The following is a 112,733-nucleotide window of genomic DNA, read 5'->3' as shown; positions in this document are numbered from 1 at the left end:
CTAAAGCCGAGTAACTGAGAGTTTTTGAAAGAAGTTAATTTGTACACAACCAATCAATAACGAATTAACCAATTCGATAATTATGAAATTGTTACTTAATCTCCTGTCTCGATACCTCGATACTGTCAATAAGTCTGGATTGAAGAAACACATTTTTATACGAAATAATTTTATAGGTAATTGACTGGAATTGATTTTATGCATTAATCGACGGTTTTCGACGATGGGTACCTACCAATTTCAGAATTAGGGATTGCTGCTTCTTTCCCATCCAACTTTTTGTAAATGTAAACGACTACGAATTTAAATGTTATCTACTTATTTACACCGTGCAATTAAATAATTCAATTTGATCTATTTTTGTTTACATTTAAATTAAATTGCATTATAGCCCAACCTAACCTAACCTAGGACTAAGTATCTACAAATATGCAAATAGGATTCTTGCCGAAGTAAGGTCAATATGATGGTTAATTAATATTCACTGAAAAATCATTTACTTCCAACTTAATTATCCCTCGTATAAGTAAATAAGAAAATGGCTAATATCTCTCGCTCATACATATTGCGCCATTTTGAAAAACGGATGGAGTTTAATTCAAATAGTTTTAGGTTATGACGTGTAATTTGTAAGTAATTTTGTACATTGTGATCGAAATATTTTGGGAAACGTACATATTATAGTGTCTGAAATAGTATGGTTAATTTAAAAATAATTTAAAGTGTAAATTGTACTTATTTACTTATAAGTAATTATTGTATTTCATTTATAAATTATTGTTATGTTATGTTTGCACTCGTACTCTATAAATATTTGTCGATACTTCTTACCAGCCTCCAGTATTCGTGCTGGCTTAGTAGATTTTCACTTTAAATTGTAAAGGAATATTGTAATATTAATTATTATTATCGAGTACCTAACTACTACTGTTTTGCGAAATGTCTTAGTAATTATTTGTCAATTGTAATGTGATCTTCTGATTGAATGTGATGATGTTTCATCCAAATAAGTAAACAATACCTAATGTACATTTTATGATATCAAGAAATAGAATACAACTTATTTCAATGGATTGTTTACCGATTTGGAAATATTTTTTTGAAAATAACCGCTGGCTTATAACACGATGCCTTATAACATTGCATTTCATATAAACAATAATAGAAATATTTCTAGGCTGTGGTGAGGGAATAGTCTTTACGAAATAACTATAGCGCTTCTAGTGAGTGATTGTACCTAACTGTAAGATGGGACTGTGAGCTTGTAACCCTTTATACATGTATCTATGTGATTGAAATTAAGAAACCGAGTATAGATAATGCAGTTGTCTCTCTAAGTTATACATGTTAAAGTTCCCTAAAAAAGTGATAACTCTTGAATGGAATTTAAATATTCGAATCATATTATGCCCAATTCAACTTTCTGATTGGATACTAAACATAACTTCCGGATTTAACAAACAGTCAATAAGAAGCATTTTCGTTAAAAAATCCGTTAAAATGTTAAAGCAGGAGGGGCATTTCGTACCCTCTAATGTAGAACTTTGAGACATATACCAAATGAAAAGGCTTGAAAAGTTAAACATTTTATAGTATGACGAAAAACTCGTTAACTTTTTTCTCCCATGGTTTAGAGATTTTACGACATATAATAAAATGTTCAGCTTTTCAAGCCCTTTCATTTGATATATGTGTAGATGTGCTACAGCTTGGGTACGGCTTCCATACAAAAATGCCCCTTGTTCTTTCAAATCTTGAGGTGACAGGCGATGTCAAAATCCTACTTCTTCTTTAGCTGTGATTGTGACGTGGCAATTTTCAGGACACCGACGAATGTTTGTTTGTACTTACTTAGTTTTGTACAAACATATTGTTATAGGTTATAAATAATTAAGTGTACAAATGCTTATTATAATTCAAACGTGCTCGCTATTTTTTTAACATAGGCTAATGTGGATGTTGGATTACTTAGCTATGTAAGCTGTTGAAGCTAGAACTAGTATTATCTCGATCCCGAAATCTCGGATAAAGCAATTACACGTTCGACATTTAAGAAGGTTAGATTAAGGGTAGAACTATATTTTTCTTACAGCGACGATTGTATGCATAGATTCAGATGGAAGGTTCGGAGGTTAACCAGGGTTGCATTGCAAAGAATGATAAATTGACAAAGTAAGAGTGTAAGGCAAGATACTCTTTAATACCTCGATAATGGAAATCGCAGACACAATAGATTTTTAATTGTTATGCGACAGCCGGGCGCCGCTCGAAGATTGATGGGTTATGATGACGCCGCGTTAAAGTAAAAAACCGTGTTGGATATGTTTTAGATTGCTTGTTTTCTATGAGAGGCCTGGCCGGCCTCTCATAGAAAACAAGCAACAAAACAAAAAATGGAACAGCAAGAAATTAAAAGGACGTAAGCGACAAAATGGTTTTTTCGCGTAATTTAAAATTTAAAAACCATAAATATATTTCATATAAGCTATGACCAAATTGTAGTGTATGCTTGAACCGCTTGAACCAATCAACAATTTTGGAAGCTTAAATCACTCTCCTCTATTGGCAAAATAGCAATCCCTTATTTTACAGAGGTATTTTTGATTGATTGTTCGGTGTTATAAAAGTTGACCAATCGTGTTATGCTATGAGTAATTCAAAGACAAAGACATGATGAATACGGACAATGAACTTTAATTTCTTAACTTTAGTTATTGCTGAAAAATCGATATCGCTACAGCCAAATTATCAAGGCGTCGCCTTAAGGTGACGCCGCGTTAAAGTAAAAAACCGTGTTGGATATGTTTTAGATTGCTTGTTTTCTATGAGAGGCTGGCCCGTCATCTCATAGAAAACGGGCGTAAGCGACAAAATGGTTTTTGTCGCGTAATTTAAAAACCATAAATACATTTCATCTAAGCTATGGGCAAATTAAAGTGTATGCTTGAACCAATTTGTGTACAAATTTTGGAAGCTTAAATCACTCCTCTGTTGCCAAAATAGGAATCCCTTTTTTTACAGAAGTCTTTTTGATTGATTATTCTGTGTTATAAAAGTTGACCAATCGAGTTATGCTATGTGTAATACTTACAATGAACTTTAATTTCTTAGCTTTAGTCATTGCTGAGAAAAATCGATATTGCTACAGCCAAATTATCAAGGCGTCGCACAGTGTTTATTGTAGCCCAAAAAACGGACATCGTCTTTTTATTTGTTGATTCGAAAGAGTACTTAATTACAAAACCCCGAGTAAAACACCCAGATGTCTGTCTCGCTTTAATAGTTTTTGAATTATCTCGAAAAGAAAATCCCAATTCCGCGTTCATAAAAAAGTAAAAAGTTATTATATTTCAAAATTGGTACAGATTAGAAAAAAACATGTAATATAATACTTGTAGGACATACAAACAGCTACATTATTAACCCTTTTTTAGTCGGCTATCCCTTACAATAGCTCAGTGACGATGGTGAAAGTAATTAATTAATTAACACCGACGCTGACGTCATAACAATTATACTATCCTAGTTTAAAACGATGAAAAGAAGCTTGATATCTAAGTTTTGTGGCTAATCCCACATTATTAAAAACATATTTCTTTGGTGTTCGAATTTCACCAGTGGTGAATGTTGACGACAATTAATATTATACATGACGGCAACGGTGATGACGTGACACATGCATTGATTATATTGTTTTTACTTTATAGCACTTACTTATACATTTTCCTAAAGCATTTCGTCGAAATGTATGAACAAAGTACATTTAAATTTTTAGTACCTTTTAAGCTTCGACAACTATAGTTACTTCGCAGAATTTGTTCCTTGTTAGCAACACGATCGAACAGTGTAATAAAAAAACAAAGTCCACAAATTCCGCCAATCCCAGATATTTTACAGTCATAGAAATCAAAAGTTCCATGGGTTAGGGATTTGGTATTTTTACTATTGGTAGTGGTGATGATTACCTTTTTTTTTAAAGTAACATGCGCTTTCGACATCGACTTAGTTTAGTCAGAAAAAAATAAAAACTGAAAATCGATTTCCTTCGTTTTCATGGCCCCCATAAGTGATAGCCGACTAAAAAAGGGTTCATAATGTAGCTTTTTGTATGTCCTACAAGTATTATATTACATGTTTTTTTCTAATGTGTACCAATTTTGAAATATAATAACTTTTCACTTTTTTATGAACGCGGGATTGGGATTTTCTTTTCGAGATAATTTAAAAACTATTAAAGCGAGACACCTGGGTGTTTTACTCGGGGATTTGTAATTAAGTACTCTTTCGAATCAACAAATAAAAAGACGATGTCCGTTTTTGGGCTACAATAAACACTGCGTCGCCTTATAGTGATGTTGGTTTTAACTAAAATTCGTGAGAACTTGAACATAATTAAGTAATTAAGTACCTGTCTGAAGCTGTCGTGAAGTTTTACGAAAGGGTCAAAAAATACATGCATGGAATCAATCGTAAACGTAAACGAGCTTAAAACTCAAGCCAAATTCGCAGTACTTATAATAATTTGGGTATGTGCAAGCCAAAAAGAATGTTAAATAGAAATAACTCCACAGACTAAACCAAGAATAGCACTCGACAATGTTCCCTTTGAATGGAAATAAAAACAATGGTTGATTGAGCAAGATTAACAACATGGTCGAGTTGTACCTACGTAATATTAAAAATATAAATTCAGTGCCAAATGTACCTTATGCTTGATGTACACATAGACCTATAAATATATTATTCACTTGGACACAAGAAATAAAACTCCACTAGGATTTTTTAATAGTTTTAATTTCGACTGCATACAAATTACTTCAAAGTTCAATGACTTTGACGGGATGAAATCATTCTGTAAATAGTTTCTTTACAAGATGGCGGCGTTCATTGTAATTTTAGCGCCGAAAGAACCTCGTAGAGGTATCCCCGATGAATACAATAGTGATAAATGGCCTTAAAATGATAGATTGCTGTTAAGTGATAAGTTGTTTGGTTAATGACTATATTTTTGAGATAAAATGTGCAATGGACACTATTAGCCGAACGCAATATCTGTGTACCAGCAGGGCTCGCCAATAACGCCATAAAACCAGGTCCTCAAGTAGGTATCCTGTCCATGTTATGACAACTCATTTAGTAAATCGCGCATGGGACGTTGACAAACCACAAACGCTGCGCCACCGCACAATAACAGAACTCGTAAAAACTATAATGGAAGATGCGATAAAATTCATCGTCGTTTGAGGTGAAAGACAGTAGATGTGCCAGCCATTTGTTCATGTGCCTAAAACCTGAGTCCACCGGTAGCAGGTACCACTCTAAAAGTTCGCGGTGTGTTGTACAAAAAGAAACAGTATGCAATAATAAGATTAATGGTGATAATCTGGACATAACTATAAGCAATGTATATTTAGGATATTTGAATATAAATAAAATAAGATTACTCGTAACTGAGCTCCAAAACAAGTGACCTAATTTTTAATTAGTGATAGGTTATGGGCCCACTTCAAAAACCTTCCGATTTTGAAGTAATTTTGGACAGGTGATTGAAGTGGGCCAATTGTTAGCAATCGCAGACCTAGATACCTCATAGGCACATAATTCGTGACTCGTAATACTTTTATAAATGTCGTGTAAATACTGCTTGTTACTGTAAGCAATACGTAAAGCACAACGACTGATTAGAGCTATAGATTTATGGGCTGCTCACAGTATCCCAATATGTGGTACAATCACAAGTTGATACCCCAATCACGCAATATAGGGTTAGCTAGAATAAGACACAATTTTCCTTTTGCACACCTACTGTGATTAAAATTGTGTGCGTACGTCAGCTTTGCAAGTATATTATATAAGAATAAAATAATTGCTTTCGAAGTTATGACAAGGGACATTGAAGTTGTAGACATTAGTGTCAAGAACTTTAAAACAATGGAGGTAAAGTCAAAGACCATGAAAATTTTTATTTCGTTTGATTGTGTATACCTAGTTATCTGAATGCTGATAAAAGTGTGTAAAGTTTAGTGGATATAATGATCCGTATATCAGAAGCAATAACAGTAATTTTATAGTGACGATACTCATGCCAGAAAATATAGGATTTATGAAACAAGGTAACGAAAAGTGACCGTGACGTTTTCAAGACATAATTTACTTGGTTCCAATCGTTATATATGTATTTTGGTCTGTCGTTTTTGGTCCTAAATTTTTTGGACCTGAGTATCAACACATCATGGTGTGAATATACCAAATATTTGACGGTAACAGTGTCTTATTTTGTAAGAACACGCAATATGTATAATATTCAATAATATTGAAATAAGCCTATTATAACTTTTATTATAATACATGTAGAAGATTATTGTATCGCAATCCTGAGCGCAGGTTATCCTAATTCTAGTCCCGAAGGTTAAATTTGTTGGACATGTAACAACTTATATTTAACAGTATTTTAATATATTTCTAATGTGTATAATTAAAGCGCTATACAAAATTAAGAGCCTTTTAGGCTGCCACAGGCAAAAAGACAAAGGCGGCTTGTAAATTCACCACCCATGGAATAGGGCTTCAGTATTCGACCAGCTGTAGTAATTTATTTCGTGCATACTGCAAGTGCACACAATAAAAACGTTTTTCCCGAAATCTTGTAACCAAAAACGCCATCTGTCCCTTCGTATTCGAAACTTTACAGAGGCTTATTAAGTGAATGTTATTTTATTGCCCAGTTTCTGAGGTCCTCAGAAACCAGGCTCAAGTCCATTCCAGTGGACTTATGTAACAAATTACATTTATAAGGCTATAGAATACGTTTAGGACGCTCTCAGAGATACGACGAAATTCCAAATTACGTGGGTCATTGTTTTTAAAATCGTAGTAAAGAAAATATTTTAGATGATCGTTTAAGTTAATTCCTGAACCAACTCGTGATGGTTAGTTTTTTTTCAAGGAAAAGTGATTATGTTTTGATTTTGGGAACACGTCGCGTCACGTATAGCTCACTCCGTAATCGGCACTTTAATTATTATATATTTATATAATATTTTAGTGTTTGCATAAATAACTGCCAGAAAGACTCGGAAAGAGTAATTTATCATAACCCAAGACGTAGTGACGTAATTTAGGTTATATATCATAAAAATATATCTACCGTTTTAAGATATCGTATCTCTAAGAGCACCTTTCCTGTTGTTTTTGTATAGAGTTTTTTTGGAACACAAATTAGTTGAAGTACGTAGTTTGACGTATATTTTACGTTGAGTTATTTGTTAATAATATATTACTATAACGGTTACATCGGCGCATGGAATGCATTGGTAACACTTGTAATGTAAGTTAGTTCATTCTGTTTTATAAAAATGAGAATCTTAATAAAATGGTTCAAAATATTATAGTGTATTATTTGTAGTTGTTCCCAACATTTTATTTAAAATACACAAATAGACCTACGTAACAGTGTGTGGAATCCTGCTTGCTTCATCATATTAATAAAGTTTTACGCTCTTATAACAATTAGTAACATAGAATATCATTGTCTTATAATATCATGTACTTAATCATTTTCGGCCAGTCTTTTGATATCTTTCATTTCTAGCAGATTTTTTTATAGAAATCTCTTCATCTTATAGGAAATTCTTAATCATTAAAACTAAAGGTAAAGGTTACCCTTAGTTTTTGAAGTCTATGCTTAAAATATTTTATCTTTCGGTATTCGGTATACAAAATGTAAGAAGTAAGAAACTACGTAAATAAATAGTAAAAAACCTGCCTAAGCTACATTGTAGCTCTAGATATACACACCTCGATCGTGGAAAAACCAGACACAATAGCTTATCTATTGTTATCGCGGTCGCTTGGGAGTTGAAGCAATATTGAGTATTTTTCTAGTTTTAGATACTGATTATGTTCGCTATGAACAATTTAAGTAATAATTTGAAATAAAGTTGTAAGTACCTAGGTCATGGAACGCGTTAACCTGTAGAAAAATTAACAATAGAATTAGAATATAAATTACAGCTTGTATCTTGTAAAATATAAAAGTAGACAACACACCTTCACATCAAGTCAGAACTGTAAAATCAATAAAATCATTAAATATCACGACATTTTCCACCGTTGCCACACACTACTTAACTTTCACAAAAGTCGTTATATTCCTTCCTGAAGTCAATAGTAGGTCGTCTTGCTCCTTTCAACTTCTGGCCACGAAGGTGAAACCTCAAGAGGGCTTAATGAGATATTAATGTCAGGGCCCGCCTCCTCGCATTTTGTCCAATGGAGGGGCGAAAAGAAGTAAGGGTGTTTCTCGCTCCGCCCCTCCGTTAGCCACCCTAAAGCCGCCCCTGACAAAATCCCATTTGTAGTGCGGTCGTTCAAGAGACAAAAGTATTTTCATTTTTGTATATTTTAAAGTGTTTTGTGTAATTAAAAATGAAATATAAAAGTGTGTGATATTTTTTGTATTTAAAATAATCGTCGAAACTGGTGAGTGACGTAGGTATGGAGATTTTTGTTTGTTGGAGTGTAAATCAGTTAATTAATTTTATCTATTACCGGTAGGCTTTAGATACATATTAGGTAGGTATAGTATTACTTTTGTGTGGACGGGTTCAGTACCAAAATACTCCTAGGAAATACCCACCTCTTACCTAATAAGAAACTGTGGTAAAAAACACAAAAATGTATTATAGTGTACCTGCCTACTGTAAATGTACCTAACAATATTTATATACGTTTAAACATAAATTATTTAATGTGTCAGTCTGCTACCTCTCTACGCTTAAACCACAGAACAGCTAACGAAATTCTATAGGTACTTAGGCACCTATATTTTAAGTCCGTAAAGAGTCTCGCAACATCAGAAGAGCTTCAGGTACGTTGCCGGCCTTTTAAGAGGGAATAGGGGAGGGTAAGGAAGGGAATGGGTTAGGGGATTGGGCCTCCGGTTAACTCACTCACTCGGCGAAACAAAGTGCAAGCGCTGTTTCACGCCGGTTTTCTGTGAGCCCGTGGTATTTCCCCGGTCGAGCCGGCCCATTCGTGCCAAAGCATGGCTCTACCACGTAAAGAACCATTTAAATTTTGTTACATTAGAATGCGCTTTTATTAATATGTGTGTCATATCATATGAATCCCCATCCATGATAACAATTTATATAAAAAGCTTATAATTTTTTTTCTCTACAAAACAAAAGCAAATTTTTCTCTCATCAAAATTACGAAAACCAGTCCCGTGTCAGAAAACTAGAAGGCGCAATTATTTAAACGAATATTGCTCGTGTGTCATTTTATCTGACTAAGGGTTGATTCAGACCGCAACGCGACGCGTAGATGCATTTCTAAATGAGTAGGGGGAGTGGGGGCACTTTGATACACAAAAATTCAATCTCTTTTCTGAGGACCATAAAGCATTATGTTTAAATATTTGTTTTGATGTGTGCATTGGCTGATATGTCAGCTTATATTTTGGCTACGCAAAAACCGCAAAAACTGGCGACGTATAGAGATAAACTGATTTTAAGAAAAAATCATTTTTGTATCATTCTGCCCCACCAGTGGGGCACTTTGATACATGGGGTGGGGCAGTTTGATACGTATTTTAGATCTATATGAAATGCAAATTTAAACTGACTAAAAACCCAATATAAACTGTATTTTTACTTAAAATTAAGAAATAAAACAATTTTATTGATTGAGATCGCAAAACACTTTTTATTAAGAGTGCACATTAGCCATAATCAGTCTCTTAAGTTACTTATGGAATATAATCACAAAAAAAAAACAATATTTTCATCATAGAACAAGACGAATTCTCTGTTATTTTCTTAATTATATAATCAGTTATATACTTACTAAGTAATCAGACTTTAACATTGAATATTGTAAATAAAATATAATATTAGAACCTCCTATCAAAATGAACAATGTTTTTCTTTAAAAAATGAACAAACATCAAAAATTTAACATAAATAATCATAAAAACTCTCATATAAATTACAAAACAATCTACTGGATATTATATCGAGTTAAACCTACCGAAAATGAATAAAGCGACGATGTTCGAGATGTGCCTTTGGAGAAAGTTGGTTTTGGTAATTGCAAAACTACATCTCTAAAATCCACACTTGCTTTGTCTTCCACAATTGGAAATACAAACTTAGAAGACCCTGCTTTTTTTCTGAGATATAATACTTCATATTCTGTCACATTATACTTAAATACAACTTTGGCAACGTAGTGAATCACAGTTTTCTTCTTCTCAAACTTAATTAGCAGGAAATCTCCAATATTTATGTGTTCAGGATTAACTGGTTCTTCATTAATTACCTCTTCTTCTGATTCCCACGGCATTTCAATGTCTTCACTATCACTCGCCATCACGACTTCATCTTGACTAGAATCGGAATCTATTTCTGCAGGCAAAGAAGTCACTCTCTTTTTCTTTTTTGGCTCAGTTAATCCCAACAGATTTTTCGCTGTTTTCAATTCTTTTGCATGCTGTTTTGCTTTTTGTAATTCTCTTTTTCTGTCCTTTTCATTACGTAAGCTTTCTAATCTATTTTTTTCTGGTGTTTCAGTGTATATTCTTGATCGTCCCTTTTCTCTTCCTTTTCTTTTTAAGACACTGTCAGTAATCGCCTTTTTTGGATAAGGTCTAACTTCTTCAGGAGTAAGAATAGCCTTTGATGAAGAAACATGTAAAGGATCGTCAGCAACAGACACTGAAACTGGGTCGGCATCCAAAGTTGGAGTTTTATTTTGTTCTCTATCAACAACCTCACTATTTTGACTTCTTTCTGAGTCTACAAAATGTAAATCTTGTGTGTTGTGAGTATTCTCATCTGTCAAATCATGATAACCTGTTCTGAAAATGTCTATCGGTGCAAAGTCGTCATCGCCAAATACCAGTTTATTAATTGGCCATATTCCAGGTTTGGAAAAACCACCTATGATATTCTTTGGTGTAAATGATTCCAAATATGCTAATTTTGACAGTTCAGCAATGTTGTATATGGTCAAAGTTTTTCCAACATTTTGAATGTGCCAGTCGTTGAATGCTATCTTCAATTTGCCTTTGAAGGGTCCGAACACACTGACATCAAGCGGTTGCAATTTGTGTGACGTGTGTGGGGGAAGACTCAAATAAACAATACCGTTGTCACGACAGTAGTTAACAGCTTCTATTGAAATGTGAGATTCGTGGTTGTCACAAATGATTAGAATTGGGTTATCTTTATTGCTCGAAGTAAGGCGTTGAATGTGTTTCAAAACTCTTATAAACAATTCTGATGTCATCCAGCCGCTTCTGTTTGCCAACCCTAGACTTCCATCAGGAGCACCATTTAGGAAGTGATCTTTATAGTGAACTCTTGGAAAGACATAAACTGGAGGAAGAGAAGAACCAGTTGCAGTAATAATACCACAGAAAGTAACTAACTCTCCGCGTTCTGCAGAAACTATTTGTCCCACTTGTCTTTGTTTTCTTCCAGCAATAACTTTAGGAGTGGAAAGGACTGTGCTTATGCCTGTTTCGTCTAAGTTTATTATTCGATCGGGTGTAAAATTGTGTTGTCTCATTATGCGTTCGTAATTATCATGAAATTGAGCTACAGCAGCTTTATTGAAAGCAAAGCTTCTTGCTGCGCTTGTGTTTTCTGGTTTTCGTAGACTCAATTCTCGGTTTCTCTTCCTGAAGCCAGCTGCCCAATCTTTTCCAGCGCATTTGTTTTCTTTCCAGGATTTTGGATAATTACACTTTGATAATTCTGCGTATTCGTATGCCAAAGTCAGAAGCTTTTTCAATGTAAGGCCGTGGTGCATTTTACTGCAATTCAATAAATATTGAGTCAATGCCTTTTCTTGTTCGGTTGAAAAAACTTGTGCCACAGTATACTTGGAACCATAGATGTTTGATGAAGTAGCTGTAGCAGTGTGTGATGATAAAGCTGCAGTAGTAGTGTGTGCTGAAGATGATGCTATTTGTGCCATCTCCATAGATGGTGCTATTTGTGGTGAAGATGGACCTGCTTGTGATAAAGAAGATTCTGCTTGTAATGAAGAGGATACTTCATTTGTAGATAATGTTCTGGTAGCTTCAAATGATTTTCTGGCTTTTTCTATGCGATGTTGTAGGGTTGCAGTTTTGATGCCATATTTGTCGGCTGCTTTGCGTATAGATAAAGTCTTTGACAATACTTCACGTATTGCATCTTCAATGTTTTCTTCATTGATATTTTTTCTATCAGTTTTGGGTTTGTACGTGCGCACCATTTTCTGAAAAAAAGAAAATAAAAACAATAAAATAAACTATTATTTTTGACGGGGCACTTTAATACACTAGAGGGGCAGATTGATACGTATCATTGTACCCCGCTCATTACCGTATCAAAGTGCCCCAAAGGACTTTTTCCACAAACAATTAATTTTATCGAATATATAATAATCTTGCAATCAAAAACATTTTAAAATACAATAATAACTGTATTTACTTACCTTTAGTAATAAATAATAACAAAAGCAACTAAGAGTATCCTCCTGAGACACAATTACATTTCACGTATTTTTTTTGTAGGCAGCGGCGCACGCCACTTCCAACACGTTAGTGACCGTTGAGGCCCAACGGCAAACTGGCGGCGAGCGGTGTTACAACTGTCATTCTTGTGAATGTCCTTGAGCATTCTAGTGATGTGCCGCACTGTGTAGCGTTTATCGGTTTTGAGATATAGATACTGTACCAATGTGCCCCGTGAATCAATGTGCCCCCCCTCCCCCTATGGATTTGACAGATTTGCAAGACGTCTGACGCAATTGAAATCTGTCAAATCCATTCAAATTTAGAAACGCATCTACGCGTCACGTTGCGGTCTGAATTGACCCTAAGGCTGCGTTTCCACCAGCGATATTGTGTTGCGAGGAATGTGTTTTTGAGAACCAATAGAATCGCTTCATTGACGTGTGCTTGCCGTGACATCGCTCAGCGCGGTGATGCTATTGGATCTTAAAAAATAAAAACACATTCCTCGTAACACATCTCTGGTGGAAACGCAGCCTTAGGGCCTGTTTCACCACTTCCTGATAAAGTTAACGTTAAAGTAAACTGATAAAGTCAGTGTGTAATGTGTCGAGCCAGTGAACGGTCGCGCTCCACGTTATGCACACGCAGCAAATATTAATTAAATTAATATTTTTGCGATTACCGTTGCACGTCACCATGGTGCTCGTGGCGAATAAGTTGCTGGCGTTCATCCAGCACGCCTGTCGAGATCAGCATACTGCAGATCTGCAAGTCCTCGTTCGCCAGCGAGAAGATTGCCCAGGGAAAGCAGTTGCTGTACGAGACGCTCGGTCAAATCGCGAATATGCCATCGCGACGGAGGGATGGAACAGAAAGAAGCGTGCAGGATATAATATCCTTGCTGAAGCAAACGGATCCGAATGAGGTGCCGGCTTTTGTGGCGAATAAACTGCACAAGCTGCCGCCCATGACGCTGGACCACGTCGACGTCATCAGTCATCTCTTAGAGGACATCAGGTTCCTGAAAGAAGAGTTGGCCGAAGTTCGAGGTAGACTGGAGGCATCAGATTCTACGATCAGCGATAAGCTACGTAATGAATTATCATAATTAAAGAGTGGTAATTCAATATGTAGGTCACCTGATGCCGCCAACGTCACCCGCCGTCGAGCTGCGCAGGCGATCACGTTCAGCCCGTCAGCACTTTCAGACGGGTCAACGCACGCGCATGTCATTGCTGCTGCTGCCGCCCCCGCCACCCGCTCTCCGCCTGCAACGGAGCCGCGGCCGAACTACGCTTGTCCCCCGCGTCTTTGTTCCAAAAACAAAGGGAAAAAAGAGTGTCCTCTCTCCAAAAAGGACCGAAAGTGCGATGATGACGGGTTTATAAAAGTCGAGAGGAAGAAGAAAACCGTGGTCCGCAACATCACGGCACCGCACCCGAAAGACCCGAACCGCTGTTGTGGCGTGAGACTCCCGCGACGCCGTTGTAGGCTGCACTGGTCCACGACGGTCGAGCAGGTCGTGGACTACATCACTGCTGGGGATGCATAATGGCATTTCCCCACCACAAAAAAAAGGTGTAGTCCAGGACCAGACCACTTCGTCTTGAGGGTCGAGCGCTTGGAGTCCCGCCACAAAGTGAATTTTAGCTCCTTTGTGGTGAGAGTCCCGTCGCATCATCTACCGACTTTCGAGAAGCAGGAGTTCTGGCCGATTGGAGTCGTCTACAGGAGGTTCCCAGGACGACTTCCGAACACGTCGCGACCCACGTCGTAGATAATACGTGTTTAGTGCTTAGTGCTAGTTTTAGTATAATTGTATGATTAGTCTATAAGGCCGGATAGGCATAGGAATATAGTTTAGTAAGTTAAGTGGTGGATAGCCTATCCGGCACTTATCAGGAAGTGTTGAAACAGGCTCTAAGTAACCTTAAGCACAACTCACCTATTATGTTGACGCGGACGAAGTCGCGGGCAACAGCTAGTATAATATATAGGTACTCTAGCGACAATGAAACACCCGTTATTTGTAAAATTACCAGAAAATTTCAGAATGGCAGAACCGACTCGTCTGTCTTTGAAATATTCGTGGATGTCCAGGGAAAGTTAGGACGGAAATGATACGAAGTTCACCGGGTCATCGGGTCAAAGACCATAGTATCAAATGAAATGTATTTAGATTTGTAACTTGTTTACGATAACAATACGATAATTAATATAAAAAAATTAAAGAGCGTTGTGGTGCTTTGAGATTCCGCCTTTACCTATATAAGTAACTAAGGTTGGGTTGCACCGACTAACTTTAATTATAACTGTAACTTTAACTACAATGCAAAATGTTAAATCTTTGGTTAAAGTTAAAAATGGACGCCATCAAGACGTCATATTTAACCATAACCATAGCTCGACAAGGTTTTAAATGCACGTGGCGACAAAAGAAACTAACGCTGTCATCATACAAAAACGCCATTTTTGACAGTTCTCCTTTACCAGTAGCGCCCCCGCCTACGTTCATTTATAACCTTGTTGGACCAGCTGTCATCTGTCAATTTCTCCGGTCAAAGTTAAGGTTAAAGTTAAATTTGCCTTAACTATAACCATAACTCTAACTTTAACTTTAACCACGCCTCTGGTGCAACCCAACCTAAGTAAGGTTTAGAGTGTACAAAGAGTAATGTACACTCTGAAACTTACCTACGTGTATTCTAATAATATACGTTGTATATTCTAAAAGAAGGTGTAAATTCAGTATTTAAAATAGAAATACCTTGAGAGGTAATGAAAAATTATTTAAAAAACCGTTATATTAATAAAATCTTTTACAATTAAGCATGGTGTCCGGATCCACTATACAGTATACGTATTTGACATAATATACATATTTATATAAAAGGAGAAACAAAGGCAATATCTAATTGTGATGTCATGCAAATAATATTTATATATTATTTAAGGCGAAAAAAAAATGACGTGGTTAATTAGAAACAAGAAATCTCTAGCTTCTGACAATTTAAATTTTATATAATAATATGACGGGTCTTCGTCCGTCGGGCCAGCTATTACTTATACTATATTTATTATTTTATAACACTCACTCCTATTAAGATTTCTGATACAATTAATTGTACACTCGGAGAGACATTATAAAGTGTTTCTCCGAGTGTACAAACTAAGTGGTGTTTAAGTTGAGCGAGGGGAGTTAAGTGGCAAACAGTTGCGGTTGGCGCGTGCGGCGCTCCGGTATTTGAACCCGCAGCCCTGGGGCTCAGCCCCCGATGACATTACTGATGCAAACACGCCAAACAATTAAAAGTTGACAGTGATTCAATCGATAAGACAGCTGATTGTTATCGTTAAGGTGTTGGGTTTCCGGTTTTTACTAATGCTAAAATTTTTAGACGGAATTAAATACTATAGTAAAATACTTAAGCTCGATTTAATAAGGAATATTATGCGAAGGTCGGAGCAGAGCGCACAATTAACACGTCATGCAAATTGACAGAAATGTTATCAAACATCGAACAAAACTTTTTGTTTACAGTCTGTCGGTTCTGCTTTAGCTTGATAACGCTGCAGTAGTATAATATGATATAATATCTTAAATCAGTTATTATTTATTAAGTACTAATATTATCTAGATTCTAGGGTTTCCTGAGACCTGAGTCTTGCCATCTCTCTTAGCGTACGGTCCAAAATAAAAGTTGGTTACTCCTGATCGACATATTACACGTGTGCCTAAATTCTAAAGGGTTCCGATACCATCTATCACCGATTGACCTGTGTCCGCAGGTTACATAACTAGCGTGCACGCACGCCACACACGCCACAGTTTTGTTGCCACTTGCCATGCCCCGTAATTGTGGCGAACTATTACGCCGTATGGTAACCTCACTAATTACAGCCCGCCTTATGTTTTGATTGGAATCGGCCATTGAACGCGAGACGATAATTTAACTTTAATGAATCATTAACTTGTTTTGGTGGTTGCAGTTTGCACAATAATTCAGCTTGAGGCTCGATTTATATGCGTCCGCGCGAACGAGCGGTTTGGTCTTTACACTGCGAGATCACAAGCAATTGTATGTAACGATTTATTTAAATACTCGTAGTGGCGCGGTCGCGCTGTTAATTACATACAATTGATAACCGCCAAAACGCGTACGAGTGACCGCATAAAATCGATAATAAAATTGCCTCATTAAAATAATATAAAAAATAAAGCTGCTTGGCCAATTTGGCATTTATAAGCCAAAGTAATAATTTCATGACAATTTTACGGGCATTTAACATTGCGCTTCATAATAATTGCTCTATTTCTTTTATATTTTCCTAGCCATTGAAATCAAACTCCATAATTAATATAGTTTAGCTGACAACACCATCGAACATGGTATAAAAATATAGTATTGGAAGCAAAACTTATGCCTGTTGAGTACAGAGGGTTCCACATAATAATATTAATATGTCTAATGAATTGTATAATTTGTATAAAGTTTGTATACAAACTAAACATAATATTATGATGTAGAGTTCCTTGTAGGTTGATATTTCTCCATACTAGAAGCAATTGAAAAAAAAATCCGCTACAAAAACCATCATAGTCTATAGCTTCTCTTAGAGTATCTTTGTACCGAATTGCATTCAAATCGATTCTGTCGTTCAAACGTGAAGAAGTAATATACAGACAGGCATACACACTTTTCATTGTTAATGTTAGTAAGGATATTTATGTCAGTTAAATCGACGGAAGGGATTGGTTTCTTGTTTATTGGTAACGAACCCTAAAAACTATGACATGATCGTTCCCACATAATGATCGGAAAGTCGACGTTCAAAACATATTCATAATGGCGACGTAACGTAACACGTACATAGTAATTTGCTTTGGAACACCAATGAAACGTTATACACAAACACAATATAGATCACAACGATGTATCATAAAGGGACATCGCATATCGTCGGCTTGGTAAACAGAATGCGTAACTCTGTTTTTTTATTATTATTCAGGGCGCAGAAGCGAGTACCCAGTATATCCCAGAACCTGTACATTTTGTGGTACACTTTACGGAAAAACTATCACGCCTATTGATCTGCGCTTTAACATAGTAATTTTATTTATCAGTCAGTCAAGGTATGATTTATTCACTTGAATTATAAAAACTGTTAAATTTAGTATTCATTGTAGTATTATCATTATTCATTTCACATAAATATGTGTTACTTTTTACAACGTGTTTATTAATTTATGGGGATATTTTGTTACAAGTAATCAATGCATCTGATTCTACTTATTCACTTTCTATTTTTAGAGTAACATCCCTAGAGTTTAAAAAGAAAAAAGGTCAGCTGACGTAACATTATAACGACGTACAATTATTAAGATCAGTATTTGTTTATTACGTTTAGAATTGTTTATTAGTAAAAGCAAATCGTTAAATAATTCGTATCGTCATATTTACAATAAATATGTACTTAATCGTAATTGAAAAAAGTTAATCAGTTGTGCAGTTATAACAAAACGAAAATATTTATTTATTGTGCAATTTTGATCAATTGTCAAATGTGACCTATTAAAATGCCCCGACTATAATAGTTTAATTATTCATATCTATGCATAATGCGTAATTAATTTATTGTAATAATGAATGTAATATTTAATTATAATATAATATTAATCAGACTAACCGCCGTACTCAGAGACATTTAATTACGATTAACCTTCAATTTAATGAAGAGTTTGACAGATAATATATGGGGCTTATGTCAAAATTTTGAATTAATTACAATCAAGTAATTAATGTTCCACTCTGAGTGCGGCAGTAAAACAATTCCTCAGCATACGCAAACACTTTTAATTTGCTCCTGTAAAATTCTATTAAACGTCGAGTTATATTTCTCAAATGGACAAGATCGTCAGGATACGTAACATACAGCGAAAAAAGCTTGTTTTTAGGCGAGTAAGTCGGAGCTTGGAGGCCCAGGGAGTTTAAGATATTGGTACTCTATGTACAATTTTTTACCTAATACAATATGATAATAATAACTCCCACACCGGTTTCGGTAACGGTGGCCGGCTTCATTAAAACCAGGCCAAACCATACAAAAAGTTTAAAACATCCCCTTGGCTGATAAATACAAATGCAACCTCTCCGGTTATGGTACGTCGATGCTTAATAACCGTAAGTCAGACTACCCGAGCACCGTGGGACACACCGCACATGCTCAATTTGTACGCAACTTTAGACCTTTTGATAGACAGGGAACCAAGGGACAGTCGCAACTCGGAGTCATTTTCATTAAATCTTCATTGATCTTTTTTTCATTTTTGATCATATAATGTTAATGGTAAGCGTTTCTAAATGTCAAAGCATTAAAATCCGGCTCTAGGAAATGGAGGAAATCGATAGTTCAGTTTTGAATTGGAGGTGATAGAATTTCCTTTTATTATTGACCTTAGATATATATTTAGATTCTATCAACTTGATAGAATCTTGATGGTATCAAGAAATACAACCTACCAAGGAATACTACTAGACATAAATATAATCTTACCTCTAATCTTTCGTTGTAAATGTTTAATATATATAATTAACTTAAGTGTAAAAGTTATAAAATTTTACAAGAATGTTTCTACTGGCCCCACAGGACAGGCTATGCCTAGTGTGGGGATTTGTCTTAATCTGAAGTTGTATAATATTGTATTTTTCTGGAAATAAATTATTTGTATTTTTATTTGAAATAAATTGTTGCTTGCAACTTCTTTGCATTAATAAACCGTACATTTTCCGTGTTATATAATATATATATTTTCTCAGGTTTAAAATACTTCCGTAATTTTCACCTTAATTAGTTGAAGGTGTGAAGAGGTAACAGACATAAACTTTTACATTTAAAACATGGGTATATTTATAAGCTATTTTTCTATGTATTCAATTGCCTCGATTTGAAATAGAGGCAAATCCAGTACAATGTGCCATCGAAACTTCTCGCCTCAGGGAAGACTTCTTGCAATCTCGCGGTTAAAGTTCAAAAGTTTTGTTCACTCGAGTTCAGTGCCACATGACTATTTTTAACCCCCAATAAAAAAGAGGGGTGTTATAAGTTTGACGTGTCTGTTTGACGTGTCTGTCTGTCGGTCTGTCTGTCTGTCTGTCTGTCTGTCTGTCTGTCTATCTGTCTGTCTGTCTGTCTGTCTATCTGTCTGTCTGTCTGTCTGTCTGTGGCATCGTAGCATTCAAACGGGTGGACCGATTTCGATCTAGTTTTTTTTTGTTTGAAAGCTGACTTAATTGAGAGTGTTCTTATTCTGCACTATAACCAACACAAGTTTAAAAATCATGAAATAAAATTAAATTAAGAAATTTAAAAAAAACCCCGCCAAATAACTTTAAAAAGTAATGAAATAATATACTTATTTTACTGACTTTAAGTTTAAATAATTCCTAAGTGTAAAGTGATATTTTAGTCCATAATTGTTGTCAAGGTGTGTCGGGGGACCGCTATGTAGATGTTTGATTTCCCATAAAATTATAGTTTAAGAGTCAATTTTCAGCGAACCAAATCGAGACAATCAGTGACATGGGATACAAAATTCAAAAGACACTGTTTATTTTAGTATAAGAAGTATTTAAAAATGTGTATATTTGAGCAAAACTGTAATCGTTTTGAAACTGGCATGCATAACAACGTAGGATATTTTAAAATAGACACCGATTAAAATAATATGAGTTAGTTGCTCTCGTAAAAATAATCTTTTTTTAAATTGATCTACCATTCAGCCTACTAAACTTAAATAGTTTAAAACATCTTGAGATTATCATAAGGAATACCTATCCTGTGATAGGAAAAAAATCTGTCTTTCCAATTATGGTTCTGTTACTATAATTGGAAAGACAGTTTTTTTATTTAAAATTAATCTGCTTTTAAAGTTTTAAACTATTCGTCACTAGCGAGCGCACATAACACCTTTAATCTTTAGATTAAAACTGAGATTAACAATGATCATTCTCTTTGTAGAGGCTGTAAGTTTTATTTTATTTAAATACTCTACACGTGAACTTTATATCATTTCCCTCCTATATTAACCTTACGTAGAGACTACCACGAATATTTTAAGACTAAAATCACCCAAATCGGTTGAGCCGTTCTTGAGTTTTATGGAGACTAACAAAATTTAAAATTCATTTTTATTTATAAGGTGAACTAAAACTGTTCAGTTTAAACTTAAAAATGGACTCATCAAACTCACATTCCGCGGCATCTTATTATCATATCCCCCTTTCTATAACCAATCGATAAATGATGGGCCGATGATTCGGCAATATGCTTACAAATTCTTGCAAATTTTTCAACATTGACGACATTTTGATTATCCTATTGTTGAAAAAATTATGCACATATTTTAACACTTTAATGCGAAGGGGATCGAGTCAAAACTTAATGTTGTAGCAAAGAGGTTGATATAATAAAAACATTATCCACGTTTGCAAATTATGTAGTCCACGTTAATTCGGGATGTTATAAAATTTTTGATATTATCTACCTATAAATAATATATAAAAATGGATTTTCAATTGTGTTAGTAATGCTATAACTCGATATCGGCTGAACCGATTCTGCTAATTTTAATTTTACATATTTCAGGTATATATGGAGAAGGGTGAGTCACTCTGTCGAGTCTGCGGAGACAAGGCATCGGGAAAACACTATGGCGTGCCCTCCTGTGATGGCTGCCGAGGGTTCTTCAAGAGGAGCATACGAAGGTACCATCAAAGACAATTATTCATAGGCAGATGACGGACCTACGTCATTTGGTCGAGTTTCAATCCATACTTACCTATTACTTACATACTTATCCAATATATAAAATTCTCGTGTCACCGTGTGCGTAATTAAACTTCTCTGAAAAGACTCGACCGATTTTCGTGAATCTTAGCCATATCGGCTAGAGTTGAGAATCGGACAACATCTACTTTTAATATTGATAAGTGTATTGTTGAATAAATAATAGTAAATTATTAAAACTCGAGGCTGACGGCGACCATTGTTTGTGCGACGGGATAGCGATGGACGTTGCTAATATAATATTATAAATGCGAAATTGTGTCTGTCTGTCTGTCTGTTATCTCTTCGCGCCCAAACCCCTGAACAGATTTTGTTCAAATTTGGCATGGAGATACTTTGAGTCCCGGGAAAGGACATAGGATACTTTTTATCCCGGAAATACGGTTCCCGCGCGATATATGAATTTAGAGGGCAACGGAGTCGAAAATCGTCGCTAGGATTGTTAAATTGTTACCTACGAATTTAAAACTATGACATATTCGCTGGACGTGTTCCTCTTTGGTCGTATTGTTGTTTGTGTTTTGGCACATGGGATTAAAATTATCAGAATCCAATTTTGAAATCTTTATTTTAAATATTTAAAAATAAATTATATCAGCCAGCGCGAGGCACATTCCGTTCATAATCCTAGTGAAACCCGACGAATTTGACAGATATTGAAACCTGTCCGTTTCTTTGCAGTCGAACTACTGGTAGTTATGTCTATTGTGCGGTGTGCTGTAGATCTGCCATCTGCTACATCATCTTCTCTGATAGTAGGCACACAGCATTGATACAAGATAGATATATTAGAGCATTGAGCAAGCAATTGGCCCACCACACATTCCCACTCAACTCCTGTGTCGCCAGGATCGACAGCGTTAACTAACTACGAAAAGTCTTTAATCTGAGTCCAAAGAACATGGTAAGTCTTAGGAAAATAATCAGATTAAAGATAGATAGAAAACTCTTTATGTGGAAGATTTTATGTGCAGAGCGCGCTGTTGTGATTTATAATCTACCAATCAAATGTATGATGTCGCATAACTACCTAGTACCGAGCGGGATGGTGATGATATGCAGTTGTTAAAAAGTCATATCAGGTTTGGAGCAAAAAATAAGTTTCGTTCGTTTAGATGCTACGATGCCAAGGACTGACACACAGTATAAAACTCCTCTTTTTTTCAAAATTATATGATTACAATACTAATTTCGATTATTCTTTTTCGACGTTGAGTCGAAAAGTAAGTATTTTCTAAAATACTGTTTGAATTCGGTGTTTCTGTTAAAAAAATATATATCTTAGATTTCTTTTACCTCGATAACATAATACTATTGAAGAACGGGCTTAGGCCGTAGCCCGTAGCGCTTTCGTAGAGCGGCGTAGGCTTCGTAGACAAGCAGCGTAGACGCCTACGGTGTCTCTACGAAACAATTCAGCAACGTATTTTAATAAATTTTAATAACCCTAGACGAATAAGACAGGTTTAGTTGGACGTGTCTGTCTGTCTGTGGCATCGTAGCATGCAAACGGGTGGACCGACTTTGATATTGTCTTGTTGTTTGAAAGCTGATATTATGATCAAGAGTATATCACTATGTAGTATAAAACAAAGTCGCTTTTTTCCCCCATGTCCCTTTGTTCCCTTTAATCTTTAAAACTACGCAACGGCTTTTGATGCGGCTTCCTTTAATAGAAAGAGCTATTAAAGAGGAAGATAAGTACAATAAATAGTGGAGAAATACTGTTATTTTTAAGGTGTCTATAATCTGATGTCATAAATAATAACATTTTTTTCAGCTTACATTGCAAACGCACGCGGCAGCCTACTAGATTTATTAAAATAATGTACTTAGTATTTTACACAATGAAAAGGTCTACAGAAAACATCGCGATGGTGTAATATGTCTATCTCTTACGGATATCCCTCAGTAACATTTTTTGTCATTTACTTCTTAGTTCTTACTACAAATAATGGCTAGATTTCGAAGGGATTTTAACCAATACGGCATTGATCCTTACTTATTTAATTAAATACTTTATTTACATTGTTGATTTAATATAGATCTATATGGCCCTGTACGTCATAATATGATTTAAATGAATATTTTCGAAGACATTATATATTTGAAAATTGCGGGACTTAGCTTTTGCGGCGGTACCGGCCATTAATGAGGGCCATGGGTAGTAATGAATATAAATCAAAACTACTGAAACGATTTTAATAATTTTTTCAGTGAGTGACATACGATATACATATTATAATTTATACCCGTGCGAAGCCGGGGCGGGTCGCTAGTTAGAAATAGTTCATATCATCAACCCGCTAGTGTTAAAATTTTTGGGTTTATCTATTCCATGAAATGTTGACTCTAAGTTAAGGCTAAGACTCCATTGAATCTAAGTATTGCCCTATTAAAGGTACCTTCGGAATGTAATATTATGTACATATACTAGATGACATTCGTTTATCACCGTAAACCGTATTATATATTTTACCGCAATGAAAACTTTCCTTTGTCCTTTTCCGTCTCAAAGTATAATCAATTTTAGCCGTTTCAATTTACCGGTTAAGCGCTTTAAACATGAAGAGGTAACAAACAGACAGACAATTTCCCATTTATAATATTAGTGAGGTTTTACAACATACCGCCTATGTACTTCATCGATGAGTTGTTTACTTTATGCTAGTTTTAAATATTGAATATTGTACTATCAGAGAAGTCGATTCTGAGGCAGATGGGGGAGCTGCGTAATTTGGTCGCGTTATGTTAAACCCAGCCGACAGATCACAGCTAACATTGAAATGACACAATACGACCAATTGACGTAGGTCCGTCAACTGCCTTTAAATCAATTTCCTCGATGATACATAAAAAGAAAATAAGGAATCAGATTCTTTTTTATAGAAACCTGGACTACGTGTGTAAGGACAAAGGAAGATGTGTGATCGATGTCAGCCGAAGAAACCAGTGCCAGGCGTGTCGCTTCTCCAAATGTCTCCGAGTCAACATGAAAAAGGATGGTGAGTGATGGTGATGATGATGATAATGATGATGATGATGGTGATGATGATGATGATGATGATGACGGTGATGATGATGATGAGATAAACAATGAGAAGATGGCCGGCTATTTGCTTTTCTGTGAAATGGCGAAGTATAAAATAATATCATAGTTTTTTGGAACAAAGTTCCTTATCGCGCGTTTCAAAAGGCGACTAGACGGAAAAAAATTCATACGAAAAGTTGTAACGACACTTTTAGCCACAGACATAGATCTATTAAAACTTAAGCTACTTTACATCACAAAAGTTAAGAAGCCGCTAGACAAGCGGCAATAAAAAGCATGTTTAATTAAACATGCTTACCTGTACCTCAAGGGCGTCGCCAAGGGGGGGGGCAGCTGCCCCCCCCCCTAGAGTTTCTAAAAAAGTTGCCAAATATAATGCAAACAACGACCACTATAATATTAAAATCTGGTAATAGATGTAAGGCTCGTAGTACAAGTGAAAAGCTTTATGTGCTGTCGATTTTACTTACAAATGTGAAGTAGGTAAAGTCAACTTGCCCCCCCCCCCCCCCCCTCCACCCTCCCCCCTGCGCCATCGGCTGGCGACGCCCTTGCTGTACCTATATACAAGCTGGAAAATATAATATATTTGTATGAAAATTTGCAGTCGCACCTCCAGTTGAGCGTGAGCAGCTGTGATAAATACGCGGTACGCCGTAATGTTCTTCCCGATGGTTGAGTCATCTCTGCCGAGTGACGTTCAACGAGCCTGGCACAAGCAGATTATTATTCAGAGACATATGTACTATAATAGAATTTCTTAGAATCGAAGTAGAGTCCAAAGAAAGCATAACATTATCTCGGACAAGAACGCGATCTCTATCTAGTGTCTAAATACACAAAACCAACCGACGCGACAGCATGTTTTATTTCACGTATAGGAAAGAAAGACGATGCAAAGAACTGCACGGTATTCATCAGTAGAATGTTTTCGGCCATTAAAAATGTCCTCAGAAGCGAGAAAGGGATTTAAAAAAAAATAAAGACAATAATACTTATGTTCGATAAGTCTAAGCATATCCAAAAAGTGTCGATCATTTCCTAAGTGTCTGATTTGTAGGAAGAGGCATGTTATGATCAATGATCACGTGTTCACGACTGGAACAGACAGAGAGTAAGCCAAAACATTACAAAACAGAAGTGAACAGCAATGCAGCGTGCCACAGAAAGTTATTACCTAGAATTTGTTCGGTAGAGATAAAACGAAAGCGAAGAGGTTTAATAGCAGGAGATACTTATTATATTTGGTGATAGCAAATCTAGAACTAAGTTATGGGTTGCGCAGCAAATTCATATTTGTAATAGTCATTTACAAAGTATCGCACTTACGAGTACTCATCCCAGCGCATCGCCTGAAGATATAACCAAAGCTGGCGAAACTTTTTTCTGTCACAATATATGGAAAATAAACAGCAGATCTCGATTCACGAATACGAGAAACACGTTAAATTGGTTAAAAAAATAACACAGATCTAACTTTTCCCCCTCCTTCAAAATCTGCTGCAAAAATGTACTCCGCACTTAAACAAATTCATAAGCGGAGGTCTAATGACTTAGACCCGACTTATTTGGGTTAAGCCTTAAGGCAGCGTTCTTATTTCTTCTTGATTTTTAGTCAAGATAAACCAGCACCATGTTACTATGATATTAATATCGTGCAAGTGCAATTCAACCTGTAAAGGGAACAAGTACAAGTGTAAAGAATTGACCCTTACCGTGCACATTGCCGTGCACAGAACTTTGCTTACTATGCAATGACAAAATTTGTAAGAGTGAAAAGAGTATCATCGCGGAAACTGAATACGATGAAATATTAATAAAGATGACTCTGATGAAATTATTGTTGTCTCAGCAAAAATTCAGAAACTTTAGATTTTTTTAAACTTAACATCTCAAAACAGGCTAGTATCTATCTATCCGCTATAATAGCTATCCGTATATAATATTCAGTAGGTAGTATGTGTTCCCTCTAAAAAAAGTTTTAGTTTTTTTTTTAAGTTTTAGTTTTAATTTTTTCCCAAAGTAGAATCAACAATTCGACATTCATAATGTTAATTTACGAAACACAAAAAAAACCTCTGATTTCAAACTCTATCCAGTGTCAGGAATATTAAACAAATAAACCTCGCCGCGCGCGGCCCCTCGCCCCTAGACGAGCAATTTTATAAGGTATTTAAAGATTTTGAATGAAAGATTCTGATACCGATTTTTTGGTATTAATTTGAGCACACCGCGGGTGTAGTTGGCGTTGAGAGCGACGTCAATAAAGTATTTACACAGGCGCAGCAAGTCTTTTCCATTAGCAGACACTTCAGATAAGAGGAGGGTCGCGCCCAGCCCGCAGTTCACACGACTCACAAGAACATACACTTTATTTCCGAATCATTTTAACCGACATTATACATACTGACGAGTTCTTGTGTAGTTAGTGATATAGAGAGAGCAGCCCCGGATTTATAAATAGGCCGTTATAGGCCACGGCCAAGGGTCGGCAGCGTCCTAAGAGGGCGTCAGCGTCAAAAGAGGTTCTACAGACTTCGTACATGGGACGGCGGGAATGATGTGACCTACTCTCTTAAAAAATATAAATTTCGCTTAGTTTTATATACCGTGGAAGTACTGCATTTTTACGGTAAATGTACTCTTATGCCGTTTGGCAGTCGAGAGGCGGAGGCGCTCGATCCTCGGAGACGGCCGAAGCGGAGACCAAGGGCCAGACATGGCCTTAGCGGGGGAACTCGGGGCGTCGGCATGGGCCTGCTGACATGACATCGAGTCCCGGGTAGGCCACGATGCGCTAGGACCTAGGTGTTCCAGCGCATCGTCGCGGAGTATGGAATGTGGTGTTTCCACGAGTGGAGCCCAAAGAGACAAAGGTGGGTGGGGCTGCGGTCGCGTATCACGCGATTCCCGTAGTCCACCTCCAGGAGCAAGAACACCGTTGGGGTTTTAGTGGGTAGTCCCGGGTGCGGATATTACGTCCGCCCCGGGGAGTCCTACATACCTCGGTGGTCCTCCCCAGGTCCCGGGGATGCGTAAATGCATTCCCCCAACGATAAAAAAAGGCCGTTTGGCAGTTTGGTCCACCGAGAACGAGATTATTTTGGGCCTATAAAAATGACGCTGTATCATATTATAGGCTATAGGTTTCATTTTGCTCCACACCCCTACAAACGGCGGTGGCATGGGTCGTTATAGACCACTTAGCCTGCGGCGCAGTTACATGTCACAATATTTTGTCATGACGCCCTACTCTACCTAGCTAGTACTAAAAGATAATTACATAAATACCTTTAATTATTATAGTTAGGTTAAGCAGGTAAATGATAGAAAACAAATATATTTTAATCATTTGCTTGCTTTGCATTTAAATTAATATTATATTTTATAATATTTGTGGTTTCGGATAATGATGGAGGATCGACTCATGCCGCCCCTCTTGCCTTTCATATAAACTTGTTCTCATACTTTGGAATCCCTGGCCTAGCCTAAAAGGATCTCGTTCTCGGTGAACGGCGGCGGTGGACAAAGGGCCTTAACCTATTTAGACCCAAATGAAACTGAGCCATGGAAAATATAAATTTTCTTTATTAATTTATAGAAACCAATAAAATTATTAGGAAAACACAAAAAAACTTAAATTTTTTTGAATTCTCAAATGGGGCCAATGGGATCATACGGGGTGAAAATTTTCGATACATATTTTATGAACGTACCGTGTTTTCACACATTTCTCAAATTGCCTTTGACCTTTTTCATAACGTAATGCTAGCTGTAATGGCTTCTCCCGATTGCATAGACATTATAATCCAGCCGATGTACAACAAATTCTGATTTAGTTGGTCGAAACGGTAGTCAAACTCGTCGTTTTCTTTTTTTTTATATCCTTGACGGATACGACACGACACTTTTCTGTACTACCTAAGCCAACAGTATCAGTTGCACAATAGCCAGCTATCCCTTGGAATAGTTAAAAATTGCTAAAGAGACACATGATTGCGAAGGAAATACGAATAAATATATATTTCCACTGTCATCTTCTATCATGGCAACTTCCTGAAGTCCATAGTATTTATCATAGCTAATGAATACCCTTCAGTTCATTGATTATACGACATTGATCGGTGGACAAAAATTGGAATAATTTACATCCAATGTGCCCATTGGCCCCAAATAGGGACACTTGTATAGAACTACTCCTAATCTTATAAAGACTAAAGCTTTTCACACTAATATGTGAATTTTTTATAGGTGTAATGAGCTCTTTCAAGTAATAAAATATAAATGCCTAAAAGAAAAACATAAAAATAAAAAATACTAACTTGGCGTCACTTCGAATGTTAGAAACAGCTTCAGAAAAATCGTTATAAAACACTGTGAACTATTTTTATATTATTTGTTCCTTCTAGTAATAAAAAAAAGTTTTTAGCAAATTGACACTTACAATAAAAATAAGTATAAACTTGAAAGACAAAAAATTTAAGTAATTTTAAAAGTGTCCTCGTTTGGGCACGGCGGGTCTATATGGGTAACGTATATGTACTAGTATAATATTATAGAACATGTCAAAAAGTATAGGCGGCAGACGCCGACCATAATTTTAGATCACAGGTATAAACACTTTATTAAATCAAATTACCAATATTTCAGTGTGATTAGTATAACTCTCATCTCAGTCATAGGCTTAAGATATTACGAAAAGCTCGGAGCAGAGAGCGCTACTAACACGTGTAGTAAACAATCTGACATGTTGCTGTCCGCCTATGGCCAGTCTAATCTTAAACGAAAATAACTTAAAAGAGATTCTAATATAAAAAGCAAATTCAACTGGACGTTATAGGTTACAATAGATACGGATCACCTGTACTATACCGGGGAATATGCAAATATATGACTTGGCAACACTAGCTGGAAACGACGCCATCTTGATCGCGCCGTGTACCGGAAGGGCACTCAGACCTCGTGTAGTCACTCTAGAGTGCGTCTGTCATACTGCATACACTCTGGGCGGTTTGTCGAGAGCTCTACAAAGTGATGATCAATATTTAAGAATAGAATAAGAATGAGAAATCTTTATCGGCAGAAACAAATTTAGAAGGTTAAGAATGTATTATAGGTAGAAACATCCTCTATTATTCCAGTTTAAAACCCTAACTTTTTTTCTGTAACTTTTAAGCTATTGGATAGCTTTTATCGCGGGCTTTGAGCGCGGAGACTATCAAGAAACGTAACAAAAACATCTAACATTCGTCTAACGTCGTTTCAGTTCGGCAGAATTCGGCTTGGCGTTTGTGGTTAATATTGTGCGGAAAATTCACCGCTACGGCGCGTAGCCAGTAGCTACGCTCTAGCTACGTCGTAGACGTACTACGAAGATCGCTAGGTTACTACTTACTGCAACAGCTGTTACTACTTACTGCAAAATACTAATTTTAGTAGTGTCCGGCCAAAAAAAACACCTTCGGTGAAACCTTCGGATTCGGCCAAAACCCGGCCGAAGCCGAAGCTTTGCCGAAGGTCCGAGCAACCGTCGACATTGAACGAAATACTGAGTGAACTTCGTGAGGGAGCGACGGACCGGACTTTCAATATTGAAGTTTTGAAATAATTAATTGTAGCTTGTAGACATATTGAACATAACTGTATTTTAAAAAGATAAAACCGACTTCAAAATTATACGTAATTGAGAATTAAAACTCCGTATCTCCAAAACTGCTAAACCGATTTTGATGAAACTTGCACTATTTGCTAAGTTGAACAATACCTAGTACAACAAAAAAGAATTAATGAAATCGGAATGGTAGTTCCAGAGATATACGAACACAAACATAAAAACATATATACATACATACACTTGTAATTTGGCACATTTGTTCAGATGCTGATACAGATTACAGACTTACATATACGAAAATTGGGCAGCTCTGGAAATATTACATACATACGCGTCGAATTGATAGCCTCCTTTTTTAAGTCGGTTAAAAATTAATTACTGAGAGTCGGGCGATTAAGATTATAAGCCTTCGGCTTCGGCTTCGGCCGAAGGTTGTACTGGTTGCCGATTAATCGGCTTCAGCTTCGGCCAAAAATCCTTCGGTCGGACACTTTTTAGTTACGGAACAAAATATAAAAGACGACATTTCATCCGAAATAAATAAACCGAAACGAATATGGTAGCGTCAATGGATTAGTCGCAAATCCATGCTTGGAGAAAGTTTTTTGTTGCTAAAAGAACTGGCTTTTGAAGATCTCAAAGAATATCGCAATTCTATGAGAATGACAAAAGAATCCTTCAAATCCTTCAATTGGTTTATCGAGACAAAGTGAGGCCTAATGAAACTCACATGAGGACTGCACATAGCGGGCAAAATAAAACTCCAAGCAGTTATTTATATGCTTGCAACAGGAATGAATTGAGGAGCCTATCTCATTTTTTCAGAATTTCAATATCTAGCCTTCGTTAATGATTCCTGTAATTTGTGATGCCATCTATAATGCTTTGGAGGAATTTATAAGTACACAAACACGTATGCGTTTCATGGCAACTGTGCACTCTCCTAAAGATTAATATAGGGTTAATAATAACCTTATCAGGTTATTATTAACCCAGACTAGTACAAGTGAACCTTTCATGCAACGAATAGGACTTACCTCCATGAAGTTCAAAAGCCTCGTGACAGCGCCCTCTATTGTCATAAAATGAAAAAGCTCGGTTGAAACGAGGGTTGAACATAAAAATACTTGAAACCACTTATCTCTGCTACGAATGTTTCAGAAACCAGTCATTTTGCATAGACGGCGCTTTTGAAAACGATTTTATTTTAAATAATGAAATAAACATTTAAATAAAAGTTTAGTTCCTGTTAAGATCGGTAATAGTGCGCACGTATCTTTCGTATAAACCTACGTTCGGGCAAAGAGTTGCTATTTGCTCATTTATTTAAGAAAAGCTTTTAAATTTTTTTATCGGTCTGAATTTGTTGCTAACTAAAATACTTAAAACTTACTCAGTATCGTACTGTACTACTACAGTACAGTTTTATCATCAAAATTGGTAAGTTGATTTCGTTTTAACTTTTTTTTTTTTAATTTAATAACTTCCTGCTTACTTGCGATTTTTACGCTATAATATATAACTTAGTAAGTATATATATTATATATGTAGTTTTTGAGTAAAATACTTTTGAGGATTTACGATTTTAATAGTATGATCGCTTAGCCACTAGATAATTTTAATAATAGCAAACTGCAAAAGTTTTTTTTATTTTCTATTTACAATGAATATGAAGACGATATTTTAATATACTTTTTAGTTATTTTGCCCGTTCCAACTTGCCGCTGGCACGTTGCAAATATACAAATAACTTAGTAATCAGTTCTTTTGTAGCGTATTCATAGGTCTAGCTTTTGTTTGCTAAAATATAAGAAACTACTGACTGTATGACAATATTATTTCAGACAATACTCCGATAGAGCTAAGTTTTTGGGTTTCCTAAAAATTCTAAAGTTTCTAATTTTTGCCTTTTGGAAATTGTGCTTAAGATGACATACTTTTTGTTTGAAGGTAAATATTTAAAGTAAAATAAGTCACATGAGATCAGTAACTTACTTTTATAAATAAGTGATTCATAAACAACTAAATTAAACAGTTTTAGAAAAATCAACTCAATATAAAACATTTAAAAAAACGTTAATTGCACGACAGGTCGAGGAGTGTAAGATGACATATCGATACTCGTATGGTAAGACGACATGCTATGATTCCTTAGACTTTGATGGTACGTCGTCTTATACAATACGTAAATGCAAGCTGCATTATCATCCCCCTAGTTGTCAGTGGTGTAAGCATTCTTAAGTTCTTCATCATCGTAAAAAATATAGAATTCTTTTGGTACCGATTTGGCGGGGACATTAGTAATTATAGTATGTCATCTTAAGCCGACGTCTAGTATGTCATCTTACCAATTTGTAATAGTGGGTACATTTTGAATTTTGTAAAAAAATACTTAACGTTTGAACTCGCTTTTATTAATATTTGTGACCTATAAGAATCCATGTCCATAATAACAATATGTAATAAGGAAAGATTCTGACCTTATACGTTTTTTCACCACAAAACAAAAGTGTAAAAAAATTTTTAACTCATCAAAATTAGGAAAATCTTTATTACTTTGTAAAGTACGGTCCCTGTCCGGCATACTAAGTTGGGCTGCTAGGGGCACACTGAGGTGCTCCATAAAACGTCACAAGTTCACAGAAAGCACAATTATTTCAACGAATTTTGTCGATGTGTCGTCTTATCTGACTATGCCATCTTAAGCACTATTCCCCGATGTGTCCCTTATCTTACGTTCAGTTTGAAAGAAGCAGCGCTGAAAGCGTTACTTTTTTAGCTCGTACACGGCAAATTCATAACCTGGGGGCATTTTTCATGGACAAATACAAGTCGAAAATAACTCATTAGTGTTGTTTTTACACAAAAACGAATTATTATTTTATTTACATCCTGTCGTAATTAGTTACTCCCGATAAACAAGTCCCGGACCGCATTTAGGGCCCAGGGGCCAGAGCGTAGGCCGTAGGACCTTGAATGCTGCCCGGGAGTGGAGGCACGGGTGCGGTCCGCTCACGGTCTCCTCGCTGAAGCCAGGCAGTGCGGACGTTTGCTTGGGGGTAACGTAGAGTGTCAAAATTATTCAACATTTATTTTATCTTTTTTATTGGTCCTACAAGGCTACTACAACTCGAAGAGTTGTGATTTCCAGCTATCCAATAATTAGCTTAGGGGTAACCCGGGGGGGGGGGGGGGGGGCAAGATACCAAAGGTTCGAGGCATAAAATATCCTGTAGATTAAACTATAATAAGAGTTATATTACTCTGCATTCTAGATGCCATCTTGCTCTAGCCTGTGACTGACTAAATTTCGTAACAGTGAGGATTTGCTCCTTTGTTGTATTGCAACTATGACGTCATTGCTGTTGATGATACTTCATGAAGGGGTGGGATGCACGCACCCGTTTTGTGGGGGTGGGTTCGTCCATCGGATGCAGAGCAGTGAAACTCCCCCTTGTAAAGTTTATTTTTGGTTTGTTCAATACTCAACGATACTTCCGAGAACTAATGAAGTCTCGAAACTATGAAATCAGAGTATTGCTTTATTTATTTTACTTTTATACACTACACTATATTTTACTCTTATATTTTACTCTTGTAATGCAACGATTTAATATAGTTTTATCGTTAACGGTTATTTAATTCCGTTTTTGTAACAATCTATTCAAGTGTAGTCAGATATACCTGCGAGGAGGTATGTGTGAAAAATGTGACAGCAAATATTTTAGTTAGACCATTAGTTGAAAAAAAATGTTACAGAGCAGATTGTTACAAACGTATGTTAGTTTTTCACGTAGGGCAAGACGGGGTTGGAAGTAGGGGCTAGTAGTTTCCCGGAACAAAATGGTTTAAAATAGAAAAAACTAAGACGTTACTCAAAACAATATTATTAAAAACCGGCCAAGTGCGAGTTGGACTCGAACTCGACATGAAGGGTACCGCAGCAGCATTAAGGTTTATTTTTATGAAATTAAAAGGTTTTTGAATAATTTTTATATTTCAGTTGATTTAATGAAAGTTAATTGGTTTACCATTTAGACGTAAAAAAATTTTTTTGTTTCAGTTGTACCTATACCCCTAAATTATTTAATAATTTTTCCATTTTTGTATCAAAATCTTAACGCGGTTCACAGAATACATCTACTTACTAAGTTTCAATAGTTTCCGTTTTTTTGCCATTTGGCTACGGAACCCTAAAGAGGCAGTCAAACAGCTTTAACTAACAACAGTAAAAAACAACAATAATAAAGGAAAAAAAACACTAATAAAGGAAAATAAAGAAAAACAAAAACCTGAGCGACAACTAATTAGTAGGAGATATTAACGAGTGTTTTTATTTGTTGTTGTTTTTTTTAAATTTAAAGAATTGAGTTGACACTAATATAATAATGTATTGTTGGAAAGAAACCTAATTTATATTATTCTCATATTTTATTTATAATATTTTATAAATAATAATCGGCCAAGTGCGAGTCGGACTCGCGCACGAAGGGTAATGTACCATTATAGAGCACAATTAGGCCAACATTTGAGTTTTTTTTTGTATGGGAGCCCCCTATTAATTTTTTATTTAATATTAATATTATTATTAAATATTAAAGTATACATAAAACTAAGGATTGTGTGAAAAATTCAAGTACCTACCTGTTGCTATTATCCATATAGAGCAAAAAAGGCTAAAAAATCACGTTTGTTGTATGGGAGCCCCCCTTAAATATTAATTTTATTTTGTATTTTTGTATATTTAGTATTTGTTGTTATAGCGGCAACAGATATACACAATCTGTGAAAATATCATCTCTCTAGCTATTACTTATTACCGTTCTTGAGTTAGGGCCTGGAGCTATACAAACAGGCAGACGGAGAGACGGACAGACAACGAAGTCTTAGTAATAGGGTCACGTTTTTAGCCTTTGGGTACGGAACCCTAAAAAAGAGCGTGTGTGCCGAGTACACGTGTCAGAAGTCAGAACTGAAACTTAGGCAAAATCGTCGCCTCCGTGACGCGGACGGTCGCGGTATCGCCATGACGCGACCTTGAAATTTTACTTTCAACGCGCCTTAACAAGTTTCACTTCAATTAACCGTGGAACAATTTGCCACACTCCTGGAACAACTCGTCCCGACTCGGGGTAAAATCTTCCCTTCCGAAATTTTGTAAAAATATGCCTGTAAAACATTGAGATGCTGTAAAAAACTATTAGGATACTGACAGATTAATCAGTAATTAGATAGACCGATAACATTTTTTATACATGTTACAAAATCAAAAATAAAACTTATCATTTTCATCATATAATTTCATCTTATTTAAAAATGTGAACTTCCAGCCCCGGTCGCCCCTATTATATTTTTTAATTATATTTTATAATATTTACGTGTTTATGATTGTTTTACAGTACCTATAGTTATAAAAATTGAAAAATATACTAACGAAAATATGCCGGCTGATCGGAGTATTCGATCATCTGGCCCGCGAGACGTCCCTAATCCTGGTATGTTATTAAAATAGACATAATATATTAGACTTTTTTCAGAAAGATTCTCAGAGAAATTTTACGATCAAGGTGGAGGCTGCGCACTACTTGAATATTGCTTGACTTTGGGATGGGAAGGAGCATCGTTAGATTTTTAGGTCTATACCACTAAAGACAGTTGGAACGTGAGAAGACAACGGGATGGACGGGATGAACAGTGAACAGATTTTTGTTGATTGCGATCAGACGGTTACTTGTTATTGTCCGTCACTTAGATCTTGCAACACAGCCTCGTGTTTCAACCCCTACAATGTTTAGTCGCCAATTCGCTGCGATTTCCGGGGTTCGCACTTTCCGAACAAAGTCATAGGATTGGCGCTTTCCCATTTGTGAGCTGTTTGTACCTAAGCGTTAGTTCACACCGATAAGAAACGAAACGATAAGAACGAAAGACAGCGCTCCAAAATTGAGATTTATTAATTGCATAAAATGTTTCGTTTCTCATGAAAATTTAAACATTCACCTCGGTGTGAGATGACCTTTTGATGTGTTATATTATTATATTTGTCTACAGGCTTGAAACTCGAACTGCTGGAGGTGGTCATGATTAACGTACATCATCTATCAACGGATCATAATATGATGCATGAGATTTCCTCCTTTGCACGTCGTTGTATCACTCTAATATTTCTCTATACTGCAGTGTTCTATGCCCAGTTTTTGGAGTTTTTTTGGCAGGAGTTTTTACTTTTAGCGTTATTGATTGGTTACGGTATTTGATGTTAGCCAATCAAGCTGAGAATAGTCTAACTTCTGTCAGAAAAGTTTAAAAACAGAGCACCAGATATAAGTATATCTACACTATTCTACACCATAATCATCAATACTTCATCATCATCATTGTCATCGTTGTTATTAATACTATTAAACTACATATTACTATTCTATGTGATTGTTCATTTTTTAGCTGTCCAGCATGAACGTGCTCGGAGACCAGGCGCTCAGCCTCCCGTACGGTTAGGCTTCTTCAACCGGCCAGGGTTTGCCCAGAGCCTGTACTATCAGTCCGTAGGAATAGGCTATATGCCCACCGCTCCCAGCTACATCGTCCAACCTCCTTCCCCTTCGCCTCCCGCTGAGATCAATCCGAGTGTCCGACAAAGTAACCCGCCGGACTACCCTCAAAGTTACCCTAGTTATCAAAGCGTTCCTCCGAATTCTCCATCCGATCAGTCTTTTCCATTTCTGTTCCCCACATTGAATAGCACGAATCCGATTTACGCGTTGCAAATGCATGCGATGCAATATGGGATGTCAGCACGTGTACACCCGAGGTACTTCCATCCACCGACCATTCAGCACGATGGCGCTGGTCCTTCGACTGCTCCAGATAATCGTAAGTTCTTTATCGTCATTTTATATCAGATATTTCCCGATTTTACACAGTAACTGTGGCCTTTATTATCTCTAACATGCAATGCCTTGTGATAGACAACAATTATGGAGCGCACACCTAATTTAAGCTGTAGTTATGTTTTCTATTTTATTCTGTTTGTTAGTTGAGATTCTATCGAATTTTATCAGTACAGTATTATTTTTAGGCGTATTTAAGCCGTCCTTAAATTCTAAAACCTAACGTTTGAGATAGACAGACAGTCAGACTGTTTGTCTGGCTGGTCTATAAGCTCTGTTTTCCGAAAACTGTTTCGAATGGCACATTTTTTTAAAACGGTAACTGTCGCATCCTCGATTAAAATTCATTGCCTACGCATCACTGTTACCATACAACTACGCCAATCTTGAGAATCTAAGCTTACCAGAAGTTTATATTTCAGAGATAGTGCCAGTGGATACACAATCTATGCGTACTCCGGTGATTCGCCATACCGACCTTGATCCAGAAGACGTCCCCGCTACTGGTAGAGCCAACATCGAGGAACTATACAACGTGGTCAAGCTTGAATACTTTGGTTAGACCGAAACCACATTGCTTCGTTTCGTTGCAGGGCATTGCTTCTTCGGATTTTAATATTTATTTTTTAAACGACTTCCAAACAAGAAGGCGGATCTATGTACGGCTGTGGGTATCCTTTTTTGATTTCATGCCTGCTGTGGACACTAGATCCAGGTGCCCTATAAGATAACACAATACAAGCCAAAAGACGTTGACAACGTAGTGCGTCATTCGCTTTCCTCTCATATCCGTTTTTTTTCATCAGAACACCGCTCTACTCATCGCATCGATGATCGATGCATCGTAATATTTATTATGTATTTAAATATCTACGGTATATAGTTACGCTGCGATGAAGCTAAGCAATGGAACGGAGCAATGATGCCTCACGTTTAGTGAAACTTTAAAGCCACTTTTCAAACTTCACTGCAAACGACCATGAGCTGCGCTGTTCGCTATACAAACATGATAATATTGTGTAATTAATTAGGGGATAGGTAGTGGTCACAGGATTACAAGGATATTTTGCATAGTTTGGTGCTGATTTCTCGCTGAATGTAGTGTTATTTATAGGAATGATGTAGATAAATCTGCCAAGCGAATATTATGAATTCTTGTATAAAGCTATGCAAACTTTCTGTGTTATTGTAAGGTTGCTTGCAAATCAGTTTTATACATGTTTAACCTACCAACCTACTCAAAGATTGTAAAATACCTTCATGCTTTAATCTTACCAGACCATACTTCTTACGTTTACCTTTTGTTTAAACAGATCGCCAAATGCGCGAATCCATGATTATAAGTCTGGAGCACAGGAACGATTTCGACGAACTTGGACTGTTCCTGGAGGACACCGTGAACTGGGTACGACGAGCCTCAGTCAGCGAGAACATACCGTTCTCCGAACAGAAGAACCTGCTCTTCAATAACTGGAGGGAGTTGCTGATCATCACGACCGCTCAAAGGAATCACCGTTTCAATGCTGGTAAGTGAATTTAGCTTGGGCGAAACTAGGAATTTATGTGATTTCTAGCTTAACTTCTAGCTATAAGATTTTTGCTTGCTTATTATCAGTATGTTGATCAACTGTTTGTGTGGTCTACAAAATGTGCGAATGTAATTATTTTGTTAGGTAGGTAATACGCAACTATGCGATTTTGCTCTGATAGATATATAGCACCAGTGCCGTAAATAGGGCGGTGCCACCGGTGCCCAGGCACAGGGCGTAGACTCTATGGGGGGCGCAAGAATGGCCAGACCAGCCAGTACTATTATTTCCTCGGTTTGCTCCTGATAAGTTCCCGCTGCGCCCCTAGTGCTCGACCCCAACAATACGTTATACATACATGCCAGTAATATCAAAAAGTCTATCAAATTAGACAAAACATAATTATTTTTTTAATAATTTCCAAAATATTAGTATAATATCATTTTATTATTATTGTAATTGGTCTACTAACACCAAGTTTTATTTTATCACCCTGAATGAAACAAAATAGGCCTATACTAGCATTGCTCTGGGTACCAATAATATATTTTTTAAATAAAATAAGGGGGCAAACGAGCAAACGGGTCACCTGATGGAAAGCAACTTCCGTCGTTCATAGACACTCGCAGCATCAGAAGAGCTGCAGGTGCGTTGCCGGCCTTTTAAGAGGGAATAGGGGATGGTAGGGAAGGAAATAGGGATTGGGCCTCCGGTAAACTCACTCACTCGGCGAAACACAGCGCAAGTGCTGTTTCACGCCGGTTTTCTGTGAGAACGTGGTATTTCTCCGGTCGAGCCGGCCCATTCGTGCCGAAGCATGCCTCTCCCACGTAAATCTCCCACCTAATTTAAAAAAAAACTAGGGCGCAGTTATGAAGCTCGCACAGGGCGCAAAAAGGGCTATTTACGGCACTGTATAGCACAAGCGAATGTGCCATCGAGGAAATTGATTCCTAGGCAGTTGACAGACCAACGTCATTTGGTCGGATCATGTCAATTCAATGTTAATCATAGGCAGGTAACACGCATCAATATTATCATGATTCCGTGATAATATTGATGGTGTAATAGGCCGAATCGCAGTATCACAGTACACTTGTGAATCGCGTGATACTAGAATCATGATAATACTGATGCGTGTAATCTGCGCCATTGTGATGTATTTGAATGTTTGTGTCAATATTATTTGTGCGAAGTCCTCAAACCCTGAAATAAGGCTTCTCCCACAGAACGCATCGTAGCTCGGCTGGCGGCGGATCGGCAGAACATCGAGGACGAAGTGAAGCGTCTCATGACTGTCATCAACCGTGTTCTCCTCCTCAACATGGACCCAACCGAATTTGACTACTTGAAGAAGATCATGCTATTCCGCACAGGTAATGATCAACTTTTTCTGGTTATGTGTCAAAAGGTCCATTTTTGACACATAACCAGTATTTGAACAAGATTAAAATTGTAAAGTTTGAACATTCTCGAAAAAATTAGATGACTTTTCTAAAATCCATTAAAGTTGAGCAATAACCGCTTGATAGTTCTTTTCGAATCCAAATCTAACGGGAATTGTGAAATGCGAATCAATGCGTTAGAGAAACTATAATATAATTAAAATCCAGTTCGTTCCTCAGAGATCCCGGTCTTGTGCGCCTCGTCGTCCAGGGATGAACTTCAAGAGCGAGCGCTTTACCAACTTTACAAATACAACGCGAAGGACTATCCCTTCAGGGTCGGGAAAACTCTTCTGCTCCTGCCGAGTGTGTGCTTCGTGGCGCAAATGGGCCTCCTCGAAAGTCTGCTGTTCAAGATACCGTGCGATCTGAACATGCTGCTTCTCACGTGGCTGGCCAGGGAACAACAAGCCTAAGTAGCTTGTTGTTCATATTGTAAAGGAGCTCAGCCAGGCTTTATTAATTAGGCTGCGCCCTTACCTTCTATCTATCTATCCTTCAGACTCGTTCGGAACTCGAAAAATATTTAGAGCGCTAAAACCTGCTATGAATTATTGAGCTGAAAGTCGATCTTTAAATAAACTTTACTGGCCTTTCGGGTTCCGGACTATATAGGTGTTCTCTATCTCGATGTTACGTACTAATGGTGGTCAATTTTTTAAGAATTAATGGAGAAAATTATTGTCCATTCGTTACAATATATGTACTTCCTGGAAAAACACCTTTAAAATTGGACCACAATTAGTACGGGTGTAGATTAGGAAAAAGAAACAAAATATATTTGGGTACTTAATATCCAAATATTTTTGTATAGTTTATGATGTGTAACATGGGTGTTTAAACATTGATGAATTTGCTCAATGTATTTTTGTTTTAAATGAATATATTACGTACTAAATGTATATTGTGGTTTATTTTTTAATTTACCTACTTGATGACCCGATAAACTTAGTATCACTTAAAAAATGTTACATTACCATTAATAAAATTGTCGTTTTTAATATTTTACTAGCATTTTTCCATATATTCTCGCCAAACACCAAACAAAACGACTTCCAAGGCAAAGACAATAATAACTATTTTCCTGATTTTGGTGCATTTGAGCTGGGTACACAAAAAAGCTCGATATTTGGGTGCCTCGTGGGCTCACTGAAAGAAACCTAACCGTGTAGGTACTCATTTGTGATTCTTTATTACGACGTAACGAAACCGAACCATTTTTGAACATGCAAGAAATGTGCGATAGACAATAAATATTTTCTGTTTTGTTACTTGAAACCTAAAGCGCTTATTCCATTTCACTAAATTTAGAAGTTCTAAATGATTTAGTGACTAAATTTAGTCAAATGAAATAGCATTTAGAAAGCTAGGATCCTAATTAGTGTACTAAATCGGAAAAAGTGTGGCTTCTAACTGACTAAATCAGTGTTGCCAGATGGTTTCAACCTTTTATCTGTAGTGGGAACTGCTAAATCTGTATGAAAGTCAACAAAAAAATAACCTATTAATCATTATCTACGTTTTTTTATGAAAAAAGGGATACGTATTGCCTTGATAAAGTAATAATCGTATAATAAATAAAAATATACTGAAGTTATATTTATTTTAAGTAAAAATAGAAATACATAACAAAATCTAATAAAAAAAATTGAACACACTAAGGGCATGTTTCACTACTTCCTGATAAAGTGCCAGATAGGCTATCCACAACTTTTTTGACAGATTCTCCATACTATATCAGCTGTCAAGTTAAGTTGTGGATATACATACATACATACATATAAATAAAATTGAAGTGTCTGTTTGTAATATTGAAAGAACCATTTTTTTACTACATGCATATGAATGTATATAGGGTACATACACCAAAACAACATTTTTTTCAATTTTTGTCTGTATGTCTGTCTGTCTGTCTGTCTGTCTGTCTGTTTGTTCCGGCTAATCTCTGAAATGGCTGGAGCGATTTTTTTGGCACATAGTTGATGTAGTAAGGCATAACTTAGGCTACTTTTTAACCGACTTCCGAAAAGGAGGAGGATATATTTCACTTTTTTTTATATTGGTTCGCGGACAACTCCGTCGTTTGTAGACCGATTTCCAAATTTCTTTTGTTGTTGTATGAGATGTAGCCCGAATTTGGTAACATGATCACGAAAGTGGTGATCTGATGATGCAATCCTTGGTAAATCGACAGGACTCCTTAAAATGTATAAAGAAACATATAGAGATTTTACGTTTTTCTGTAGGATTTTAAGCTTAAACTACGAAAAAATTTGAATTTGCGCCGAAGTACACCCTGGTTCCGAAGGTGCTGTAGAGAACTCTTGAATCCTTATAGATAAATGTTCAATGTCAATGTGTCAATTATACTAATCATCATCATCACTATACTAATGCCATGAATCTTCACATTATTATAAAAACTCTTACCTTTGATTATGTTATTATTCTACCGTTTGTTGTCTGATTTTCAAAACTCTTTCGTTGCTGTAGTGTTTATTTATATATAACGAGCTTTTGCCCGCGGCTTCGCTCGCGTTAAGAAGTATTATTATATACAAACTTTCATGCCCTACTTTAACCTCTTGGGGGTAAAATTGATCAAAATCCTTTCTTAGCGGATGCCTACGTCATAACAGCTACCTGCATGCCAAATTTCAGCCCGATCCGTCCAGTGGTTTGGGCTGTGCGTTGATAGATCCCATGTCAGTCAGTTCTTGAGTTTCATATATATATTTAGATATACACTATACAACAACCCGAATTTGGTACAATGCTTACGAAAGTGGTGATCTGATAATTAAATTCGTAAGATATAGTGGGAACTCCTGGATTTTTTTGGGACACACATAGACGCGTTAACTTTTTCTGTATTCAATCTTTATTTTTTTTTGTTGGTAGCAGCTGACTTCAGCGTAATTTCTATGTACAATTTATCGTATTATACATAACCAATTTTCTAAAATCATAAAATAAATATAAGCATAGCAAGTTCACCTTCAAGACAGTGAGCCTTTTTTGTAGATCTAGAAAAGGAGAATATTTCCGCCATACATAGTTTAGTTATATATCATATTATGACTTAGGCAGCTTTTTCATCAAAAGATTCCAGATTTCCGATACCTCTGAGAAATGTTAATATTATATTTTACTCAAATGCACACAGAAACAAAAAAAAATTAATATTCCTTAGCCCCCGAAGAAACATTCTTTTGATTGGTGAAAAGCGCATGATTTTACCACGATCAGACGGAACTGAAGACTTTGATTTATGACTATGACTTACTTACTGGGTAAGGAACCCTAAAAAGGGGGAAAATTTCTCTCTTTTTCATTATCTTTGTTATCACATTTTGTTAACGCGGACGAAGTCGCGGGCAACAGCTAGTAATAAAATAAAAACAGGGCAATAAGATAGAAATATATTGTATACTAGCTGTTGCCCGCGACTTCGTCCGCGGCAATAATATTATAATAGTAGTATGTCTGCAGGCTGATATATCTCAAGCATCGCGCTAGCTAGAAAGTTGAAATTACAAAATATGTATGAACAAATATAAAAATTTGAAATATATCCTCCTCCTTTATTGAAAGTCGGTTAAAAGTAACTTAGGTTACTCCTTATTATATCCGCTATCTGTCAAAATAAGTCCCATTAAAATTGCCCCAGCCGTTTCAGAGATTAGCCGGAACAAACAGACAGACATACAGACAGACAAAAATTGTAAAAAGTGCTATTTTGGTATATGTACCGTATGTACATTCATATGCATGTAGTAAAAAACGGTTCTTTCAATATTACAAACAGACACTCCAATTTTATTTATATGTATAGATTATTTTCATTTGAAATTTCTTTTGTTAAATTTTGACAGCAACTGCTCATCAATCTCTAGAATCTAGATTATCTAAGCATTCGTAGCATTCGTGGGTAATTTCTAAAGTCTGCTGGTTCCAACTTCCAAGTAGTTCAGAAAGTTCATAATTCATAATTTTTCGTGGAGCAAATATTCTTTCAACCATCTTTTTCGCTTTTTATTTATTTTTATTTTCGTTGAGCCAACAGCTAAGCCTATGAGAAGACCAATTGTTTGTTGCTTTGACAGAACTGGGGCCATTAATAGGATACACCAGGGGCTAAAGAAATGAAAAAAAAGTACGTGTAATATCTATAGCTGTCTCCCTTACCTCAAACCTATACCGCAGAAAGCGATAGAGACAACTGCAGAAAATCCAGAAAATCAACGATTCGTTGTCCACTGATTCCTTCTCCAAAACTTAACCGATTTAAGTATTTTTTTCATTAAAGATTAAAAAAAGGCTTGAGCTGTGTTCCTATGTTTTGCTTTTTTTGTATAATCTAGCCAAATCTGTTTTCTGGACGTTTGAACACAGCGGAAAATCTGGTCATTTTTTTGTGTTTTTGAACGTTCATATCTTATTTAATAATTAAATTATGAAAAAAAAAGAAAACATAGGGACATCGTATTAGTGGCCGTAGATATTCAGGAAAAAAATTATAACTCTACTAGCATTATCCAGAGAGGAAACAGGGGACAACGTTTGTATGGAAAAAAGGGCTGTGTGGACTCCTCTTAAGAAGACGTCTGGCCAAAATCGCCGCGTCGTCACAACAGATTTAGTTACTTAATTAGGACAAGTGGAATAAGAAGCTTATTATTAGAGTCTTCTTTTTAGGATCCTAGCTAGGACTTCTAAATTTAGTAAAATGGAATAAGTGCTTCAGTATTATTATTACATACTTTAACGATCATATAATATTATTGTATAACTTAATGTCACTATTTGTGCACGTCCTATCTGCTGTTTTAATCCTATCTCTCTCCGGAGGGCTGCTGGAAGAGATTCTTTTTAGAAATAAGCAGATCCTTTGTGTCGTCTTTCTATGTAAACTGTATAGTGTAAAATGTTTTCTGTGCAGAATAAATTTATAAATAAATAAAAATAAAAAAGTAAAACCTCTGTGGAGTAAGACTAAGCCCAATTTCACCAACGTCTGTGAAATTGGGGTAACCCCTCTCTCCTCCATATCTCCTTGATCGCTTCCACTTCTCTCGCCCTCCCGTGCAGTCCTGCCGTGAATGGGCCCTTTTACTGTTCATGCTGTCAGATTGTGGAACTCGCTCCCTCACCTGTGTGATGATGATGATGATGATGAGTTAAAGTTAACGCTCGAATTAGTATCACGTTACCTCTTTCGTTTTTCTTATGAATGAAAGAGAAGACTTGACATTTTAACAAGCTGTTAGCACTAACAGACGTTGGTAAAATTGGGGCTTAGCCCCAATTTCACCAACGACTGTTAAAGTTAACGCTCGAATTAGTATCACGTTACCTCTTTCGTTTTTCTTATGAATGAAAGAGAAGACATTACATTTTAACAAGCTGTTAACACTAACAGACGTTGGTAAATTGGGGCTTAGTCTTACTCCACCCCACTCCCACTTATGTATACATAATAATGGTATTTAAATGGATAGAGATTCAAGATAGTGCTCTTTCAAACGACGTTTAAAAACAGCAATGGTGGGACTGTGTGAGGGAGCGAGTTCCACAATCTGACAGCATGAACAGTAAAAGGGTCCATTCACGGCAGGACTGCACGGGAGGGCGAGAGAAGTGGAAGCGATCAAGGAGATATGGAGGAGAGAGGGGTTACAGGATGTTAAAAAGCATGGAAAGGATATGGGAGTTGCGACGGAGACGGATAGGAAGCCACTTGAGTTTGGAGCGGTAGGCCGATACTTTCTCAGACCAAACACGAAACGAATACAGAGATTCTGTAAACGCTCCAACCTCGTTAACTGCTCTTCAGTGGCGTCTAGGTAGCAGGAATCGGCGTAATCAAGGATGGGAAATATGAGTGTCTGGACAAGGAAAATTTTGGTCTGTATGGGTAGAAAGTTTTGGAGGCGCCTTAACGTGTGCAGTGAATGCACTTTCCTGCTCACTTCGGTGACTTGTTGATTCCACGATAGATTACAGTCCAGAATTATACCTAAGTTTTTGGCCCAGTCTGTATAGTTAATTACGGTACTATTGTAAATAACACCAGGCACGTTACTAAGCCGTTGAGTCATATACCTGCTGCCAATAATCATGGCTTGCGATTTTCTTTAATTTTATGGAAATAAAGAACTTTCATTACTTTAGTTACCATAACTTAGTTAATTTTATGAAAATAAAGAACTTCCAATAACATATATTTTTATCGATATGAAATTGATTATTTTAATTCATATTATAAAAAAATACGTTTTTTTTATTATTTTACTTACATTGTCACACTTGACTCACCAACAAAAATAGGACGCTTCTTATTAAATACTTATCCATGTATATGTATCCATGTATAAATTTTGGCAGAGTCAACTGCCAAAATTTATACAAAAACGAACTATGAGAGCAAAATGGTGATACCTTTGGAAAGCAAAAACCAAGCTAAACATAGTCTTACCCATAGACTTAATATATATATAGGTTATGGTCTTACCCAAAGAAACTCATTGGTCTTACCATAATATTTTAGGTTTAGTAAAAATATAAGTGGTAGTTGATCCAATTTCAACTTACAGATAATCGATGTATACTAGTATATCTACATTATCTCAGTAAATAATAAAATAATGTATTTTTAATTTTGCTGTACTGAAGGGCCTTTTGATAGGTAATTATCTATGACCATTTATTTTTTCCTAATTTTGATGATGTTAAAAATATAATGTTTCGTTCTTTCTGACGCTCTCCTGTAAAGTTTGCAATTTGTTAGTTGACTCAGTATAGTTAGGTTAGGGGCAGTCGTATTGTGTCTCGTTTATCCCCACGATCGACGGGTTAAAGGGAACAAAGGGACATGAGGGAAAAAAAGCGACTTTGTTTTATATTAAAGTAGCCTGTCAAGAAAGTGAAGAAATTAAAAACATCGTAGTGTCATCTCTTTTTTCTTAGGTGGCACATTCACTATCCTATATTGCAGTCCGCCGTGCCGGCCGTCCGCCGGCTTATGCAGGATTATGAATGGTGTCGCAGGTCTCTGAGATTGATTTGAAAGGGATGACAATACGATATTGCCACTTTTTAATTTCTTCACTTTCTTGACAGACTATAAATTACTAGATGTTCCGCGCGGCTTCGCCCGCGTAATTTAGGAATGTCACGTAAACACAAATTTTTCCGCAAAAAAAGAAACGCATGTCCTTTCACGTGGTCTATTCTGCACGTGTGGCAAATAACATAAAAATTGCGCCAGTAGTTTCTTAAGATAATAAGCAATTTCAAATAATTTGCTCCGTTTTTCCACATTTTCCTCTATTTATTTGCTCCTCTTAGCGTGATAAAATATAGTCTTGAGCCTTCCTCGATAAATGGGCTATCCACTGAAATAATTTTTCAAATCGGACCAGTTGTTCCAGAGATTAGAGCGTTCAAATAAGCCCTTTCAAATAATTTCCCCCATTTTTTCCACATTTTCCTTTATTTCTTCGCTCCTATTAGTCTTAGCGTAATAAAGAATAGCCTATAGCCTTCCTCGATAAATCGAAAATTTTTCAAATCGGACCAGTAGTTCCTGAGATTAGCGCGTTCAAACAAACAAACAAACTAACAAACTCTTCCGCTTTATAATATTATTAAGTATCTAAGATTAGTATAGATAGAAGTAGCAATGACAATACAGTTTATTTTCATTGCCCTATCAGTGTCAACAGTCAAAAAGAAAAAACTGTCAATAGTATCTGTCAAGTGTCAATGTATAGTGGATTCATTGGATTGTGGCAAGAAACATAAAAAACACGTAATTTGTGGCGGCAATTGTAAACATTCCAAATTCGGTAATATAGTTCTTACGGCGTACGAACTACGAAGTTTAGTTTACTAGTGTGAAGTAAAATGTGCTTTGTTTTATTAAATTTACTATAAATTGCAATACTACTGAAATGGATTCTAAAGCAGAAGAAAATCACAATTCGGTATGTTTTCAACATTTCGTAAACTTTTCTTAGTAGGTATTACTTACTTATTTAACAAGATGCATAAATTAATAAGTATATTTACAATAAAATATAAAGTTTGCTATACAAATTTTAAGGTTATTTAATATATAATATGAAGTCTTATTAACCACATTTTGATACCATCTGATATTATTTATAATTTGAGGTTATCCTCATAGTAGCAGTAATATTTTGTTTAATAATAAATCTTTTTTAACATTTAATCTAGTATCCTAAGTAATAATTTTTTGATAACTCTGTATTTTTTATTTAAAAAAACTTATTTGTTCTTATATTAATCTATTAGACTGCCAATTTAGAAATTGTACATCACATGGTATTCATTATTATTTCTGCAGCATAAATTTTAGTAAGATGCCGCCTATTTGCTATATTCCTTACCTTAAGTTGTTTTTGTTATGTTATATTGTTTATATGCAAATAAAGAATTTATAAATAAATTGCCAACAATTAAAGTACTTAGTTAGTATAGTTTTTTTACAAAGTTGTATCTATTATGTATAAATTTTTGTTACGGACTGGATATTACCTGCAAAGAGCCTAGTGGGTACCTTTGGTTTGCACTTGAGGGGGTGCAGGTTCTATCCCGGGTGGAGGCATGTACCAATGTGACATTTTCAGATCTCAAGTACATTTACGGACGCACACGATACATGAAAGCACTTTATGCAATACATTAATGATTTTTTAGGAAAAATATATTATGTAAGGAAAACACTTAGTTGGTCTCAGACATATTGACCTGTTTATTTCTCTGGACTAGCCCGACTATGTTGCAAGAATGTTGTATGCGGGCATTTTCAAAAAAATGTGTACCCCTGGTTTTTACCTTGTCCCTTGACTTCGCTACAGATTATTTGTAAAAAATTACATACTAACATTTTGTAATTTTAATTTAGGAGCAAAAACAAGTTTTCTTTTATTAAAATACATTCACGTTTGTATAAAATTTTATTTAGTATGAGATTTATAAGGTTTTTTAAGTACCGAAATCTATTAAATTCACCTGTCCCCTTCCCAGAAGTTGTGACAAAATCTTTAATAACTATTTTTTTTTTCTTAAAGTAAGTTACTTAAAAAACATATGTTAGATTCTTAAATACTTAATGTATCAATTGAATGTCTTGTTATTGAAAAATCTAACATAATTTAACTACAAATTAATTAAAATTATAATCATGAAAAAACAACCCGGCCGGAATGTTCGGTTTAGTGACCGTTTTTTTTAGTTTTATAAACATACTACAAAAATATTTTCGGCACTAAATGATAGCACTATATTTCATTGTACATCGAGAAACTTCAATTTGAATTTAGTAGTTAAAAATCTGCTACAAGACGCGGACGCAGGTTGGATGGTTCTTCAGGAACGGTTTATTTGTTCAGATAAGTGACCATATTTTGTAAGCATTATTATACTTTCTCCAACTGTTTTTACTGTTAACACGTTGCAAAATTAGCTTAGTATTTAGTAAAAAAAATGAAATTGTGATAACTATTATTGGTTATTTACAAACACTTTAAAAGTAAAAGAAAGTAATATTACGTGACTTCCGACTTGTGACTTTTCGTATGGTTATATATAATGGAACGGACAAGTCACAACAGGCGGAAAGCATAAGGCTTAGTTCACATTTTAAATAAATTATTTTTTTATTCACAGATTTTATTAAGGCGGGGATTAATCTCAATCAAAAACGATAACCTTGCACACAACCAAAGACCAAGCGTATACGCATCGCAATAAGATTTATTTTAGCTTAGCATAAAACTATAGGTTCTCGGGCGGATCTTCTCTATTTTTCATGTTTTTTTTAAATATCTTTGGAAATAAATATTAAGAAACAAAATTGCTCGGTTAAAGAATTTATAATATAGATTTACTAACAATTTATTCAAATAAAATGTACACTTATCCTAGTTAATACTTATATTTCGATGAAATAGAGTTTTTTCGGAGGTAAGTTTGTAAATTAATTACAGCCAAAGTATTACGTTTTATTAAAATGTTTATGGTTTAAGGTATTTTGAATATTGTGCTTTATATCTCATATTTTTTAACACTTCGTTATTATATTGGAACTAGGTAAACCGGGAGTCACGGAATAACAAATTGGGGTTTATCCTCGCCTTAAGAAAATTGGTGATTTTAAACTGGTACGATTAACGTACAAATATATTTTTTATGACTTATGTGTTAAGGTGACGCCGCGTTAAAGTAAAAAACCGTTTTGGATATGTTTTAGATTGCTAGTTTTCTATGAAAGGCCGGCCCGGCCTCTCACAGATAACAAGCAATGGAACAGCAAAAAATGGAAAGGGCGTAAGCGACAAAATAGTTTTGTCGCGTAATTTAAAAACCATAAATACATTTCATATAAGCTATGGGCAAATTAAAGTGTATGCTTGAACCAATCCATGTACATTTTTGGAAGCTTAAATCACTCTCCTTTGTTGGAAAAATAGGAATCCTTTTTTTTTTACACAGGTCTATTTGATTGATAATTCTGTGTTATAAAAGTTGACCAATCGTGTTATATAGTTATGCTATGGGTAAATCGAAGACAAAGACATAATAAATACTGACAATGAACTTTAATTTCTTAGCTTTAGTCATTGAAAAATCGATATCGCTACAGCCAAATTATCAAGGCGTCGCCTTTACTTAACAATAACAAATATTTAAAATTTAAGTACCTAAAAGTTTTATTTTTTTAAATAATTTTGATTTTATTTCCACTACTTTTCTATCAGTAAAGTTGAAAATAATTTTGTGTCATTGATATTTTTAGATTTATAATAACTAGACATCGGATTATATGCATTTGCATACTTGCATATGCAAATGCATATTATAATGTCACTTTTTAGGCGATGGTGCATATTTTGGCAATTTTGCATATTTCGGTAGTTTAACTTCTATGGGCATTAAGATGGCAATCGGAAAATGTTGGTAGACAATTATTATTGGCGTATAATAAATAAAAACTAAAAAGGCTTTATTTCAAGAAATTAAAAATTTTGATTTTATGAAATTATAAAAATTGGCGCTTTTATTAATGTCACTACCGGAAAAGTCTTAAAAAAAATAATAAATTTTAATATTAAGTGACTTTTGATTGATTGATTAAATACTGACAATGAACTTTAATTTCTTAGCTTTAGTCATTGCTGAGAAAAATCGATATCGCTACAGCCAAATTATAAAGGCGTCGACTTTACTTAACAATAACAAATATAGTATTTAAAATTTAAGTACCTAAAAGTTTTATTTTTTTTAATAATTTTGATTTTATTTCCACTGCTTTTCTATCAGTAAAGTTGAAAATCATTTTCTGTCGTTGATATTTGCAGATTTATAATAACTAGACATCAGATTATATGCATTTGCATACTTGCATATGCAAATGCATATAATGTCACTTTTAGGCGATAGTGCATATTTTGGCAATTTTTCGTTGATAGTGCATATTTCGGTAGTTTAACTTCCATGGGCATTAAGATTGCAATCGGAAAATGTTGGTAGAAAATTATTATTGGCGTATAATAAATAAATAAAAAGTCTTTATTTCAAGAAATTAAAAATCCTGGACTTTATGAAATTATAAAAATTGGCGCTTTTATTAATGTCACTACCGGAAAAGTCTTTAAAAAAAATAATAAATTTTAATATTAAGTGACTTAGATAGTGCATATTTTGTGCATATTTCGACCATTTTTCGTGCATATTTGCATGGATATTTCGGCGCTTTGATCGTGCATATAATCCGATGTCATTAATAACTTAGGAATTCGTAGACATGTGAACACATCTTTATGATTATGAGATGTTCGTCCCTCTAATTAATGAAGTTAAATCTATGAAATCAAAGAATTTTTTACTTTTATAAGTAGTGCAACAATAAAAATGTTTAAATAAAAGGTTTTTGTGTTATAAAAACTTCTTTATATATGTTAAATATTACTTACTCATGTAAAAAAATGAAAAATAACCTAGTGGGTAGGTCACATAGTCACACTATGGATTAAAAATAATTGCTACTCTTGTTGATCCTTGAAATTATCAAATTTTTTTTTAATAAACAATTAAATATGCATTTCACTAGATTAAATTAACGAAGAAATCCATTTATTGCTGTATTTTTTTGTATTAAATTATATTTACATTTAGTCGCACAACGGAATCTGTTTCGTCGAAAATTCTATTTTGTTTCAATAATATCAGAATAATATAACATTTTCAGCGTTCTTATTAACTTATTCCATTAGTTCAATATTTGTCCTTGTATATGACATTCAAATAAAGGTAAATAAATGACCTTAAAAAATATAGACATATTTTTGCAAGGGTACACGTTTTTTTGAAAATGCCCATGCACTTGAGCAACCATACAGACATTTAAAATCTTGTCCCAGCCACTACAATATTTAAAAAGTGGTTATTTCCTTTTGAAAATACTGTATAAAATTGCCTGCCAATTTGTTTGCACTGAAACTTGGAAAGCATACATATTTCAGCAACTTAAACTTACAGACTATGTCCATTCTCACGTCTTTCTCAATAAGTACCAAATTAAATCCATAAATAAAAATATAGAAATATAACTTAATGCCTCAAGACTTAATGCGGTCAACAATAGAATAGCTATTGTGTCTGGCTTTTCCACAATCAAGGTTTTAAGTTTAAATCATTCTTTGATATTGGTGGTAGTATAAATATTTGTATAATGTTATTGTTCTTTGATAGTAAAAACCACACAATTAACTACAGCGAAAAAGTAAACTATAGCCCTTTGGGTGGCTACCCCGTAAAAGTGGCATGTAAATGTCGCAGGCAACTGGTTAAAATAGCTGTTCAATCAAACAGCTAGCTCTTTGACTTTACAACGCTATTCAAACTTTTTTACTCGTCTAGCTTTTTGATTGAATATTTTAGTCGCTCAAAACGTTCAACACTACAGCTGATTCAAAAGCCGTCTAATTGAATTAGTTCTGCGCTCACCACTATGGCTGTAGGTGCGTTTTGTTTTTGTCAACTAACCGGTGCTTGTGGTAGTTTCAAGATATTTTACGGAAAGAAAGTAGTAAATATATTATGTTACAAGTGTGATTAAAGAGACAGATATTATGGGGGCACCCGGCACATACAAGTGAATCAAAATTGAAACCAATATTCGAGGAGAAATTACGGGATTTGCAATATAATAATCTTCCAAGAAATTACACAAAGTTTTCCTATTCTCTCAAATTACATACTAAACTAATGGTCACCTTAGTTAATTTGCCATTTAACCAGTTGGCTAAGCGTCGTCTAGCTGTAGTATTGAATGTTGCAGTCAACAATTCGGCTAAACAATGTATAGCCTTGTCATTGAATGGCGTTGTTCAGTCAAAGGGCTAGCTGTTTGATTGAACGGCTATTTTAAGCAGTTGGCTGCGACATAAACATATTAAAGAAGATACATTAAGAGACACTTTTGTAAGTAATCATAGTATTCCGTGAATTATATTGATAAATAATAATTCAAATGAATTTTATATTAGCAGCCCTAACAAACATTGTTTTGCCATATTAAATTATTTGGGTTTTGATAAATTTATGATACCTTATAAACACATAATATTTCATCAAAATTGGTTCAGCCGCTTTGGAAGAGTTCAGCAACAAATAGCATAACAGATGAATTTAAAGGTTCTTCTCATAAAATATATTATCTTATATTGTAATTTGTAACGTAACTTGTTTGTCAGATGATAGTTAAAATTATCTCAATGTTGTCAATCCACTATTATCTTGAGAGATATTTTATTGCTTACTCACACTTACATAATATGTAATATTCTACAATAGAGAATGTTACTAGGTACCTATGCCAAATTGCTTGAATTTTTGTCACAGTAAAACCTGTACGAGGGCTGCTATTTATGTATCCGGAACTGGCCACTTACAAGAACAATATTTAAAAAGTAATTACAACATTTGAAAATGGAACTCTTTGGTTGAAGAATACATTTTGTTTCATGTGACTGTCAATTATTTTTCCATTGTGGCGTCATTTTGAAAATTACGTGTCTTCATTTGCCATGGATTTAACGCGTGAACATTTTCTTGCAATGATTTACTACGATTTTCGGCGTGGGCTAATTCAACAACAGTGTTTTATTCAACTCACCGCAACTTTTGGAGATGAAGCACCATCAAAAACCACTGTTTATCACTGGTACAGTGAGTTTAATCGTGGGCCGTCTATGCTCACGGATGAAAATAAAGAAGGTCGCCCAAAAACAGCTGTTTTCCCACAAAATATAGATGCTGTGCGGGAACTAATAATGCGTGATCGTCATGTTACATATCGCGAGATAGAGGCGTCTTTAGGCATAAGTATGACGAGCATACATAAGATATTACACGAACATTTGGCTGTAAAAAAAATATGTTCGCGTTGGATTCCGCACTTGACAATCGATCAAAAACGGGCTCGTGTCGATTGGTGCAAAAAATTGATAAAAAAATACAACCGTGGTACGTCAAAAGCCGTTTATAATATCTACACAGGTGATGAATCTTGGATCTATGCATATGACCCCGAAACTAAACAACAGTCAACGGTGTGGGTGTTCCAAGATGAGCCGAAACCAACAAAAGTTACTCGTGCAAAAAGTACTTTGAAGCAAATGGTCGCCTGTTTTTTTTTAATTAATGGACATGTGGCTACAGTGCCATTAGAGAATCGTAAAACGGTTAATTCTGAATGGTATACGACCATTTGTTTACCAGAAGTCTTTGAAGAAATAAGAAAGGACAACCGACAACGCAGAATCATATTACATCACGACAATGCTAGCTGTCACACCTCAGCTGAAACAACTCAGTTTTTGGAGGGTCAAAAGATCGAATTGACTGGTCATCCGGCGTACAGCCCTGATTTGGCACCTAACGATTTCTTTTTATTTCCATACGCGAAGAACAAATTACGTGGTCAACGTTTTTCGAGCCGCGAAGAGGCTGTTGATGCGTTCAAAATGCACGTTTTGGAGATACCTCAATCAGAATGGAAAAAGTGCTATGAAAATTGGTTCCAGCGTATGCAAAAGTGTGTCGATCATCGCGGCGAATATTTTGAAAAGCAATAAAACCATATTAAATGATATATGTTTGTTTCTTTTTTTAATTCCGGATACATAAATAGCAGCCCTCGTATGTCTACAAATACACTAGTTTATGTTGTAGTCAAAAATACCTAGTAGTTTTGATTTTATAGGCATCGAAAAATATCTAGTCCCACTAACAGTCCCGTGATCGCTTGTAACGTCATATCCGTTTGTTTTAAGAGTTTTCCAATGTCGCCGTTAATAAATGCGCCAAATTTCATCATTCCATCAAATCTAAGGTTTTTTTATTTCTTATGTAACAGTAAGTAGGTTAAGTACCTAATTTCCTACCAAATTTTCTGATTGTATTTTGCAATTCGATCGATTCTCTGTGGAAGTCCATTACCTACTTTATTCTTTTTTTTGTAATGTTGCCAACTGCAAAGAAAAGTTTTGTTTCTAGAAAGATATTGTATCGGGTAGGTATATTGCGGAAGTCTGTAAATAGGGCTCAGCTCAGCACATATTATATTTGAAGTATTTTGATCTATCGTAATTATTCGTACCTCTATTTCGTGGCCTCGGTGTGTATCATGATAGCTAGTTTGGATATTACGAGATATAAAACGACTGAAATATGCACTATCGCCTAAAATGTGCCACTATATGCTTTTGCATAATATGCAAATATGCAAATGCATAATATAATCCGACGTCTACAAATCAGTAATAACCATGCAAACACTTATATTGTATCCTTTATCTTACTGATATAACATCTTGATCTTTGCCATCATTCTAATGTCTAGGAATAAAATATGATTTGGGTTAAGTATATTTTACGAAGAATTAGTTTTTGTTTTAAGAGGGCAAATAAAGCATCGTTCTTCTCTCTTCACACTTATTATGTCCGTCCGTCTTTCATATTAGTCTAAGAAAATTAGTCTCAAAATCGTCGATCAAACCAAATACTTCGTACATACCATAAGTTTAGCGTAACTTAAAAAAACGACATGTTCATTGTTTTTCAAAATACTCTTCTTTACATTCTAAACATTTTTAATGCGATCGAACCATTCTCCCGGCTGTCTGCATATTCCTCTCATCTGACTCCATCAACTCCCGGCTGCCTGATTTACATCGCCAATCCAGTCTTTTTTTTTTGTCGATTTTAATTTTTTAGCAGCTATTCTTTTTTTTTGTTTTTAATAGATATTATTCTTGCAACTCTTTTTTTTTAGTTAGGTAAAGCTAAAAATAATTTATATATTAAAATTTAGACAAAACAACAGTTTTGCCTAAATTTTAATATATAAATCATTATATTATGTCGTATTTGTAACTACAGCGGTATGTATAAAATAAGTAATTAATTATGTTACAAGTTTTCCAAAATTTAAATTTTATGTTGATATAAAATATCATAGAAAGTTCCATTTAAAGTATAATATAATTTGTGTAAAGTTACAAAAGTCAAGTAATTATTTTAGTACCTAAAAGGTACTTAAAATGCATGTTCAGTTCAATAATATATTATTATGGCAATTAAATTTCATGTAATTTTAGATAAAAGTAAATTAAATTTGAGAAAGAAAGAATTCGATAAAAGTAAAGAAAGAAATTAACAGTTTATTAATTAGTGGAAAGTCAGATTGCTATAAGAAATAAATAAGTTTGCGCGAAATTTATAAAATTGGTAACATTTTGATATTATATTATGTTTTACAATATCTGACTAATTGGAATCTTTAAAATAGGTGCAGTTGATATAATAAGACTTTACTTGTATATTTTTTTTGCTTGCATGTTAATTTTATTTTGATGATAATATTATTAAATAATTCTGCATTATTTTTGGAAAACATTTTCGGAGAATTACGTTTTCGCAAGTATTAAGTATTTTTAAATATCTTTAAGTCATTTATTTAATGTTTTGAGAGTACAAATAAATAAATAATGATATTATTCTGCAAATAATAGCAACTTGTAAAATTTTTAGGTATTGGAGCGTTTAAAAGGTACTCGCGCAGTTTACGTTTGAACGTAACAATGATTAAGCAGTTTCTGATAGGAGGAGGAATATTGTTCCAGCATTTCGTAGCCATATATTTAAAACTACCACGGAAAGCAGATTTACTAAACGACGGGTATATAAGCAGATCGGAGTTTCGGACATCTCGCTTTGAAAAGTTAAGTTTCTCGTATAACTCCCTTCTCTGTTGCTCCATCTGGAGATGCACCAAAATATGGTACATCTGGATCAATAAAAAGACCGCATGGTAATATTTTAATATTTTGTTCGGTCGATAACTGCTCCAGTGCCAATTTTTCATTATCTTTTCCATGTTTAATGGACTGGATAATACGAGTATGATCGATAGATTTTTTGTATAAAAATTAAAATGTCCTTTACAATATTGTGACAACTTGTGTCTAAACGTCGTTTTATGACGCCGCCAAAGTTAGAGGCAGTTAACTATTATGCCGCAATTCGAGTAACTCGCTACAGCCGCTTTGCAATATGGTTTCCCGAACTAACCTTTCCCTTTCTTCAGGAGTCTTCAGAAAAATCATCTTTTGATTTAGCCATTATATCTTCACATATGTCAGGCTTAAAGCAATTTTTACCGTAACTATAGGTCTACCAGAATCTCATGGCAAATTTAGATGGGAGATTTTTCAAAAAATATCCTTAATTATTGGATATTTTTTTACATTTGCATGTATCACACACAGAATCAGCCGCTATAAGGTAAAAAAAGTACCAAACGTTTTGCTCCAATTTTCCTAGTATGGTAGCGTTAATTTCTTTTTTTCATTTTTTGCCATCAGATTCTTCATACTAGTATCGCGTCTTCCGAATATTTTTTTTTGTAAACTTTTTGATGCTTACACGTTTTTTTTTTTTTTTTGCTTTCCAGTCATAGAATTTTTTTATACTATTTTGTTGATTTCGGGCTTCGGCCTACGATTGATAACTACTAAATGATAATGCTGCAGCGTTGCAAACGCGTAATGTATTGATATTTTTGTCTGAAATCAATTATTTTTTCCCCTGTAAATTTGTCTACCATGCTATTAAATCTTTATCTACAGAATTACTGTCAACGTCAATTATAAGGCTGCGAAAATGAGCTGCCAGTTGATTTATTTTTAATTTTATTCTTAGCTAAATACTATTAGAAAATAAAAAGCTTCGCAAATATTTTTGCAATCTTCATTATTTATACAATAGTCGATTTTGCATATTTTGTTATACTGTAGGTACCGCTCAAAAAACGTGTTCGGCAACATTCAGTATATCTTCATGAAGATTTGAGATGTTTCCAGTTTCTTTGTAGGCTTTTATTCTTTGAACAATCAATCTTCTCATGGACAAAATCCTTTTTTTTTTGTTAAATACTTTCTCAATTTTGGGTATTTTGTGCCAATGGTAGTTGCCAGTAATTTGTTACAAAAATTTCGAAGCAAGTAGTTTTTCCACTTTTTCAACTGTAAAATTTTTGTATGGTCTAGCTTGCAGTATTTTTGAGTAGGTGTTTGCATCGCCATCCGAGATTAATCTTCCATAAATTAAACTATACAAGGCTCCTTTAAATCCTTCTAATGTAATTTCTCTACATCTTTATTTTGTGACAATGCACACATATGCATACAATATACAAAATATTATTTTTGGGAAATTTATTTTTGATGCCCAAAAATAATATTTTATCTGTCCTTCTTCCAATAATAATAAGTGGCTGCTCAAGACAATGAAGAAATTTTTTTTCGTAGGACCTTTTGCTGTAACACCCATCTGCAATGACGTCAATAAGTTAGAGTGAACTCTCCCTTCTTTGACTGCCGAATCATATTCCTCTGTAGTTGCTTCTTTCAGAGATGTTGTCAACTTCTTTTCCCATCAGACCCATTTTTCGTTGACTAGGTTAATTTTTTTATGAATAAATAGTTGGTTGCTCATAGGAGAGATACCAATAACACAAGTCAACTCTTTTAATTGTAAATATCTACATCCACACTCGATTGAGTGTGGATATTTACAATTAAAAGAGTTGACTTATATATATTTAGTATATTTGAACCGGCAACTGCCCTAGTATTGATTTCCATTTCGTCTATGGGATTATCAGTACGTAATAAGAAAGTCATGTTATATAAGTAGTCACATTATGCACTTTAAATTGTGTTTAGAAATACATAAGTCCAAAACGAATTTCATGGGAATAATCCGTCTACCAACTTGTTTTTCTTGGCTCGAGTTATTATTGTAACAATGTAGAAAATAATTATTAATGTTTAATATAAATTAAACCCTGCACTTTTCAGTGTTCCCCAAATAAAAAATTAAATTCGAAAAAAACAAAACATAATATTCTTGATTTGCAAAATGAAAAACTTTCAATATCCAGCAAAATTAGAGAAATATGTCAATCCATTATCTAATAACACCAATTTTAATTCGGCATTATCTGCAATATCTAGAGTCATATTATCATCAGTGTTTGACTCCACATTCTCACTTCCCACCTCTCTAAAATCATATCAATAATTATTGATACGGACACCACGATAGCAGTCTCTATCAATGAAGCAATCGGCCAAGTGTGAATCGTACTCGCGCACGAAGGGTTCCGTATCGGCATAGAGCGAATGTAGATAAAACATTTTACAGGCGCGTGAATTGTTTGAGTTTCAGAGTTGTGGCCAAGATTGTAGCAAGCCTGACATAATAATATCTATGGACACTTCACACTACGTCAGTCTGGCCCAGATAACGGAAATATATTTAATACTTGTATATAAGTATTAAATATATTTCCTTTATCTGGGCCACACATATTGAGTATAGAGGTAAGATCCAGGAACATAGGAAACTTTTGTTCCGTTGGCGAGGTTCAAACCCGGGACCCCCGGCTTAAGCGCTGACAACGCGCTCAACCACTGAGCCGCTGAGGTCGTCAACTGACATTGGACGATTCTCTGACCTACTCAATATGCTCACAAAATTTCATGAGAATCGGTCAAGCCGTTTCGGAGGAGTATGGCAACGAAAACTGTGACACGAGAATTTTATATATTTTTATTATATAAAAAAAAACCTTTATTTCCATACCCTTGTTTTACATTTTCTGAATTCTAAATTGTTAGTACGTGTTAGTAATTATAATTATTATCTATGTGTTAGTAACGGGTTAGTTAGCTGGGTTGGATATGGACCCCTTCTCGGGTGAAGGCCTCCTCCAGTTCCTTCCATCCACTTCTGTCCTTGCCGATTTCTTGCCAGTCCTTTTCTGTTATGTCCGTTATATCGTCAATCCAACGTCTTTTTGGTCTTCTTACTCTTCTTTTGCCTATTGGGCCTTTCCATGTTGTAGTGTTGATTGTCCACCTGCGTAGCTAGCACGGGGTTTCCCAGTCGATTCTTCGGAAGAAAGTAATGGCAGTTTCTTTCCCATGTCTACATATCTTATTCCCGAGCATGGCACCACCCATCGACTTGAGTTTCAGTGGACAAAGTCAAGAAACTCTTTCCATAGCAACCATTAAAGCAACGGCAATTTTTTTTTTTTGACATTTAGTTTCTTGGTTCTTTTTTTTTAATTATGGCACCTCGGCTCTAAAACCATGGCCAGTGTCGAGTAAATGGCGGCAAATTCAAAAAATCGACGTGCAGCAACCCTGTCTATAGCCGGAATTATAGTTTTGATCTACGAAATACGAAAAATAAAAACTAAGTAACTTTATTATTCGTAGTTTGTAGATCAAAACTATAATTCCGGCTATAGACAGGGTTGCTATACATCGTTTTTTTTTTAATTTGCTGCCATTTACTCGACACTAGCCATGGTTTTATAGCCAAGTGCTATCAGGCGCGGTCCGAGGGGGGGTCACAGGGGACATGACCGCCCCCAAAATCTAAGGTAAAATTGAAAAATCTCAAAATCTTGCTAAATAATAAAAGGAAATTTCTAGCTATCCCCTAGCCACCACTTCGTCCGACCTTAGACAGCTGCTGTGAACCCAGAAACGTCCGAGGGCGCAGATAAAAAACCCCCAAAATTTCAGGCTGTGACCGCGCCTGAGTGCCATAATAAAAATAAAAAAAGAATCAAGAAACTAAATGTCAAAAGCGGTTCGTCATGCTTGACTTATAGATTTTCAAAAGCGGAAGATATCGAGATACGAAAGAAACTTTTTCTCCAGTGTTTTTCCGGTAAAACTGTCAAAATTTAGTTTCTTTCGTTTGTCTACGTGCTTGTGCTAGCTATGCTGTTGTCCGTGTATCTCGAAACGTGTCCTACCCATTGCCACTTGAGTTTTAAGGCTTGTTTATTTTTATTATTGAGCATCAATCTTATGTACTTACCCTATACTTTCTGACAGTACACTGTCTGTGACATTATTATTTGCGACTCGCTCAAAATATTTGCTTCTTTTGTATTTATCATTTGCCTAAAACGAATAAATTCCATTGAAATACCATCCAGCCTCCTATTTGGTAGCCTCCAAATATAAAAATATTTCAAAAAATATGACCGCAAAATGGCACTAACATCATTCGAGCAACTCTTTGTAAAGTCGCTTTAATTTGCCCCTCCGATAGTCTTTATTATTTAATTTTACCCATCGTTTACCTAATCTGAAGCATTTGAACCACAAATTAGATTTAGAATACAAATAGACACTTGATTGTCCTATCAGAGAAGTTGATTCCTATGCAAAAGGAGGACCTACGTAGTTTGGTCGCATTACGTCAAACCCAGCCGACAGATCACAATTATTAACCGATTCAGTGCGGTGTCATTTTTTGCAATATTTTGCGTCTGGCTGCTAACAAATATTTCGTGGATCCTCTAAGGCGCCTAGCGCCAGGAACTTTGATGACTCCTCTCGAGCCCCACCCGCCATGAATTGTAATTTATCGTTGTTTCGTCTGTTCCCAATTGTTTTTCTTTTAGTAGCAACCCAACAGCGAACGTAAACGGATTAATAGTTCATTTCAAGTATTTAGAAGTGATTATTTACGTGTACAAACAGAAATGGAAGGTAAAGTGACATATTTTTATCAGGTGTTGTAAACCTTTGGCTATATTGATCAATTTATTTTCGTTTTATTGTAGAACGGGATATTACATGCTACTTGCTAGTCATGTATAACGCCAAAAAGGTATATCTACTTTTTATAACATTTTATAAACAAATAAACATTGTATAAGTTGTAGTTTTTGAATGAAATATGTTTCTTTCATACCGGTGTAAAGCAGGGGCGGGCTGCTAGTTAATTATAAGAATAAATGTGAGATTTTGCTGGTGTTGGCATTATATATTTATAAAATGATTCGTCGGCCATATTAATCTCCAATTGAAAAATTTTAAGTTGAAGTGTAAGTTTTTATGCAATATCCTAAAACTAACACTGTACACGTAAAATACTTAACAAATAAAGCCACTTTCATTGAGAGGAAACCTCTGAGAAATGTAATTTCATCATAATTTTACAGGTAAACATTTTATCTCCTCTCGGGTGTAACACGCCATACAGAAAAGATATGGGTGCCTCTGCGGCGACATCCGCACGGAATCGGTTAACATTGAATTGATCGACATGAACATGATCGACCAAATGACGTTGGTCTCTCAAATGCATAGGAATCAATTTCCTCGATGGTACATTGATTGAACCCCATGATTATTATCCATCAAAACGCATGTGGAATTGTTGTGGCAAATATTCAAAGCAAGGCGTAGCTTTCGCAAATCAACAAATCGTTCGAATTTGTGAAGAAAACCATTTATCTTTATTTATTATTATTTATCAAAAACGAAGACTATGTCAGCCTTAGGAATCATAATTTAAACATTTTGTCGTAAAAATATTTTTTCCTGTATTTGTTTTCGCTGAATGCTAGAAGAAATAAAATTTTGAATGTATTAAATTTTTTTACCGCACTTTTTTAGTGGTAAATGGCTGTAAGTCTAAATTTTAAGAATATGTCTGCCTTAATATGAAACTTAACAAATCTACAAAAAATGTTTAAATGCTTATAATTACTTCCGGTCTTTCTAGTGAAAATAAAAACATGAATTTGCGTAGTATAGGGCCTTAAGACAAAGATACAAGTGCCAATAATTGTGTGTTTTAGATTATGGTACATAATATTAAACCCAAGTTTAAGATTAACCTATACAGCACCCTAATGTTTAAGATTAACCTATACAGCACCCTAATGTTTAAAATTAACCTATACAGCACCCTAATGATTAAGATTAACCTATACCGCACCTTAATGTTCACACACTAGGCAGTAGTGCCTAGTGTGTGAACATTCAAACACGAGATACTCGTCTATTTTTATGCACTCAGAGCATGATGTTATCTGCCCACGCTGAATTAACATTGTTTGACATTGGATTTCGACCACAGGAGTGCAGGCTGAAAGGGTATTACGGAACTGGTCTGTTTGCTGATCCCTTTGTTTGAAAGGTCGCCATTTTTATATATTAATGAACACTTTACACCACATCAGTCCAGTGGTTTTTAAGAACTTGTGTTATGGGCGCCAGACAACGGTGATAATACATTGTTTTGTAACATAATACTGTTTAAACCTTCGGTAAGATAATAGCGCAATGACAAAATTAAGAAAATGTTTAGTACATAATATGCTTTTGTCTTACCGAAGGTGCGTTTTTATATAATGCTTTTTATTCCATACACTAGATATTCCATACACGCGTGGAACACGCGGCTTCGTCCACGGGAATAAGTAAAGTTATATTGTGCTAATACTATATTGCGACCTTTCCGCTTTTTATTGCTCCTTAATGGACAAACACAAACATACGATTAGGAGCTTATATGTCTCGTTTGGTAGACTTCGGAATCATGGTGCCAATTGTGGTAATCCATCATAGAACGTGGAGAGACTTTTGCTCCGATGCTCGTGGGTGCTTTTAAAAGTAAGTATTACAAGAAAATAAATATAAGAAGCTTAACAATTTACGACTTTAACACAATGGAATAACAGAAATGTTTTCTGCATAAAATAAGTAAATAATAAGTATTGTTACAAACATCTTATATTATAAATAAGTAGTTGTTTTTTTTTTATATTTATGTAGAATTTTCTAGCGCGTCATACAATGATGAATGAGCTTAAACTTCACAGACAAGAGGAAAACTGTAAAGAATATTGCGTATTGTCATCTTCTTATCAGATAATATTGTATTGTGAAGTGTTCAGGCGTAAGCGTAAAAATAAAAGATAAGTAGTTAAGTAATATCAGAAAAGTTGATTCATAGGCAGATGGCGAACAAACTCAATTCGCACGTGTTATGACTTAAGTCAAAATTCAAACGTGGTTCAAACCCACCCGACAGATTACGATCAACATTGAATCGACATAAACCAACCAAATGACGTAGGTCCGTAGATCCGTCAACAGCCTATGAAGATTGAAAGTGAAAAGATTTAAGATTTTACTTCTTCTGGCCAATCGTAAATATTTCCTACTTGATTAATTTTCTTTAACCAATTCTGCACGCGATTTTCAGGATCGAATTAAGGAATTAATTTATCCGTATGGAGCAATGATTTGTCTACCCTCGTATTATTGTTAGTTTGAAATTTATTAATTACTTCACTAATCTTTTGCGATATTATGGTATCAACACTTTCGGCTAAGGAGTCATTATCTTCGTTTTTACTCACGTGTTCATTACTTCTTATTTTCTTGGATTTTGTATTATTACCACAATAATGACGCCGGAAACGCTTCATCTTTTTAGCACGTGGTAAAAATGCCACTTCTGAACTTTTACTAAGATTTTAAATAAAATAAAAAAAATAAGAAAAATTAAGTATATTTTAAATCACATTTAAACTTAGTAATTTTTTTTTTGAAAAGTAATGCACGCTCCGCTACTAATCACGCCATTTTATATCATCCGCTCTCCTCTCCTCGCCTCTCCCGCCAGTCTCGTTTTCCGCGCCACTCCGCTCCGCCCGTTACACATGTTTACATCCAGTGTTTATTAGTACAGTGCGGCGCCGTGAGTAGTGACCCGAGGCCCCGCTACTGCGTCGGTGTAAATAGACACTGCTGAAAATGCTACCAGATCTATTAGGTACCATACTAGGTACAATATCCAATTGAACAGCTGAAGCGGCTATTAGATTATTCTATGTTTTTACATGAAGTAGTAACAAAAAAATGCCTGCTACTTTAAACTATCGTATGTCCGTTTCTGGATCTTCATAAATATCCTCATTGAAAAGAAATTGGTTCAGCTTAAGTGTAAAGATAACAGACAGACAGACAAATAGATAAACAAATAGACAAACAGATAGATAGACATAAGGGAATCTTTCACTTTTATAATATTAGCAAGGATTCTACGTCATATATTTTATTTGTAGGCGAAGGAGCGTAAGCAATGGTACACATACGTGACAGTGGAGCCGCCAATGTTCCTCTACATGATGGCGTACATGATAACCAGCGTGATAGAACAGACATTCTACGTGTTCCAAGCCTGCCGGGTTAATCATGGACAACCAGAGGATGTGTGCTACAATATACAAGACTACGAAGACATTAACAAGGAAGTCCAGGTAAAATTATTTTCCTGATTACCACCTACCAGTTCGAAAAGAGATCCTGTAAGAAAATTTATGAGGGATTATTTAAAATTAGAGCAACCTCGCGCTAGTCGCCATTAATATCACGAGATGTAGTGCCATTAAGCTAATAAGCCATTGTTCCGGTTATTTTTATAATGTATAGCTTTTGCCCGTGGCTTCGCTCGCGTGGAATTCGAAAATCGCGTAAAATACGAATATTCTTACAAATCTCTTTTGGAAACATGAGGTTTTCCAAGACCAAAAGTAGCCTATGTTACTCTCCATCCTTTCAACTAAGTTTATGCAAAAAATCAAGTCGATTGGTTGCTTCGTTAGGCTGCGAAGAAAGGACAAACAAACAAACACACTTTCGCATTTATAATATTATTATGGATAGCTGTTGCCTGCGACTTCGTCCGCGTTAGCATAGTATAATAACGGAAATGGATAATTTTCTCCTTTACTATAAGGGTTAAAACAGGACTCGATCACAAAGATAAAATATCAGCCTGTCCGTCTGTCCATATTCAAGCAAAGCCGTATTAATCAAATGATACTCGAAAATCATTACTGTTGAAAAAAACATAAAAAACCGGCCAAGTGCGTGTCGGGCCACGCGTGCTTCCGTAGTACCGCTGGTTTTTGATAATTTGTGTATGGACAATAAATATACAACATGAACATTATCTCAGTTAACATTCAAAGGAATTTGAACGAAAAGTTCCTGTATTCGGAGCGTGCGAAGTGGGTGGAGGGGGTAAAGAAAGCGATCGCCGCGCTTGTCGCGGCCAAAATATGCAAAAAAGAGGACAGTTCGTAGTCTTCTTCTTCTTCTTTTTTGGCGTAAGCCTCCCCATTTAGGAGTTGCCAGCGTCAGAGTTACGGCGAATGATGTGAACAGTTATAAACAAACTTGTCAATCTTGTTTTGAAATTTTTAGAAAGTGGTCTTAATTGTATTTGTATCGTAGACTGCAAAAATAACAGCAGAAATAGGTAGTCAATAGAAAATATAAATTTAATATTTTTTCCTAAATCCACTTGGAAAAGAGATCAGATATAAATGGATAGCTGCTGTAAATATGAAAAAGTAAGTGATTCGATATAACCTAAAATTGCATTATCAATCAAATCGATTTTATTTGAGTTGCATTTTATAGGATATTAATTGAGTACCTCACTATTGTTTTATTGTTGATGGATCACCATGGTCTCCAAAACCCGACGACTAAACTTGCAGTGATAGTTTAATAGAATATTTCATTTAAATCCAAAGTATCAGGTGGAAGAAACAGTGACTCACAAATACGATAAACCAGATACTACATCTGGTTTATCTGCCTACCTAGCATACGCCAACGAGATATCTCACTCTCGAGATAATTAAATTTTGACAGTTTGAGACGAGTTACTCTCATAATGTCAAAATCTCGACATTATCTCGGCCAAACATCTACGCGAGAAAAAATGTTTGTCATGCTAGGGTCAATAGAGATGAAGAGACAAACCATCAAACATCGAGAAAACATGTAGAGTGAGATATCTCGTTGGCGTATGCTAGGTAGGCTGATCTTTTAGAAGCTAGAGATAGAGTTTTGAATGAAAAAGGTTTTTCAATTAAGCAAGTTTTAAAGGGGTAAAAAAGGTAAAATTATTATGCCCCCATTTTGATCAAAACAAAACGAGTAGGTACGCCCAAGAAGAAACCGAAAGGACTTATTATAGACAGGCAGACAAACAAAATCAGAGTCAAAATATTTACTTAGTCTGGCCATAAATACTGTCACTAGTAAAAATAAACAAAATATTACATTTGAATTTGGATTCTGTAATTTTTATATGTTTGTTTATTGTGTTTTCTTATTTTACAATATTTTGCAATGATATTCTATGTTACTAACATTTTGCGATATTGAAATGGAGTGGGGTGATCAAAAGAACCAAATCGCTGTGATTGCATCACACAAAGTAGGTATGGAATCCAATGTCATTTTTAAAACTCTCCATACGCTTGGTATTAGTAAAATGTTTATGTACCGGGCCATTAATAAGTACAATGAGATCTCCTCTGCTTGTGGCAGAAAAAGATTTGGCCGTCGACGCAGTGTTCGTACGAAAAAGTTGGTTTAAGCAGTAAGGGAAAGAATTTGAAAAAAAATCGGTTCGAAAGTAAAAGATTTTATCTCACGAGATAAAGATAGCACCTAGAACCATGTCATGTATTTTAAATGATGACTAAGGACTTTCAGCCTACAAGAGACGTACTAGTTATTTCCTAAATGATAATTTAAAAAAGAAAGGGTGGTAAAATTTAAACAACTACTGAAGCGGTACGCAAAGGGAGGTCACAAAAAATGTTTGTTTACGGATGAGATTTTTTTTTACAATTAAGTAACATTTTAACCACAAACAAAATTTATGCTTGAAGTTCTAAGGTTCAACATCAAGTTCAATAATCAAGAATGGTCTTTCCAACAAGGCTCGGCGCCGGGTCATAAAGCTCGGTCGGTTTGGTTGGAAACGAACGTTTCGGACTTCATCAGAGCTGAAGACTGGTCGTTGTCTAGTCCCGATCTTAATCCACCGGATTATGATTTTTGGTCGGTTTTAGAGAGTATGGCTTGCTGTAAATGCCGTGATAATTTGGAGTCACTAAAACAATCCATACGACTGGCAGTGAAGAATTTTCCCATGGAAAGAGTCCGTGTTTCTAATGATAACTGGCTACAACGTTTAAAGGACGTTATTGTAGCCAATGAAAGCCAACTTGAATAAGCTTTTAATATTTTAAATGATTTTATATTTATGTATTAAACTAATACACTGTAAAAGTAATAAAAATTATTTGCAATAGAAAAAAAAATGTTTTTCTTTGTGTCAGTATTTATGGCAAGACTAGGTATTTATCCTAAAACATATATTTCTATTTAATAATAATTTAAGCTTAATTATTATGCAACTCTCAAAATCTTTTTTATTTTATTAATTCTTCTCAAAAATTCATAAGGTGTGATACTCTCTTCTTCTAATTTCTTCTTTTCCTCTGTGTACCGGTTATCGAAGCTAATATCCACCTTTTGCTACCGTGAAACATACTATTTTTAAATCTTATCTCCTGCCACTTTGCTTCTTTTCTTGGTTTTTTGTTAACTTTTGAATTAAAACGTCTGTTCCACCCTTCTAGAGGATTATTCGTTCTAAAAACATGATTGTAGACATTTATATTAATAGAAGGTTTAAACCATTGATTTTCAAAGTAATCAAGAAATTGCTGAATTTCCTCGCCATTACCAGCATGTTGTTTAATATATGACCAACATTGTGTGTGGTATCTTGACGGCCGCGGCAGTAGGAGGAAATTTGGACAAATTCTGATTATCTCTCTAGACTTTTTGCATTCATTGGCTTTCAAACTCTCGGCATTTCTCCAAACGGCTTTATTTAAGTGGAAGTAACATCCCGATATATTTATTTGCGGACTGACTTTTTTAATGCGTTATTTAGACCGGCTTCGTAGTCACACTTAATGCTTTTGATATTTATATCTAAATGAAGTTTCAAAAGTTCAAATAAGCGTTCGTATGTATGCTGCAATTTATTGGGTAATAAGGCATAAATTACCCCCACTACATGTACAGATTAGCTGCTACTATACTGATTTACATGCATCACAATTTGGCTAAATGGTTTGGGTGTCCTTGTGAATGTGCCATCAATGAAAAATAAATTATTTTGAAGATTTTTTAAGGCGGATCTTGTAAATCTGAGACAAAATACTAATATTTTATTATTGTCCGTACCATCTTCACACAACAAAAAATCTCTGGCTAGTATATCGGGTACTTTAACATAGTTTAAAGGCCTATGGGGGGTTTTGTATGGACCCCGTCCCCACCCTTCAACAGTCATGGGATGCGTCTCGATTTGTTCACTGGGACCCAAAAAAGTCTTAAGTACCAGTGTCAGTTTCAAAATCAATGGGGTTTATTAAAAAAATAAACTTTTCTTAAAAAAAAATGTTTTTTTTTTAACAAAAAAATACTTTTTCTACAAACAAAAAGCATATCAGGGTTCCGTAGTCAACAAGGAACCCTTATTGTTTCGGTCTTTCCGTCCGTCTGTGTGTCTGTCCGTGGTTTTTCTCAGAGACTATATGTCCTACAAAGCTGTAATTCGGCATGTATACATATTATCTTAATGATGGCGACAAAATGGTATGTAAAATCTTTTTTTTTCGGGTGTCGTTGGGTACGTTTTTTTAAAATATTATTCAGAGTATTCAAAGATCATTTTCCGACTTAGGGATCCACTTGTGAAATATGAAGTTTTAAAGTGGAAAAAATCGTTAGAGTCCAGTGTTCCACTATCTCAAATTGTTGTGGCTCAGGTTTCAGGCTCAGGTTTAGCTGTTTAGCTCAGGTTGCTTCTGGAAATTTGGAAAAATTCACGGAAGTAGGAGATATTATGCTGACTTTAAAGGAAAACTATCACGGCTAAGAAAACTTCTTAAATAAGTACAATTACTTATTTAAGAAGTTTTCTTAGCCGTGATATCTTAAATAAGTACAATTACTTATTTAAGAAGTTTTCTTAGCCGTGATAGTTTTCCTTTAAAGTCTCCTATTTTTTTAGTTGATCGACTATTACTCAATAGTAATAGTCGATCAACTAAAAAAATGTATTCGAAGAAGTATAAAGAAACTTTTCGTTCAAACTCTTTTGAACGTAACTGAGTTGGTATTGTTGGTAGTGAAAAACACGTTACAAATGTACATTCATTGACGATACAAAAATTATCAAAAACTAGCGGTACTACAGAGCCCTATATTGCGCGTGACCCGATACGTACTGTGCTGGTTTTTAATTTCATGTACAAACAAATGACGATTTAATTGAAGACAATAATATTAATATGATCTAAAAGTAAAAGAGAAAAAATAAAATAAAAAAAATATATTATTATAAAAAAATTATAAAGGCCGCGTCACCATCAAACACGGCGCGGCATCGTTACCGTGCCACGATACGACGCCGCCACCGTGACACGTGACGCGTGTTCAGACTTCCGGTGCCACGAACAGTGCGCCGCCCCGTGGCCCATTGATTGAAATCTGACAAGATTTCCACTACGCGACTTTGTTTGATAGGTATTTCACATGCCTCGTTTAAGTTTGGAACGTCATTTTTCGGAAGTTTTACCCTGAATAGGGGCGCGCGGTGCACCGTTTGCGTCACCGGGACACTGTCCAGCGTCGCACCGTGTCAGGGTGACGGCGTCGTGTCATGGCACGATAACGACGCCGCGCCAAGTTTGATGGAATTGCGCTGTAACCCCACGTATTTGACAGATGTCGCCATAGTAAAAAATTCTCTATTCTAGTAGATCTTTCGAATGACACATGTTTCTGCTCTGTTGGTTGGTGGGGACGTTTCTTCTCATAGTCCTTTGTTACTTCAGTTCGCTGCTGCTTCAGGAAATGTCTCCTAGCTCGGCGTAATGTGTCTTTTTTCGACTGAAAATTTGGTACGTAATCATCCTCTTCTAATTCACAATTTTTTTTTTTTTCAAATAATATATTTCTTAGATACTATCAGTATCTAAGAAATATATTTTGCATTTATCCATAACGATATCAATTTTATTTTAATAGGAATTGGTTTACATGTATGTTCTGCTGGTCTCAAAATTTTATTTTCATTTTTATTTATTGTAATAGTCGCGCTACAATTTTCACGATATTATGCACATCTCGATCGTCGCCTTTATTGACGACAATTCTATTGTATCTATAACCATCAATCAACAAAACGGGCTTTTGCTTTTGTCTCTGTATTCCAGCTTGGTTTCTGGTTCAAATGTACCTGGATTATTTTCCATTTTTTATTGCACAACAAACAACTTTTCGAAAATTATTACGTCGATCGATTGATTTTAATAATCAATCGTGAGCAATGACAATGTCAATTATTACCTATAAAGTTTTCAAGTATGTAGAAGTATCAAAAGAGGTTTTATAAGTGGCAAAAAAGAACTATTATCGTTGTTGCGCCTGCCAAATCCTGTAAGTATGTGTTTTTAGTAAAATTTTCAGGGGTAAACAATAAACTATTTCATATAATTATGGTTAAACTTATCAATAAATTAAAAATGCAGTATGGTGGCAAATCTTATTACGTATGAACCTTTACCTTTAATTTGTTGATATATTAATTTAATTACTAAAAACACATACAGGAATTGGCAGGCGCAACGACGTTATATTTTGATACGTCATGAGCTTATTATGCGTTAACCTCTTATTGATTTGATGTTATGTTCCGTTAAAGACCTTATGCACTAAGGACTATATGAATTAAGGACGATTTGCTCCTTTGCCATTTTATCGTTAAGGTCAACTTATTCCATAAACATTTGACTAGCGGACTAACTCATTCAAAGTACTTTAAGCTTAGGGGACCTTCTACTCAGAAAAGAAAATTTGTTGGTAATTTTTCCCACAACTTTGATTATTATGTTTTTTTCAGAAATCAGTATTTAAGCCCTTATAAGCACTTTCCGCAAAAAAGCTTTAGGCGCGATTTTTACGTGATTACCCCTGTAGGCCTTCTCGACGTTTCATTTGCCGCCACTAACCAGATCTTTTTCTTAAGTTTTTTTTACGGCATCCCAATTGTTTCTGCAATTTTTAAGAAGTTGGGCAGGGATTTTTTTTGTCAGTTATTATCTACAGTGCGTACTGCGTAAGTACTTATACTACTTGTTTTTTGTTAAAACATATTGCAGGAACTGCCTTATTAAACTGTTGTTCTTTTTACCAATGGTGCTACCAAATCCTTATCAATGGTTTCCGCATCAGAACTTTCCTCACGTTCAACATTACTGCCAGATATTTCTTCAGCAGACGTCTCGAAAATATCGTCTTCTTCATCATCATCGAGTAACTCCGTAAGTTCGACAACATTTTCACAAGATTGACCACTACAGTTTTAACAAATTACAGAACATTTTAGGCCCGCTTTGCAATATTCGCACATTTTTCCACAATTGCCCTTGCATTTGCTAGAAATAATTTTTAATAATAATTGAGGTGCTGATTGTGTCGCAATTGTTAACGGCTCTAATCTATGAGCTTTCTTCCAACACCATTCTGTCGCATCTATCAGGTTATCCAATCGCTTTGGTCCCGGTACATTTACCATAGGGGCGATTCCATTATCGCGGATGCAACATTTGACACACTTAAAGGTTCCTACAGGCAAAATGAAGCATATTTATTAATAAAATATCCCTTGAAGGGAAACATATTAACTAGTTTAACAATTATTTATAAATGAAAACTTCATAAAATGTATGAAGGGCAACAAAACAGGTTTGAAGTGCCGTCGCGGGTGCAACCGATTTGGCCCTCCATTAAGAACTGTGATCTATACTAATATTATAAATGCGAAAGTATCTCTGCCTGTCTGTCTGTCTGTCTGTCTGTCTCGCTTTCACGCCAAAACTACTGAACCGATTGTAATGAAATTTTGTACACAGATAGTGTAAAGCCTGAGAAAGGACATAGGCTACTTTTTAACTGGAAAAAGGGGTTGTGAGGGGGTGAAAATGCGTAAATTTGGTCAAATTAAGTTAGTACCAAAAATGCAAAACAGATGGCGCCAAGAGTCCCCTAGATCGCTCTATTGCTTGCTCATGCGTATTTCTATAAGAGGTGGTACCATGTTAAATTGGATTTTTCGATTCATTCGATTGTTATACACGTTACTAACTAATAACTCACCTACCAACTTAGATATCAAATTCAAAAACAACAGCGCCAAAACTACTGAACCCATTGTAATGAAATTTTGTACACAGATAGTCTAAAGCCTGAGAAAGGACATAGGCTACTTTTTAACTGGAAAAAGGGGTTGTAAGGGGGTGAAAATGCGTAAATTTGGTCAAATTAAGTTAGTTCCAAAAATGCAAAACAGATGGTGCCAAGAGTCCCCTAGATCGCGCTATTACTTGCTCATGCGTATTTCTATAAGAGGTGGTACCATGTTGAGTCGAATTTTTCGACTCTTTCGATTGTTATACACGTTACTAACTAATAACTCACCTACTAACTTAGATATCAAATTCAAAAACAACAGCGCCAAAACTACTGAACCCATTTTAATGAAATAATGTACACAGATAGTCTAAAGCCTGAGAAAGGACATAGGCTACTTCTTACTGGAAAAAGGGGTTGTAAGGGGGTGTTTATGCGTAAATTTGTTCAAATTAAGTTAGATCCAAAAACTGGAACAGATGGCGCCAAGGGTCGCCTAGATCGCGCTATCGCTTACTCATATGTATTTCTATAAAATCATCACATCATATTATCAATAACATTAACTCAACATGGTACCAGTACCATGTTGAATTAATGTTTTGATTCTTTCGATTGTTATACATGTTATTAAATAACTCACTTACCAACATAGATATCGGAAACAACAGTCTACCAATAATAAAATATACTAAATAGTTTATGGGTATTGGGCAAAGCTAAAGTTGTGTAATGCATTATGCAGCTAAGTTGTGTAAGTTGTAACGTTAAATAAGCTTGGTATAAAAAAGTTTAATTAAAAAAAATCATATTATGTGCACACTACACGGCTGTTTTGGGTATTTTGATTTAAGGGGTACCAGGGTTTCGAAAAAGCTTTTGACACCAATTTTATTGACACCGCGCGCTATAAACTAAAGTCCACGCGGACGAAGTCGCGGGCAACAGCTAGTGAGTTCATATGTGAATACTGGTTATTGCGAAACTTTTACAAAACAACTTGCCTATATTTCAAAATAGCATAAAACAAAGAAACCATGTATAATAAGTACGAGAAATTATTAACATTTCTACGATCGCGGGTGCAACATCAAAATTCTCAAATCTCTTAAAAGTGAATTAAATCGTAATTCTCTAACAAATTTTAAAATTTTGGACATGGAATATGTAATTATACTAGTAAGTTTGTAATAATACTGCACCAAATTGTAGTTTTTTTTTAATTATCTTATATCTTTAAACGAGCAATTCTTGTATATATATAATTGGAATCTCGGAATCGGCTCCAACGATTTTCATGAAATTTAGTATATAGGGGGTTTCGGGGGCGATAAATCGATCTAGCTGGGAATCATTTCTAGAAAATGTCATTTTCATCGGATACCGAGCAAAGCTCGGTCAAACAGCTAGTCAGTTGTTTATTGGCCTAACAAAATTTATAGTCTAAATCACTAAAAACGATTGAATAGTGTAATTTATACAAAAGATTTCGACGTATTGCTGTATAACTATACTACGACTAAACATTAATTTGAAATATACCCTTTTTTAATTTAAAAATATGGGAAAAAACATCGCCTCTGTTAGATGATTTTGTTTAAAAATGCTCTAAATTATTCGAATTCCATCTTTTACCGATAAAAGTTGTTTTGTTAGTAAATACACATCTTCTTACGTATATTCCAATTAAAAAATGTAACTAATGCCACATTTTAAAAATTGTCGTTTAGGGCCATCTGTGGCGGAATGGCCCATAGGTGTAGGAGCTTAAAAATTGATTCATAAAAAAAACTGACTACAATTTATTCTAGGTTGCCCTATATTATGTTTTAGCTAACGCGACTGGGCTGTATGGAATAGCATTTTAATATAATTATAGTCCGTATTTTTTAAAAATATTTTGATTAACTGACACGTTAATTAATAAAATATTTTCTGTGAAAGTCAGATATTTCAACAGAATTTAAATTGAAAGCGAATTATTCTGTAACGAATTTCGACGTAAATCAAGTTGCAAACAATACGCTAAATTTAGCTTCGGCGCTGTTCCCTGTATGCACAGATTCCTGGAAAAACCTCCACACTAGACCAGCAAAACTATAAATAGAACGCATATGAATAAAAACTATATGAAAGGGGAAAATTTTCCAGATAATTCTATAAGCTGGTTGACGTCAAAACATTTATGTATGCAATTGTGAATTAAAATATTATTATAAATTCTGTAACGAGCCAAGAAATATAAATACGAGTAAAACATTAACAAAGCTAATTAAAATATATTTATTATATTTTTGACAAACCTACCTACCAATGTTTTCTTCTACTGTACAGCGGTGCATCCAGCGCTTGAAATATTCTGAAAAAGTCTCGTTAGTACTCGCCACCATCTTGGATAGGCAAGTCTATATGTCACTGACGCTCTTATTCTATTCAATGTTTTAAGTACAATGCACAATGCTGTAAGTACAATGCAAAATGCTTTAAGTACAATGCACATAATATTGTAATTTTATGGGCCACAATATGTTATGTTATGGTAAATAGAATTTATTTATATTCCTTCAGGCCACGTACTAATGTACGTGGCCTGAAGGAATAAAATAAAGGTGAGATTACACTGCGACTCCTAACGACTCACGAATTACGAGTACGACTAATATCTAGATGGCCAATAAAAGATTACTATTTTTAGGTGACCGTGTCAACGTTTCATCAATGGAATGGCATCGCTGCGAACATTATTCCTTTGTTACTGGCATTCTTCCTCGGTACCTACAGCGATAAACGTGGCAGAAAAGTATTACTTCTTGTCGGCTTACTGGGAAAACTGTACTTTTCTATCGTCATCACCCTCAATACAATGTTCCGTAAGCGTCATGTTGATTTCTATTTTATATACTTGGAGCTTTCGAATGTTTTTGGAGGCTTTACTTACTTTACTAGAACTTATTAGTCATCATTCTTATGTGATAACTGATAAGAAAACAATTTGTTCAGAAAAAGCTTTTCATGTGTTCAGAATAACAGATTCGTGCCCAACCTGCGATAATTTAAATTAGAGCAAGTAATTTTGTTAACAGTCAATTGCTATATTTGTTTCCAGAAAGAAAAAAAAAGTTTTTGTATTGAATTTAGTGTAATTTTAAGTTTCTTTGCAGTTTGGCCGGTAGAATACATTATATACACTGCAACATTTCCGAGCGCCTTGACTGGTTCTGATTTGGCGATTTTCGCTGCATGTTTCTCATACATAGCTGATGTGTCTTCGCTCAAGAATAGGACTCTTAGAGTTGGGATATTGGATATTGTGTATTTGAGCGCTATGCCTTCAGGGGTTGCTTTAGGTAAGTCAAAGGGTACACACGGCGACTTTTTGTAACGTAGTTGTCACAAGTTTAGCAAGCGTGCGATAGCATAGATACTAACGCTTGTTAGTCGTATATTTATGCGCTACAGTTATAGCGATGCTAACGCACTACCGTCGCGCTCGTTGTACAATGGAAAGTAATTAACAAAATGTTGTCGCATAATATGACATTGTGTAATAAATTTTAATTGAAGATCATAGTTTTTTTAATATTTCGAACGTTGTTACATGATGCCCACGAATCTATTTATTAAATGGATTCATCTTATATCGACGCTGATAGTTTTGTCCTTGCTTCGGCTGCTTACGTAAAATCAGCACCAATGGCAACCATTTATGTAACCTATCTTGAATTGGGACAAAAATTAAGGCCGTTAAATAAGAACCAGTCACAGCATAACATACCTACATTTTGATACTTACGGTACCTTTCCACTTTCCAGTAAACCCGCGAGCGACCGCGACTGACAAAAATTAAAATAAAATGCCACTTTATGAACTAGGTTATAGGTTTCATTTGCTACCGAGTACCAACATTGGTCTAGCGACCCATGCCGCCGTTTTGTAGTAGCGTACAGCAAAATATAACGTATACCCTAGGTCATAGTGGCATTTTATTTGAATATTTGTCGGTCGCGGCCCGCCGGCACTTGCTGCAAGGATCGGAAAGCCATCTTTATATTATAAATTCTGGTGTAAGCCAGCCCCTGGACGATCAATGGTATTGTGGAATATCACGCTTCAATTTTATTGAACAGTTTATTTGACAATTAGATTGAAGGCGCGCGATGTTCAATATCAACCCTAGACGGTCAATAATATTATACAATACGTGATATTGCGCAATAAAATTGCTCGTCTAGGGGCCCGCTAAAAAGATACAAGCATTTTTTGAAACGTGGATGACATTGTCATGGGGACGTGAATGTCAAAATACTTATTGATTTATCGTAACTTTACTTCAAGCAGAATGATACGAGGGCGGGATGATTAGTAAATAGCCTTTGCTATTTAAAAAGTTAAAATAAAAAAATATATGTACCTATGCAATTTTTTAATTCGTGTCTCTGGCCACCTGTGTTCTAAATTTGAATTTGGTGGCGTGAAAATTTTATAATTTTTTTGTTATTTGAAAACAGTTGACGAAATACGTTAACTGTTTTCAAAATGGATAAAATCGAACAAAGAGCGGTGATAAAGTTTCTTCATATGAAGGGTATGAAGGGGAAGACACTTGTGGAGTAGTGGAAGATGTACATCATCTTCTTACAGAATGTACGAGTTTTGAACAAGAGAGACATGCAATTATGCTGTCATTTAATTTAAATCAGCATGATGTTGGTTTATTTAATAGTTTATTAGCAAATGCCTCGTCCGACGCTGCAAAACATTTGTACATGGCTGTGAGTCATCACTTAATTAGTAGGCATTAACTTTCTTTTGTTTGTTTTTTATGTAATGTATTGTGTTGAACTAACTGGACCGACATGTATTCTTATAAAGGTCCTATACATAAATTAAACAGAATAAAAAAAAAAAAAAAAGGTTATGAAGGGGAAAGATATTTATGAAGAGTTAAGAAATGTTTTGGGTGAATGTGCTTCTTCTTATGCCATAGTTAAAAAACTGGGTGGCTGAGTTTAAGCACGGTCGTACATGTGTCTAAGATAAAGCCCGCCCCGGACGTCCAAAAAGCGTCACGACTCCAGAAATGGTCGTGAAAATACATGATATAGTTTTAGCAGATCGACGATTGAAATTATCTGAAATAGCTGACACTATAGGTATATCAAAAGAACGGGTACATCATATCCTTAGTGAGGAATTAAATATGAAAAAGCTATCGGCCCGTTGGGTGCCGCGATTGCTTACGCACGATCAAAAAAGGATTCGGGTGCAAAATTCCAAAGAATGTCTGGACCGTTTTCTAAATAACAAGGCCGATTTTGTACCTCAATTTGTAACAACAGACGAAACATGGGTTCATTATTATACGCCAGAGTCAAAAATTCAATCGAAACAGTGGACTGAATCAGGATACCCGGCTCCAAAGAAAGCCATGACAGTAAAGTCGGCTGGAAAAGTGATGGCTTCCGTTTTTTGGGATGCAAATAAAATCTTGATGATAGATTACCTTCCTAAGCCAGGCCGCACATTGTCCGAATTCTGATCCGAAACAGTTGAATTTCGCCGGACCGCCACCCCGCACACTATCCGAAATATCCTTCCGGCGAGTTCGAGCTCACTCGGCTCAGTACAAAATGTAAGAGACAGCGCGGACGTTCTACTGTTTCTGATCAGAAATTTCGGATAATGTGCGGCCGGGCTTAAGGTCTTAAAGGTCATAGAATACTACGCTAATCTTCTAGATAAGCTCCATCAATGTATTCAACAAAAACGACCCGGAACAACAAAAACGCTAGAGTTCACACATGTGTTAAAGCTATGGCAAAAATCAATCAATTAAGGTATGATTTGCTGCCCCACCCACCTTATTCGCCTGATCTAGCGCCATCAGACTTCCATATGTTATTCCCTAAGCTCAAAACTTTTTTGAGCGGACAGAAATTTTCCACAAATGATGAAGTCATAGCCGCTGTAGGGGAGTATTTTGCAGGCCTCGAAAGAAATCATTTTATGGAAGGCATTACTGCTTTAGAAAGGAGATAGAGTAAGTGCATAGAGATTCACGGAGACTATATAGAAAAATAAAATTATTTTATCACGGAAAGTTAAGTGTTTTATTATAAGGCTAGTTAATGATCATCCCGCCCTCGTACTCAAATGTAATTGACAGGAGGTTGTGAAACAGCATTTGCAGCAGGCGTAGCTAGTGCACCTAGCATGCGCCAATGAGAAAATTATGTCTTCATGTTTTCTCGATGTTTTATTTTATGGTTTCTCTCTTTACTCTGTATTCTATTCTATTTTGTTCCTGACAATCATCTGTCTATGTCTGATAATTCATAATTCTGTTTTGAGTCTGCAAATCCGATGTTGAATCTGACAACATGTTCTATTTTAGGCAACTTCATATTCAATAAGCTGGTGGATAGATCTTTTACGTGGATGTTTATAATAAATACTACACTAATGGTAATTGCAACTTTATACAGTATCTTCTTTCTCAAATGGCAAACAAGGCCTGAGCAAAAAAGCCTTTTTGAGGCGGGAGTTAAAAATCCCATAACTGACTTTTTTGATCTCAGAAATATCGGTAAAACGATTGTGACCTTGACGAAAAGGAGATCCAACAATCGAAGACTTATCTTGTGGTTCCTGCTGATTTCTATGGCATTTTATACTTTCCAAAGAGGTATGCAATTATTTTGTTTATATGCCATAAAAACAAGGGGTGATTTTTCAACCGTTACGTAAACAAAAATGATTATTATTTAAATGTCCGTCTCTACATTGGGCAATGGTCCACGGATATCTATGATTGACACAGAGTGTAGCTACCGCCGTATATGCCGTATCAATTATACGGGACCCCGGGCCTTCAATGTAGAGTAGCCCCGTAACAATTGAGGAATCAACCCTACACCCTGTTTTTTAATAAGATGTATTTGCTTTTAATTTGCTTGTTAGACAAAGAAAAAAATTTATATATTGAAATTTATAATTCCTTTGGCTGCTTTGCAACATCTACCATTTTTCCAAGTAAAATATCCGGTGGAGCTTCTAGTTAATTTGTAATTTACCAAAAACTATTTTATGACGCGAGAATCGTAAAATTTTTCGGGAACTGGAAAATACCATCATTCTCACAGTGCAGACAGACACTTTTTATAATATGTACGTGATTCAGCCCACTTCAATTTTATTCCTTTGGTTTCAGTCTCAAAATCAGCGGGCAGCGGGGCGGCGGCGCTTGATAATTCTAGGAACGTCTAGTACGCCGCTCGCCGCTAGACGGCTTAGGCCGTGCACCCATTGCGACATTTTGTAGCGATACTGTCGCATATTTGCATCGATACAAAAAGTCGCAATGGGCGCGCGGCCTTATCCATATAAATCTATACATTGTCACGCGCCGTCGCCGCTCCCGCCACGCTGTATGCATGTATCCCGCTGATTTCTAGAGTGAAGCCTTACAGGTTGTTTATTTGTGATATGCTGTTTATTTGTCCCCTTTTTTAGATGAAAAACCAGTGATGTATCTGTACGCGTTGAAAGTGTTAAAATGGGATACTACAGATTTCAGCAATTTTAGGACTTTTGCTAGTACTTCATATGTCACTGTTATGTTATTTGGCATACCACTTATGACAAAAGTGCTGAAATGGAAGGATACGGTTAGTTAAAATATTATTATCTATGCGACGAAAATGTAGAGCAACACAGTGGGCATCAATTCATTCAATAATTTAATTGACAATAGGATTGAAAGGTGAGCGCGTTCAATACTAACGCTAGACGGTCAATAAAATTTTACAACACTTAAATTGCGAATAAAATTGATTGTCTATTGGCCCGCTAAGAAAGTAGTAGCTACGGAATATTTAGAACTGTGATGAAGAATTAGAATAGAGACAAATTGACATTTAACTTAGAACGCTTACAGAGGAACGGTACAGACAATGAAAAACAATCCAGCGACGCACGCCGTCGACAAGTGCCGTTCGTCTGTATGAAGCCTTACAACATAGTCCTTGTCACTGACAAGTCACTCTCACGTAGATCGTTAAGGGCGGCCACATACATCAGTTTTCCTGATTCGATTTCCTGATCCGTTTTCCGAAACCGGGCCTCGGAACGCAGTAAATTCATACAAAAGTAATTCCATGTCACACACATTCGATCAGTTTCCGTTATGGTTTTTCCGTCCGTTCTTCCTGAATGCAAGTCCATGCATCCGTAATACCTGACGGAAAAAAAACGAAACGGATGCAAAGCCTACATACATTTTGTAGGGCCCGTCACATACATACGAAAATACCGAACGGAACGCTCAATAAGCGCAGCGCGATCAAGCTGAGCGGACGCGTACTGTAGGCATAGTTGGGACACCAACGAATACGACTATTGACGATGAGTGATATTGAACACTTAATCATTACTGTAGAAGGGTTCCCATGCCTGTGGGATCTAAATAACGAAGATTAGCATAACAGGGATATTGTTTTACAAGTTTGTCTCTTATTTTACCAAATAATTCGTCGAAAAAGTTTATGGACATCCGATCTTTGCACATTATATTGGCTCTCCATTAATCTTTGTGTGTTTAGTAGATATACCCAGTAACAATGACGCTTTTTCTTTTCTGAGAAATAAAAAATTCTATTGCAAGGAGGAAATCTTCGTCGAAATCCATGTTTCTTCCAAACGTGTGCACTCTACTGAAGATACTCCAAGACTAATCTAGGTATTCCGAACGGAAAAAATCTGATGTGTGTGGTAGTTGTACGGAATTTTTCATGATACGGTCTCTGAATCAGAAAAAACTGATGTATGTGACCGCCCTAACCTAACCACAATACCTAAACCCAACTAATCATTCTGTGACGAGCACTTAATTGTGCTTGTTATTATATGCTTAATGCTTTGAAAAATTATTTTTTGCGACTATCGACTTTATTGTGTATTTTATAGACAATTTCGCAATCTATGTTATCTTAGTCTTTAAAGTTGATAGGAGTTCTGATTCTGGATCTTAGGAACACATCATTCAGCCGAGCAGCACAATATCATGAAAAAACAGAAAACAACAGAGTTTTTTTTCTGTTCTATTCAATTTTGTTGTATTTTAGGTGATTCTCATGTTAGGTGCGAGTTCACACATAGCAGGCCACTTCACTTACACCCAGGCAACAGCCGGGACTACCATGTATATAGGAGCGACACTCGCAGCGCTGGGCCCTTGTGTGGCGCCCGTTATACGATCCATGGCGTCCAAGGTGCTAGCTCCGAGCGAAAGAGGTGAGCTACGTTCTCTTTTTACTTCTCTTCTTTGTAAAACAGTGCTGTTATTTGGCTTACAGGCAGCAGACAGCTTTAAGAACGATCTGGGAAACTGAAAATTGTATTATCTGCCAATTGCAAAAAACGAATGAAATTTTAGACGGATCAGATGGTGATCTGATCCGTTTAAAGTTTGATCCATTGCGCAACCGTTAGCCATCCAGATGTAGTGAATTTCTTTAACTTTTACCTACACTTACAAATAATAATAATTTAAAACACCTTTTTTAAACACACAAAAAAATTCAATTAACAGACAATCAAATTCACGAAAGGATAATCATTAATCAATAACAAATAATTATAGAGTAAGAGTCTGCAAAGGCCAGACTTTCCTCAGTTTCAGAAAGCTGAAAGCTTTACGTTTCCTCGAAGGTCAGGTAGACCTTCAGAACTGGATACCTCCTAAAGTAACTGCGACCGAAACTCCATAGTTGCTGGTCGTTCTTACCTCTCTCAAGTTCACAAACAGGTAAATTTTCAGTTGTCCGAAACAATATGAGGAAGTTCTGGTCGTCGCAGGTTCTTTAGTTCATATGACGACATCACAAAACTTGACCGTGCAATTCACACACCGCATGGGAAAAAGTCTTTATTCATTTCTTCTTGCGACTTTTCTTAAAAACTAGAAAAAAAGAGTAGCTAAAGTAACAGAAACACAATTTTGTGATTAAAAAGTGAAAATAAAAATAAAGTTGTTTTTATTTTCACTTTGTTTTTTTGATTTTAGGCAAACAAACGATACGAAAAAACTCAAGATGTTAATCATTTAGTGTAGTTTTTGAAATTGTAAACGCTTTTTCATCACATGCAACGTGATCACAACTCATAAATTCTTAAAAACTCACAAATTATTTATGTTTATGTAAGTTATTTATGTTCGTATGTATGTATTTTAGATTAATAGTACCTGGATGACCGAGCTTTGCTCGGTATAGCAAACACTCATGTCAGGAAGAGTCATATTTTTCAGTTTATCGATTATCGATAAAACACGAATAAAAAGACATTTTCTGAAAATGATTCCTAGCTAGATCGATTTATCGCCCCTGAAACCTCCTATAAACTAAATTTCATGAAAATCGTTGGAGCCGATTCCGAGATTCCAATTATATATATATATATATATATATATATATATATATATATATATTATGTGTGCACAATAAAGAGTATTTATCTTAATACGACCAAAGAAACTCAGGAAAATGTGTGAAAAACGGGGTAAATATTAGAAAGGGTTTATCTAACGAACCACTGGAGCCATTTTTATGGCAATATTTGGCACAGATATAGAGTACACCACGTGAAAAGAGTACATTTTCCTATAAAAAATAGCTAGGGCTATTTTTATAGGCAAATGTACGGTTTCCGAAAAAGTCCCTAATTTACGCGGGCGAAGCCGCGCGGGACATCTAGTAATACTAATAATAGAGTCATAATGTGATATTGCAAGATGTAAAGCGTAGAGACGATAATAATGATTAATGATTAATCTAATTCTTAAGACAACGTCAAAAACCCCAAACATATATCTATAAGGAGGCCGGCTACCTTATCACGTAAAAATAGCGATCAACAATCCACTAGCAATAATCGCGCGAGTGATTGCTGGGTGTCATGAATGTCACAAACAATGGTGTCATGTATAGTGATGGATTGCAATCGTATTGTTTTGGCTGATACGTGATACGAAATTGCGATTTTGGAGCAATTATCGCGCAATAATTGCTATCGCATTGCCCTCGCAAGATACGTGATACGGGGGCCGAGATCTGTTCACCACCTTCGAACCATTTTATACAATGTGTCCCGACACCGGTGTCCGATCCTTTAATGTCGTGATCTATGGCATATTTTATCGACAAATTGGCCCTCAATTTTTTTTTTCGCTCAAGGTTGTAAAATGGCAGCCATTTTAGTTTTTCTCGGGCTTTCACACTAATCTAACCAGAACTGCTCATGTAAAAAGCCTATGAAGATAAAAAAAAGGTCTCATTTGATAGCAAAATTTGTGGACTACGCTTACACAGGCAATATGTTATAAATTTCGTGGAATTAAACATAGAAAAACCCAAGTTTAAGAAGAAAAAATTGTGTATTTTTTATTAATGGCTTTTTGTGAAAAATGTACCTCATTAAACTGGTTCTTTTTTATTTTTAAAAGATAGGGGAAGTTTTCATCTTCTTACATTTTTTTACTTCAATGTTTTAAGTCAGATAGTTTAGAAGCTATAACGATTTTCTTATGATGAGGTGGTCAGATTAGTATGAAGCCAGAGAAAAACTAAAATGGCTGCCAAATTTTTTTTTCAAAAGTTGAAGAAAAACATAATTTGAAAGCCAATTTGTCACAAATATAAGCCATACATCATGAGTTCAAATTTTTTTCTCCAACTTTTGAAAAAAAAAAAAATTTCTCTGGCTTCATACTAATCTGACCACCTTATAATGAGAAAATCGTTATAACTTCTAAACTATCTGACTTAAAACATTGAAGTAAAAGAATTTTAGAAGATGAAAACTTCCTCTATCTTTTAAAAATAAAAAAGAACCAGTTTAATGTGCTAGATTTTCTACAAAAAGCCATTAATAAAAAATACACATTTTTTTTTCTTAAACTTGGGTTTTTCTATGTTTAATTCCACGAAATTTATAACATATTAATAATGTAAATGTAGTCCTATATAAACGTAGTCCACAAATTCAGCTATCAAATGAGACCTTTTTTATCTTCATAGGATATTTACATGTGAAGTACTGGTCAGATTAGTGTGAAAGCCCGAGAAAAATTAAAATGGCTGCCATTTTACAACCGTGAGAGAGAGAAAAAATTTTAGAGCCAATTAGTCGATAAAATATGCCATAGATCATGATATTAAAGGATCGGACACCGGTGTCGGGACACATTGTATGTTGGTGCAAAATCTGTTTTTTTTGGTAATATTTACTTGAAATACTTCATTATTTATCCAAAATCGCTGTAAGTTTCCATTTGAAATACTTCAGATTATGAATCGAAATCACAATATCATCCAGATAAATGGGGTTTTAGTATAAATAGCGAGGAATTCTCTCGATTACTTATGGATTCCATCATCGAGTCACCTTTTTTATGAACGTGGTACCAAATTCGGATTAAACCCCATACAATAGCGAAAAAACCTTGAAAATCGGTCCACAAACGGCGAAGTGATCGTTGAAAAAAATGTATATACAATATAAACAGACCTCCTCCTTTTTGGAAGTCGGTTAAATAGTCAAAGCGATGCTTTTTAGGGTTCCGTAGTTTTAAAACTATCGGCTCTGAAATAGAGAATAATATTATTACGTATAGTGTTACAAAGTACACCGGGTTATCATGATTAACCAATGGATTCCACACAAGAAAAGCACATTATTATGTATAAAAATAAATTTTCAATTTTGTTAGTCTCGTTTAAAGTCGAGAACGGCTACACTGATTTGATTGCTCTTCGTAGAAGTCCGGGGAAGGTTTATAATAGGAGGTGGGTGATCTAATATTATAATATTATATAAAATTCTCGTATCACAGTGTTTGTACGCGAACTCCTCCAAAACGATTCAACCGATTTTAATGAAATTTTGTATACGTAATACGTATATTAATTGTTAGGCCCGAGAATAGATATTTATCTACTTTTATATTGATACTAGAAATAATTTATATAAGTAAACAACGTTAACTACATTCCTTATTCTACCTATTTCTTTTAACATAAATTGTAGGTTCTCATTTTTATAGTCGATAAATTCATCGATCTACTGTGAATAATTACAGATTAAAATCAAAGCCAACTGACCAATAGTTGTTGTTTCTAGATGCCACGGATTTTCTACCATTTCTTTAGCTTTACAAGTCCCGGCGGCTGTTACAGATGATTACTTCAATCAATGATTATATTATTATCTACCTAGTCTTGCCATAAATACTGAAACAAAGAAAAACATTTTTTTCTATTGCAAATAAATGTTATTACTTTTACAGTGTATTAGTTTAATACATAAATATAAAATCATTTAAAATATAAAGAGCTTATTCAATTTGGCCTTCATTGTCTACAATAACGTCCTTTAAACATTGTGGCCAGTTGTCATTAGAAACACGGACTCTTTCCATTGGAAAATTCTTCACTGCCAGTCGTATGGCTTGTTTTAGTGACTCCAAATTATTACGGCATTTACAGCAAGCCATACTCTCTAAAACCGACCAGAAGTCGTAATCCAGTGGATTAAGATCGGGACTAGACGACGACCAGTCTTCAGCTCTGATGAAGTCCGAAACGTTCGTTTCCAACCAATACAAAACCGACCGAACTTTATGATCCGGCGCAGAGCCTTGTTGGAAGGACCATCCTTGGTTATTGAACTTGATGTTGAACCTTAGAACTTCAAGCATAAATAAAACCATTTTGTTTGTTAAAATGTTGCTTAATTGTAAAAAAAAATCTCATCCGTAAACAAACATTTTTTGTGACCTCCCTTTGCGTACCGCTTCAGTAGTTGTTTAAATTTTACCACCCTTTCTTTTTTAAATTATCATTTAGGAAATAACTAGTACGTCTCTTGTAGGCTGAAAGTCCTAAGTCGTCTTTTAAAATACGTGACATGGTTCTAGGTGCAATCTTTATCTCGTGAGATAAAATATTTTACTTTCGAACCGATTTTTTTTTATTCTTTCCCTTACTACTTTAACCACCTTTTTCGTACTGCTACTACTTGCTGTAAGATTTTTTTTTAGAAATAAGCAGTTCCTTTGTGTCGTCTTTCTATGTCATTTTTTTGTAAACAGTGTCTTGTGTGCAATAAATGTATCCCTCAGGGTGACAACGACAACTTCTTAAAACGACAACTTCCGAAAACGACAACTTTCTAAAATGTCAACTTCCGAAAACGAAAACTTTCTAAAATGTCAACATTCGAAAATGACAACATCCTAAATCGTCAACTACCTAAATTAACAACCGCCAAAATTGAGATCTTCCTGGAACGACAACGCGTTCGATCCTTTTTTAAAGGACTTTTGCCGCTGACTGTACCTATTTTCATTCGTTTTTAGGGTTCCGTAATCCGTACCCAAATGGTAAAAACGGGACGCTATTACTAAGACTGTGCTGTCTGTCTGTCCGTCTGTCTGTCTCCAGGCTGTAGCTCAAAAACCGCATTGCAAGACATTGAAATATTTCACAAATTATTTATATCTGTGGCATCTATAACAACAAATACAAAAAAATTATTATGAGGCGCTCCCATACAACGAGCGCGATTTTTTGCCCTCTTTTGCTCGATATCAATAATGGTAATAGGACTTGAATGGTAATAACTTTAAATATTCACAAAAAATTCAGTTTAGTTGTATTTTTACCTTAATAATAAAATTAAAATAAAAAAATATATAAGGGGGTTCCCATTTTATAATTACCTAGTCAATGGCACGGAACCTTTCGTGCGCGGATCCGACTCGCACTTGGCTGGTTTTTTGTCATTAGTATGTATATATGTATATAAAATAAACTAACAAATAATTCATTCTCGAGTAAACTGCACTTTACTTTTCTCGAAATGCTACTTCCTCATTGCCCCATTGAAACTCTATAATAATAATATAATAGCTCCCACAACGGTTTCGGTGACGGTGGTCGGTTTCATTGAAACCAGGCCAGCTACGCAGGAGTAATTTTATAGTGCCCAAGTGTGTGCGCAGTACAGTGCTTTTCTGCAGTTCTCTATTCCTTTACTCTCATAACCCAGTGGGACGGAAGACCGACACGACCGGCGAGAGATCAGGCGCAGGACCGATTTTTACATGCCCATCCGACTTACTTGTCAGACAATCAGGTGATCAGCCTGCATTGTCCTAACCAAACTTGGGATTTACATGTTTCCAACGCGGGAATCGAACCCACGACCTCCGAGTCAAGAGCCGCCCTCTATATACCACTAGACCATGGAGGCGGAAACTCTATAATAAAGGTGTTGTTGCATGCGTTCTTAAACTTCTAATTGGTCTTACTGGCATATTTAAAGTATGTCTAAGAAGAAAGCAGTATCTCTCAGCTTGATAATCCTAAAATGCAAATAGTGTTGATTTCTTTCATGAATTAATAATGAATTTCTTAAAATCACAAAAAGGGAAAGACTTATACTTACTATCAACGCCCTCTGCCCCTAACATGCAGGTACTAATAAAAAAGTGCGAGGTCAAATCAAGGTCATCTAGGGGACTTTTCACTTGAGACGCAATCTAGTATAAATTAAACATTTATCATTTTCGGAATTTGTCATTTCAGGAATTTATTTTTTCGGAATCTGTCAATTTAGGAATTTGACATTTTAGGAATTTGCCATTTCAGGAAATTGCCATTTTCGGAAGTTGACGAGTTTAGAATACACGTTCTCGGAAATTGACATTTTCGGAAGTTGTCGTTTTGGGAAGTTGTCGTTGTCACCCTGAGGGAAATGTATAAATAAAATAAATAAAAAGTTACGATCAAATGAGACAAAGGATAGCACCTTATCCATCCAAAAACGCCATCTAGCGAGTAGGTGATAAAACGACAGCTAGCAAATCAATCTGACAATGAGCTCATCTAAGATTTTTGAGTCAAACTCTAGTTCGGCTAAAAATGACAAACAGATGGCGCGATGGTCTCATTTTTTAAATGCAAAAAAGTAGTAGAGTCGAAGAAAACTGCTCTTTGTTCGATATGCAGGAACTACTTTGAATTTGAATGTGCGGGATTTCCAATAAAGGTATATTAGACTTCTAAGCCAAGAAGGAAAAAATCTGGCGGTGCAAAAATGTATAGGAAAAGATAAAGTGAATTTAAAAGTTCCAACGAAAATGACTACAAGAAAACAATTTAATGTAGGACAGCAAACACCATTAAAAGAAATTATTACTCAAACCATGAAATCATCGCGTACTCCAATAAATATCTCCGTTAACTCTTGCTCCTCAAATCGTAACAACTTAAGTACTTATATCGGACGATGTTTCTTACTCTACACCAAATTTACTATCTCGAAGCTTGGAAGGTATGACAAAAAAAATGAAACCACTAATGTTTTAGAAATGAAGGATATGATCGAACAACTAACCGCTACGCTTAATAGTTAATAGTACGCAAAATGAACTAGAAAATTTAATTCTTGAAAATAATAATCTTAATAAACAAATAAACAAACTTAAGACAGAAAATACCTTCTTAAAAATCTTTGTCAGTCACCGATAGAGGCTAAACCGATTATATAAAGAAGCGTAGTCCTTTGCTGCCACGAACACAATATCGTCCTCATCAATTCCTTTAAATATGACATATCACGAAAATTGTGACTTAAAGAATTAATTATTGACATTGAAGAGCCAAAATATGGAGAAAACCAGCACAGCACTAAATAAAAAATCCCTCGGAATTCGAGAAAAAAATACGTTTCCAGATAGAGAGTTAAGCCTTATGACATCAGAAATGAACTCAAATAAAAGCGCAAAAACCATTTACGTCTTCGGTGCCCAGCAATGCGCAGGCCTCACAACATCTCTACATCACTCTAGAATTGAGACAAAGTACGACAAGTATGCTATCTCGGTGAAATTAAATCCTATGCAGAGTCTTATCAAGCAACCAAAAACTGTAGAAATCTGACTCTGAGTACGGAAGATGTATTAGTACTCGTATTAAGTGTAGAAGAAAATGACTCTGATATTATAACAATCCTAACAAACTTTAAAGTATATACTTAACAGCTTTCCAAATAATGTAATTTTAGTTTTAAGTGTCAATCATAATTATGTAGTTCCGATGTTAAGCACATTAATTTAGAGATAAGAAAATTATGTACTTAATAGATATAACAATTGTAAATTTATTTATTCTAGGGACTCGAGTTTAGACAATTTTTGTAAATTGATTGTAATAATTAGGCAAAAAAATTTTTGAATCCAAAAGAAATCATAAAACTATCAAAGTGTATTACGCCAAATAATACAAAACCTTACTAATACATAACTACATATCCCAAAAAAAGGTACGATTCCGTTCTATTTTAAGAATATTTATACGTCTAATAGTAAAGTTATACATATTGACTGTTTGATGCTTTCAGTTCTTAAAACAACGCCTGAACCCCCAAACTTGTATCTATAAGAAATCCGGAGTTCTCTTAGTATCTTCGGAACCATAGTATACCATGGTGCAAAATCTTGCGTTTTGGTAGCATATGCTTAGGATGCTTCTCATAAAACCAAAATCACCATATGTTTCCACATCAATTTTGAGGAGTTCCCTCGATTACTCATGGATCCTATCATCAGATCACCTCTTTGTGGACATGGTATCAAATTGGAGTGAAACCTAATATAACAAAACAATTTTTTTTTAAATCGGTTCACAAACGGCGGAGTAGTGGTCGAACATACAAAAAGAAATATCCACAGCCGAACATATAACCTCCTATCCTCATTTTTTGGAAGTCGGTTAAAAAAGGAAACAAAGCCGATCCAAATATCCCACAAGCATAGGTTAGATGGAAAAAAAATTTGTTTGTTGGTTTGAGGTTTACCATTTATGACGTATAAAAAAACCACTTGCTAGATCTCGTTCAAACTAATTTTCGTTGGTAGTTTTTATAGTAATGTACATCATATATTTTGTTTAGACTTATCATGCCCCTACTTTAGAAGTTAGAGGGGGGGGGACACATTTTACCACTTTGGAAGAGGCTCTCTCGGAACCTATTCAGGTTAGAAAAAAATGATACTGGAAACCTCAATATGATTTTTGGAGACCTATCTATAGATACCCCACACGCATAGGTTAGATGAAAAAAAATTTGACAGACATGACAAATCTATAAGGGTTCCGTTTTTTGCCATTTGGCTACGGAACCCTAAAAAGGTGACTAGGCTCTTCCATCGCTAGTATCGCGTCATGCCATGGCAACGCCACCAACAAGTTGCATCATATATAAATTGGTTACGGTCAAGTCGTAAACAGTTGGCGTTGCCATGGCATGACATGATTTGGACATGCGCTATAAAAGGTTTTGTGGCATCGTCTTCCGACCCTCGGGAAATACGATCGTTGAAGAAACAATGACGTAAATTTCTATGGAAAATCCGAGTGATGAAAGAGCACTGTATAAACTTCCAATTTCCAAAAACGAGGAGGTTATACGTTCGGCTGTGGATATTTTTTTATGTATGTTCAATTATAAAGGGTGACCTGTTTTTATCCTTAGAACTCTCAGACGCTTTTATTTAACCTAATGTTTTTCCCCAGGTGTGGTGTACGCCTTCTTATCAGTGAATCAGACCGCCGTAGCTATGTGCTCTTCCCTAATCTACATGCAGATATACAAGGCGACCATAGACACAGACTATATCACTGCCATTTTCTTCTTCACAATAGCGACACAGGGTGTCGTCTTTTTGCTGTCAATGTAAGTTAAGAACGTGGTAAGAACTTTCAGCAACATGAACCAAGCCCGACGCCCGCTTAACGCAGCGAAGGCACTAAAGCCCTAAACATGTGAACTATACTTACATCCTTATAGAGTTTAAGGATATAAATCTAGTCCACATGTTCCATCATTTCTCAAATCTTTAATATAAATATATATATAAGTAAGTATATATTTTATTTAAATAAATATTTTTATAAAAATACGTCCCAAAATTTATCGCATTTTGCGTGCTACAAGCCAGATCTCCGAATTTCGTATCTCGCGCCGTTTCTGACAGCCTCTAAAAAAGTTTACAGTGCAGCAATAAGCAAAAAACCAATAAATAATTTATCAACCACAAAAATTTGTAATATCGCCATAAGAACCCAATTCCTAGCAATTCTTGGATCGTTTCGACATCATAATATAATAAGCAACTTTCCTGTTTGAACAAAAATATAACTTTCATACTAAAGCCCTTAAAATGCAGCAGAACTTCTGCATGAAAATGCTACAATAATAATACGAAATAAAAACGGAATAAATAATCGTCCTGTATGTTATAGCTTCAAATATTTTTTCAGGTCCATGGAGTTAATGCTAAAAGGCAAAAATTTGGAGGCTCCGGCCGAGGAAGTGTTTAATAAGTAACAGTAAGCATAATATTACAATTACAACTAATAAAATATACTCTGTAGCAATTTACGTTTACCTAAATGTAAACAACGCCTAGTAACGATGGTTAAAATTCTATCGATGAACCACTCACGTAGTGTTACAACTTTTTTTACTTTCGAAATGTATCTGTTTAAATAAATTTTAGTGAAAATATAAACAAAAGGAAAACTCGATCAGATAGTGGGTTCTGTAAATAATAAGTGACAATATAGTGATAGTGTAATAAGTGACAACTTGGAAGAAGCAACCGTCCACACCGAAGCTTTGTTAATATTTAAAACAAAAGAAATTGAAACAGAGTATAACATTTAATTTTATATCTGTTAAATGTTCAAAACGACGAGTCCTACATATACAAGTGCATTTGTAATGTTTTACGAAAAATTTCTTAAGTTTGACAATTATAGAAGGATAATCCGCTCTTCTGCACATTGATAATAATAATATGATTCCACTTGTTGTAGTATGTAACACAGGGTCCAACGAAAAATGTAAGGTAAATTATAATAATGTTATAGGCTATTGATTTATATTAAATAATTTATTATTGACAGAAATTATTAATAGTAGGGTAAATGACTAGTAGATTGGACAGTAATAGTCATTGGAAAAAGCACAAAAACACCATATTTATTAATGTTGCTTTAAAAACTGACTGTTTTTCTTTAAAAACAGGCGTTCTTTTACTTTAAAAACAGGAAATTTTTAAAGCAACATCAATAAATATTGTGTTTTTCTGCTTTTTCCAATGACTGGTACTGTCCAATCTACTTGTCATTAACCTTACACGATAAATGTTATATTTTAATTATTTTTATTTTGTTGTCATGAAATTATATACCTCAAAATATTTGAGCAATGATATTAATAATATGATGCATCTAGCGTCTGTTTTTATGTTTAAACTTAATATTCTATAACATCGCTAAGCAAAGGCTGTGATTGTTAAATTTCGATTGAAAATCGATAAAAATAATTCATCATAATATTACACATACGAGTAATGTGTAATATTACACATACGAGTAATGTGGATTATAATTTATAAATAACATGGAGCACGGTCGGAATATCTACGGATCAGTACCCCGATTCTGCTATTTCAATCCATAAAATATACCGCTTCGATTAAGGGCTCCCACGCATAACTGCAAATTCGTATCACATCGCAAAAATCTGCGATAAAACTCATACATAAAACGACAGTTCAAACTATATTAAGTATTATTTTTATTTTGTTGTTGTGACTATATATTATATAAGCGACCAAATAATCGGGTTTTCATATGTTTGAATAATTTTAAGTTTTGGTTGAATAATATGATAAGTACATTATTTCTGTTATGTAAGTAGTGGTGCGCGGTGCGCCGGAAATTGAGTCTGCAATAGGCTGCTTTTAAGTATTATTTTGGTGAAATTAGTTTAAACTTTATAGTTTATTGACATATTTTAATTTAAGTCACTCCACTAGTTATCGAAATAAAATGTAACTCGCTCAATATAGACATAATAATACTAAGACAATAAATCTTAATTCAATGTAGAAAAAATAGAATAAATACACACATCAAGGTCTCTGAAAATATCTTGATAGACTATTTAAGATATTTCATAAAATACGTATATCCCTAGACTGTCGATGTTGGTATAAGAAAAAGAAATTATAATAAAAAATAATGGCTGTGTTGCTACGAAATTTTAAATTACTTACTTATTGTTATTTTGTCACAAATAACATGCGCAAGAATTCTTAGTAGTATCAAGAAGAACTAAGTTATATTGTACCACTATTTGGTTAATAATAATATAATTAGCTATTTAGTTGGCTACGTCCTGTTTGCTCACTTAACACTTTGCAATTTCCTTACCCCAACAAATTATTACTATGATAATAGGGATGATGACAAGGTCAAAGATTAGCAAATTTTGATACTAAAATAAAGAAATCACGGTAAAAAATAAGTGTTCCCAAAATTTCAGCTTGATAGCATTTGTAATTTTTTTGCTCTGCGCCTTCAAAGTTGGATATTCAAGTCGATTTTTTTTCAATTAATTTTTTTATATTTGTATACCATTCGATAACTTATGCAAATAAAAACAACTTTTGTTATGAAACCACTTTCATAAACGCAATATTTAATATACCTATCGAACAAAGTTCTCTCCCGATGCGTACAAACTACGAAAGAGTGACGTCATACTTTCGTAGCACTTTGTATGGAGCGTTTCGGGCAGGTCCATTTTATGAAATATTTGAATTGTCATATCTTGGTGAATTTTTAAGCTATCAAAGTCATTCTTTCAGCGATGTTTCTATTTTTAAGGGTCTTTCAATTAGCAATAAGAAAAAAAAAATAGTCATCATGCCTATTATTGTTAAAGCTTGTTTGCTACCTCAATAAATAATAATAGGTTGGGGAAAAAGTTTCTTCGCATTTTATATAAAAATTCAAAGGTTTTTTTATAAAGTTTATTTACAATTGAATTTATTGAATCCGAAATGAAATTATAAAGTTTATAGCTGTGCCATTTTGTTCGATAACTTTTTGCCATCTTGTTGGTAGGGACATGATCCCATTGCTATAAAAATTTTGGGGCTTCTGATGAAAAAACTGCGACAAGTGGTTTTGGCAGTCCTCTTGCGATGTCAACCTGACACTGCCTTAGGAATTCTGCAGCGACCGAAACAGGTGGAAATCTAGAGGTGCTAGGTCAGGACCACAGTATAGCAATATGACATATCCCTACAGTAGTGAAACGAATGTACTTGCGCAGAGCAACGGAGGGGTACCCGCGGAGAAGAGGGCGGCGCGGGCCCGCGTACACAAACTCGCGGAGTTTGTGTACCTGCGCCCACAGGAGTGACGTTGGCGCGTTGTCTACGAATTTTGTGTTGTAAAACAATAACTTATCTTATAAACAATGGGATATTATAATAAATGTTCAGTGTACGGATGTAAATCTGATTCAAAAAACAAAAAGGATTTAAATTTTCATAAATATCGGCTCACAGTTTACACTAATATCTTGGCGGCATGTATTTGCATCTCTGTTTTATTGTTTACGTTGTAAGAAGTGTAACAAGGAGAGAAACAATACAGAATAAATTAAAAATCTGTCAAATACCCTGTTACATACTAATTAGTACCTACCTACCCAGGTATACATATCAAGTGTAACATACCGCGCCCTTACCGCGCACGTAATAAGAGTTTTAAAGTGCTTCTGTTACACCTGACGTGTGATTAATTATTGGATATTTTATATATTCGAAATTTCGAATGCGTCTTCATTATTTTAATCCTTCGATCGTAATTCGTGGATCCTTGGAAATCTATTGTTATTCTATTGTGTCTCGCTCACCGGTGAGCTTATGGAGTTATGGGGCTTAATGGGTTAGTTATTTTTTTAAATAGAGAACTAAAATCTGGCAGTACGACATAATATGTACGATTCATCTACCGGCTCAAAAATTTCCTTTCCACTCCGGTCAAGACCTTGCTGGTCCAGTCCCTTATCTTTCCTATAATTAACTATGGTGACCTGTGCTGTTTAGATCTTAATGCCGACAAACTGGATAAACTCGACCGATTGTTTAATAATTGCCTCCGATTCATATTCAACCTTCGAAAATACGACCATGTTTCTTCGTATCGCTCCAAGCTACACTGGTTACCAGTAACGTCAGCGCCGCTCTGTGCAGGCACTGTGTGTGCTATATTCACTGCTGCATCATCCCCATACTCCCGAATATCTCGCGCCTCACTTTCAATACCGTTGCAGCAGGCACGATAAAAACCTCCGATCCACTTCAAATCAGCTTTTAACTTGCCCTTCTTACAAGTCAAGTTCCGTCCACTCTTCTTTTAATATCCAGGCTATTCTCCCCTGGAACGCTCTTCCTCCGGAAATCAGGATGTCGAAAACCAGAGATACTTTTAAGCGCAGGGTACGTGAGTTTTACTTGAAACAGTTGGCAGACTCTTAGTTTTCATAATTTATGGCATAAATTAATATTTATAATATTTTTAGCATCATCATTGATCATCTATAATATAGTTATTATATATTACGTATGGTTATTGGTTTTATTTATATATAATTTTATGTGTAATAATATGTATATTATAAGTATAGTAGGTATAATATTATACAATATATAAGTATAATATATATTTATTATTTTTTTCTGTCTTTTCCTCTTTCAACTCGACAGGCACCTATACAACTTTGTCCTTGTATCGCCCAAAGGTTGGCTGGAAGATAATGCCATACGGCATTAAGTCCACCTTTGTACCTATATGTGCATAAAGTTTTTAAAATAAATAAAATAAATAAATATGTAAATATAACACGCTGATTGAACAGATTAAATGATAACATTTGCATTACAAGCACAATATTTTATTTTTATTTTATTTCCCGTTTCGTGGCAGCCCTGGCATATCTGCTCGGTACCTGTCATCGGTGGCGGCATCGTGCGACGTCAAAGGCGTTTCGTTACTGTAGGGACTAATATTGCTATACTGTGGTCAGGACTATAAAGCGGATGCATTAACACCTCGCAGCAAAACTCCCGTAATTTTTGTGTGTGTGAGTGGCTAAAGATGTGTGAGGTCAAGCGTTATTATGGTGAAAAACCACACCCCTTCTGTTGTATAATTCCAGCCGCTTTTCTCAACTTCTTGTTTTAATTTCATCAGTAATTGTTCGCAGTACAGTTCAGAATTGATGGTCCTGCCTGGCGGTAACAGCTCATAATGAATAATGCCCTTCCAATGCCACCACACACACAGCATCACCTTGTTGCGAGTTAACCCGGGTTTTGCCACAGTCTGTGAAGCCTGACCGGCCTTTGACCACGATCTTTTTCGCACGTTCTTGTCGTACATGATCCACTTCTCATCACCAGTTATCAGCTTCTTCAAAAATGGTTCGGTTTCATTACGTCGTAATAAAGAATCATAAATGAGTACACGGTAAGGTTTCTTTCAGTGAGCTCATGAGGCACCCAAATATCAAGCTTTTTTGTGTACCCAGCTTTTTTCAAATGCGCCAAAATCATTTTTTGGTCAATCCCCAGTTTTTCAGCTACATCGTAACTACTAATGTGCCGATATTGCTCCACTTTTTTAAAAAATGGCATCAGTTACGTCCGTAACAGGGCGATCAGAGTGACGTGCATCTTTGATATCTAAATTTCCGGGTTGAAAACGCTTAAAACAAATTTGCGCTACCCTTACAGATACTGCATTAGGTCCATAAACATCACAATTTTTTTGCGGCTATGTTGCATTTTTACGTTCTTTGTAATAACATTTTAAAATGTATCGAATTTCTGTATTACAATCAAAGATTTAAATTATAAGAAAAACAAATGAAAATATCACATTTACCGTACCTAATTTGAATTTGGACTTGTCTTCTGTAAAATTAAAACTTTTAATGATACAAAAATCAGCCAGATACAATTGGTGTAGCCCAAGAGATTTTATGACCAGTTCATACATACTATAATGCGGAAAGTCTTTTCCCCCCATATAAAAAAAGAAGTTGTGATTCGTACAGTACATAGTCTCACTCTAATTATCCCAAGTTTAAAACTGTACAGTTTAATACGGTTGAAGAGAAGAGGACAATGAGGAAACGGGACGTAACCGTTTAATTGAGGAGATCTTTATATTACATGCTTGGCCTATTTTAGACTCCATATCTCCCACAAGTGTATGTTTAAACATATTGTAACTTGTGAGATCAGTTCTTAAATAATTAAATTACTACTACTACCTTAATACTTTAGTTAATCTTAGGTATGTCATAATATTTAATATTGTTAATACATATATTATTACTCTATAAAAATATACAATTTGATCATAATGTGATTTTTTACTTATTTGCTACTAGACTAACACAGTACCTACGCCAACAAAGTTCTAAATGCTTTTGTCATACTACTCGCCGCTGCCCTAAATGCTTCCATCCTGTAATTAAGCTGCAATATTAATATTATGTTCTCATACAAGAAAGCAGTAGTAACCAACTGTATGCTGCAAAAATTGCACCTAACTACGCTACGTCGGATTGTATTTATTGAACGGCATCAATTGATGAAGTAGTTAAATATTGTTTGAAACATAATATAATAATAGCTTTTATCTGTTATTGACCAGAAAAATATATTTTAAAAGGTTATAATTAAAACTAAAGGTCATCCCACATGCAGCATGAAACAGCCTTACCACAATATCTACGAATAATAAATACTAAGAAAACGTATCTACCATACGTTGTACTTCAACCGTTTTGAATTTGGTTCCTTTTCGCACATAAAAAATGACAATAGCTACGTAACATTAAGTGTCTAAACACACTAGGCCGAAGTTACGCGGCGGAAATTCCGCATGATTACGCCCGCGATGTCAAACGCATACCTACAATATACAGACGGAACGCGACGGAATAGTGTGTCATCGGTAATTTAAAATACATTGCGGGCGTAATCATGCGGAACTTCCGCCGCGTAACTTCGGCCTAGAAATTGCTTAGGTTGCTGCTCCCGTACTCTACACCTTCTTTTTTAAGTGGACTATATTATGTATTCTGATTTCTGTACTACGAATAATAAAAACTAAGGAAGAGTAAATGTATCAAAAATTTGTTCCGCAAGTCTACAAAATGAGACCCGAATACATGCATACTTTATGCATATATTCGGTACACAACGGCTTTATTTCGTAAATTTTAGTGGTAGTGTCTACCACTCAAATTTACGAAATAAAGCCGTTGACGATGTTACCTCTATAAATACACAAAATTGTGTACCGTTAACCCCAGAACGCTGCAAAATCACACGGTAAGTTATTTTACCTTCTTTAACAACCCCTTAAAATTTTATCAAGTTACTAATTTCTTTTGGGTTTTGGCTTTAATGACTGGCCTATATGACGAAATCGCTCCAGTAGCACGTATTACAACTTTACAATTTGTTGTAGGACTTGCAAATCAGTTTGACGTACATGCCCATCATATGGATGTAAAAACCGCGTTTTTAAATGGAATTCATAAAAAGGATATCGATATGGAAGTGCCAAATAGATATCTTAGAAATATACCATTTTACAGCCTTGAAGAAACGAACTTGATTGACCAATAGGCAAAATATATGATGGCAAAAAACGACTGTAATGTAACCGAAAGTGGCTCCACGCAACTGTTCTTGCCCTCATAATAAATGGGTTACATACTTGGATATTTCAGAGCTTACTCTCCATTCAACGCAACTGCATTCTCAGAACCTCTTTAATAAATTTTATTGCTCTAAGCCAGCGTTCGAGAACGCACGGCCCGCGAAAGTCCTCCCTTGCGGCCCGTGAACGTTTTGTAAATAAAGTTATAATTATCAAAATGAACGCATTAAGTAAGCATGTCTTTTTTTTAAATACGCACTTCGCTCTGCCTGCGAACGAAGTTCGAACAAAATATGAGCGACGCGCGAGAGAGGCGGGGGCGGTTTACTTTTTTTCCCCGCTCCCGCCGATTTTAAATATGCTTCTCGTCTCACCTGAGATTATGATTATACTTCTCGTCTCACCTGAGTATTTGAGAGCCATTCGACGAATTGCGTCTACAAATATGACAGCTAACATACAAGAAATAGCCTCTCAAATGCAACCTCAGCCATCAAACTAAAATTTGTGTAAAACCAGTTTTCTATTTAGAAGTAGATTTCTTAATTTTTCGATTATATCTATATATATAAAACTCAAAGGTGACTGACTGATTGACATAGTGATCTATCAATGCACAGCCCAAACCACTGGACGGATCGGGCTGAAATTTGGCATCCTGGTAGATGTTATAACGTAGGCATCCGCTAAGAAAGGATTTTGATAAATTCCAACCCCAGGGGTTCAAATAGGGGATGAAAGTTTGTATATAATAATACTTCTTAGCGCGAGCGAAGCCGCGGGCAAAAGCTCGTATTATTATAAATTTAAAGTAAGTATTACGTAAACGAATTAAATCTTACCAACTTAAAATGGCACTTTTATTTTCCCTTAATTGACCAATAATTATGCTAAGGTATATTTTGCTTCTAGGGTTAATATCATGATTGCGGCCCGCCTATAGTTTATTTCGACACCTTGTGGCCCTTGCCTGCCAAAAGATTGACGACCGCTGCTTTAAGCCTTTAAGCTGCAAAGACTACACTCAAAGAGAATGTTAGCGATAACCTCCGAGCCAATTTAAGCCATTACATTTTGCTTTTGCACTAATTAGTTCCAACGTATAGAGTGCCTATATTTTAATCCCACCAAAACATAACAGTGTAAAAAGGAGCCAAGCAAAATATTGCATAGGCTCTATGCAATATATTTATCGTAAAAAGTTTTCAGATCACATTCAAGCCAAGCCTTCAACTTATTTTGTAATTTAAATCAACATTCAGTGAATTTATCAATAGTTTTCTTTATTTTATAATTATTATAGTGGCTCGATAATGAGCACAAGAAAAACAAATATAAAACTTCATATTTGGGGTAGTTCATACTTACACTAACGGCAAGCGAGTGTTTTTTTAGTATGTAACGACGCATGTGGACGATGGTACCCAATAAATCCATCCAGTCGCTGATTATTTCTCTAGTGCTCATTGCCAAGCCACTATAATAATTATAAAATGAAAAATATTGATAAATTCACTGAATGTTGATTTAAATCACAAAATAAGTTGAAGGTTTGGCTTGAATGTGATCTGAAAACTTTTTACGACAGATATATTGCATAGCTATGCAATATTTTGCTTGGCTCCTTTTTACACTTTTATGTTTTGGTGGGATTTCATTTATTTTTTTAAGGTTTCAGGTCACGTTTGTGTACTTAGCTTAGCACCCACTCTCTATCTCTAGGTCTATATTCTAGGTCGTAAAATTAATTGATAATAACAGGTAGGTACTTCTACAAATTCTATGACGATAGCCAAACAACTTTTGAACTTTTAGGATTCATGCACCGATGTTACTTTCGATTGTTTAGTATTACGACCTATTCCGGATTTTTTTTACCCTATTTATACTCCGCAAATAAGCGATACCGCGATATAAAGGGAGTGGCTACACCATCTATCTAGCGAGTATGTAGTGTACATCGTAAGTCGCAGTTCTAATTGCATTTATATTTTAATCGAATTTCATTATTATAGTTTCATTGTTAACTTTGTTAACACTATTTTTCCTTTTGTACGTAAAACAATTAATATGAAGTCCAAACTCATTTTTAATGTTCTTGCAAAGCCACAAACATAAGAATCTTTTCTTTTATTTAATAAAGTATTATATTATACTTTTCAGTTTTTGAGTTTCCTTGCCCATAGGATGGAACGGGAGCCTATACCTAATAAGCTAAGACTTCGCTATCTGTCTGTCGTCCGTCCGTCTGTCACGAGGCTAGATACCGAGAACCGCAATAGCTAGATATTTTAATTTTTTACAAATTATGTATTTTTGTTGTCACTATCAAAGCTAATAGTCCCATTAAAATAAAATAAATCATTAATGGGATGTCTCATACACCAAACACGTTTTTTTGCCCTTTTTGCTCTATATCCATAATGGTAAAAGTAAGGTTTTTGAAAATTTCAGAAAATACTTAATTGTATTTTAACTAATAAGTAATAGAAAGTTTACTTATGCTTGTGATTTAAGGGGGGGCTCCCATACAAATTTACGGTACGGAACCCTATGTACGCCAGTCCGACTCGCACTTGGTCAATTTCATAATTTTGATGATCTGTCAGCCAGTGAGTGACCAAATGTAGTGACTTTGATCATCCGTAACAATTAAACTATTTATCGAAATATCATGTAATTTGGAGGTTGAGCTAGTTTCAATACTTGCTCCTAGTCACCGAAATTCTAAATACCTAGCTTTGTTAACGTCGAAGATAAAGGGGGTGTGAAAAAGCCGCGAACCGCTTCGAGAAAAGTATGGTACGGTCGTGCCTTTGCTAAAAAGCTTGGCTGGGGCACTGCCGTGCCCCCAGATATTATGTTGACAAATAATTCGAAATAGCATTATAAATTTATACTGAATTGACAGATTTCAGTGGCGTGAGACGTCTTACAACTTAAATCTGAAATAAATCTGTTGCATACATTATTCACTATTTTGAAGTCGGTACCAGCTCAGAATCGTGAATTCTATGACAAAATATTCAAAATTTTTTGGACTGGTACCGACTTTAAAATTCAAAATGCCGTGAGTTCTGCTGAAAAACGTTAAAGAAAGCGGGAAAGTATGATCAATATGATCAATATAGAGAACAGACAGAAGAAATAAGGAAATCCAAATGAGACATTTATAGTTGGGGAGGGGAAGAGGGGATTTCGGGACTAGCTCGAGCGTGTCAGATTAAGCTTGTATAGGCTTCCGACATGTGTCTAGTTATCATGGTATAGAAATCAGATTTCTCACATGGTGGGTTAACATTTTTTTAATATTGAAATGTCATCGGATCTGTCAGATAAAGATAGGGGATGTTTAGTATACCCCAAAGAAGCTTCCATATAAAGCACTGACGATTCAAAGGTTAAGTAAGCCTGTAGAGACATTTTACTATCTATTTCGCTTAACCGAAATAGTTTCGCTTAGTTTCGAATACACTTTAGGCAAACCAGTGCACATGGTGAGGGCAAAACATTAAAAAAAAATCATTTTTTTTAACGTACGGCTTTGCAAATCCACGCAAACCGAGCGTTTCGTGTAGTTATAGTTCTAAACTATCTATTTTCATCAAAAAATTTCTTGTACACTATGAGGGCACTTTTGAGATTGACAGCTCCCGGGCCACTTCTTTGGCATTCAATTTATGATTATCATCATCATAATATTAATACGCGAACGAAAAACTTTGTAACCCTTTTAACGAAAAATGCTGAAACGCAGGTGCATGAAATTTTGCACGGTTATAGTATATATAGTGAAGGAGTGCATCGAACTAATATTATTTTGAAATTATGTTTTTATCATACATTTTTTTAACAAATAAAACATTACGCACACTACAACACACACACATGAGAAATGACAGATTTTTGAGTGACAAGCCTATACATACGAATTATACTCTTTTATTTATGGTTTGAAGTCTGTTGCCAACAAGTTGACAAATAATTGAAAAAGGATTATAGTTTTTTTTATTGAATCAAATACTATTAGATAATGCTTACACGGCCAGTCTGAGATCAGTTAAGTCCCAGAGACAAGAGTTGAAAAAAAATGACAAAGTCAATATTTATCACAAAATATAGGTAGTAGTCCTAATGTCGTTGAAACTAAGGTCGAATTTTGACCATTGGGCGATCTCTAGTGTATTTTTAATTTTTGTTCTTTTTCTATTTTCACTCTTTCTTCGAAGGTCATAAATTGTTCTTTGTTCTCGTTCCCTTCTATATAATGTTTGTCCCAAGTGTCAAACGTCGTATCACTTTTTTCTAGAAATGTATTGCATATTTTATCTTCATTTCCTGTAATAAGTTCTTTGCCTGGAGGAATTTCATTCTGTATGTTCGTTAAAATAGGTCCGGAAATACTGCTGGTGACAGTTCGTTCCAGAGTTTTACAGTGCGCGACAGAAAGTTACGCGAAAAACGCACGGTGACATTTGTGGAGTAGTGGAAGATGTACATCATCTTCATTACAGAATGTACGCGTTTTGAATAAGACAGACATGCAATTATGCTGTCATTTAATTTATATCAGCATGATGTTGGGTTATTTAATAGATTATTAGCAAATCCCTCGTCCGACGCTGCAAAACAATTGTACATGGCTGTGAGTCATCACATAATTAGTAGGCATTAACTTTCTTTTGTTTGTTTTTATGTAATGTATTGTGTTTAACTAAGAGGACCGGCATGTATTGTTATAACAGTCTACTTACTATACTTAAAAAAATAGAATTAAAAAAAACGTCCAAAGAAGTATCTGTAAAAAGTGGTCTTGCTGAAGAGAAGAAAATACGCTCCGATGTGATCGTAAAAGGAGGAACATCAAATGTTCTAATAAATAAAGTTGGAAATATGTCACTCGCTGGTACGTCTAAAAATAATTCAGCAAAATGTCTACAAGAAAAAAAAAGATATATAATTTAAAAAAAAAATAAAGACGGGAAATATTAAAAAAGAGAAAAAAAAGGATAAAAATAATAAAGCAAAAAAATTATTCGAAAGGTAAAAAGGTAGCTCCAGTACGTACTTCGAAAAATAAAAGGCAAGAGACATATAGAGACATATATTTCCAGTCAAGTTTGTGCGAAAGGTTAAAGAGTCAAAATGTGAAAAAGGAGCCGTTTTCACATACCCATTAGTTGATGACATATACTATACTATACCTAAACGATTATATTACAATATTTTCTAAGCCAGAAATTACTCGACGTGGTCGAATTATTTTTAATGTCAGTTTCAATAATTTCAACATTCAATAACTACCCAGTACTTAATTAGGTATACAACTTTTAATGATATAAGTTAAGCAAAGCTCTGTCTAGTCTATTTATTAGTTATTATTGGGCTACATTCTCCAAATACCTGAGTATACTCTCATAAAATATAAGAAAAAAATGTTCCTATTATTGCCAAATATTATGACTGTAGTAGTTATACAGGATGCAATTAAACCTACCTGCCAAATTTTTTTTGGGGCTTAGGTATCATTAGGTGAGTCCATTAAACCAAAAAATAGGGTGTTAATTTTTTTACAATAACATATTTTATCCCAAAAAAATCGATGCACAATGGTCACTTCATAAGTTAATAATAATCGCGATATTGCGACCGAGCTACATCGCGCCGCACAGATATCCAGTCGAGACCGGTTATCAGGACTCGGAACCGGTATTTTTTTAACCAGGTTAAAGCGCTCTTTAAGCGGTTTTTGGATGTGTCCGCTCGGAGCGAAATCAAGATGCGAGCGGTATTGCTTCTGACATTAACCTGGTTAATTCCTCGCGGAAAGTAACTAGTGCAGTGATATCTTCTTTCCCTTTCTAGTGCACCATCTAATAGCCAATAGGCCAAACTTGTGTATTTGTTTTGAATGTGTGGTAAAGTGTTCAGATCAGAATTTAGTTTGTTTGTAATTAAAAAGAATGGGTCGGAAAAAGTCTAATATCATCCATAAGACCATAACCTATCTTCAATTCAACAAAAATAAAAATACTATTATAAAATATATCTAGCAAAAGAAACACATGTAAATACTAGATACCTGTTAAACCTGTTTTTATACCTGTTTAAAAAAAACTAGCTTTTAAATCTACATCATTACCGAAATCTATAGTACGACGAATACAAAACGGATATAATTAATACTATGTAAAATGAAAAAAAAAAACAATATTAATAGCATACCGGAATACTGATGGTCTGGGAGCTATCAATCTCAAAAGTTCCCTCATAGCGTGCATGTTTTTTTTTATGAAAATAGATAGGGTATAACTATGGGAACTTGAAACGCTCGGTTTGCGTGGATTTGCAAAGCCGGAAGTACGTAAAAAAAAGAAGAAAAAAAAAGTGAATAAATGTTTTGCCCTCACCATGTACACTGGTTTGCCTAAAGTGTTGATTGAAAATTTCTTTACCTTTCAGGAAAAATTACGCAAACTAATATTTTTGGCTGAATGAGAGTCAGGCAAGCCTTCTTCTTAAGTGTGTGATGAGGGAGGTCAGTTTGCCCTCATTACGTAACATGATTTTTTTTAATTTGTTCCTTGCAATGTCTACTTTCCCGTACGGTCTCGGGCTAAGAATAGGACCACCCCATCTCTAACTATGGGTGTCGTAGAAGGCGACTAAAGGACATTAGTCGGATAAGAGGACAAACATCTTCCTCTGCCGTTTAGGCTTCGGCTACCGTTATTACCATGACGAATCCTGGAATAACTCTCGATTCCGGTCACTTGCTCTACATTCGAGAAGGACATCAACCATCCCAAGGTGGCGTTGGTTTTATAGTCCACAAATCGCTTAGGAGCAACATTGTAGAAATGGGTAGTGTGTCGGCAAGAGTGGCATACCTTGTGCTAAAGGTTACCTGATCGATACTACCTTAAGGCCCAATGTCACCAACGTCTGTTAGTGTTAACAGCTTGTTAAAATGTCATATTGTCTCTTTCATTCAGAAGAAAAACGAAAAAAGAAGCGTCATACTAATTCGAATGTTAACTTTAACAGTCGTTGGTGAAATTGGGTCTAAGTCAGTTAATCCAAGTGTATTATATATGTGTGATATTGATCACATACACATCTCTGAAGTCTGAATATATGACGTTTCGTCCGGTATCAAACATATTGAGGTTTAATACCGGAAGTGATCACGGACTGGTAAGAGGCAGCCTGAGTATAAACGTCAGTTTAGAGCGAGCACATTTAGTGAGGTCAACTCTAAGACCTGCACGGCCCCAGATCAAAGCTGGTTGCGAGAGCTTCCAGCTAGAACTGCAAAATCGATTCGCCATGTTGGAAACCACAAAGGACATAGACTACGCCGCCAACAGTCTGACACGTGTCATCTGCGAGGTGGGTCGTAAATACTTTCCCCCGAAGACCCATGGACGTAAGTCTATGCTCACCAGCGAGTCTCTGGAACTAATGAGGAAAAGACGAGAAAACACCATAGCCACACAATCTGAGTGTCAGGTTCTCAACCGGGAGATTAAAAAGAGTATTAGGCGTGACATCCCTCGCCTCCGTCGGGCGAAGTCGTCGAGACCTCGGCTGTACTGGAATCCATGCAGAGATGCCTACTAGACTACTGCAATGTCGAGGTATTAAAATGTCTGTACAAGGCCGCAACAATGACCGTCCAAGTGCAAGAAAAGAGCACAAGTCCTATCCAAGCCGAGGGGTAAGACGGGGAGATGTTATTTCTCCGAAACTGTTTAATAACGTGTTGGAGGATGTTTTTAAGAAGCTTGATTAGCACGGACGGGGTCTAAACATTAACATATAGTCATTATTTCAGAATCTCTGCAAGACCTGGAAGAGATGCTGAAACGCCTAAGCAATTTTTCCGGACGGGTGGGAGTCGGGATGAACCTAAAGAAAATCAAAGTCATGTTTAATAAACATGTTCTCCCGAGACCTGTCGTCGTCAATGGCGCTAGTCTCGAAGATCTACAAGAATACGTATATCTTGGCCATACAATTCAACGAGGGCGATTTGGGAAGCTCCGAAATATCTTTGAATCGTCGATCCCACTATGGGTTTTTAATCAATGCGTTCTACCGGCAATGACATTCGGAGCTGAAATGTGGACACTCACCGTAAGACTAATTCACAAGTTTAAGGTTGCTCAGCATGAAGAGCTATGTTGGGAGCAAAAATCCTAATATATTCATTCGCCAGAGAACTAAAGTCACCGACATCGCTCATAGAATTAGCACGCTGGAGTGGAAGTGGGCTGGTTATGTCTGTAGACGAGAAGACGGTAGATGGAGCAGACAAGTTTTAGAGTGGAGACCACGCTTAGGCAAACGTAGTGTAAGACGTCCCGCAGCACGGTGGACCGACGATTTCAAGAACGTGGCTAGCAGCGATTGAATGAGGGCTGCCCAAGATCGGGATGGTTGGCGCTCATTGGGGGAGGCCTACGTTCAGCAGTGGACGGAAATAGGCTGATGATGATGATAAATGTCTACTTAAAGATTATCTTGGTTTGCGGGCTCACAAATGGCCGGAAATGTTCGGCTACCTTCAGGTAAGTATATTGACTCTGAACTCGTTTTCAATAAAGTTTAGTCAATAAATATAATCTAGATTCTAGAATAATAATTTATGTTTTTGTAAAATTACTATTGTTTCATGATGATTTTAACTTTACATTCAACTTCCATCAATACTTTTTTTTAGATAAAATAACTTTTTTTTAAATACGCAAACCAATTTTTTTCCTGAAAAGTAAAGAAATTTTCTATTGAATACTCTTTAGGCAAACCAGTGCACATGGTGACGTTAAAACATTTTTTGGCAAAGGCCTCCCCCAGGGTCTTCCATTTTTCTCACTCCTGCGCCACCGTTGGCTAGCCGGGCTGGTATTATGCCTCCAGCTCATCGCGCCATCTCTTTCTTGGCCGGCCACGGTTGCGTCATCCGTCTTCGGATACCCATTCAGTTGTTAACTTTGCCCAGCGCGGCGGTCGGGGTGCATTCGGCTAACATGGCCAGCCCAATCCCATTTTAGTTTTGCCGTCTTGGCTCCTACATCCTTGATACCTGTTTGGGAGCGCAGTGTGGTGTGTCTTATTTTGTCGACTAGTTTTACTCCCAACATACTGCGCTCCATCGCTCTTTGGCATACCCCGAGTTGGAACTTTTGCGAATCGGTCAATGACCATGTTTACGTACCGTAGATTAGGACGGGCAGAATACACATGTCGACGAGTCTGCGTTTCAGGGAGATTGGTAAATCTCCCTTCATCAGCGTCTTCATGGACCAATAGCTATTCTAGGAGTTTTCGATTCGTCGATCGACTTCCTTCCCTTGTCTGTTATGAAAAGAAACTAACTGGCTCAAGTAGATGTACTCGTCGACATAGTGTATGTCTTGCTCGTCTACCTCAACCCTACGTCTCGTGCTGTTGGTCATTAATTGAGTTTTGGACCTGTTCATTGTAAGTAAAACATTTATTCACTATTTTTTTCTTACATTTTTTATACGAACTTCCGGATTTGCAAATCAATCTAAACTATCTATTTTCATCAAAAAAATCCATGCACGCTATGAGGGCACTTTTAAGATTGACAGCTCCTAGACCATGACTTGCACACTATCCTGTTCAGTAATCCAGTCTTATAACTACCAAATCTATTAAATTTTTTTTCTTAACAACCTCACCATAAAAAAGATTTACCTATTCTTAGGGAAATAATATCAATACACTTTCTTACTTCTATTTTTATTCATATTCATTTCGAAATCTTTATGTATTTCGATGGAGTGGCGACACTATAATATTCTTGGGTGTCGTTTGAAAATTAACGTCCTGCTTGACTTTAAGGCCCTTCCCCTACGGAGATTCCATAATTTACTGTATTTAGAGCCTTATAAACTCATAAATTGAAAGCTACAAAGTTATAATAAAAATACAGCAATAATCTTCAGTATATCAACATTTCTTTCCACATTTTAAATTTTCTATTTTTGTTTATTATACTTATGATATGATTCGCTTGCTTCCAAAGTAAAACCAATTTATTGAAATTCAAGCATAAAACATTCAGCATCTCCGTAGTATTTACAAATGCATAAACTACATATTTCACGTTTTAATTTTTTTAGGTCAATTTTGAACTAAGATAAGTAAAAAAAATAGGGTTTTGGTGCGACCTCGGCAACGCGGCAAAATATGTATGGTCAAGGTCGTTTGCTCGGAGGACGGCTTTAATCTTAGGAAAGAATAAATTCAACTAAAAAGCTAGTTTTTAAAAGGAATGGGTGAGGATTGTGGTGTGTGTGAGTGAGCGGGGCGAGCGATATCGCGAACGGTTCTAACCGGTATTTTGAGCAGTGAGCGATTTTATATTGCTCTTAGAACAAAACCAGAAATAATTTCGGTCCGTTCAGAGCGGAATCGCAATGAAAACGCTCTTTTGAAAATGTATGGCGCTTCTCACGAACGCGACAATTAACCAGGTTTCCGAGCCCTGCCGGTTATGCGTAGGGGTGACGCGCGGGGTGGGAGGCGGGAGGCCCGCCACCCGTCGGTCGCCGGCGACCGTTTAGTATATAGATAATACAATATTAAATAGTTTAGTACCACGCCCGTAGTTGTATAGCTAACACGTAATTATTTTGTTAGTCACAGCGCTTTAATTAGTGTCTGTTACAATGTACCCTAACCACGATCGAGTGTTATGAAATGTGGAGGCATAGGTGGAGGTGCTACATTGTGAGTGGCGAAAGTCTACGCGGAACCCAGAGACAGTACCTCGTCTTCGTAACAGCTGATTGATGATTCTCGAATGCAGCAGATGTACCCTGAATCTGAATCGCGAGACAATCAAATACTCGGATTATGGACAGCTCGCACTCCGCAACACCTGCACATGCCTAGCCAGCCTCGACGACATGCCTCTGACGAGGTTAAAAGTGCAAAAGTTGTGCTTAACAAACTCTTAAAGTAACAAACTTTAAAAGACAAAACAAAATTGTGCAAAACGCGCTAGACTTTGTTAAGAGCAAAACGGATTGCAGTTTGAACTCGTTTGAACTATGCTAAGTGTAGACAAGATGGAAGTAAATAAGATTTAGAGGTGGGTTGTTTTGATTTTTATTTTTTAATTATTTGTACTGTGTACATAAGTTAAATGAATTTTTAAATACACCTAAATGCAAAGGATGTGGTTTAGATTTATTATAGATTTATTTTATATTTATGCTTATTTTTCGTAATTAAAAGGTTGTAATTTCCGATTCACATTTAATTTTATTCTAAACATACCTGTCTACGTCCTTTACATTTTACGGTCCTAAGTTCGTGAAAGTATGAAGTACTTGTACTATTATCTATTCTGTGGTATGAAGGGAAAATTCGCAACTTATGATAATTACAAGAATGCAGTGACGGATTAGCCCTTAATCAAATTAAGCAATTGCCTAGGGCGTCACGTCTTAGGGGGCACCAGAAGAGTAAAGGTTCAAAGACCGATTCTAGTTGAGATACGGATAGGGGGGCCCACAGGCATGCATGGATTGCTTAGGGCATCAAGTAGTCTTAATCCGTCACTGCGAGAATGTAAATGGAAGGGCGGGGCGGGGCCGGGCCGCGCATGTGTCCATATTTTGTGGTGTTTGGTAGGATAACTTTCGGAGGCTATTTCTCAATTCTCAAAATTTTAGTACTGAGTGATTAATGATTATAAAAGAAGAAATACGTGTAATTTTTATTTTTAACAAGGATCAATATATCCAAATTTGGCAGGAAGGTTAAATTGCACCCTGTATAGTTTTAATATGTTTTTCAAGAATTATTGTGATATTGAAAACTTGTGATTTATGTTGATATTGTAGGATAATTCTAATTTATAGCTTGTCGCAATGAACCCCGGAAACATTGATCTCTGAATAATTTAAAGAATATATTTATGTTTGATATACTTACTTGTAACTTATTTTGACTATTTTAAAGGGTCTGATATTGTAAGATGTACCTAAGTTTCAAATATTATGATTATCATTACTATGTGTCGTCATTAGTTAAATTAATTTAGTGATAGGATAAAGTAGATACCTACTATAAGATGCTTGGATAGTTATCATCCATCACCTTAAAGTTTTATTTCAGTATATCTACACGTATTATTTGAACTTGATTTGTATTTCATAAAGGTAGGTACCTACACGAAAACCTAAAATTGTTTATTTAGATTTTTTAAGTAAGATTTTTAACAAATGTTACATTTTATATTGATTTCATTTTGCTTTTTGTTTATTTAAACACTACATTTATAATACATATATTCCTGATATTAATGTAAAAGATAATTAAGTAATTTTATAGATATGCCCTAGTACTCTTAGGGTAGGTTGCACCAACTTACTTTAACTATAACTATAACTGTAACTTTAACTACAATGCAAAATGTCAAATCTTTGGTTAAAGTTAAAAATGGACGCCATCAAGTCGCCATATTTAACCATAACAATAGAGCTCGACAAGGCTTTAAATGCACGTGGCGAAAAAAGGAACTAACGCTGTCATCATACAAAAACGCCATTTTCGACAGTTCTTTACCAG

The 112,733-nt window shown here is 35.4% G+C and overlaps 2 protein-coding genes and 1 long non-coding RNA gene across 3 annotated transcripts; 2 read left to right on the top strand and 1 right to left on the bottom strand.

Moving 5' to 3' along the window:
* Positions 1 to 544: 544 nt before the first annotated feature.
* On the bottom strand, positions 545 to 19,238 carry LOC121738819. The gene is made up of 3 exons (XR_006037336.1): positions 19,149 to 19,238; positions 5,785 to 5,791; positions 545 to 555 (listed from the first exon to the last, which is right to left on the bottom strand). It is a non-coding gene; the product is annotated as an uncharacterized LOC121738819 (long non-coding RNA).
* Positions 19,239 to 20,511: 1,273 nt separating this feature from the next.
* Positions 20,512 to 40,493, top strand: LOC121738397 (photoreceptor-specific nuclear receptor-like). The gene is made up of 8 exons (XM_042130414.1): positions 20,512 to 20,535; positions 21,158 to 21,276; positions 24,248 to 24,363; positions 36,469 to 36,897; positions 37,337 to 37,471; positions 38,228 to 38,440; positions 39,673 to 39,819; positions 40,057 to 40,493. The coding sequence occupies exons 1-8, from the start codon at positions 20,512 to 20,514 to the stop codon at positions 40,302 to 40,304; spliced, it is 1,431 nt and encodes a 476-aa protein (XP_041986348.1). The 3' UTR covers positions 40,305 to 40,493.
* Positions 40,494 to 47,688: 7,195 nt separating this feature from the next.
* LOC121738818 (solute carrier family 46 member 3) lies at positions 47,689 to 93,440 on the top strand. The gene is made up of 9 exons (XM_042131069.1): positions 47,689 to 47,876; positions 65,438 to 65,632; positions 76,150 to 76,324; positions 76,616 to 76,801; positions 79,850 to 80,140; positions 80,968 to 81,122; positions 82,578 to 82,746; positions 92,091 to 92,250; positions 92,838 to 93,440. Exons 1-9 carry the CDS (start codon positions 47,844 to 47,846, stop codon positions 92,902 to 92,904), a joined length of 1,431 nt encoding a protein of 476 aa, XP_041987003.1. The 5' UTR covers positions 47,689 to 47,843; the 3' UTR covers positions 92,905 to 93,440.
* The last annotated feature ends 19,293 nt before the right edge of the window (positions 93,441 to 112,733 follow it).

Source organism: Aricia agestis, chromosome Z (assembly GCF_905147365.1).
Source record: "Aricia agestis chromosome Z, ilAriAges1.1, whole genome shotgun sequence".
Lineage (NCBI taxonomy): Eukaryota > Metazoa > Arthropoda > Insecta > Lepidoptera > Lycaenidae > Aricia > Aricia agestis.
This window is presented reverse-complemented; position numbering and strand designations above follow the sequence as displayed.

Bases quoted from the DNA above. Each gene is read 5' to 3' on its own strand.
- LOC121738397 (XM_042130414.1), top strand. From the start codon at position 20,512: ATGATCATTCTCTTTGTAGAGGCT. The intron at 37,472-38,227 runs GTTAGACCGAAA...TTGTTTAAACAG, and splicing joins GGTCAAGCTTGAATACTTTG to ATCGCCAAATGCGCGAATCC. The intron at 38,441-39,672 runs GTAAGTGAATTT...CTTCTCCCACAG, and splicing joins GAATCACCGTTTCAATGCTG to AACGCATCGTAGCTCGGCTG.
- LOC121738818 (XM_042131069.1), top strand. From the start codon at position 47,844: ATGGATTCTAAAGCAGAAGAAAATCACAATTCG. The intron at 80,141-80,967 runs GTATGCAATTAT...CCCCTTTTTTAG, and splicing joins ATTTTATACTTTCCAAAGAG to ATGAAAAACCAGTGATGTAT. The intron at 82,747-92,090 runs GTGAGCTACGTT...GTTTTTCCCCAG, and splicing joins GCTAGCTCCGAGCGAAAGAG to GTGTGGTGTACGCCTTCTTA.